The 113,442-nt window shown below is 50.5% G+C and overlaps 1 protein-coding gene across 6 annotated transcripts; it reads right to left on the minus strand.

The window, feature by feature from the left end:
• Window positions 1-19,039: 19,039 nt before the first annotated feature.
• On the minus strand, window positions 19,040-107,580 carry Pde9a (phosphodiesterase 9A). Of its 6 annotated transcripts, XR_009055612.1 has the most exons (20): window positions 107,445-107,555; window positions 78,197-78,267; window positions 76,259-76,336; window positions 72,301-72,344; window positions 49,325-49,379; window positions 48,645-48,715; window positions 43,313-43,397; window positions 38,953-39,031; window positions 37,540-37,614; window positions 33,227-33,313; window positions 32,345-32,449; window positions 32,069-32,151; window positions 30,624-30,780; window positions 27,000-27,113; window positions 25,563-25,667; window positions 24,778-24,906; window positions 23,751-23,846; window positions 22,227-22,344; window positions 20,044-20,169; window positions 19,553-19,925 (listed from the first exon to the last, which is right to left on the minus strand). XR_009055612.1 is itself a non-coding variant. In XM_057751009.1 (19 exons), exons 1-18 carry the CDS (start codon window positions 107,511-107,513, stop codon window positions 22,243-22,245), a joined length of 1,605 nt encoding a protein of 534 aa, XP_057606992.1. In that variant the 5' UTR covers window positions 107,514-107,555; the 3' UTR covers window positions 19,040-19,125; window positions 22,227-22,242. The 6 variants fall into 6 exon arrangements, 5 of the variants coding, with proteins under 5 accessions (XP_057606992.1, XP_057606989.1, XP_057606993.1 ...); XM_057751009.1 differs by lacking the exons at window positions 19,553-19,925; window positions 20,044-20,169 and adding an exon at window positions 19,040-19,125; XM_057751006.1 differs by having other exon boundaries at window positions 19,553-20,169; window positions 107,445-107,580.
• Window positions 107,581-113,442: the final 5,862 nt, after the last annotated feature.

A 113,442-nucleotide genomic window follows, 5' to 3' on the forward strand; every position in this document is an offset into this window, starting at 1 on the left:
GAAGATCAGAGTGCAGAACTGAGCCACTAGAGTCCAGGGAGTGGTGGCCACACCTTTAATCCCAGGACTCAGGCAGTGGGGATCTCTTAGTTCAAGGCCACCCTGAGCTAAACAAAATTGATTGTATCTAAAAGAATAGCTCACAAAAAGGTGATCCCAGCATTTGGGATCTTATGTCTTTAATCCCAGCACTAGGGAGGTAGAGACAGGAGAGATATGGCTGGGCAGAGAGGAGTATAAAGCAGGAGGAGACAGGAGCTCAGTGCAGCTTGAAGTTTGGTGGAGACAGAGTCTGGAGATGCAGTCTGAGGACAGGATGGGCCCCCATTGGGCTGAGCATTTAGTGGTTGGCCTCTGTGTTTCTCTTTTGCATTAACCCCTATATCTGACTCTGAGTTTTATTAAGATCAACTAGAATTGGTGCTACATTAGATGGTTTAAATATGTTAGCTGGTAAGAAAATGCTGTGAGCCTTCAAGTTCCTGCTATTTGGTCCACAGGGAAGAGTTTCTATGGCATACAGAGTTATTCATCAATGTCCGCAGGAGTTGATCCCAGCGCTCCCAGAATCTGCAGATGCCCAAGTCCCTTGTGTAAGCTGTCTGCAGTAGAACCTTCCTCCATGTGCCATCTCACCTCTCCAGCACCCTGACCGTGCTTCAATGCTCACTGTGAGAGTTCTTCATCCCTAGATCCTGAAGATTTTTCTCTGATTTTTTTCTAAGAGGCTTCTGGCTCATTTCTCTTCATCCTCATTTCTCCTTTAAGTCCACAGTGTACTCTGATCAGACGCTCAACTGTCTTGACTTTGGACATCCCATTGAATGGCTTCTGCAGCTCCAGTCTTAGATTACTAGTTCTAGATTACTCAGGCTTCACTGCCTTGCTTCTGGCCTGTAGAAGTCATCTCTGCTGTGTCTCCCTCCCCCTTGGCTCCTCCTGGGCACATCTTACCCTGGAGACAACCCTCAACATTTTCCCTTTCTTGCAAGCACAGTGCCGAGCTCTGCCACTAGGAGGAGCTAGAGGCACTCCAGGGATGAGGATGGCTCTGATTTCTAGGTGCTGCCTTTTCTGGGCTTTTGTGCTATGCGCTTGCCTGCTTGTAGGGACATTCAATGATACTCTTGGAGTTGAACAGCACCCAGTGGGTGTCTTCCCGGTGACTTCCAGCTTTCAGCAGGGAGGGTTCCAGTGTGGGTCTTGGTAGCCAGTCCTTTCACAGCCCATTACCTTGCCTGGCATGGCCACTTCCAGCAAACAGGTTCCGCCGCATCTCAGATGTAGTGGATGCATCCAGGACCACCACTTCTTTGTGCCTGTCACCTGCCCTGGGATGGTGGCTACCACTGAGAATACACACATTATCTTTCTACTGGGCGCCAGGGACTCCTCCCTGCTGCTTCTGAGACTTTCTCCTTCTTTAAATCATTTGTTTTCTGTGATTTTGTGTGTGTGTGTGTGTGTTCTGTTTAGGGCTTGATTCTTGTTGAACTGTTTGTGCAGCATGGGACATCCCCAGCTCCTGCTTCTACAGTCTGACTCCAGTGTGACTGGCTTGATCTGCTGGCCCTCAGGTCGCTGCTCTCTGCTCCTCTTCAGGCTTCTGTTCTGCCCTGCTTTGGTCTGGGCAGATTTCAGATGACTCATCTTCCCTGTGGCATCTAAGGATTTTATTTAAATTTTGGCCTAAGCCTTCCATTTTTCTGAGAATAGTAATTTTACGGTTTAAATTCATCCTTGGGCATTGGGGTGTACATGGGCTTTGCCTGCTCTGTTGTCTGTGGCATTTCTATATGTTTCTGTGCTTGAGTGTGTACATACGTGTGTGTATGTTAGAGGTATGTTGTGCACATGTCAGAGGTCAGAGACCAGTTTGTGGGAACTGGTTCTCTTCTACTATGGTGAATCTTAGGGTTCAAACTCAGGTCACCAAGCTTTCCCCACTGAGCCCTCTATTGGCCCTGACCAGTTTATCCTGTGCTCAAGGGACACCTTTTCCTGGGACAAAGAATGCTGCAGGTTGGGACCAACCCCGACTGTGTCCTTTTTTTGTTTGTTTTTGTTTTTTGAGACAGGGTTTCTCTGTTGCTTTGGAGCTTGTCCTGGAACTAGCTCTTGTAGACCAGGCTGGCCTCGAACTCACAGAGATCCACCTGCCTCTGCCTCCCAAGTGCTGGGATTAAAGGTGTGCACCACCATTGCCCAGCTTTAGTTGACCTTCTCAATCATGGGATAGGACCAAAGTAGGAATGACTCTACTCCTGCTCAGGTGTGGCTGCACTGGGTCCCTGTTCAATGTTCTTTGTGCCCAGAGTATGAGCCCAAAGTTCTAGGGAAACCCGAGTGGCCCCCAGGCTGTTGCAAGGTGTGGGGTTGCTATCTTAGGTGCCTGGAAATTGTTCCTTCTCAAAAGTTGCTCAGGGTTTGGTATTCAGCAATAGACCTGAGAGGATCCCAGCCTCTTTTCTTACCTCCATGTCCCTCTTCCTGCTGCAGGTGCTCTGCCTGTCTAGAAGTTTCTCCCTCCTGGGGTGTTGCAGTCAGAATTGCTCCCAGGCATACAGCTCCTGGGGGCCTGGACAAGGCTTGCACTGTTGGTTCTCCTGCAGGAAGGCAAAAGGGTGATTCTAGGTCACCTTGTCCATCCTGGCCAGCCAGGAGATCACCTGTGTTCCTGAATTTGAACTTTCACTCACCCTGGGCTGTTTGCTTTGACTTCCTGGGGAACCTCTTTGCCCTATTGTTCATGGGGTTGATCCCTACCCCTGTCCCCCAAGCTCATTTGACGGTGACCTTTTAATGAGTTGCTGCCCTTCAACCAATTTTAAATGTTTTTGTTTTGAAAACTGCTTGCACTTAACCTCCCAGAACTGCTTTTAATGCAGATATTTGCGGTCACATTATCAGCGTTTTTTTGTGGTTCCTCACAGTGGCTTTACCACTCAGGGAACCATGCTGGGAACACCTACAAAAGGATTGGGGGGGGGCGGGGCGGGAGATTGGTATCCTGAGAAAGCCACTGGGCACATGCTTGTTTTCTGTGCAGTGAAAGCCACTAGAAGCTTTGTCAGTTTTTGAAGCAGGAAATTACAAGCCCCACATTGCTATTACAATTTTTCTGGTCCCAGTTCCACAGTGAAGAAGTAAAAGCAAAACAGTAGCCTTCAAGGTTCCTCAGGCCCAGTGCTTGGTAGGGAAAGGGGGGGTGCTGGAGGCAGGGAAGCTGGGGAGCCAGAGCAAAGCTCCATGGGACACTGGGATGTGCTCCCAGAGAGTCCCCGTAGGTCAGCGTGGGCAAGGACAATGGAGAAGGTAAGAATCTGTCTGCCTCTGGGATTAGCCATTCACTGGCAGCTACAGACCATGGTCATATTCATTTGCTTTCTATTGCTATGATAGATACTGTGACCAAAACCAGCCTGGCTAGGGGCTATTTAATCTTACAGCTTGTGGTCCATCAGGAAGAAAGCCATGCAGGCGCTCCTGGCAGGAACTGAAGCAGAGACCATGGAGGAGTGCTGCTTACTGACTTGCTCCCTGTGACTTGCTCAGCCTACTTTCTTTTTCTTTTTTTGTTTTTTTTTTGTTTTGTTTTGTTTTTTGAGACAGGGTTTCTCTGTAGCTTTGGAGCCTGTCCTGGAGCTAGCTCTTGTAGACCAGGCTAGCTTCGAACTCACAGAGATCTGCCTACCTCTGCCTCCCAAGTGCTGGAATTAAAGGTGTACGCCACCACTGCCCAGCCTTAGCCTGCTTTCTTTTAGAAGCTCGGACCACCTGCTTAGAGGTGGTACCATCCACAGTGATTATTATTAATCAAAAAATGTCCTACAGACCTGCCTACAAGGCCAATCCAATGGGAGCATTTTCTCAGTTCCCTCATCCCAGATGACTCTGGGTTTGTGTCAATTTGAGAAAAATCTCACCAGTATAATGGTCAGGGTTCCTACCTGTGACACTTGTGCTTGCTTTGAACAGGAACAAAATTAAGAATTTTAAATGCTGCCAAAATCTGAAATCACATCTTTGCATGCCGCTGGGTTTGGGCACCTTCCAGAAGCCTGAGGCTGCATTTGCTGTTGACCAAAAGCCAGCACCACAACGATATGCAGAGAGCAGAGCGTTTCCTGTGGTCAGGAGCATGGCATGGTTACCATGGTTACTGTTTACTCTTCCACTCTGCAGGGGTGTAAGCCAGGGCAGCCAGACAAGGGGGCTGATTCATGGCACAACTGCCAAGGGAGCAAAGCTATTGGCAGGTGGCATGATAAGGTGTCTGGACAGCCGAGAGGTCCATGCTAAAACCAACTCTGAAGTCACTGGGTAGAAGATTGAGAGAAAAAGTCAACAGCCCTGATATATGAGTAAGAAACAGAAGATGAGGGACTAGAGAGCTGGCTCAGTAGTGAAGAGTTCATACTTGCCTAGTGGTGGTGGCGCACGCCTTTAATCCCAGCACTTGGGAGGCAGGGGCAGGCTGATCTCTGTGAGATCGAGGCCTGGGGACCTCAACAGATACCAGGCACACACATGCTACACATACATACATGCAAAGCAGAAACACACACACACACATGAAAACATAGAAATGAATAGTTTCCAGCACCATCCGTTCCTGTCTTTGATCCTTGGAGATGCGGGTAGGGCACATGAGTGTAGAAGGTGGGAATGTTCATACAGCATTGAATAGTGACTACTCTCACTTCTCTCCACATCCACACACTTCATCCCATGTGCTAGCTGAGGGCCAATCCACCTCTGCTCTCGTCCCATCTGGGCATGTCTTCTGGCTAGGGTCATCCTCGAGTGATGTGAGATTCCCCTCTGTATGCTGTAAATACCATTGGTTAATAAACTGTCTTGGGCCTGTGATAGGGTAGAACAGAGCTGGGGGCGGGGGACAACACAGGACAATACACTAAATTGAATGCCGGGAGAAAGAAGACAGAGTCAGAAAGAAGCCATGTAGCCCCACCGGAGATAGATGCCGGAACTTTACCCAGTAAGCCACAGCCTCGTGGTGATACACAGATTAATGGAGATGGGTTAAATTAAGATGTAAGACCTAGCCAATAAGAAGCTAGAGCTAATAGGCTAAGCAGTGATTTAATTAATACAGTTTCTATGTGGTTATTTTGGGTCTGAGCTGCCAGGCAGCCATGAAACAAACAAGCAGCCTCCTACAACACTTGAGTTTCCCTTTCCTGTTAAACACAGGAACCTGCCTGTGTTCCAGTCCCCTAAGGTCAAGTTGCAGGTTGTGTAGGTGGCACTATCTGATAGACTCATGCAGTGAGCCACAAATGCCAGGCACCATGTCCTCAGAACCTATTAAACAGCAAAAGCTCAGGAGAAATCAATAAGCTTTTTGACTAAAGCAACATGGCCAAAGGGTTATCATTTCATTATGTAATTGATACAAAATTAATGAGAAATTTTGCATTATCACGTCACACTGAGCATTAAGCCTGGTGGCTTTCTGCTCTTTCTGGGGCCTTGTGTGACAAAACGGCTTTGGCTGCTGTCCCAGAGGAATCGGCCTACAGACACACAGCTAATGATGCCACACAGCTGTGGCTGCATGGCTGCACAGAATACAGGACCTAATACTGCCACCAAAGTACGCAAGAGATCTGTGGCCGTCAGTGGCCCTGAGGAAAGGAAGGGGCTGGATAGCTGGGGTCTTGAGGGCTCTGAAAGCCAACCAAGCTCACTGACTTTGCCTATGAATAATAATCACCCCTAACCGCTTTCTCCCCTAAGTTACTCTAGGACCAGGTTGTTCTAGCTAAAAAACAGTTGAAACCGGAACAAGCACTCATTCTAACTCAGGCAAAATGAGTGTGGAAGGTGCTGGAGGCTGGGGAATCCATATTTGCTGTGTGGCAATGGAGTTCCTCTTTGGAAGATGTTCTGGAGAAGGTGGTGATGGCTGCATGGCAGTATAAATGAACTCTTACTGAACTGCACCTAAAATAGTTAAAACAATAAATGTGTCGTGTGTACAAATGTTACCTCACAGAGGCATGTTTCCTACATGATTGCCTCTAACTGCAGGTGATCATTTCTAGAGGGAGAACAGAAGGCACCGACAGGGAGTGACCAACATGAGGCAGTCCTGGTCCTCGGCGGCAGGGATATCTGATCTAGAAGCCTCTGGCGGCATACCTTTAGTGGGTGCCTAAGGCCTGTAGGAGTCATACATGTCCTGATGTGTCCCCTGCTGAGGCAGCACGCTTTTACACACTAGGACCTGAGCAGGGGAGTCAGAGAACTCTACCATCCCACATGCCCAGTGAGCTCCTCCTCCACTATCCCACATGCCCAGCTACAGGGCCAGGATGGAGCAACCTCTACAGGCAGTCAAGTCTCAGTGAGACCATCTCAAAGGACATAGATGGAGTTCCCAGGATGACACATGAATCTTTCTGCTCCACATGCCCACACATGGATACTTGTGCACACCTGCACACATACATAAAAATAGGATCACAGGAGCTGATTCCTAGTAAACTATCTATACTCAGTGGCTTACCAATGTTGGCTTTTTTCCCCCCTAAGACAAGGTTGGAGAACACAGTATCATCTGAGCTGAATAGCTGTCAACTTCATCAGAGTAGCTGTGACCACTTGCAATAATCAGTTCTGTTGATTATTGACCCTCCCTCCTAGTAGGAAGGGATGGGGTGACACTGGAAACTCCCCTGTACCCCTCAGCTAGCTATGTGTGACTTCCCTAATTGCACACAGCCTCATGGTCTCCAGAAGAACTAGGATGACAGAGATTGGTAGGAGAGACAAGAAAAGGATTTCTGCTAAGGGGAGAGTGATCAGCCATGCTAGGTGAGACTTTCTGGTGCTGTGGCTGCTTTGGGGTCACCCGCGCTCCGGCAGTAGTCCCTCACCCATGCTCTGTACAAAAGCCCAATAAATTCATTGGCTTCCAAGTTAGACTTTGGTGGAATTGGACTTTAGTTTGTCATTGGTGCCCTATCTGGTGGGGGAAGGGCCAGATGTGTGTTTGTGTTCCCCCATGGGAAACAATTCATGAACCGTTCCATTGGCTGGGGATCCTGGACTGTATGGAATGAGAAAATGAATAGCAACAGCAGCAGGATTCATTACTCTCTTCTGACTGCAGGAGTAGTAAGACCAGCTGCTTGAGCTCACAGTGCCTCGACTTCCCCACAGTGATGGACTGTACCCGGAACTGTGAGCCAAAACAGACCCTTTTCCCTCAAGCGGCTTTTGTCGGAGTATCTTACCACAGCAGCAGAAAAAGAAGCTAAGATACTAGGCAGGTTCTCCTCAACTGAGCTGTGTCCCCAACTTTGGATGGTTTTGTTCAATCTGCGAATTACCCAAAATATACTGGCTTTAACTATAAAACACAGGTTGAGAGCCAAGTGGTGGTGGCACACACCTTTAATCCCAGCACTCAGGAGGTAGAGGCATGCAGATCTCTGTGAGTTCGAGGCCAGCCTGGTCTACAAGAGCTAGTTCCAGGACAGGCTTCAAAGCTACAGAGAAACCTTGTCTAAAAAAAAAAAAAAAGGCTAAACGTTTAGCGGAATCTTTCTTATCTGTCCATATTGTAGCCTGTAGCCACTGTGCTCTCTGACAAAGATTCTCTCTTCTTGGCCAAACTCTAGTTTGGCTCTTGAATCTTCTCCTTGACCCCGTTGGTGAACTTTCTTTTAAAATACACTTGGCAAGAACTCCCTACTCTCAGATCTGATCCTTTTCTTTTATGGTGTGTGTGTGTCTGTCTGTCTGTCTGTCCGTCCCCAGGGATGGGTGGCTGACAGCAGGATCTTCTGTAGCTGCTCTCTGATTTTATTTATTTTTGTAGCTGAGGCTAGCTTCAAATTCCTGATCCTTTTGTGTCCACACCCAAGTGCTGGGGTTCCAGGTGGGTGCCACCACACTTAGCCTGATTGTTATTAATTTCTGAGAAATTCCCTGTCCCCTTTGTCCTTGGGAGGTGTCTGGTGACCCTTGCCTATCCTTCATCAGGAAACCCATCAGGTCAGCTAGCTAGATCTCCTTCACCACTGTCACCTCGTCCATCCTTTGCTCCAGGGCTGTAAATCCCCACGCTCTCTTTCTGCTAGGAGAGGTGAGCCAGTCTCTCCCCAACTACAAAACTCCCTGCCTGGTCCCTGCACCTGCTGAGTTGTTGAGAAGCTAGTCTGCCTTGAACTTTGACACCCCTTCCCACCCTACCATAACTTTGCCTTTCACACCGAGAAAAGGGAATGCCTGTGTGCTCCCTTGGTGTCTTTGTTTCCTGTGACTCAGCTCTCTGCTGGCTTTGAGAATGATCAGACCGTTCTCATGGTTTGTGTGGGAATGATGTTCTTTGAGGCTCTCTAAGCTCTAAGAGGAGAAAGAAGCCACTTTTGTGCATTTCACTGTAGCTCGACCCTAACGAGCTCCTTCTGTGAGCTCATCTCCTGAGACCCTAACGAGCTCCTTCTGTGAGCTCATCTCCTGAGGGGTCCTGGCCATCGGCAGTACAACACATCATTCGATAAGACCTTGGCAGAAAAGAGATGGTACAGAAAACTGAGCCACCCAGGAGGGTTCATGAGTCTAGCTATGGGGGAGGTTAGAAAACCCTTTATTCCAATGCAAAGAGCACAGACAGCTGCTTCTTGCTTTAGGTCTGAAAGGCTAAAGAGGAACTTACTTAGAGCAGGAGGCTGTGCGGTGACCAGGCTGACCAGTGGAAGCTGTGGCCCTCAGCAAAGGCCATTGCCAAGCAAGGACACAAGGGACCTTCCTCAGTGACTACCAGCCAGCCTGGTCTACATAACACACAGGCACCCACCCACCCATGGCACCAAACACTTTCTTTTCCAGGGGCATGAAATATATACAAAGACAGAGTGTCTCGCCATCCATCAAACCAAGCTGAAGGCACTTGGAAAAGGATCAAAATATTGCCCACAGCATCAGACACACCCTTTTCCAGCACAGTGAAAAAAGGTGTACCAAGACAGAGCATGACAATCCATCAAACCAACCTCAATGCCCTTGAAGGTCCAGGCTGAAATGTTACAGTGTGGTTCTTGTCCAGAGTGAAATCTAACCAAGTATCAATAGTACCAATAACCAGAAGACAACAGGAAACCCTTCAAACAATTGGGGCCAAAGTAACCTAGTTTTAAACGATCCACGATAAGAAAGAGTCTCAAGGGAAATTTAAAGAGACAGTGAACTGAGGGAAAATGAAAATACAATGTATCAAATTCAGCCCTGGGGCACAGCTAAAGCCTGGCTGGGAAGAAGATTTACAATGCTAATGCTGGAAGGGAGACAGCAGGATCCAGTCCCTAACTAGACTTCAACCTCAATAAAAAGGGCCAAATAGACCCAAACAACTCAGAAGGAAGAAATATAAAAGGTGAAAGTAAAAACAATGCAGAAAGTCGGGGGGGGGGGGGCAGAGCTGGCTCTTTGAAAGATCAGTAAATTAGCAGGAGAGGAGAACCAACCGCTAATAGTGGGAACGGAAGAACGAGCGAGTGTCACCAGACTCTGTGGCAGCAAGGGTGTGACCCAGGGACACTGAAAAGCACCCACACACAGAACACTGACAGTTTATGTGAGCGGGACCAACTGTTGAAATAGCAGACACATAAACCACAAGATACTCATTTAAACAACTCCATATACTACGACGAAATGGGACCGATGATTAAAACGCACTGTCAACAGAAACACGACTCTTACCTCCTAGGGAAGAGGAGACAGTTTATTCTGGAGCTAAAGGTAAATGGCTGTGGTCCAGGAACATAGACTCAGTTTACCCGGATACTAAGCTCTGGCATCATATCAGTTTCATGAAGTTTTTATAGCAACAGAACAAAGAAAGCCATAAATCAAGGCACGTTTAGAACACATTAGTGGAATATCAGGTAGGCAGGTGGGTTTCTGTAAAGCAGGGAATCTCTGCCATCGCCTCAGGTGTGTTGCAGGGTGCTCAGTCCTCGAGTGGGTAGGGGTCTGTTTGTATGTCCCAAAGAGACTTACCCAATAGTCACAAGACATTACACCACACAGAGAGGTGGCCAATAAATGGCTATCAAGGGGCTAAGATAACCCAGGGTAATTTGATAATTTGGCTCTGGACCTGCAACATTCCAGCTCCCCCCAAATCACAGAGGTGCCAATGACTGGATCAGGCCTGTAGAATCTTTACATGGGTGTGCTGTGCCTTTTTCTGGGGCCTTCAGTCCACAGTACCCCTCCATGCCCGCATTTGCCCATTCTTCAGTCTTTGTACTGAAATTTATCCCAGGCATTTAATGAGGAATTGACACCAGTTTGTGCCCTTTCTTGCAGAAAACAAAGGAAGCAGAAGTCCTCAATTACTACAGGAATTAGGAGTACTCTGAGATCAAGTCAGAGAGAGACAATAAAGAGGCAACTATGGATTACTATCACTTATTAACGCCCATGTAGAAACCCATAGCAAAGTACTAGCAACTTGGGGAGGAAAGGGTTTATTTGGCTTACACTTCCACACCATTGTTCATCGTCGAAGGAAGTCAGGACAGGAACTCAAACTGGGAAGGAACCTGGAGCCAGGAGCTGATGCAGGGGCCATGGAGCAGTGTTACTTACAGGCTTATTCTACCTGGCTTGGCTCAACTTGCTTTCTTATAGAAGCTGGAAGCATCAGCCCAGGGTTGGCACCACCCACAGTGAGCTGGGCCCTCCCACATCAATCACTAATTTAAAAAAATGCTCTACAGGCTTGTCTACTGCCTAGCTCTTACGGAGGCGTTTTCTCGATTGAGGCCCCTCCCCTCTGATGACTCTAGTTTGATTCAATTTAACAAAAAAACTAGCCAGGGCACATCCATACACAGAAAATAAAAACATCTTTTTAAAAAGAGGGTAAAATAGTTAAAAGTTTTTTTTTTTTTTTTTTTTTTTTGGTTTTTTTGAGACAGGGTTTCTCTGTGGTTTTGGAGCCTGTCCTGGAACTAGCTCTTGTAGACCAGGCTGGTCTCGAACTCACAGAGATCCGCCTGCCTCTGCCTCCCAAGTGCTGGGATTAAAGGCGTGCGCCACCACCGCCTGGCTAAAAGTTTTTTTTTGAAAAAGAAAGTAACATGGGAGGAACTAAGCTACCTAGCGTTGTTTTGCTAGAATAATTAAAGCTGTGTAATGCTGGTAGAAGGGCAGACAGGTCAGCAGAGTAGAGCCAAAAAATCCAGAGACAGGCGCCACGGATATGTTCCACCAGCTTCTGAGAAAGGCATAAAGACAATTCCTGGAGGAAGAGATTGTCTTTTCTTCTCTCTCCCACTCCAGACAGAGTTTCCCTGTGTAGCCCTGGCTGTCCTACAGCTCTCTGTAGACCACGCTGGCCTCTAACTCTGAGATCTGCCTGAAGACACGCTGGGATTAAAGACGTGTGCCACCATTTGGGCTGAGAGAGCGAGCCGGAGTGACTAGACATGAGACACAAGCGGGGCCTCGATGTCCGTGCAGAAGCCGATTCTAAAGGGTCATAGAAGAAACTCGGAAAGCGTGAGACTCTTAGGAAAATACGGAAGAAATTCTCAGCCTTAACGGATAGGCAGGGCGTATTTAGACTTGACAATGAACATAAGCTTGATGAGAGAAAATGATGAAATTGGACTTGATCAAAAAAAAATTTGTTGTTTGAAAAATACCGTTTAGAAAATCAAAAGCCTGGGACCACTCTACAGAAAGACTGTGACTTGCCCAGCAACGTATGTGATGCCCTGGGTTCAATCACTGTGATAAAACTTGTGAAAACACTCACCAACTCCGTCACTGAGGGAGGGCAGGAATCTGGAGGCAGGAGCTGAAGGAGAAGCCATGGAGGAGCACTGCCTACTGGCTTGTTCCCCATGGCTTGCTCAGCCTGTTTTCTTCAACAACCCAGGCCCATCTGCCCAGGTGTGAGCTGAGCGGGCCCTCGCCCATCAGTCATTAATCAAGAAAATGCCCCTCAGACTTGCCTACAGGTTAATCTAATGTAGGCGGGATTTTGTTGTTTCTTTTTTGTTTTCCCTCAGTTAAGGGTTCTTCTCAAATGATTCTAGTTGTATTGAATTGACAAACTCCAGTCAGCGCCATCCCCAGCGCCACACAGGGTCACACACTGGATCATACACTTCATTTGTTTTGGTCTTGGAAGGCAGCTCCGCCCAGCGGAGCACTAGCGGTACTAAGAGCTTTTAAACACCTAGCAACAAAGGCAGGAGAGGTGGCTCAGTGGTAAAGCGCTTACCTAGTATAAGCATAATAGGCCTGAGTTTGATTCCCAGACCACACAGAGGAATTTCCACCTCTCATAGATTCAAAGTTTGCCAGGTACTCCTCAGAGCCCCTTTGACTTGAGCCCCATCTTAGGGTTTCTATCATTGTGAAGATATCATTACCACAGCAACTCTTATAAAAGAAAGCATTAAACTGGAGTGGGCTTACAGTTCGGAGGTGTAGTCCATTGTCGTCATGGTGGGAAGCACAGTGGCATGCAGGCAGAGACGGTGCTGGAGAGGGAGCTGAGGACGGGAGACTGAGCCCTTAGGTCTGGCTTGAGCTTCTGAAACTTCAAAACCCACCCCCGCAGTGACACACTTCCTCCAACAAGGCCACACCCACTCCAACAAGGCCACACCTCCAATAATGCCCCTCCCTGTGAGTCTATGGGGGCTATTTTCATTGAGACTATCACAAGCCCTTATTCCTCCATAGGAGCAGCTGGCCTAGAGCTCTCATGACCTGTGGGGCTGGAGTGGGAGGGATGAGGTGGCAGGAGAATCAAGGTGAGCTAATGCCTCTGGGTTCTGTTTCTTTATTGTTTCCCTTTCGAGCATGTTTAGTAATGTAGGTAATAAACCACTTAAAAAATGTAATTAAAATATTATTATATCATCCCCCTTCCCTCCTGCCTTTCTACCACCCCCCAAATATATGACATCTTCTTTGTTTTTTTGTTTTTTTGTTTTTGTTTTTTTTTTTTTGAGACAGGGTTTCTCTGTAGTTTTTGGAGCCTGTCCTGGAACTAACTCTTCTAGACCAGGCTGGCCTCGAACTCACAGAGGTCCGCCTGCCTCTGCCTCCGGAGTGCTGGGATTAAAGGCGTGCACCACCACTGCCCGGCTGACATCTTTTTTTTTTTTTTTTGGTTTTTCGAGACAGGGTTTCTCTGTGGCTTTGGAGCCTGTCCTGGAACTAGCTCTTGTAGACCAGGCTGGTCTCGAACTCACAGAGATTCACCTGCCTCTGCCTCCCAAGTGCTGGGATTAAAGGCGTGCGCCACCACCGCCCGGCCCTGACATCTTTTTTGCTAATCATTATTGTTACATATACATATAAAGGAATAAACATGTAAATACGAACAGCTGAACATGTGTTGCCTACATGTATGTTTCTCAGTCTTGGCCCAGGGCTCATCCCTGGGGAAGATTAATTCTTCCTCCCCCAGCACTTGTTAATTGCTTGTAGCTCTTCATTTAGGGGTGGATCCTGTGAGCTCCCCGCCCCATCCACATTGTGTGATGCCAGTTCCGTGTTAGTTTTTCAGGTCCCATTTAAGCAGCCATCCTCTAGGTCCTGTTTGTCTGTCTGTCTATCTGTCCCCTTTATCTGCCCTCCTGGAACTTTCCATCTTCCCAACAGTGCCTGTAGCTATAGGGGCACACCCTGTTTGTTCTGCAGACAGCCCACAGTCCCCTCCCTCTCTCTGTGGCCTTTTAGCAGTCCTTGGCAGTTAGACATGTTTTTCCTGAGGACAAATGCAGTTGGACAGCATTGACTACTCGCTTCTTATCTGGGAAGATGCTTTCCGCAGATGCAGCCCTGGCATGTGAGGATGCTCAGCCAATGACTTGATGTCCTTATAAACAGAGGGAGGTTTGGACACAGCCACATCCTGAGGGAAGACTTTGCAATGACAGTAGAGATTAATGTGACACTGCCATGTACTGGGGGACCCCACAGACTTCTAGGAGGCCCCTTGGAGCTAAAAGATGTTGTAAGGATCCTCTCAATGAAACCTCCTCAGGGAGCAGGCCCTGTAGACAGCGGACCCCGGTCCTGAACTTCAGAAGCCTCTGAATAGAGAAAGTTCTTTACTGCTGACTTGAGACCCCATTGCTGTGGTCATCTGTTCCCACAGCGTAGGACACAAAGAGAAAAGAAGAGTGCCCCGCACAGTGTGAGAAGGGTCAAGCCCAGCCCTATCAGGCTCTTTGTAGAGCAGGTGGCATCTTAGTCACCCTCTGCTCTGAGGCAGAGTTTGCCCAGCTCACAGGTCTGAGCGGTGCAGTGCAAGTCAGAACGGAGCCAAGGATGCTCAGGCCCAGGAAGCCTGCTGGTGCGGACGGTAGTCTGTCTGCAGGCAGTAGCTGGGTGATACATACAATATCCTGCCTGGCTTCTCAGGTGACACACTCTGCTCACACTTACAAGCAGCAGCTTTATCAGATGGAGCTGTCTGTCTGTCTGTCTGTCTCTAGTGCGTCCTTCCTCCTTAGCGCTACAGGGCTGGACATCCACTGGTGACAGGAGTCCCCGCACACTAACCTGGGGCTGCAGCCAGCTCCATCACAGGCTAGTCAGCCGTCAGCTGCTGCTCAGCACATCCCCCTTCTGCCTGCTCACTGGCACACCTGGCGCATTCCAGATTTTGTTGTTAAATCATTTTAAAGAGAGATTGAGAGAGAGAGAGACCCAAACAGAAAGCCTTGAATTCTCATTACCACAAATCTTCATCAGCTACTGCACAAGGCTTTGCATTCAGCCTCTTCTCGCTGTTTGCCATTTGCCTCTGCTGCTTCCCCCTCCCCCCTGCAGAACCCATCTCCTTGTTCCTGAAGGAAGCCCAAATCACCTTTATTTTCACTTTGTTGGCTGCCAGGTCTATACAATGGCTGAATGCTGGACATCATTCGTGTAGAGAGCCGTGTGGAGTCACACCTGATGGCTATGTGTAGAGAGCTGCGTGGAGTCGCACCTGATGGTGCTGGCTCCCGCCCTCCACGATCCCAAAAGCAAGTGCTCTCTGTGATAATCAACTTCTAATATCAACTAGGCCTGATTTATGCTATTATCACGCAATGATTGTCAGCTGCTTGCATATGCATGGACCTATGAGCAGTGCCCACCTGGCAATCTGGGGTTGGTTGCCCATGCCTACTTAAGGGCTGGGAGAGGTTTGCCCTGAGAGAGAGGGAGAGAGTGGGAGAGAGGAAAAGAGAGAGAGGAAGAGAGTGAGTGTGAGTGAGTGAATGAGAGAGAGAAAGGGAGAGAGATTTTACAATTGTAAAAAGGTCCTGAATAAAACTGCAGCAGGAAGAGCTCCGGGGTTGCGCATCTTCCTTGCTGGACGAGGGGGACCGCAACACATTCGTCTCTTAGCTTCCTTGTCAGCTGGGAGCAATGCCGGAGGGGTGATGTGTGCACGCATGCCCATGAGCGTCCATCCATGTGCACCCATGTGTATATTTGATACCTACCTATAGGAACAGTCTCTTCTGCCCCTCAAGATTTGCACTGGGATTTTTGCTTCTTAAGTGATTGCATGGGTGACCAATCTCATCCATTCGTTCATTCATTCAGCTGATGTTTATTGAGCACCTAGGAAGTCTTACCCATTAAAATCAGCCCTGAAGTAGTGTTTGCCTGCCTATCTATCTATCTATCTATCTATCTATCTATCTATCTATCTATCTATCTATCTATCATCTATCATCTATCTATCTATCTATCTATCTATCTATCTATCTATCTATCTATCTATCTATCTATCTATCTATCTATCTGAGTTCCAGTTCCAGAATGCAGAGGATGAGGCCTGGGAAAGAGACAGAGAGGGAGGAAAGAAGAGATGGAGGCAGAAGCAGCGCAGGGGAACGGGTGTTTGGAGCCACCCAGAAAAGCTTAGATGGAATTGTCATCTGGAGCCTTGAAGGATGAAGCTGAGTCTGGAACTGTGGGAGAACATTTTCCAGGTTGGGGGGGGGGGCTGCAGCTGCAGGGAGTGAGAAGAACAGAGGTGGGAAGGTGAAGGAAGCAATCCTGCAGCCCTTGGTTAGCACTTGCTGTCCCTACACAACATGTGGACACATGGGGATAGCACACGGCAGACAGGGCTCCTCCCAGCTCCCAGTCAGGAAGCCAGAGACCTGCATGGTCTGGGCCAGCAGGTTCTTTAGGGACAGGACCGCCTCTGTCCTCCCCTGAGGAGAAGAATGAGCAGGTCTCTGGGTCCCTTCTGCCAGGGCACTAGCCTCAATCTTTGGGCTCCACACCCATGGCCTCTAAGTGCGCGTTCAGGGCACCAAAGTATCCCAGACCACCGATTATGAAAATATATAATAACCACAGGGTTCAGAGCTCAGAAAATAAAAAGAGCATCTGTGACCGATAAAGATGGTCCCAAGAGGAAAATGAACAAAGGCTTGCTTTCACAGAATGGGAAGCTATATGGCCAGTGAGCAAATAAAAAACTTTCCAGCTAAAAAATAAAAATTCGAAGAGGCAATGACATCCCCCTCTCTGGGGTAGTGCATGCCTTTAATCCCAGCACTTGGGAGGCAGAAGCCAGCCTGGTCTACAGAGTGAGCTTCAGGGCAGCCAGGGTAACACAGAGAAACACTGTCTCAAAAACAAACAAACAAACAAACAAAACAAAAGGCTCTGACCTCATGGGCTAGCCACAATATGCAGTTAAGGGGTAAGGGTCGTTCTCCTTCATAAGGCATGATGGGAAGCCAGAGCACATGACCAAAGACTGCGGGAAGGGTAGCCAGAGCGCTGCACCCAACAAACTGGATGTTAATTTCTCTGAGCAGTGGCAGGCTAGTCAGAGAGAGCTCTGTTGTTATTGAAGAGCCTGGTGCTGCTGGGAGAGCAGTCAGCACTGTTTGTTAGCCGGTGCCTGAGAGCGTGTGTGCTGAGAGCGTGTGTGCATGAGAGCGTGTGTGCTGAGAGCGTGTGTGCTGAGAGCGTGTGTGCTGAGAGCGTGTGTACACGAGAGCGTGTGTGCTGAGAGCGTGTGTGCTGAGAGCGTGTGTACATGAGAGCGTGTGTGCTGACAGCGTGTGTGCCGACAGCGTGTGCTGAGAGCGTGTGTGCTGAGAGCGTGTATGCTGACAGCGTGTGTGCTGAGAGCGTGTGTGCTGAGAGCGTGTGTGCTGAGAGAGCGTGTGTGCTGAGGGCGTGTGTGCTGAGGGCGTGTGTGCTGAGAGCGTGTGTGCTGAGAGCGTGTGTGCTGAGAGCGTGTGTACATGAGAGCGTGTGTGCTGAGAGCGTGTGTGCCTGAGAGCGTGTGTGCCTGAGAGCGTGTGTGCTGAGAGCGTGTGTGCTGAGAGCGTGTGTGCTGAGAGCGTGTGTACATGAGAGCGTGTGTGCTGAGAGCGTGTGTACATGAGAGCGTGTGTGCTGAGAGCGTGTGTGCTGAGAGCGTGTGTGCTGAGAGCGTGTGTGCTGAGAGCGTGTGTGCTGAGAGCGTGTGTGCATGAGAGCGTGTGTGCTGAGAGCGTGTGTGCTGAGAGCGTGTGTGCTGAGAGCGTGTGTACATGAGAGCGTGTGTGCTGAGAGCGTGTGTGCTGAGAGCGTGTGTACATGACAGCGTGCGTGCTGAGAGCGTGCGTGCTGAGAGCGTGTGTGCTGAGAAGGAAATCGCTCAGACACCGCAGGCAGGTTAGAAGTCACTAGAAGGCGCTCTGGGTGACCCCAACTAAGTCTCCGGTCTCTGCTCCTCAGGCTAGGCGTGGCTCTGAGGTCTCAGGGAACTCTTAAGTCCTAATGTCCCTCCAAGTACAGGTGGTCCTGTGCCCAGGCTGATGCCCAGGTCCACCAGCCTTTTGAATTCTCCCCACCACAGCAGAGTCTTGGCCAGTCTACTTCCCAGCTGGCCACTTACTCAGATGTGGGTCCCTTCCCCTTCTCCATTCATTCCCAGCGGCTGACACCAGGATCACTGATGCTGACCAGAAATGAGGGCTCAGGAGTCTCCTAGTGCAGGAATCCCAGGGCTCAGAATGCAGGATCCCAGTGGGTTGTAAAGGGGGTGGGCGGGAGAGCCCTTGATGTTGAGATGGGAAGGTCAGATGGAAATTATCTTTGGAGGGTCTTTTTTCAGCCAGAGTGGCAGGTGACTTGTAGAGTGACAGAGAGCAGAGGCACAACACCAGGGTGCCTCTGAGGTTTGACTGTATTCTGACAGTAGGTTAAGGTGACCAAACCTGAAAGAGGTGTAGAAGTAAACACAGTGCTGAGGGGGTCAAAAGGGGACAGAAGCAGCTGGTGTGGTGGTGAGCCAGAGAGGCTGGGGTGAGGGGCTGATGTGGGAGTCCCCTCTGTATGCTGTGAATACCACTGGTTAATAAAGAAACTGTCTTGGGCCTGTGATAGGGTGGAGTAGAGATGGAGGGGGGAACTAAACTGAATGCTGGGAGAAAGGAGGCGGAGTCGGAGAAGCCATGTAGCCCTGCCGGAGATAGACGAGGGAACTTTACTAAGTAAGCCATGGCCTCGTGGCGATACACAGATTAATGGAGATGGATTAAATTAAGATGTAAAAGTTAGCCAATAAGAAGCTAGAGCTAATGGGCTAAGCAGTGATTTAATTAATACAGTTTCTATGTTAATATTTAGGGAGTCTGGGTGGCCGGGAAACGAACAAGTGGCCTCCTACTACAGGGGGCTGTAAATTCAAAGGTCAGCCTAGGCTACATAGAAAGTTTGAGGGGAGGAAGACACACACACACATACACACACAGAGAGAGAGAGAGAGAGAGAGAGACAGAGAGAGACAGAGAGAGAGAGACAGAGAGAGAGAGACAGAGAGAAAGAGAAAGAGAGAAAGTCACTGCCCCAAATGAATTATTCAAAGATGAGGAGCAATATTCAAGAATTCACACAGAGGAGTTGCTGCTCCGACGAAAGCTAACCCAGGGTGGAACGCAACAGTGGATTACCTCCTCACAGAGTGGTTCTCCAAGGGGTCCTCTGTCCCTCCAGGGGAGCAGCCCCAGGGAGATGGTCAGCAGCATCTCTGTGTTTCTTGTAAATTGAGAATCTTGGAGGCCAGACTGGTCTTCAGAGCGAGTTCCATGACAGCCAGGGCTATACAAAAAGAAACCCTGTCTCAGAAAACCAAATCAAACCAAAAAAGAATTAAAACACTGATAGTAAATTGAGAATTCAGAGTCTAGGTGCACAAGAGGATACACAGGGTGTTGTGGGGCAGTTACCATGACACCTGGGATATACACATTGCCTGTCCTCCAAAATGAAGGACAGGGCATCTCTTCTTTGGGGACAGAGTTCCTTAAATACACTGATGATTTGAATGGAAAATCCCAGTTCCCTGTCCCAGTGGTCAGGAGGGCATCTGCCTCCCACATCACCACTTATGCCTGGTCCCCCAGCATGCCTCACTCACCAGCTCCTGTACACATCACTGATGACTTCCCTCTGCCACGCGCATGTCCCCAAGTGTTTCCCCACCCCGCTCTGTTCATAAACACAGGACACATGCACGCCCCTGCACTCGGGCACCATTCTCATGTTTAATGTGGAATTTACATGGACCCTTGGGTCACATTACTGCTCAACCATTTGAAGATACATCCCAGGGAAAACCAGAATCCTTGGAAGCCCGAGTGCAAAACCCAAAGAAAAAGTACAGACCCATTTCTGTATAAGAATATATTATTTAAAAGACAGTTTAAAAATAAAAATTCTGTACAGCATCATGAATTCCTTTTTTTATATCAGTGAACAAAACGGTTCTTAGAAAACATGGTCTGTCGCAGGTCATCCGGGGTCGCCTGGGTGTGACCGTCCTTGCGTGGAGGATCCTGTGAGGTTCCCCATCCCTGTCCACTCAGAGGCCATGGTTCGGTTGCTTTAACTAGTTCAGTCTGCTGGAAAAAGAGGAAGATGGCATGTTGTCTCTGTGGGCACTGGAGATGGCACAGTCAGATCCCAGTGGGAAGTTGAGATGGAAACAGGATGCATGGGACCAGAAAGCAGAAACACCTGGGCTGGGGAGTGGTGGAGCCAGCACTGCTCTCGCAGAGGATCCAAGTTCGAATCCCAGGATCCACAACCGCCTGTAACTCCAGCTCCAGTGTATCCAGCGCCCTCTTCTGTTCTCTACGGCACCTGCACTCAAGTGCACATACCCATATATATGTACATACCCACACACATATATACATAATTAAAAATTTAAAACAAAACTTCTTATGTTAAAGCAGAAGTAGGGCTGGAGAGGTAATTCAGTGATTAAGAGCACCGGCTGCTCTTCCAGAGGACCCAGGTTCAATTTCCAGTATCTACATGGTGGTTCACAGCTGTTTATAACTCTAGTTCCAAGTGATCTGATGCCCTCTTCTGGCCGCCACAGGCAGCAGATATGCCAGTGTTGCATAGATATACAAGTAGGTAAACACACACACACACTCACATACACTCTCACACACTCACACTCACATACACATACACTCTCACACACTCACAAAGTCTCTCTCTCTCTCTCTCTCTCTCTCTCTCACACACACACACACACACACACACAGAGTTAAAGGTGGTACAAACTGGGGAATGAAAGGGACCAAGCCTGATAGGACAAGTGGATGTGGGGAAGGGCAGGAATGGATGAGAAAGGATAATAACAGATATGCGTGAAGACACCAGGATGAAAACCATTACTCTGTATACTAATATGAAAATTTAAGAAATATAAAAGAATGAGGCTGGGTGGTGGTGGCGCACGCCTTTAATCCCAGTACTCGGGAGGCAGAGACAGGCAGATCTCTGTGAGTTCAAGGCCAGCCTGGTCTACAAGAGCTAGTTCCAGGACAGGCTCCAAAGCTACAGAGAAACCCTGTCTTGAAAAACCAAAAACAATAAATAAATAAATAAATAAATAAATAAATAAATAAATAAAAGAATGAGGTTGGGGCTGTAGAGAGGGCTCACTGCTGCTCTTAGGAACACTGGCTGCTCTTACAGAGGACACGAGTTCACTCTCCGGTACCCACATAGAAGCTCACAACCATCTGTAACTCCAGTTCCAGAGCATCTGACATCCTCTTCTGGCTTCCATGGACTCCAGCACACATGTGATCCACATACTCATGCAGGAAAACACACATACACACAAATAAATCAGAGAGAGAGAGAGAGAGAGAGAGAGAGAATGAGGTTGTCAGCCACACAACAAATGTAGCCCAAATTAGACAATGTCAATGTCATTTTCTTCTCAAGAATATGACCTGGCTTCAAGGTTCACTGGAACCATATGGAACAGCAGTTCACACAACTGCTTAGATCCCAGCAATGACACTGTGGCCTTGGGCTTACAAACGAGAGGCCTGGGGTTCACAGAGGTGGAGACCAAAGGTTTCACTGAAGGCAGGCCTTGGGTGGGCATCTTTTGTTTCCCCTCAAACTCAGCTTCTCCAGCTCTGTGCATAAACCCTCAGCTCACGTGACAGCCACTCAACAGCCACGTGCTTAGCGGTTAGCCTGCACTCAAGCCTGTGCTGTAGCCTGCACTGGCTGAGTGGCTGTGCCGAGCAAAGGGCTGTGTCAGCGGGCGTCAGAGGACACGCTTGTAGTGATGGGCGGGGGTAGGGTAGGGGCAAATGCTTTTTAAAAGCTCCTAGCACTCCAGATGCACTTCACAGAATATCTCATCTCATGAGTGGCGCACATTCTAATAATCCTTTCTATAACCCAAGTGTGAACCTTTCCAAATCAGAGCCCAGATTCTAATTAGGATATGCAGGATTAAGCTGCGCGTATTGGAAAGCAGGCTACGTGCCGTGGTTTGACACTGCCTCCTGTAAGTGTAACAGGCAAATGAGGGTTTGTAAGCGGCTGGGGGTTCGCGCGCTGAGGTGCAATCCACACTGTGAGGGGAAAGGTGAAAACACCTGACTGTGCTGTTTGGGGAAGGCTATGGGAGGCAATCAGGGTAGACAAAGGCATCAGGGGGGCTATCCTGTGACTGAGTTTCTGGTGCTTTATGAGAAGAGGGTGGGAGATCAAACACATACACACACAAACATTCTCTCTCTCTCTCTCTCTCTCTCTCTCTCTCTCTCTCTCTCTCTCTCTCTCTCTCACACACACACACACACACACACACACGCACACACACACGTGCACTCTGCCCCTCCCCATGTATAGCACTTCAGAGCCCACCCACTTACCCTACACATTGAGCCATCAGTTTGGAGGAGAATGTCCTTCACTGTTTTTCTTATCTCTGTTCTTCTCTGTGGCGTTTTCCATGCCCCCAGTTGTCAAGTTGACTGTCTTCTTCTGTAACTAAGGAAGCAAGGCCCAGAGTCAGACCTGGAGGCAGAGGGCCAGTGCATGCAGCCTCTCGTCTCAGGAGGTGTCCGCTGCCGGAAGACACTCAGATGCCTGCCCACACATACATAAGATTTCCAGATTTTCCAGAGACAGCCTGGGTGCTTGTGACCTGTTCACAATCCACAAAAGCATCCTGGCCAGGAATGGACCAAGCCGGCCACAGCTCACAGCCAAGGGGCCCCAGCTCCTGTTTTAGGCTCAGCGTGGTCACTTCTTTCTCATGCCTCCTTCTCCAGGGCCAGGAAGGCATCTTAGAGAGCCTGGCATTCCCATTAGGCAGTGAAACACAGGATTCCAGACTCAGGTTCCCAAGAGCATTGGCTGATGGGATGGCCATGGTGGCAGAGATCCCTGCAGCCTTCTAAGCAGAGTCTGGATGGGAAACAACCTTTGGTGTGTACAGTTTTCCTCTTAGCCTTTTGGATTTACAGAGCTGACATCTTGTGACTTCCTGGCAGGGAGGTCAGGACTGCTGGTCTTTGCTTTCAGTCAACCCTATATGTTTTCACCATGTGTCTGTGACATGACTGGCACTGGGGGGTGTGCATGGCAGATGTGACCAATACCAGACCACACCTGGGCATAAAGGCAGAAAAGATGGATACAGAGCCCTCTGTTACTGGGGAGCTTGGATGAATGGGTACAGAGTAGGAAATGAGGGCCCGAGGGGCATCGGAGGTTGGGTGTTGAGGGTACAGTGGCCAAGGAGAGGTCTGGAGGGTATAAGGAGTGAGGAAACTGTTTTGGGTACATGAATGTCTTGGTAGGAGCAGGGGGTGCTGTGGGCAGAGAAAGACTGTACCCAGCAGCCACATCAGGCAGGCGACAAGGATTGAGTCCTTAGTACCAGCATCTCTGAAAAAAAAGAGGTTCACACAGGGGCTCCAACAAAGCTGAACTGCTCATGGGGATCTGTGCCAAGACTGTCGAGGCTCCTACCCTCTCCTGAGAACCAGCATCCCCAGTGCCTGAAAACCTCTCCACCTCCTGGACCACAAGAGTAGACAAATTGCCCTGTGTGATCTGTGTCTCAAAGCAGGGACTTGGGTCCTTGCTTTGGTCTCATGTCTTTTTCAGTGCAGCCCTCACTGAACAGGTACCCAGGCCTGTAGGAGCACAGGGGCCAGGGAGGTGCTAAGACACACGGCAGAGGTGGTGATGCACGGTGCATCTCCAGACTCACACAGCTGCATGCTGGTTCTCATCAGCCCACCACAGTCCCTGGGAAGAGACTCTGCTGTCCAGAGCGCAGCATCTGGAACTCTTGTCTCATTGAGCTTGGCTCTTGTGCCTGCCCTTTGTCCTGCATGGCCGCAAGTCTCTGACTCGCCTGCCTGTGTCCTCTGCGCTGCCTTTACCTCCTTCATGGCGTCATCCAGCTGCTTCAGCTCCTCATAGTGTTCACGAGACTCCCAGAGTGGCCGTAGCATGGTCTCCTCGACAATGGGGAAGAGCTGGGGAGCAGAGAGTCTGGGGTCAGTCCACCATTATTAGATGGCAGAGAACACTGGAGGAGAATTGTCAGGCCCTTGGGGTACCTGTGAATCCCAGGGACCTCACTTCCCAGTGGCCTCAAATCAAGGCCTTCAGAGAAACCCAAGGAAATGGAGTGTAAATCTCCTGGCCAGTTTCAAGTCCTGGAGACCCTGGCGCAGCCCCACCTGTCCCCATTTCTGTCTCTGGCACAGATTTCCACTCTTGTCGCTTCTCAGAGGACCCCAGAAAGCCTACTAACTTCTCCTGTCCCCACTCCTTCCACTACGACAAGGGTAGGGATGGCTTCAGAAGGTCTTAGGCAGGGGACAGATCTGACGAAATCCCCGCTGGTGGTCATAGAATGAACAGGATAATGGGTGGCTCTGAGCTACCCAAAGAATGATGGGCAGGAGGTGGGGTGGAGCAAATGGCTTGGCTAGAGAGGAGTGTGTGTTTGGGACTCAGGGCTGGAAGTGGTGGCCTTAGGCAGCTCTGGGGCGTGGGAGGTAGAGGTGCAGAGTCGGAAGAAGACTAGGACTTGGTTGTGAGGGTTCCCCAGCCCAAGGGCGCCAATTCCAGGTGTTCCTTTAAGGAGAAGCCTGGAAGGACAGGAAAGCCAATAGCTGGTACTGCTGGCTGGGTCTTAAGGCTGGCAGAGACAGGCAGGGACAAAGTGGCACAGAGGGCCTGGCAGTCACACATGGAGCTTTTTGAAGAGCACCAGAGGGGGTGGCACTGGACACAGCAGAAGGAATGGCTGCTAGGCAACCATCGCCATGACAGCAGATGAAGCTGTAGAGGGTTTATGTGTATGCACATGTATACACAATGCATATCCCGAAAATGTGCATGCATGCATGTGTGCACACGTGTGCTCACTGCTGCTGTACCAACAGCACAATCTCTCACCTTGGTCACTGATTCAAACATTGGGATCAGGACAAACTTGATGAACCCAATTTGGGCTGTTGCTTTGGTCACTTTGTCCCTGTCCATGAATGGGGCCACAGGAAGGCCTTCTGATTTCTCACGGTCGCTCTGCAGGGAACACAGGGACAATGGCATTAAAGGCACAAAGGCCTGTGGACTCGGGTACATAGAGCAGCCCTGTTCTTTGAGGAAGAACAGGACATGCTGCCCAGCTGGGATCCTCATGGTCACACAGAAAAGCAGTACAATGGCGAGAACACAGAGGGCTTGTGGTGAATGGCTACACACGAGTCAAGGCGAGGTGAGGATGCTGGCGTCATAGGGACCAAGTCTAGAGACAGGCTGAGTGTCTCAAGGCGTGACAGGGCAGTTTACAAGGCTCAACTTGACAGCTACTGTCTGCATTATTTTATGCCCGTATCTCCTGGTAGCTATCCTATGAACCATCTTGCTTGCCCTCGCCCCTCCACAGGCCCCCCCTCTCCTTCTTGACCCATGGCTACTTTTTTGAGTCTACCTCTAACAGTGGCTCTGTGAGTGGCAATGGGTGGCAGTTTCACCACACTGTTTGTCCCCACTGGTGGTCATTGTCTCATATCTATAACACAGCCTATGTCGTTTCTGCTGTATGTCTACACAGACAGTATTGTGGAGGCTGCTGGGGTGTGGATGGATATGTCAATCACCCTGGTCTGCTCTTTCCAATGCAGCCCTGCCCACGGAGCTGGAAGGAGTGCTCATGATGATGGCTCGGCGTCTCTTACCTGCATGAAATATTCTTCCAGTAAACAATCCACCCACGGCTCTGCCACCTCCATGGGACGGACTTCGTTGGAGATATCGCAGCATTTTATGAGAATCATCTTCAGCTGAAAGAGACGCGACATTGAGGGCCACGGCAGACACAGCACAACCACTACTGCTGTGGGCTGACTGGATTTGCCATCACAGGTGGAGAAACAGGGCGGGACGGGGGTGGGGAGGGATGCTGGCCCTGGAAGGGTACCTGCAGCACTCTTCACTGGGATCCTGGCAGTCTGGATTTCTCAGCTTCCCTGAGGAAGGATGGGAACCCATCACGCCCACAGGGCATCCGATACTCAAGCTTTTAGGGTTTAAACTGCCAGGTTAAAAACCGAGTGTGCACTTAGGCTCTCCCATGCTGAAATGGCCTCACTCTGCAGCTCAGGCTGGCCTTTAGAACTCCAGGCTGGCCTTGAACTCCTGCTCTTCCTCCCTCCCAGCTGCTAGGATTACAGGTATCACCATGCCTGGTTCTCAAAACAAAGTCATTGCAAGGTCAAGACAAGAAGATGCAAATTCAAGGACTGCCTAGGCTACACTGAGTTCCTGACCCCGCTGGACAATGTAATGAGACTCTTGTCCCCAACTGCCAGGAAAATCAAGGCTGGGGTCTACGGTATTTGCCTATCATATATGAAGTCCATTGCCTTGATAAGTAAAAAAATTGTGACTGTGTGAAATATAAGAAAAATATATAGAGCCGGGTGGTGGTGGCGCACGCCTTTAATCCCAGCACTCAGGAGGCAGAGGCAGACAGATCTCCTTGAGTTCGAGGACATCTTGGTCTACAAGAGCTAGTTCCAGGACAGGCTCCAAAGCTACACAGAGAAACCCTGTCTCGAAAATCAAAAAAAAAAAAAAAAAAAAAAAAAGGAGAGAGAGAGAAAGAGACTACAGTGCATGTCTCCAAAGTGAGGCACAGAGCAATTAACTTAATCTCTGAATGCTGGGATGCTAATTGTTAATTATTTTGTTAATGCATTTTGCTCATTTTGAAGTTAATTTAATTTTGAGATAGGGTCTTACACTATAGCACAGGCTAGCTCAGAATCCAGTATAGGTAACCCAGGTGGGTCTGAAGTGGCTGCAATCCTCCTGCCTCAGCCTTCCCAGTGTTGTGAGTACAGGGATGGACCAGCATGCTGGGTTTGCATTTTGATTTTTAGAAGGAACAGACACCACGTACACTTAGGCTACCTCCTCAGCTTAAGGGAGGGGATTGTCCCTGACCCATGGAGTACTCTTCAGGGCAGCCTTGTCTACTGCTGGCCCAGGAGGAGCTGGGATACTGAAATCCAATCACTCCAGCACTCCATGGCCGGGGAGACACCTGGGTTCCTGGTTTTCCCAACTGAGCTATGGCTCAGCTTTCCAAAGACACAAGAGACACAACCTACCAGCGTCAGGTGTTCCTCATTGCTGTAGTCAAAATTCTCCATTTTTTCTTTGAAAGAATCCATAATTTCAGCGTGCCTTGCCATATCGGTGGCCAAGATCAATGTGATCATGCCCTGGATGGTAAGAGGACATGGTGTCACCACATGCCAGGACCTCGGTGAGTGCTCCTCACGCTGTGCTCTGAGCTCCTGTGTGACCATCGCCCACACGTGTGCTCTGTCTGTCCCTGGGCCATGTCCACAGGCTACAGATCACAGCCTGACAGGGTAACAGATGGGTCGTCATGCTGACTTGTAAAACCAAGCAGATTTTAAGTCTCCTAGCCTTAGTCACTTAGGTCTGTATTAGCCCTGCTCAGAGCTTGCTGGTGGATATCAGCAGCATATCCCAAGACAATTTTCCCAATTGTCTCATCTATATGTGACTGCATATAGATTATCTAAGTCAGAACATACTTGGTAACATCCCCACTATCAAGTTTATAAGTGAGGATCCAAAGGCTTTAAACTCTAGTTATGCTATGGTTTGAACATGGCTGATGCCCTCCTAAACACAGGTTGAAATCTGGTCCCTAGGCTGACTGTGTAGGAAGCGGATCCTTAAGAAGTGTTTGGGTTCCACCCTTATGAAGAATTTCATATTCTCCCCCAACTCATCCAGCACTGGGTTAAATCCACAGGGAATGAATTCTTGCTCTTGCTCCTTAACCTTCTGCCCACATCCCTCACCAGAAACAGAGCAGATGTGGATGCCAAACTCTTAGACTTAGTTCAGCCTCAAGAACTAGGAGTGATCATGAACCTCTTCCCTTTTAAAATTACCCAGCCTGTGATATTTTATTATAGTAGCTGAAACTAGACTAAGGCAGTTAACTAAATACTGGTTTAGGAAAACCAGTTTTAGTAGCATAAAAATCATAGCATCCAAAACTATAATCCATATAACCCATTCTTTCCTTTCTCCTTCTGTCCATCTAGCTTTCCATGCATCTACGGTATTCTATTTGTCTATATGTCCACCCATCCTTCCATCCCTCATCCAACCATCTGCCACCCACCCACCTACCCACCCTTCCTTCCTTCCATCCCTCATCCAACCATCTGCTACCCACCCTCTCACCCATCCTTCTTTCCATCCCTCATCCAACCATCTGCCACCCACTCCCCGACTCATCCATCTGCACAGCCCATCCATCCATCCATCCATCCATCCATCCATCCATCCATCCATCCATCTTTTCATTCACCCACCCATTCACCTACCTACCCAACCATCCATTATCCACCCACCTATCCCTCCATCCCATAAAACATTTACATAACATCTCTGCACCAGGTGTAGAGCATCACTTTTCCAAGAAAATAAGACCCCCGGCCTCAAAGGCCAGTATGAAGCAAGCAGTCAATATGAAGAATCTTGTGTGTGTGTGTGGGGGGGGGGGTCTCAAATGTATATTTCTTGTGTGTGGGGGAGGGGACACATCATCTTGCACTTTGAATTATGAACTTTTTTCCTGTAAAGACTGCTATTAACAGAACATTCAGTTATCCCTCAAGATCTTCAGTGACAAAACTGTTTTGTATGTGTGGGTGTGGGTGCACGCATGCCATAATTAGTATACGTGGAGGCAGGGGGACAACCTTGGTTGTTGTTCCTTGCTTTCTACCCTGTTTGAGGCAGGGTCCTTTGGTGTTCACTGCAGTGGACACCAGGCCAGCTGGCCTGTGAGCATCAGGTAATTCTGCCTCCGTCTCTCCTTTTCCCGTAGGTATGCATTACAATTATAGACACTTCTGTGTCTAGCTTTGATGTGGGTTCTGGGGATCTGAACTTAGGTTGTCTGGTTTATGTGGCAAGTGCTTTACCTATGGAGCCATCTCCTTATTACTTATAAAATATTTCAAAAATTTGAATAAGGGCTGGAGAGATGGCTCAGATGTTAAGAGCACTGACTGCTCTTCCAGAGGTTCTGAGTTCAAGTCCCAGCAACCACATGATGGCTCATAACCATCTATGAGATCTGGCTCCCTCTTCTGGCCTGCAGGTGTACATGCAGGCAGAACACTGTATACAAAATAAATAAAATCTTAAAAAAAAATTTGAATAAATGATTTTTGTTTCCAGAAGAACTCTTATTTTAGAACTCTTAAACTTCTGGAATAGGACAATCCCTTGTTATCCCCAGGGTGGCCAGCAGGAAGAAAATCCTGTTGTTTACACGGATTTATTGTCTACTCATCCAATTAGATGATTCTTGTTTCTCTTGGGGGTACCGCTTGCTGGACAAAGTCACACACTAAGGGATGCTCCATCAGGCTCACTTGGTGGCACTGGCCTGTGTGCCCATCTCCCTTCCTAGCATGCCCTTTACCCACTGTAGAAAAGGGTTTGTCTCAACAGTCTATGGAATGCACTTAGAGGGTGGGGCTGCGAACATGAAAGAAAGGGCAGAAGCCTGAAGACAGAGAGAAGGCTGCACCATGAATCAGCGATTCAGTATTGACTGTTGTCAAGCACTCCAGTTAGCTTTGAACTTCTCAGAGAGCAGGCGAGGAAATAATGGTTTTGGGGGGTGGCTGCTCTTTGAAAAAGCCAAGCTTCCAAGTTCTCCAGGAAAGAGGCAGATGAACCCCGCTCATGCATAAATTTAGCTACCTGGGGAAGGAGGTCAGCTGAGACTCAAAGGGCACGATCCCCAGGGATGGCAACACATGACCCTCAGAGACCCTGGGGATTCTCCTGATGGGCGTAGTCTGGGCGGCCTGGCTGAGCGCTGCTTTGGGGATATATAGCCCCTTATAGTTCTGGGGTCTAGAAGGCCAAAATGAAGGTATCAGCATGTTCTTGTTCCTCCCAAGGCTTGAGAAAAGGCTCTTTCCTGCTCCTTATAGGTTCTGGTGGCCCAGGAATCCCTTGGTTTTGTCTATACCAATATCTGCCTCTATGGTCCCATGCATGGCCTTTTACTGTCTTCATGTCTCTGTTCCTCTGTTATTGATTAGGGCCCAATCCACAGAAGCACCTGAAGATCTTCCTTAAGGAGGTATGATGAGACCTCCTTTTCCAAATAAAGTTCTGGGGGGGTCAGCTACCAGCGAACCATCACATTTCAGACAGGGTCACCCTGGGTCCTTCCACTCCCTGTAAATGGCACTAGTGGCTCACTCAGTTGTGGTTCAGATGGGACTTTGCGCGTGGGGAGGGCAGTGTATTAAGTGACTAAAAATGCTTGTCTCGGGGCAGGGGGTGACTAGGCTCTACGTGGTGGGTGATAGTTGTTCAAGCTGCATGGCGGATATCAGCTCTACCAGGCTGCAAGCAATGCAGGTGCCTTCCAGGCCCCATACCGCCTATGGCCAGTTCCTCCCCTTTCTTTGCTTAGTTTCTTCCCCGACTGCAGGGATACAGGAATCATCTCAAAGGGATGCCTTTAGGGTTATATTAATGACAACGAAATGCAGGTGACACCAGGTGTATATGGCAAAGGCCCATCTCCTTGGAGACCACTTTGGGCCCTGGAGGAAGCAGGTGAGGTGAGCTGGTTTCAGGGTCCCTTGATGGGTACTGCTGTAACTGAGGAGCGGGGCTCTGCTATGACCCCACAAAGCCCTGGCCCCACACACCTGCCTGATCTGCCTGAAGCCCTCAGGTGGCACACTGGAGAAGATGTTGCACTCAGGCCTCGCCAGGATCTGGAAGGCAATGGCGCAGTGGTGGTTCTCCAGCGGTGAGATGTCATTGTAGCGCACAGCCAGCTCCGTGCGGGCGTTGATCTGGTATCTAGGATGTGTGGAGAGAGCAGGAGGCTCAGACACCCTGCCACTGGCATCTGTATGCCAGGGTGTGCATGGTCCTGTAGAAGCTGGAGGTGCCTAAGGGCGAGTGACCAGATGTCGTCTGCTCCCACCAGAAACTTGCTTCACTGAACCCCTGGCTCTCCTGTAACTGGATATCCCATGCCTTGAAGTCCAACCCGTGATCAGCTCTCTCCCTGGGGTGATGCCTTGAAGACATCAAGGTTCCAAAAACTCAGGTTTATGGTATATGCAAAGACAGGGTTTCAGGAAAGAGAAAACAGGTTTGTTCTCTTACCCTACCCCACATGTAATTATGTATGTATGTATAAACGCATGTATAAATATATGTATGTACGTACGTACGTATGTATATGCATATAGAACAAGATCTCATTCTGCAGCCAAGGTGGCCTGGAAACTGGGATCTTTTTCCCTCACTCAGCCTCCAAGAGCTGGGGTTACAGGAAAAGCCCCACTGTGCCATTCTAAGGGTTGGATATTGAGGTTAATGCTAAAATGAACTCTTTGCCAGCCTGATGTTGGCAGCTGTGGTGACCAATAAACGTACAGAAAGGTAACAGAGGACTTGCTGGGACCGCCTCTGAGGAGTCCTCATGGCTACACCTGGCATCTACTCTGTCTCTGAGGAGTACACAGGGCTAGACCTGGGACCCACTCTGTCCTGACAAATCGTGGCCCCAGCGACATCTGATGTCATGCGCAGCCACGAAGGTGCATCAGAGAAAAACCTATGTGTCACTGAATTCAGGCCCCCACTATGCGGGAGGACTCTGTTGGTTCCGTGGGGTGACATTCTACTCTAATGGAGACAGGAGGTTCTTAGTGTCCCCGGGCCTGGGCCTATCCTCTTGGTCCCGTGACCTGCGTTCCCCAGCCCTGCCCTCACTCACTCTAGCCCTGCCCCTCTGCATGTGCCTTTGGAAGCATCCTGGAGAGGGAGGGAGCATCCTGGAAGACAGTGGTGTCAAGCCCCACTGTCCCCCACTGGGGAGGGGGCAGGCTGCCATGCACCTTCAGAGCCTGGGGCTGATAAAAAGGGACTGTGGCTGCCTGTGTGGGTTGGTAGCCTTGGAGGTACCCTCCTGGGGGAGACCCAGGGCTCTGGACAAAGTCCAAAGCTGGGAACTGCATCCTACAGGGCTAGGGGTCTAGGTTAGCAGCTCCGTCTGAGAACTGTTGGGTAAGCTGAGTTTTCCCTTAGAGAAGGGGCACTTTCCAAAGCAGAAATGAGAAAGAAACCCCAAACGTACGTGTTGTTGTACCCTGGGTGGTCCAGATCATGGCAGATGGCTGCGGTCATCAGGACCAAGATGTCCATCTGGGAAAACTTCTCCTGGATTAGGAGAGAGTCAGGCGTCTGTCCTCCTCGTGGGAGGGCAGGAGGGGTGGGGGGGACAGACTGGGCTGCAGTGACAGGGGCGGAGGACACAGTCCTGCAGAGGTCATACGCCCCCTGCGCTGGGGGCAGGGAGGGCCCAGGTACTCGGCAGGGTGAGGGATGGAGGGTGGGGGCTGGCAGGACCCACCTGGAGGCCACAGAGCCAGACCATGCTGTACATCATCTGCGTCACACAGAAGCAGTGCCGGAAGTTGTGGAAGGGGTTGTTCCTGTAGTTGTCGTGCACACAGAGCTGTGGGGAGGGAAGGGTCAGCTCACCGCCCCTGCTCCCGTGAGGCTCCCAGGCATCGGGTGTCCCCAAGTTCGCCATCACAGGACAGTGCAGCCCAGGATCCCTGCAATGTCCCACCATGCTACAACCTGGGGGCAGGGAGGAAAGTATCCTCCCGGTGTCTGCTGAGCCACACTGGGATGGAAAGTGGGGTGTGGGGCAGGGAGCAGTCCACGAGGGACTCTAGGTTCCCAGGCCTATTGGACAATTAGCAGACTTTTAGTTCTGGATTCATGATAACATTTTATCCCTTATTAAAAGATCTGCTACGAAGCACCCATGCCTACCCCCATATACATACAGCCACCCACACCATGCCCAAGACAGATACATACACTCTCACAAACACACATCCACACTGCCGGGGACATCCACTCCCAATCACACACTTTCTCACACGCACACTCCCAGACACACACACACGCACACATTTATATACTCATAGACATAACTCCACACACTACTCATAAAACCTCCTTATCTACACACCCCCAGACACACATGACACACCCAACTCCACACACCTCTGCTTTAGTGGGCTGCCTTGTGGGTTTCTTCTTGATTGTCATACTGTTTCCTCACTCCTTTGAGGGCATGGGAGGGGGACAAATGACCTAACAGAACTCCCCCGGTCCAGATGCCCGCTCTGCAGAAGCCCACTGCCACCAGGAAAGGCAGGGTAGACCATTCCGGTGTGGCAGGGGAAGTGACAGGTCCGAGTGTGGGTTCATCACTTACCAGCCATCTGCGGAGTGTGATGGGGTTGATATTGAAGTCCCTGACCAGGCCGAGGTCATGGTACATATGCTCTAAGCAGCTCAGCATCTGTGGGAACAGGGCCAGGGGTGAGAGGTCAGGGGTCAGGGGTCAGGAGGCAGGCCAGCTGACCTTCCTTCCCATGCACTGTCCTGAACAGTGCCCATGGGGACAACGGAGAAGGGTGGGACAGGCCAGTTGTGGGATCACCTAGATGGGCGGTGACAGCCTGCAGGCCTCCTGGGAGTGAAGTGACAAGGTGTGTTCCAGTCACTATAGCAACCTTGTGTAGGCGGACACAGCTGCAAAGGGTGACACCAAAATGATCACAACCGGAGTCGAGGATTAAGAATTCCGAGGAAGCTCAGCCACCGTACACGTGGGAAGGGGTGTCACTGAGGGCCACCCTTTCCTCGCTCAAGGCTAGACGAGTTGGAGTCCACTCCTCTTGCTGGGACTAGAGATGCTTTCTACTGCCTTGATCTGGAGGGCGGATCTCTTGTCCAGACAAATGTTATTTCTGGAAATTCTGTCATCTGTGGACACTTGGTGTAGGGTGAGACAGACATGGTGTTGAATTCTGCTGTCTTTTTTTCAGGTCTCTGCAAACATCTCCCAGAGCTTTGACACTAAGCCAAGGAGGAATAGAAAAGAAACACGTAACTAAGCCCGGATAGAGTGGCTTTCCTTCTTGGAGAAGCAGGTCTCGGGGAGACAGATTTGTAATACAGAGCGGAGGGAGACAGCCCTGTGGACACATGGCATGGCCCCAGCAGGGAGCACTTCCCCTGGGCCACACATCAGTGCTGGCCTGGTCCTGGGTACCAGCACCAGCATCCTAGTACCTGCACAGGGCAACAGTTGTTAGTGCTGTAGCCTGACTAGTTTCCCTTGTATCTGGGCACCAAGTGGCAAATCTATGTGAAGGACTGAATTATGTCCCATCAATAGTATGTAGAGACCCCACCGTGACATCCTCATCAATGTGACCATACTGGGGACAGGGTTTTTACAGAGGCAACCAAGATAAATGTGGTCATAGGAGGGGCCCAATTCAATTTGACCACGACTCTGTAGGGACATATAGGACACAGACACAGAGATAATGGAGAGAAGATGTCATCTGTGAGCTAAGGGGACAGTGCAGGAATGACCAACCCAAGACACCTTGACTGTGACCTCCGGACTCCAGGACAATGAGACAATACATTACACACTGCTGTTGTTGATACCGCCCAGTCTCTGGTGGTTTGACATGGCTGACTGTCAGAGGAAACGTGTGCATGTCACCAAACTCTATTCTTTTTTGTTAATTAATATGTATGGGCCCTGGGAATGTGGCAGTTAAAGTGACGTTTTGGGACTACAATAATTAAATTCTGTTGGGAGCAGACAATTCTATGGTATCACAAGTTCATTTGAGAAACAGAAAACAATCTCTCACTCGGACCTCACAGGGGACTTAGGCTGTCACGGAGCATCCTGAGGGTACGCTGGCCATATACATATCTTCTTTGAGAAGTCATTGGCTTTGAAGATGCTGGCCCCAGAAAGCACTTCCTGCAGAGCAACAAGGGGTCTGGCCCTGGCTTGAGGACAGCTGACTTCCCAGATGCCGGCTGGCAGCTGCTGTCCATCCAGGGCTACTGGTCCTCCCACTGTACGGAATGCCAGCCCTCAGGGCCCTTGGGTTACAGTTCCAACCATTGGGTTTGCCCCGGAGGCCCTTGCAGTGTTCTGAGCAGCCCTGGAGAGATGAAATATTTGCTGTGGAACCACAGTTGAGAGATGCTGAGAACTGCCAGACGCCACCATCTGCTACCACTTCTGTGATGGACATGGTGGCTTCGGAGCAGGTGTGATGGTCTGTTCCCTGAGCGGTGGCTCCTGAAGATGGTGATGAGCACTAATCAAGAGGGGACGACTTCCAAGGCGACAGCGGGTGATCCTTCAGTGTCTGCCTGCAGTCTCTGATGATGCCCCATGGACCTGAGGCACCAGAACCACGTACGACCACATCCTGGACTAGGTCTGAGACAGACACTGGGTGGACCTGTGGGTAGATGTGGCATTGCCGCCACTGGAAGAGAGAGATGTGCTGCCATAGGGCCCTGATGCTCTTTGCCATCTCAGGCTCAGGCGGCTGCCCAGGTCCTCTGTGTATGTTCAGTCATGCATATTTGCTGTTCACAGTTGAATCTGCCCGAGATCGAGGCTCTTGATTTGGGGTGTTTTTCTGGCTTACCACTGGAAGGCAGTGAGAAACCTCCAGAAGCATCCTGCTAGTCTGTCTGTCTGAAGCTATGGGCAGTGGAAGATGTCGCATGGCTGGGTCCAGCTGTAAGAGCCATTCACCGTGCCCTCCTGCCAGCCAGAGAGCAGCTATGACCACGGTCTGCAAAGTGAGGGCAGAAGGGTGATGCTTCTATTATGGATGTGTGAGTTCTTCAGCCTTGGGGACAACCTTCGCTCCCACCACAGGGAGCACTGTGCTCGGAGGCTCCATGGAGGGGGTAGCAGCAGCAGAAAAAAAAATCACAAAAACAAAAAACCTTCAAGTATTGGTTTCTATGCAGCCACTCTCACTAGAGACATTGACTGGCTAAAGCCAATGACTGGGTATTGGGACCATCCTAGAGGGTGAGACAGAAGCAGGGCTGGCCACCTACTGGTGGGAGGAGCCACATTCTGAGCCACCTGCTGTACCTTTCTTTGTCACAGGCTTGCTCTGCCCAGGCCCTGGAGGCACCACACTGCCGTGTCTCTTCAAAGCCCTATCTTTGTTTCTGGTACCTGTGCTCAGGGAACTGTGACCCCACACTGACCTGGGAGGACTGCACATCTAAGACGCTGCCTGAATGCTTGATTTCTGCATGCCGGCTTCGTACCTCGGAGCTGGAGCGCGGAACCCTTGGTGGCTGCACCTCTGGCGTTTTGTTGATAGGTGCTCTTTCAGTGAACTGAGCTAGGTCCTGCTTTTCTGTTTTGTTGTTGTTTGTGGATGTGTAGGGAGGTTGTATGTGCGGGGGCAAGCATGAGGGTGTGTGTGTGTGTGTGTGTGTGTGTGTGTGTGCATGCACACACATGAGTGTGGAGGCCAGAGGTTGATATAGTATTTTTGCTTTGTTTTGTTTTTTGAGACAGGGTTTCTCTGTGTAGTCCTGGCTGACCTGGAACTTGCTTTGTAGACGGAGCTGGCCACAAACTCAGAGATTCACTTGCCTCTGTCTTCACCACCACTTGGTATCTTTCCTGATTGCTATCCACCTTTTCACCTCAGGCAGGATCTATCACTTGAACACAGAGCTCACTGATTAGACCAGTCTATCTAACAAGCCTGCTCGGGGCATCTCTGCCTTCCTTGTGCTGAGATCACAGGCAGCTGCCATACCCATGAGACATTTACACGGATGCTGCAGATACGAACCCCCATCCTCACCGTGGACAGCAAGCTCCTTAAGCCACCAAGCATCTCCCAGCCTAGTCTCTGCTTTTCTGGCCAAAGTTCCCCAGCCAAAGGCCCTCTGATGCTGGGCAGGAACATGCTGGAAGAGGTTTATTTGGGAAATATGGGGACTCTCCTGACTAAAGGCACAAAATCCCATTTGCTACAACTGACCTTGCCAAGGGGAACAGGGAGCAGTTTGGTCTATTTTCACAAGTCTGTGCTTTGGAAAAGCGAAGAGCCCTTAGGCTTTGGTGAGTTGCCCATGAGGAGGAACTTGTTCTTTCTCCACGTTGATATTAGCAAATGAGAAACTTTGAAGAAATATCTTCCGGTCAAAACCGACTCCTCTCTCTGCAAATCTCACATAGGCACTATCTTGTGTCCAGCCGCCCGGGGCCTCTGCTGGTGACACTTTCCAGTAGGATGTTCCTTTGGAGGCCCCTTTCAGCAGGAAACAGCTGTTCCAAGCAGCGGTTCTGCCTCCACACGGCTATATCTTCCCATGTATCCTGAAGATGAGAGTGTGTTCAGCCTGGGACGGGGTTCAGCTGGTTGCCTGGGGTCATTTTTGGTGTCATCAGAAGGTCAGGGGTTGCTGGTGTTCTGTTTTTAAAGCTTGGGTAAGGCCCCCTTGCCTTGGGCTCTGACTTCTGTGTCCCTCTGAGCCCACTGAGTGTCATTTTGAATTACTATCTAGGAATTTTAATTCAGAAGTGTTTAACTTAAAAAAAAAAAAAGACAAGAGAAAGTACACGGGAGGAATGGCCTGGGCACAGCCCCCATTCTGGATCTGCCATCCTGAGCGGCTGTCCCCAGTGACCGGAGAACCTGGGTGTCCTTCACCTACCTCGTTGGGTTCCCAAAGCCAGACATCGAAGGTGGGCTTCCGGAGGGCTTCGATGGTCTCTGGGGAGAGCAGGTACTAGGAAGACGGGAGTGGTATGTTAGCCAGACAGTGGGGCGTCTGTCTGTGAGTGACTAAAGCCGTGCCCACGGCAGCATCAGGGTGAGCATTTTCTCCTTCTTCAGTCCCCCTCACAGATGCTGTGTACAGACTCAGGGCTGTCCTTCCTTGGAAGCTGTCACCGGACTCCCATCTACAGCAGCCTGGGCTACGAGGGGCTCCTAGGACCAGGGACGATCAGGGGCTCCTAGGAACTTTTGAATGATAGAAATGTTCCCTTTATTTACCATGATGGTAATCTCATGACTCTGTGTGTCAGAACTCACTGTGCTCAGAGTCTAAGAAAATGAACTTCACAACTGTCAATCAGATCTCAACAGTAAAAGCTACGTAAAGTGCAGAGAAGAGACAATAAGCCACTGGGCACGTGTTCACATCCCTGCCGAGCAGCTCTGCTGGGTTTGTCTTCGAGGGGGGAACCACCCCCGGAATCAGCTAAGCCACACCCTGGCTGATGAAGGCCTGAGGCTGAGGTTGGGTCCACTGAGCACTGAGGTGTAGGGTGAAGTGTCAGAATCAAGGATAATATTCTAGACGTGTGGCAGCAGGAGGGCCGCCAGAGGGTTAGCCTTCTTCATTTTCTTAAGAAGGGACTGGGGTGGAGGCTGGCTCAGTTTGTTCCCGTCTGGGCCGTGTAATCCCCAGACAGGATTGCAAAAGATATTGGCCATGTTTGTCCATGCGGAAAGGTGTTGGTCTCCTGGATGATACTCAGTGCATGGCTTGGACAGATGTGGAACAAATCACTGACTAGTGGGCTCCAGGGACCTATGGGGGCTTCCAGGAGAACCTGTGGGTGGTCGGCCTAACCTCAGCGTAAAAGTGCGAGCCAGGGTTTAACCGGAGTCCGCCGCTACGGGGGTGGCGTTCTTTGGAGGCATCGAAAACAGCTGAATTCCAGGTCATAGCTACTCGACTCTGGGCTTGGCTGCTTTTAAAACTCAGGAAACTTTTGTGAAAAGCTTTCCATAAAAACGGTGTTGTTCAGGGACAGGGGAGCCAGTGATGCAGATTTTTAAGATCCTTGTTAAAGTTCCTTGGTGGAATGTTTGTATGCAGATGTCTTTTATGTCAGCTGTGGGCCGGGGAGGGAAAGAGCTCTGGAATTGCTTCTCTAAACAAATGTCCAAGAGAAAAATATCCTGCCTGACAACCTCCCACCCTTTCTCAACCCGCGATAGGGATGGGGGGGGGGTGTTGTCACTGTGCAGAGCGAGGGGCCAGTCATGGGTTCCTATGTCCTGGGTCTAAGGGATACAGAGCTAGAACTTTCCCTAGGCCAGAAACCCATCTCACCTTGGGGTAAGTGGGGACATCACGTCGGGGTGTCAGCTTCTTGTTATCCAAAAAACTGTATTTACAGGGACAGTTGGTCCTGGAGGGGAGAGGAAGAACTAGTTATGGCATGGCACTCTGGCTGGGAAGCACTCTGTATACTGCTCAGGGCAGCAGAGCAAACGGAACACACAGCCCCAAGCACCAGATTTGCCATAGGGGTATCCGGTAGGGTGGCTGGGAGATGCTTGGTTCCCAGCTAGCAAATAGGGATACCCCGAAAGCCAGGTGATAATGTGGCCAGAGTTCACTTTTAGTTTATTAATTATACATGTATTTATTAATAATTTATAATTAATAAGTTTACCATTTAGAAATAAATTTATTATAATCTATTAGTCTATTATTTAAGAGATATCTCAAAATCTTTTTAAACAACACAAGTACTCTTTTTCTTTTCCCTTGCTTTTTTTCTGGGACAGGATCTCATGTAGCCCAGGCTGGCCTCAAACTTGCTATGTACCCAAGGATGACCTTGGACTTCCGAGCCCCCTGCAGGCTAGGATTATAGAGGTGCTTTACCACCCACCCCTAGTTTATGCGGCGCTGGAGATGGAAGCCAGGGTTTCGGGAACTGGAGCACTCTACCAGCTGAGCCACATCCTACACACAGTAGAACATCTGATTCTCAAAGACTCAGCTGGGTGTGGCGGTCCACGCCTGTGACATCAGCACCCAGGTGATGAGGCTGAAGGGTCTTGTGTTTGCCGCCAGCCTGGGCCACAGGTGGGGATCCCAACTCAGAACAAACAAAAGCCAACAAACACAGGAGAAAAACAAAAGAAACCCTCACGTCCCCACTTGTCCATTTCTCCCCAAGCCCCACACTCCGGACGTCACTCTGAGAACAGCCTGGGGTGTCCTTTCAGAAGGTTCTGAGGCACAGACACACATGGCTAGACACCTGAGCTTTCCAGCCACATGCAGTGTTGGGTTAAGAAAACGGGTGGTATTGTGGGAAAATATATGCTCTGTATGGTTACAATTTAATCTACTTATTTTTTTCATAACATTACAAACAAAGAAGATCGCAAAACAGTATTTTTAAGTTTTTTTTTTCCTTCAAAACTAGTTGAACACACCCAAGAAAACACCAGGGAGGGGAGACTTTGCAATGGATTTAAATTGAAGGCAAGCCTGGATGCTGTCACTACCAGCGACCCCCCTGCCTCTCTCTGGGTTGTCTGGAGTCTTCCGTGAGCCTGTGATATTTCCAAGCCCGGAATCATAAATCTATTCCTTTTGAAACACAGCCTTTACCTCCCTCCCAACTGCCCACTTGCCAAGACTATCAGGTTTCTGTGATGGCCGCTGTACCAAACACAGATGTAGTAAATCTGTGACAGAAGGAACCGACTGAATAGCCCAGTGAAGCCATGCCACCCCTGCCCTGTCCACACGCCACCCCGATTTCAGATCGGCTCCTCTCCTGGCTGCGTAGGGTGGTATGATGCTCCCTTTCTCCCTGAACCTGGTTTGTATAAACATTCACACATGTGCTCTATTCTGTGTCTTCTGTCCCCCCCTCCCCCCCCAAGCATATGGAAGCCCTCACCAGGCACTATCTATGCTGACACTGGAATCCCGCTCCTTCCTGCTGAGGCCTTGGGGGCAGACCAGGATGCTGGGTGCCTGCTGACCCTGTCTCGGCCAGCCACTTCTCACTCTGGACCCCATTGCCACAGGAACCAGCATCCTTCAGCTGGCCGAACAATTGGCATAGCGCCTCTTCTTTTTGTCCCTTTTGGAGCTCATTTTTGCCTCATTCCCTGGGGTTCCCATCCTCCCATCCCCTGGGGATCAATCAGTTCATGGTCAAGACCATTTGTCTGGGACAAAGGCAGAGATTATAGCCTCCAAACCTCAGGCACTACCCCATCTTTCTGCATGACCCCGCCTTGGTCTTGCTCTCTTCTGGTTCCTTCATTGTGCAGTACGAGAGACCACAGTAGCCACATTCAACTTACTTCTGCTCTGAATGTAGCCTAGCCATTGGAGTTCTTTCTTTGCTGAGAAACAGGAAACTGAGGGGGTCTAAGGAGAAGACATCCTGCCCAGGGCGTTGGCAGGCTGTGCGTGTGCCCCCAGCTGTCCCAGGTAGGTTCTGGTGGATTCAGACCCCCGGCAGGGTGTGTTCACAGTGGGCTAATGCCGGTCTTATTTTCGGACTCACGATTGTGGGGCTGGCTGTGATCCCCCCATACCCACCCCACGGGGTCCTATTCTTTCTGCTCCCCGAGAAAGGCAAGAATATGGCAACTGCATCCCTCAAGGGTACGACATTTCTTTACAATCCAGGCGAGGCTACACAGCCTCATCCGGGGGGATGGGGACTTGATTTCTGGGTGTGCACCTGTACTTAAAATGAACTCCTTCCGTCAACAAGACAGAAGGGACAGCACAAACACCACACTCCCCATTCTGCATCCAGAACACTAAAGCATTGGGTTCAGGAGAAAACTGGTTACAGGGCCCCGAGCCACGACTAGGTGTGGACTCGACCATAGCCAGTGCCCCAGATCGGCTTGCTCATGTGGAGGTGGAACCTGAGCATGTCGCCCCCTTGTGGACACTAACGCATCCCACAGACCCATCTCACAAGGAATGCCCCATCACTGTCTACGGAGAGTGCCACTTCTGCAAGCCTGCTGGGGCACTGGAGGGCTCTGGCTTATGTCTCTGAGATCCAGACTGTACCTGTAGGGCACAGAGGCACACTTGTCACTGAGCTGAGCCAAAGACCCACTACAGGCAGACTGCCAGCGCTGCTGATGGGGGCCGGCACAGAGGCCACTTGCCCCTACTTGGTCCTGGGGAGTCATGCTTCCTGGGGTGACAGCAGGCTGAGTGAGGCCTTGGGTCCAAAGTTGTCAGGTTGGTTTCCAGCCTCAGCTGACTATCATCTGTCCCCATTTGCCCCTGGGTTCTTCTTAGAGGGACTCTCTTGACCCCTGAAGAGCTACTTTCTTAAGGGCAAGGGGAGTGAAATGTTCGCTCAATTTCCTATGGCTGCAAAATGCTTTGCCCTGTTTCATCCAAATCAAAGGAACAAGAGCTCCCAAACTCTACACCAGCTGGCCAGTCCATGTGACCCTGAGCGTGATAGGGTCCCCTTAGGACAACATGGTGTACCTCTTGCCCTCCCTGAGACAACTCCATGGGAACCACTGGCTTTCCACGTACCTCCTACACACAGGCAAGAGCCACACCCACCCTCAGCAGGCAGCCTGGCTTTATTTGAATTCAGGCAGTGGTCTCCAGTGCACCTTGGGATTCTAAGACAACTGAGGTTGCTTGTTCAGGGCTGGTCCTTGCTCAGGGGTTGCCCTATGGTCATGCACTCTGGATTTTTGTGGATAGTCCTGCTGACCAACCATTCAGCAGGCACATTTTGCTTGAATTACTGGTCACCGGCCTCTGTGAACATCACCTTTGATGGGCTGTGTGATCCAAGTTCATGATAATGGGAACACTTGCTGTGCCCCTCTGCCAGAAGGGGCTCCCCATGGGAACTGGGAGACCTGAGGGTGAAAACTGGGGTTCCCTATAAGCCAAACACCCTTGTCTTCTTACTGTTATCTTTAATAATAGATAGCAGCTGGGGGTGTTGGCATGTGTCTTTAATCCCAGCAATTGGGAGACAGAGGCAGGGGGATGAATCTCTGTTAGTTCAAGGCCAGCCTGGTCTACAGAGTGAGTTCCAAGACAACTAGAGCTAAATAAACAAACAAAACCAGCCATAACCACAACAAAAAAACCCAAAACAAAACAACAAAAACCAGACCTCAACTTCCTTCAAGTGGGGAATTTACCACAACACAGGTCTGAAGGAGAGAGAGCGCCCTCTCGTGTGCGGCCATTTTCCAGCTCGCGCCTGCCACAAAACCCCCTTTTAAAGAAAACATAGGGGGCTGAGAAGATGGCTTAGCAGTTATGTGAGCACTTACTGTTCTTGCAGAGGACCTGGGTTCTATTCTAAGCACACACAAGGCAACTCACAACTGCCTGTAACTCTAGTTCCAGAGGATCTGACTCTTTCGGCCACCACGGGCACCAGACATGCAAATGGTGCACGGACACACATACAGGTAACACTCATGCACATAAACTAAAAATAAACCTTAAAAAACAAACTCTTCAAGAGAATGGGATGGAGATGCATCGATACAACGGGCTCCCTCTAGCTAGTGTCAACCACGTTGGAACCAAGCCACATCAGCTTTTCTGTTTGGGGACACAAAGCCATGTTCCATCCCATGCTTTTTGCACGGAACCCTTTCCAGGGCCAGGTGCTGCAGGCTCCGGGCGGGCGCACACTCACCTGCTGTTTCTGGCGGCCAGCTCCTCCCGCATCTTCTTAATGTCACTCTTGCATTTTTCGATCTCCACCACTTTAAGTCCTTCCACTGGTGATAAAGACACAGATGGGGTCACCAGAAGTAGTCGCATGGATCTAATCAGGCTGGTAGCTGAGGGTCTCAGGAGGATGCTGGCTCATGGCAGAGGCTTCCACGCCTTTCCATGCTACTGATATGTGGGGATCCCTCAGCTCCCCACCAGCAAGAAACAAACAGGCAACGTCAAGGAAGAGCAGGGTGAGACTCAGTCACATTCTGGGTGTATGTGTGTGTGTGTGTGTGTCCCAGTGAACTGGAGAGTGTGCCTGCCAACAAGCTACTAGCCAAGATGTTTCCTCGGAAATGCGGGGAATGCATGGAAATGCTGCCGGAAGCTGGGTTCTTGAGGAACCAAAACAATGATTACATTATTTTATGACCACCTCTTGGTTTTCTGCCAAAGGACAGTGCCCATCGTGACAATGTACTCTCTTTCTCACTCAGTTGGACTCAGAATAACTGTTAAAAACACAGCCCGGGGGCTGGAGAGATGGCTCAGAGGTTAAGAGCACTGGCTGCTCTTCCAGAGGTCCTGAGTTCAATTCCCAGCAACCACATGGTGACTCATCAACCATCTGTATTGAGATCTGGCGCCCTCCTCTGACATGCAGGCACACATCGAGGCATAATGTTGTATACATAATAAATAAATAAATCTTTAAAAAAAACCCACACACACAGCACGGCCCCTTCTAAAGAAAAAACAGCCATTCAGGAGTTGGCAAGTTCCTAACAATGCCTCTCATCCAAGAAGAGGAGCCGCAGCTCGGGAGCCTGGCATAACTCAGTCTCCTTCTGGGCTTTCTAGAACTTTCCAAGGTAGTAGTTAAGCTGGGATAGGACTCCGTAGGAACACTGCCTCTTTTGCACAAAGGAACACAGTCAGCTCTGGTCCTGGTGACTTGCTTCTGGGCAGAGAAACTTTCGTCCCTCCCATACAAGGCTGGTAGGAAGCTGTGTAGACCAAAATGAAGGCCTCAGGTGCCAGTGCTGGGTTAAGGGTGGTGGCAGCCTGGGGACAAGTGGGGGGTACATGTTTGTTCACCCACTCAGTCACCCTCCTTTGGAGTGAGGTTCTTTACACTTTCCTATATCGCTGGTACCCAAAGAAGTTGAAGGTCGAGCGTGTTCTTCTCAGGATAGGTGCTTAGGCATCCCTGGGGGTCCTTAGCAATGGATTTAATTTGGCCGCTGAGGCCTTGTTTAGACCTCCTGGTTATATTTTTGCAGGCCAAAGGCATGCCTCTAGAACACGAACGCAATACGTTCATAGCAATCATAGCAAGTTTGCCGCTCAAATCGACCGATGCGCGAGAGGCAGGACCTTGTGGGAAGTAAGCAGACCCACGGAGAGGTGACCCACAGCTCTGCTATGTGGGTTTGAGACAGCTGTCCCGTGTGACACAGATCGGCTCAAACATGCAATTGTCACTCATGCCTTGGTTTGCCAGTCGTTGGGAGTACAGGTGTGACCTACACCTGGGATTCTGCAGCTCACCGCAGGCCCCATTCCAGTTCCTCCACCACTCCGTGGAGAAGGAAGCCTACTTCAGGGTACGGATGCTCCATACAGAGAGGAGAGGCGGTCAAAAACAATGGTGGGAGGCCGCTGTGCTCACGGCCTGGCCCAAGTTCCATCCTTTAGGGCCCTCTTGGTCTCTCTTAAGCTTGGCAGATAGGTAGGCACAGATACCGCAAGCTAAAGCAGGAGTTTCCTGAACCATTTAACCTTGCCAGGGCCCTGGTGACGCAATCAGCGTGACCTTCTGCTATGCTGCCATGCAGAGTTATCCTGCTTTGAAACCTTGGGAAGTGCATGTGGACTTCAGAAGGGATTTCTGAAAAAAATAATGTGTATGCATGTTTTGCATTCATGGGTGTCAATGCACCACCTAAGTGCAGTGCCCCAGGAGGCCAGAAGAGGATGCTGGATCCCCTGTAACCAGAGTTAAAGACAGTTGCCATGTGGGTGGGTGCTGGAAACTGAACCCAGGTTCTCTGGAATTGCAGCCAGTGTTCTTAATCACCGAGCCATCTCTCCAGCTCCAACTTTGGAAGGGTTTTGTGTGGACTTCTGTATCTTCATCTCCCAATGAAAAGATTTCAGAGTGACTTCCTAAGAGAGGGTGGCCCAGAGGAAAAGGGGCCATAGCAATAGCTAAGGCAGTTTTCACCTTCTTCCACATTAAGAACCCACAGGATCTGGGGGGCTTGTTCTCTCCTGGCTGCAAAACTAAGGCTCTCCACTCAAAGACAGGGAGCTGAGTTTTTCAAAGCCTTTTCCTGGGGCTGCTCTGAAGGTTTGCCTCAGGCACACTTCCTGGGTGGGGGGGGGGAGGCAGATACAGAAGGGCTGGTTTGGTTCAGTTCAGTATGGAAATTCTGGATTGTTTGCATGCCCCATGTCCAACTCTGCCCCCAGGGGTTAGCTCTGGCTGTGGCCCACACTGCTGTTTAGGTCTTGGTTCAGGTCCAGGGCATAGGTACAAAGGGTAGAGGGAGCAGGGTTGCCCTGTGTCCCCCCCACCCCCAGCACACCAGAAAGGAAGTGAAAAGCTCCAGGCAAGACAGGAGGCCAGGCTGTTCCATGGTTATGAAATCACCTTTGACCCACCAGTAATCCCAGACGCCTTAAAGGCTAAACATTTACACAGAAAGGGAGAAAAAACGCTGGAAGTCACGGAGGAGAATCATATATTTGGCTTAAGGTCAAAGGGCAAGCAGGAAATTCCATTCATGACAAGGTCAGTGCAGTGTGGGGGTTTACAGGTGGCCAGGCTAGCTGGATGTCCCTCACCCTGAGACACAGATAATAGCTGATGGCGGCCGGGTGAAGCTGCATGTGTACGCATGCCCACGCATGTATCTGTCCATGTCTTTACGCACATATTTTTGCATGGTTGTGTCTATTTGGAGCAGGGACTCGAGTTGAGCTACTGGCAGCCTATGTAGTCATACAGGGTCAGGACCATCTGGGTTGGACATTTCCCTAATGTCCTGCTCCAAATGAGGTCTGACCGTAGTCCCCACTCAAACTTTTCACTGTCTCCCATACTTGCATATACCAGACAAGCCCTATCTGCATCTTCAGAATGAGGACCTAAGTATCTGAAACTCAAAGTCCCTGGGGATCAGCATGGTGACTTCCTGGCTATCTCCATGCTAAAAGGAGAGGTCTCTGGAGACTCTGGAGACTAGGAAGTGGTCAGCTAAGAGGACCAGGAATGAATGAGCCCAGAGCCGGCTGGATTTCAGTGGCAGAGAGCCCGTGCATACAAGGCCTCTCCTGGGGGTGCAAGAAGACACGGAGATGCCAGAAGTGAGACCTACAGTTGGGGACCTGGGACAGAAGAGGCATCAGAAGAGGATAGACAAATGGAGGTTGAGTAGGTACTTGCTGGGTGTGGCAGTCATAAGCCAAATGGTGACAGTGGCTTTATGTATCTGTTGATGTGGCTGGTGCCCTGGCAGCAAGCTCCTTCCATGGTCTGTGGCTAAAGTCCCTCTCACGTTTAGAGAGTTCAATACTCCATACATCTCAGCAGGAGACTAATCTGATCTCCCCTGACAAAGAGGGAATGATGAATGCTCACTGTAGTGGGTTGAACATGTCTCACAGAGCATGTGATCTATCCTAAATCCTGGACCCTGTAAATGCCGCTTGATTTAGATGAGAGATCCTTGGCAGTTATTAGACAGAGAACTTGAGATGGGACCATCCTTGATTCAAACAGAGGCGTTTTAAGAAACAGATGGGGAGTACTGAGATATGGTGGCTGGGAGGAAGGAGCCACATGAAGACAGGGGCAGGCTGCAGCCATGGAGTGATTCCAGCCAGGTAACCATCTACCAGAGACAGCCTAGAAACGACTCTCCCTCAGATCTTAGAGGCGCCAGCCCTGCTGACACTTTCTGAGCCGGAGTTTCGGGCTCCCAGCACCCCGAGGTGCTGCATTCTGAGGTGTGGATTTGTGAGGCGGCTCCAGGAGTGCACGCTCTCCTACTCTGGCTGCGCTTCAGCTCCAGCAGGCTTGGAATCTGGTGCCAGCGGGAGCAACGGCAGTGGGGACCGTGGGGATCCAAATGAGGAGACGCCAGAGGGCTGACAGAGGGACTAGGAGTTACAAGGATAGTGAGTGTGTGGGGGTTGTCATGTTGCACCACACCCTCTAGCAGTGTGGTGGGCTCCCCAAGATTCCTCTTCTGTTCAGAGCCGTCAAGACGGCAAGACAGGCGTGCAGGAGGGTGCCGCCTCCCTAAGGAAAGGTGGCGCGGACTCCAGACACTGGTCTTTTCTTGTCTCATTTGCAGAATGAACTGGAGGGGTCACTATCTGTGGTTCCCATCATTCCAGGCAAGACAAGATAGTCTTGAGGACTCGAAGATCAGCTGACTTGGGAAAAGTCAACGTGCTTTGAGAAGGACACATGAGACGATGGGAATGTGTTTCAACTTATTCCAGGGAGCTGGGTTTTATGTGATAGAAATTTTTTCTTGAAGAAAGAAGAGAAGCAATTAAAAAGCAAGATACAAAAAAAAAAAAAAAAAAAAAAAGACATCCACTCAATCTTCCGAACAGAATCTGCCACATACTCTTCGGGGAAGCTTGCCTCTTAATGGCTTCCTGTTTGGATTCTGTTTACTCAGCCCAAGTTAATAAATTAGGTGCCCGTGTATTGCCAGGCTGAGCCTGACAGTGACAGAGAACCTGGCTGTGGAGCTGAGGGTGGAATGTGGGATCCGCAGGCCTATGGGGCAGAAGCATTGAGCCTTTCATTGATTCCCTCACGACAGATGAGGGGCCTCGAAGCTATTTCCTTCCCCAAATCTAACTTTTTGGAAACTGAACGAAGCCTGGACCTGAGTTTCTTCTTTCCTGTAGCAGTGGCTGAAAACTGAGATGCAGATGTCATACACTTATTCGAAACTGCAGAAGCAAGCTGCATAGCGGCATGAAGAGACATTCTCCCGTCTCATGCAGAGGCACAGAGCTGGAGTCCTGGTTCTGCTGGGCCAGACGGAGGCCATTTGGGGTATTACTCTGTGTTCTGTGCACAGACAAAGCTGCACTTCATAGAAACGTGTGCTTAGATCTGTCCTGGCCTAGCCTTTGTTAATATCAGAGAGGCACGCCAGGAAAGGATGTGTTTGCTGTCAGTACTAACTCGTTCGTGACTCTAAGTGGCTAATTCTGAGGGTGGTTAAAAGTATATGTGGAAAGCAGAAAGTAGGAAAAATAAAAAAAACTCCACTCACGTTCCACCCGTTTCTCCAGCACGGCCAGGTGGTTTGCAACTTCTGCTTTCAACTCGTTGATCTTAAACGCTCTGAGGGGAAAAGTGGGGAGAAAAGATAAAACATGACCCAGACTGGCAAACACGTATGGGTTCCTACCTGAGGTGAGGTCTCCAAGGAGGCTAGAGAGGGGACCAAGACAGCAGGAGATACTTTTAAAGAATGCATAATGTCTTTGGATCTGGTGTCTTCACTACTCTGTCCTGGGTTTTCTGTGTAGACTTAAGGTGGGTTGACCCCAAGCCTGTACCCTGCCCTGACCAACACAGACAGCTACGGGGTACTGCTATGCTCAGAAATTGCTCTGAGAAACTAACAATACTGACATAGAATTTAGTAGGGTGTTGATGAATGAAAAGGAAGCCCCGCCCCCCGACCTACACAGCAGCTCAGTGGGAAACACTCATTTGTAAAAGGGTGTTTTGTAGGCAGCTCCAAGTCCTGGAAGAATGGAGTGGTGGGGGTGGACTCACCACCCCAGAACTCATAATCTACCAGCAGCCACTGAACACAATTTTGGGGATAAAATGAAGGTTTGCTAGAATGTGCCCAGCCAGGCTCGCTACTGAAGCTACAGAAGCCTCACTATGGCTAGGCTCAGCTCCCACAAGCCTGAAAAGTACATGCAGAGAATACGGTACCTGGAGAACTGCTCTGCCACCTGGGCCAGCACACCCTGGATGAGTTCTTCTCTTTCTACAAACCAAAGGAGAGAGACCGATGCAGTACAGGCTGGGAGGGAGGACGCAGAGGCAGGCAGGTCACTAAGGGTTCTGCCCCTGAGCGAGCTGCAGGTGTTACTGTGAAAGATGCTTAGACTGTCAGTTGCGGGGAGCAGGGCCTCCATGAAGGTTCTCTCTCTTCTCTGTTGCCTGCTCTTACTGGCTCCTTGTCAGTGGCCCAGGCTGATGTTCTCCAGGTACTACCACAGCGAGATAAGGCAGGCGAGCCTGGGGGCTCTAAATATGGGTAGCTTTCTCTCAGGGCTCATTTTATGGGGACAATTACTATGACAGAATGGGGTCAATGCCCAGCTGGAGTGAAAACATAGTGTTCTCAGGATGGGCCTGCAGAGAGGAAGCAGGCTGGGTGGAGCAGGCCTGGCCTCTTGCTGCCTGCCCTGTAAAACTGGGTTGGGTGGCTAGTTTTACAAGGTTCAGGCCCCAGACTGATCATAACTTGCCTTTTTCCTATTTCCTGACCAGCCCAAATGCTGAGACTTATGGGAAGGTGCAGATGGCCAGGTCACTGCCCTCTGTAGTGAGTCTGTCTGTGTCCTTGAGAAAGGGGAGACCTTCTTGTCCCAGTTAATCATTCATTCATAACCCCGAACTCAGAGACCCTATAAAGGGATTCATAGACGCTTCTGCAGAGGGGGTATAGCTCAGTGGTAGAGCACTTGACTGCATAGACGCTTCTACATAGGCCTGATGCTTAACTTGCCCTAGCAATCAAAACAAAGCAAACCACAACAGCACAGCCAAGAAAATACTATGGCAATTTAGTCCCGCAACGGAACTCAAAAACTAAGGATGTCCCTGTTTCCATCCAGTGCCTGCTTTCCGGTAAATGGCCAGGAACACACAGAAGATAGGCATCAGGGCATCAATTAACATGGAGGGAGTGAGCACAGCCTGTCTGTGTGTGGTGGCGACACGTGTGTGTTTAGCACACCTATGGAGGTCAGAGGATAATTTGTGGGAGTCAGGTCTTCATTTCATTGTGCGGATTTGAGGACCCAAACTCAGGTCGCCAGGCTTGGTGGCAAGCACCGTTAACTGCGGAGCCGTCTTGTGGGCCTCAGAATTGTTAAATTAAATATGATGAATCGGTACACACATTCTACTATTGATAATAATCCCAGCCCGTGGGAGGTTGGGGCAGGAGTTAGGGGGCCAGGTGGGCGGGAAGAACAAGTTCAAGGTCAGCTTTAAAGTGCACAAGGAAACTCTGTCTAAAGTGGGAAAAAGAAGAAGGAAAAGACAATCATTTAAAAATGTTCATGTCTGGGAGACAGAGGCAGGAGGATGACCAGCGAGTACATGATAAGCCAGCCAGAGTTATGTAGCAAGATCCTAACTTTTTTTTTTTTCAAGACAGGGTTTCTCTGTAGCTTTGGTGCCTGTTCCGGAACTAGCTCTTGTAGACCAGGCTGGCCTCGAACTCCCAGAGATCCGCCTGCCTCTGCCTCCCGAGTGCTGGGATTAAAGGCGTGTGCCACCACCGCCCGGCGCAAGATCCTAACTTTAAAAACAAAAACAAGGGGGCCGAAGAGATGGTTCAGCAGCTAAGAGGTCCAAGTTCAAGTCCCAGCACCCACACGTCAACTCACACCTGTCTGTAACCCCTGTTCCAAGGGATCAGCCTCCATCACGCAGAAATACACGTAGACAAAACCACCAACGTACATTAAACAAGAAGGAAAAAAAAGATTTATAAAAAACAAAAGCCAAGTAGAAAAGTTAGCATCTGTTGTTAGATATAAAAAAAAAAATGGTTTTGAGAGGCTGAAGAAATTTTTCAGAGGTTAAGAACGCTGGCTGCTCTTGCAGAGGACCTGGGTTTGATTCCCAGCACCCACATGGAGGCTCACAGTCAACCATTTATAATTCCAGTCCCAGGGTACCCAGTGCCCCTTCTGACCTCCATGGGTACCAGGTATGCACACGGTACACAGACATATATGTTCAAGTCATACCCTCATAAATAAATAAATCTAAAAAATTTTTCAAATGCTGTTTCAAACAGTAACAGAACAATCCTATTTTTCAAACATGTTGGGAGGGAACCTTCGAAGACACCAACCGTTATCTTTTGCTTGTAAGATTCCATTTTCCTATTTTTTTACTTCCTCAGCGAATCTTTCATTTTTACTATGAATATATTTTAATTTTCTAATGAGAAAAAAGTCATTTTCCTCCCTCCCTTCTTGGTCACGTGTACTCAGTCCAAACAACAGAACCTTGTTGGTACCCCAGAAGTCTTTTTGGCCTCCCTGAGTCCCTGTCCCTCCACAGGTCACCTGAGCTCTAGGCAGATGCCAGCTCACAGATTTCCAGCTTCACAGGAACACAGGTGTGCTGGGTGTGTCCTCCTGTGTCTAAGGCCTGCAGGTATGACTGGGTGGCAGCGGCGGTGCCTGTAGCACGGACCTATGATGCCAGGACACCTTTACCAGGCTGATGCCACTGAAAACCCCAAACTTAGCAATTCAGTTCATCGGCGGTGTGAGTACCATTTCAAGCAGCACGTGGCTAGGTGACACCGTTGCTGGCACAGGCAGATGGCACGTAGGTCGCTTTAGGAAGTTCTGCAGTTGGTACTGTTATGCCCAAGTTTCTGATCCCCAAGTGCATTCACGGAGCCGGATTTCCAATGCAAATTACACGAGGGTTTTTAATTCAAACTCAAGTTTGGACTACACCTCCACCACACCAATGCAGTGGGCGAGGGAAGTGCAGCCCCAAACCCGGAAAAGGGGCAAACTTTTAAAGAGGAAACGCCACAAACAGGGGCATTTGAGTCCTGTTGTCTTGGGGTTGGGTGAGGAGCACACAGGATAAGGTAGTTTCTGAACCCATTGGTCAGTTTTGGGGCACGAAAACTTAACAAAGAGCCATTAATAACTGACAAGGTATCTTCAAGGACAGGATGTCTCCCAAGAACATCTGGACCTCGTTAAATTTTATGGCCCTGCTCCCTACCTTCTTAATTGGTTATTTTTAGGGTATCTGTTCAATTTCTGCTATCGTAGCACATTCCTGGAGCTGAGACCTGCTCTCCCCACAACTTATTATATGTCTTAAGATGAAACCCTTCTTTAAAAGGAGTTTCCGAAGTCAGGTCCTCACAGCGCTGGGTGCTGTAGCCTACTGTGTGAGCCCAGGAAGATGTGTTCAAGTTTAGACACATCACGCCATCTCTGTGTGTCTTCGACAACAAGCTGCTTTGACATGCCCTCCTGTGGATGCTCAACATGGCAGAACAGTAGCCTGGTTCACACCACGTCCAGGCATTTCTGCTCCCTTCCTCCTTTTCTTTTAGCAGGATTTTGCCAAGTAGCCCAGGCTGGCCTCTAACTTGGGTTCTTTATGCTTTAGCCTCCCACATGCCTTGCCCCTCTTCTTCCCTCCCTCCTTCCTAAAATATACTTGCTAGTGTTTATCCTCTGTACACAATAAAAAACGCCACAAAGAAGAATGACTCAATTTGGATCAACCTCTTAAGCCCTCGATGCTTCACGACCTGTGGGAAATCCTTCCGGTGCCATAAGACCTTACACTCCTCACTCCAGAGCAGGTTCAGTCACCCCAGCCCAGCTTCCGGTTATCTGCTTCTCATCTCCTCAGGTGTCAGTCCAAATGCCTGCCTTAAACCACACCCTCCTGGTGACCACCTCCCTGAGGACACCTCGGAACAGCCTACCTGAGTCACCCTCCTGTCCCCACGCCCTGCACACACTGCGCAGCCCTATGCCACAGAAACCATTTCACCACCACCGTGACCTCTCAGAACTGTGTCTGCTCACTTTAAATCACCCACTAAACCTCCCCCTGAGGAACCTCACAGGGTAATTCTCAGGACTCAATAAAGGCATCAACCTACAGGTCCTCTTCTGTCTTTGTCCTGTGTTCCTGGCCTCTCTGTGTGGCCTACAGGTCACCTGCCTACCCAGACCTATAAGTAATGACTTCTTTATTTCAAGCTTGTGTCTCCTAATCACTCAAAGGCCGAGCTCTACCTGAGACCCCGAGGAAGTGGGTGGAGCTAACCCATGGCCATTTGGCTTCATACCCTGTAAGAAGTCACTTTTCATGGCATGTCTTCCAAGTCCATGGGATCTGATGCCCTCTTCTGGCCTTTGTGGGTACTGCATGTAGATGGTACACATACATGCATGCAGCTACAACACCCTTACACACAAAATGAAAAAAGAATTATAAAAGCATTAACAAAACTCTTCAGCTACAGGTGTGACAAGGCAGGATAGACTCTCACTGACACAATGCTGGAAGTTCAAGCTAATGCAATAAGGCAAGAATAAGAAAGAGAAAGGACACAGGACCATCATCTTGCTAATGGCAAGACTGTCTATATAGAACAGTCTAAGGAATCTACAAATAAACAACCTCTCCCAGAGCTAACAAGTGACATTAACAAGGTCATATGATCCACATACAATACTAATCATCATATATAATAATTACATTAAAAGGCCGGGCGATGGTGGCGCACGCCTTTAATCCCAGCACTTGGGAGGCAGAGGCAGGTGGATCTCTGTGAGTTCAAGGCCAGCCTGGTCTACAGAGCTAGTTCCAGGATAGGCTCCAAAGCCACAAAGAAACCCTGTCTCGAAAAACCAAAAAAAAAAAAAAAAATTACATTAAAAATATAATATCAGCCGGGCGGTGGTGGCGCACGCCTTTAATCCCAGCACTCGGGAGGCAGAGGCAGGTGAATCTCTGTGAGTTCGAGACCAGCCTGGTCTACAAGAGCTAGTTCCAGGACAGGCTCCAAAACCACAGAGAAACCCTGTCTTGAAAAACCAAAAAAAAAAAAAAAAAAAAAAAAAAAAAAAATATAATATCATTGCAAATCACTCAAAAAAGTCCCACAACTCAGGCCTAAACCTAACAAAAACATATGCAGAATTTGTATGCTTGAAACTCCAAAATGCTACTGAAAAAATACGTAAATGAATTGTAAGTAACTGATGTTAATGACTTAGCGAATTTAACCTGGCAAACATGCCAATTCTCCCTAAACTGGTATACAGGCTTAAAGAAATTCCTGTCCAAAATTGCCGCAATCTCTTTTGTAGAAGTAGATAAGATTATTCCACAGGTAAAAAACTAATGCAAAATGAATGGCCCGTGGCTATAAACAAAATACAGGAGAAAAACCTGCAGAGTGCCGGGGAAGTCAGAGAGCTCCTAGATGTGACGCCCAAACACACAGGAGAATTCTCTAAGCCACTTGTCAAAGTGAATCACTGCTAGAAGAACACTGTGAAGGGGATGAAGAGCCAGCCTGAAGCCACGCTCCAGGCAGCCAACATGAAACAGCCTCCATGCTTCGGAGTGTGTGTGTTTTAAGAGAGAAAGAACATGAAGTTGGGTGGGGTGGTGGGGGATCTGGAAGGAGCTGGTGGAGGGGAAAGAATAAGATATAGATATATTTTATGGGGGGCTGGAGAGATGGATCAGAGGTTAAGGCTGCTCTTCCAGAGGTCCTGAGTTCAATTCCCAGCAATCACATGGTGGTTCACAACCATCTATAATGAGATCTGGTGCCCTCTTCTGGCCTGCAAGCATACGTGCAGGCAGAACACTGTATACATGATTGAATAAATATTTTATGAAAAATTTAAAAAATAAAAAACAATTATTGCAAGTTTAAATAAGTCATTGCCACCCCAAAAGAGAGAAAAGGAAAACTGCAGCTGGAGGGGGGATATTTGCTAATGGGGAAGCTGACAATGATTTGACACAGTGTGTGTGTGTGTGTGTGTGTGTGTGTGTGTGTGTAAAGCGGTCAGACCCAACAGCAGAAAACACTTCAACTCAGCCTGAAAACAGACAAGAGGTGACACGTGACCGACCGTGTGCAGAGGAGTGTGAGCATGGGAACCATCCAGCATTCACAGTCACTAGGAAATGCGTGTGTCAAAAAGCTTATCCTAAGATCAAAAAGGCTGACCACACCCAGGGTCAGGGAAGAGTAACCCTGGGTCACTCCTGGCCACGGAGAGTCTGCGGAAAAGTTTGACAGTAGCTGACCTTCCAGGCACAAGGAGCAAAGTCCATGTTCCCACAATCACCTGTGAACTAACAACATGACTGGAAGTGGTTCCAACCTGCAAACAAGCCAGATACCCTCAAAGGTGAATGGATAAACTAACTGTGCTCCTCCAAGGAAGGGAGCTTCTCTGGGAACAGTTTGGCCCAAATTACTTGTATGACTGCATCTATTCAACATTCTAAGCGACAAAATTAGAAATCTGATAACCTCAGATTAGCGACTGGCAGGGGTCAAGGAGGGGTGAGGTCAGAAAGGAAGTGGTTACCCAAGGGCAAGTAGGGTGGGGAGGGTGGTGTGCACCTGAGAGTGCCGGAGTCCGTAGTGGGCTGGTCACTGAGCCACAGCTGTGCAAGCTGCCTCTCCGTTTGTTCTCGTGAGCATCTGAATCTGAACTCACCTCCAAGCCAGTTCAGAATGGAATGAAAGAAAATAAGGAGGGCTGGAGAGATGGCTCAGAGAGAAAGAGCACGCGCTGGGCTGGGGTTAGGTTCCCAGCACCCACATGGTAGCTCACAACTACAGGGTATCTGATGCTCTCTTGTGGCCTTCTTGGGCATAAGGCACGCGTGTGGCACATAGATATTCATGCAGACAATAGTCATACACATAAAATACAAATGAGTAACTTGAAAAAGAGTTAAGGAAGAGCTGTCTTTTGGGTTTGGGGGATGTTGTCTCTTGGGTCTCACAGCATTTCTATGCTTGAATTTGATTCTCAGGAGAAGCAGGACTCAGTGCCCAGATAGATGCTGGTATTCCCGTCTATGTTAAGGCTAAACCTTAGCCCATGTATGACCCATGCCAGCATCTCTGTGGTTCTTAGAAACAGCTCGGAAATGGCGGCACACCTGCTGGGGCCATGGTCAGGCTGTGGCATCCACTCTGAACATACAACTCAGCAGAAAGAGCTCGCTGGGGCATTCATACAGAGGGCAAAGAATGAATTCTTCTTCAAGAAAAAAAAAAGGAAAAAAAATCCTGTGTCGCACAGCCAGTCATATGTCCTGGTCTGGAGCAGTGTCTGCCACCACAGGGATCCCTGCATCGACACCGTTTTCTCCCCGCATCCTGCAGAACTTGAAAGCAAGCCAGGAACACATGTAGCATCTTCAGGGCAGTGTGTGACCTGTCGCGCAAGCCACTGCCTTCGCTCCTGTCCCTGCGCTGGCCTTACTGTCTCAGGGTCACTAAGGCTGGCTGACAGCATCTCTTGTGGCTTGCCCTTCCCTGGTGTGTGGCATCTTTGGGACAATGAGATGTGTAGGGAGCTCCCATCAGCCTGGGCTGCCCCGGCCTGGCTGGCCCATCGTCCAGGTGCTCCTTCCCATGGTAATTACAGGCGCAGCTCAACCGCACAGATCAAGGGTGTTCACTGCAACGTTCCCACATTTGCACACATCATGCTTTGATCACACCCGCCCATCCTCTTGTCCCCTCCACCCCAACCCTTCTGTTTCCCCTAATAACCCTTTCTTTTCCTGCCCTGTCTTTTGAAAAGAATGCTGGTTTCTGCATGAGAAAAAAGCACATATTATTTCTCTTTATCACCCCAGGGAGCCTAAAACCTCTAGATTTGGGGGCAACAGGGTTCAGTTGTCAAATGTCATCCCCAACTTGGTAGCAAAGCCATACCCTGCCAGCGAAATCCACTCCTAGAGATGACACCGATCGCTATTTCCCAGGCTGCACGGCACAAAATGATTGAAGAAGTTTAAGCACACGCAAGCGCTTTGTTTTGAAGATGGCTTAGTAGCTCTGAGAAAAGTCAGCAGGAGCCAAGAATGCTCGTAAGTCATAGCTTCAGGCAACTGTCATCTCTTTGGGGTCCCTCTGGACCACAAGCAAAGGCGATGGTCTGAGGGGAGGAATGTTGCTGGCCCGCACAGACAGAGCCTGCAGGAGAGCAAGCTGGCTTTCCCAAGTTAGTTGTTTTCTAGGGAACCTCCAGGAGCTGAGCAGCTAACACAGAGTACCCACTGGCCCTGTGCGCACGGAGAGCTGGTGGGAGCACACCAGGGAGGACTCCCAGGTACTGACTGCCACCACAAAGGTAGGTGCCTCGTGTGCTCTAAAGAGCAACTTCCTCCAGGTTGGGGAGGCTTGTGCGCAGTCGCGGCAGGCCACGCGGCTTCTGGTTTGTGGAAGCCTTAGCTCCTGCAGGCTGCTGTGTCTACAGATTTCCTGAGGCAAGCATCCACAGTAGATGCTGGAGACAGCTGGCGGGAGCTGGAGGTCTCACAAACAGCACAGGAGGGCTGAGTTTCATTTAGGACAATGTGAGAGGGCCAGCAGGGGGCCAGCTTCGAGGACGTTAGGACGTCACAGAAGCATCACACCACTGATGTGGAGCTGAGAAAGCCCAGCTCCCGCGTGCTCAGCTAGAGCAGGGTCTGTTCCAGAACAGGGGTCTGGACTAAACCAAACCTCTGTCAATTCTGGGGGAAGCTACTGGGGTGTCAACAGCTACAGGTACATAGGTGCACACGGGATGAGGGCCCCGTGCCATGGGGCTTCCCCAAGCAGACCACGGCAGTCTGAAGTCTGACTCCAAGCTGGGTTACAGGGGACATTCAAGGAACCTGATCCCGCCCCGCCCACTTCTTCCAGGAATTGTTTGTTTCAGACAATTCCTGACCCTGTCGGGACTCCTGTCATTCAGTGGCAGAAAGACACAAGCAGTTGGTTAAAGGGACAGCAGGAAAGTCTGCTATTCTGTTGCAAGGAGCAATTGCACACTACATGTCGCCCAGGGCCAGTAGGCTGGTGACTCGAAGTCCGTTGTATGCTGAGCGGAAGAGAACAACAGCTCTGCTAAGTTTTTCCATCCCCTAATGCCTGAGCTGGTTTGGACACAACCCCTCTTCCTGGTCCCAGGCTCCTGCATGGAGGTGGAAGGCCTGAGGTGCCAGTATGGGCATCTGCATCTAAGCTCTCTCAGCCTGCAGACACAGCACTAAGAGCTGCAGGGGCGTTAGGGGTGCTGGCATACACCTGTAATCCTTATAACTGGGGAGGCTGAGACAGGAGGATGGAGAAAGGGAGGCCAGCCTGGGTTACTACATAGCGAGAGCTTCTCCAAAATAGAAAACAAAGGACACACTGCCGAGCCTCTCACCCGCCAGACAGCAATGGCTCACGACTCCCCTGGGCTTGCCACGCTACTCTACTCAACTTGAGGCAGCAGACGGGGTTCTGCGCATTCTCCCAGCTGCACCGGATCAACAGAAACCTCCCCAAACTCCGAAAAACCGAAACCAAAACCAAGCAATACCTAAACAACAATGAAAATGTCTACTCCTTCAGGTAGTGGCATCATCATTATCGCCACTGCCACTGCCACCGCCACCGCCACCACCATGTTAGGGATAAAATGAGCCCCATTCCCTAGACTCAAAGAGGCCACTCTCCCAGAGGCCCTGGAGACAAGGGAAGGTAGTCAGCTCATCTCCCTCTCCACCCTTGTCCTGGGAAACGAGAGGGACCAGACTCACCTCCGGTCCCACTTCTGCTCTCTCCCAGCCCCTGCCGCAGCCCTCCAACCAGCCTTTCTTCAAAACAGTGTGTGGGAACAGTCTAAAGCTGGAAGGGTCACTGGGCACTCATTGTTTATGGGCCCCATAAAACTGACATTCAGAAGGAGGGGGAGGGGAGGGACAAGACACACTTCCTTTATGACCCAGGAGGACAATAAAGTTATATGATTAACAGTGACCTTGCCTGGCGCTTCTTAAAGTCCCAGGTTTTCTGAGTTGCCCTGCTGGGAAATCACAAACTCTCTCAGCAGTTGAAGGATTGGTATAGGGCATTTCAGAAATAAGGCGCCGAACACTCTGATGTCCTGGCGAGCCAAACTGCTGCGTCTGGCAACTGTCTTGGAGGTTCAGATTCATAGGCATGGGGTGTACAGAGCTCTGTTCTTGGGGTCGGAGGGTCTGTCACGCTCTGTGTGGTCTGCCTGATTTCTTTTTCTTTCCCTGCCCGCTTCCTTAAGAACCTGTGCATAAGGAAACACAGCGTTGGCAGTCGTAACTGCCAACGCTGCAAGTCTCCAGGCTGCTTGCAACAGGTCTCTGAGAATAAACATTGATAGACGTGGATACTGGATGATGCTGGAGAGCCAGGGAAAGGCAGAGAAGGGGCCCCAACCGGCTGGGCAGCAAGAGAGAGGAACTGGTCTGAAAGGCTGTGCCCTGCTTGGTTCCAACTATAGGACACTCTGGAAAAGGAAAAACCATGAAGACAGGAAAGAGGGCTGTGGGAGGGAGCTAGGAGCCATGGAAACAGATCTCCCTCCCCTTCACCCCCGCCCCCAACACCCTACTGGCCAGACTGGCTTTGAATCTCCTGCTAGTCTCAAGGATTCTCCACGCTCAAGGTTGAAGGTTTTCCTTATGAGGCTGCGCTGGGGGACAGGCGGCACTACGCGTTTACAAAGCTGAAGAATGTGTAAAGCCAAGAGTGTCCCCCATAGTGAACTGTGGACTCTAGGGAGTACTGCTCGTCTGTCACTGAGGGTGTAGGGAGCGAATGGGTAGGAATGCCGTGGTTTTCATTCAACTTCGCTCTCAATCTAAAAACACCAAGTCCCTACGTTTAAAAAAAGTTGAAGGTGGAAATCACGGTGCTTAGAGCAGCGGCTAAGAGCCATGCTGAGGGGCATGGAGCAGGAATAAAGCAGAATGTGCACATCTATCCAGCCAACGCGAACAGCAGCAAAGGAAAAACCCGAGATCCGCAAAAACCAAGAACCCTCAAGACTAAGGCTGTTTAATGGTGATGGGAAGGTTTTTATTGTAAATATGAAGGGGAGAACTGTCAGCAGCCTCTGGAAGGGTCCAGAGCAGGGAAAGAAAGCAGTAGACCAAACATGGCCAGCAAAGGCAGGGTTAGAAGAACTGAGAGAAGCCTGCATGGACTCTGAATGTGTAACGGTCTTCTAACTCTGACGGAGTCTGGAGTCAGGATGCACTTTGGGACGCTAATAACCACAGAAGCCGTGTGTCTCTTCTGCCAGTGATAAAGGAACTGGCTCCTCAGGTAGAGGGGAAGGGCTTCATAAGCTCCTGGGGAATGCTTCTTTCGTCTAACTGCCAAAACGTAGGGAAATGGAGTTTCCTTTGACCTGACAAAGTCAACCCTAGCCTGATCTGTAGTCTACAAAGCAAGTTCCAGGCCAACCAGGGCTACACTGAGACCCTCAGACAGCCAGGCAACCAGGCAGTCAGTCAGCAAAGTAATCTTCCCAGTATATATTCTTAAAAATTACTTTATTATTTTGTATGGGTGGGTGTTTTACCTGCATGTATATTTATGCACCCAATGTATGTAGTACCTCCAGAGGCCAGAAGAGGATACCAGCTCCTCGGGGCTGAAGTTACAGGCGGTTGTGAGCCGCCATGTGGGTGCTGGGAATTGTATCCAAGTCATCTAGAAGAGCAGCCAGCGCTCTTAACCTCTGAGTTGTCTCTCCAGCCCCAACTAGACAGGTTTTAAGAGGTCAAAATGACTGGGATGCAGGACTTAAAAGTGTATCTCCCAACACACGACTGTCTCCGTGGCAAATCCTAGACTTTTATTATGAAGCAATTATTAAAGAATCAAGCAGTGGTCACAAGACATTGTCAACACACATATGTTCTGATTGGGTGTGCAACCAATTAGAAATCTAAAAATCCCATTTACAGGAAAACCTGGGAACAAAAAAATATTTAGGAATAAATATTTTTTTTTTAAAAAAAGATATGCAGAATGTCTGTTTTGATAAAACTTGTGGAGACTGCCCAAGGGGAGGGCTATCTCATGTTCCTAGGTGGGAAACCTCATTATGGTAGAGACATCATTGTCCCCCAAATCTACCAATCCATATGTTGGAAGTATTCATAATCAATGGCATAGATCCTTTCTTACATTTTTCCTTTTTGAAACTGATAATGGAGAAAATATTTCAGTTACTTAAATCAACCCAAAAGAAAGACAGATGTATGAGATTCACCCTGCCTGGTATCAAGAGCCATACCACGTAGTTAGCTTAGTACCGATGTTGATGCTAGGAAACAGGGGTGCACACGGGAAAGGAAAGCTTGGGAAAGAAGCAGATGCTTCAGAAGTATGCCAGTGTTAGGGGACACACACACACACAGAGAGAGAGAGAGAGAGAGAGAGAGACAGAGAGACAGAGAGACAGAGAAACAGAGAGACAGAGAGACTCATGACCGTGTGGGAGGGGCAGGATCCAGCAGTCTTAGGGCAGGAGAGTAATGTGGGAACATTGATGAGGCAGTATGATGGGGCTTTGGGGAAGGAGAAAAAAAAACTTCTTTTCAAAGCCAGAGAGGGACTGCATTAGGAGAGACAGCTGTCAATCATAGCACAGTGGAGGGCCTGAAGGGAGCAATGTAATCTTTTTTTTTTTTTTTTTGGTTTTTCGAGACAGGGTTTCTCTGTGGTTTTTTGGAGCCTGTCCAGGAACTAGCTCTTGTAGACCAGGCTGGTCTCGAACTCACAGAGATCCGCCTGCCTCTGCCTCCCGAGTGCTGGGATTAAAGGCATGCGCCACCACCGCCCGGCAGCAATGTAATCTTAAATTCCCCAGAAACAACAACAACTCTTTACTTTTGCAGGTTTTCAGGGGGTGGCAGGAAATTCCCTAACCTGACCTGGTCACCCTGCCGAGGGGCAGGGCTGTAAACTTATCTTACAGTCACAAGGGAAGAGGGGCCGGGCTTGTTTCTCCCACTAATACCAGATCCACCTGCCTCTGCCTCCCGAATACTGAGATTAAAGGCGTGCGCCACCACTGCCCGGCTCCCACTAACCATTGCCAGCAGGGGCTTGCCAGGTCTTTCTCACAAGGGTTGGGGGTGATGCCACACCTGAGTGTCTTAAAGCAACGAGTCCATGAGCTAACTAACGGTCAGAGCAGATGGACAGAGCAAGCACAGATTCTAGGAGGAGATTTGTGCCTAGTGGAATTCTGTCTCCACAAAAGCGCCAGTGGGTCCAGGGCAAGGGCCGCCTCTCAGCCAGTCTGGCCGTGACAGCCCAGGTGTGCAGAGGGAGACGGTTGGGCAGTGAGCCCTGTGTAAATCGATTTGAAATGGATCACAGCTTTACAGCAAAAGCTGAGACGAGTCTTTCTGAAAATGCCTCTTGAGAGAAGATGAAGGACGTAGCAAAGATAAAAGAAAATATGTTACTCCCGGTGTCGTCCAATTCTCCACCTCTGCTCCTCTGATGACCTCATTAAGAACATGAACATGGTGTCGGGGGGTGGGGGAAATAGAAGCCAGGATCTGAGAAAGATAGTCACGTGTGACTAACGAGAACCACCCAGATCACTGCTTCCTATGGCAAGCCACAACAGAGCAACAACACAACCCGGTTTAAAAAGTGGCCAAAATGTTTAGAACACATTTCACCAAGTAAGCTATTCAAATGGCCAGTCGATATCCAAAACGCCTATACATACCGCCAAGTAGCCTGAGAAATACAAACGGAAGCTGTACTGAGAGGCGAGGGGTCTCATACCCACCAAACTGTGAAAGCAGCAGGCTGATCGTGGGTGCCCTTGTGGTAATCAGCAACTGAGCTGCAGCTTGAGTGCAGTGGTCTCTTCCTCATGCACTCACCACCCTTCTTTGCCTCGGTTTCCCCTCCCTCCAAGGATTTTCTGAGATCACTTCAAATAATGCCATGGGCCTAGTTCCATCTCCAGACACATGGGAAGTTAACCCACTTATGTGGCACACTTGCTCCCAGGCTGTACCCAGGATGCAATGTTGGCGAGACTTTCAGAGTGATCATAGCAGCTGGGCCCCAAATCAGAAGTAACATACGAATACTAAAAACCCAGAGACAGATACTTGGGTTCAAGTTGAAGACCAAAAAAGCAAAGCAACCAAGCCGCTAGAGAGATCTTACCACTACCAAGGCTCCGACAAGCAAAGGGGTGATCCTACAATGCTTCCCACCAACCTCACACTCCACTCTCCACTGAGTTCCTGTTCCTTCCACTTTATAGTCCTCTCTTGGCCCAGCCATATCGCTCCTGTCTCCACCTTCCTCATGCTGGGATTAAAGGTGAGATCCCAAGAGCTGGGATCACCTTTGTGTGAGCTCTGTTTCTCTTTTAGACAGATTCAATCTTGTGTAGCCCAGGGTGGCCTTGAACTCACAGAGATCTGTTTGCCTCTGTCTCCCTGCTGGGATTGAAGGTGTGTGCCACCATTCCCTGGCCTATATGGCTAACTAGTGTGACTACTTTGCCCTCTGATCTTCAGGCAAGCTTTACTTATTAAAAGACAGATAATATACCACCATAGTGACCACCGTGTCCACCCACAGGGGCCTAGAGCACACACATGCTCAGAGGCACAGAAGCGGTCAAATACTGTGAATCGGCAACTGTGACACCAAGCCAGAGCACGCACATCAAGGTGGCCGGCACACAGTAGGAGTCTGTACTAGTGGCACTAGGGAGGTGGCAATGCAATCTGGTGACACAGGCAGAGATGGCGTGCTCTTAGGGCATGGGGGAGTTGCTAAGGTTGATGGAGACCTCCATCTTGACTGGGTGATCGCTATCTGTCTGGCCTTTATCTAATTCCTCGAATAGCGCCCTCTGAAACTGCGCATTCTGGTTAGATCTGGCTGAGCACTGGGTTCTGCTGGCCCTCAGGATGTCTTGGTACAGAGGGTAGTTGGACCATGCATGGCCCTGAAGCCCTGAGCAGCGTTCAGATGCCAGTGCCATTCTCAACCAAAGGAAACCCTGTGGCCAGGGCACACATTCTGGGGGCCTCTGCCCCACTGCTTGCCATCCACGTCTCTGGCAGTGGTGTGATGCTGCCCGAGCTGGCTAGGCGGCCCCAAGGCGAAGTGTGAGCCCGCCATTCCAGAAACAGCTATTTTGTATTTCATACACTGCACCCTATTTGTTTTTAAAAATAATGCAGGCATGGATGACTAAGATTCTGCTTATGAAGCTTAAAAGCCTTAATGCTTTGGGCTGAAACTGCACTAAATATAGAAAATATTATTAAGAGGCATTATTACTGCTCACAAACAACACATCTGTGCTCAAATTCTGAGCAGTAACTTGGCTTCCGGGCAAAATCAAGAGCCCACACAACGAGTGTCAGTTTGTCCCTGAGGGAGTGCCCCTGCTCCATTAAAATCCTGCAGTTTTGTTGAGACAAGGTTTTGCCCATTGGACAATGCCCTTGGGGTTACTTAAAATGATAGCTACCATTTATTGAGCATTGCTAAAAGGCAGGCCCTCACTAAGCATTTTGCATAAATTACACCATTTACCCTCTGAAGAACCCCGCTGAGGTGTCTATTTTAATTCCTATTCTGCACAGGAAATGGAAACTCATCTGCGGGGAGCATGAGGTAGCTTTCCCAAAGCCACTTCACCCAGCTGGCAGATACAGCTTTAGACGGGCCGTTTATTCTTGGCTTCCTATTTGCGAGTCCAAAGCTCTAAGTCTGGGCCCCACAGAAATGAGCACTTAGGGAGGTTAGACAGGAAGTCCTCCAAGGTGTGTGTGGGGGGCGGACGGGCACTGAGGCATATTCATGAGGAAGTGACCATGGTGGACAGGGGTCCCTTTGGGCAACTGCGCTGGTGACATCAGAAGACTGTCCTCTGTGAGACAGACAGCTGTCTGGGGTGGTGGCTTTTCCATCACTCCTGGGCTTCCCTGAACAGAAGAAGTCCTCAGGCAGGCAGGGGGACAGGGTCTAGAGAAGGGTGCCACCGGCAGGTTTGAGAACAGCCCAGTGAGATACCAGCCTGTTGCACCAACAGTGTCTCCTCTGCTTTGCTCTGAACCTGTAGTACTGCTCTCTGGCCCTTCCTCTCTGGTGATCAGCCATCTAAAAGGACTGACTGGTTTACTTGCTGTATTGCAAAACACTTCAGTGCAGCAACCACGCAAATATATACATGAGAGGCTGGAGAGATGGCTCAGAGGGTAAGGGCACTGGCTGCTCTTCCAGAGGTCCTGAGTTCAATTCCCAGCAACCATATGATGGCTCTCAACCATCTGTAATGAGATCTGGTGCCTTCCTTGCCAGCAGTATATTGTATGCTTAATAAATAAATAAATAAATAAATAAATAAATAAATAAATAAATAAATAAATAAATAAATCTTTAAAAAATATATATATATATACACATGAAAATGCATAGCAGTATCACTCACAATAGATACACCCCTCAGGTTGGGGTCAAAATGTGGCCCATCCACATGAGGCAGTGTCACTCATGCCTAAAAGGAATGGGAGCAGCTTCAGGCCACACAGCCTGTGTGGACCCCAAGCTAACTGCAGGACATTCCCCTCTAATGTCATAGTGGCATATTTGAAATAGCACTAGGCAAATCTATAGATGCGAGGCAGACCAGATGCTGCCAGGGCCTTGGGAAGGGAGGGGAGCGGAAATGGAGATTCCAGGCCCACAGGTGCGGGTCTTCCATCTGGGGTGATGGAAACATTTGGGGCTAAACAGTGGTAATGCACAGTGAAATACATGCAGACAAAACCGCTCCACCACACGCTAAACTCTGGATGAAATAGCATGCAAATTACACCTCCAGCAAACAGGAAAGCCAAGCTGAATGCAAATTCCCGAGGGAGCTCCCTCATCCCCCTGTCTCCTAAGACAGGCTTGCACACTGAACTGGCAGGGTTGCTTCCTTTGGTCCACCTGGACCCGGCAGAATGCTTGGTCTGGCAGTGCCTGGAGTTCCATGGACACTCCTTAAACCTTCTCAGCGGGACCTCCTGGGGCGCTGAGGTCTCTGTGAGTTCAGACACTGGCAGCGCGTGGGAGCAGGTGCAGGGTGAAGTCGCATGGACACCAGTAGCACATGTGGCAAGGCACACAGGGGCCCTCTGACCTGGTCTCCCGTGGTCTCCAGCAAAGGTCCACTTCTACCCTCCACAACCAAGGGGGCAGGTGTGTGCTGTGGACAGACTGCCTGCCCCCAGGGGGAATTCTGAGCATTCTGAGCATTGTCTACTGCTGACCACCTGTCACCTGTGCTCTGCCCTCTGTCCTTTGCAAACAGTGGTGGCAACAAAGTTGCAGCAAGTAAAGTCCTGGACACCCCACCCCCCCACACTCCATCTTGGAGGCAGAACATTCCAGCCATGTGTAGTGGAGCTGGTGGCACGTGCACCATGATGTGAAGAGCTCCACGGGACTCCAAGTTGGAAGGGTATGGTTACACAGGCCTGTCCTGGGCTCTAGGGGGATGCTGGGACATGAAGGAGGGCATGCAGAACCCACAAGCACTCTACAGGGCCGTTTCTGGTTCAGAAATTGAAGGTGCCATTCCCAGGTTCAGTGTGACTCCATGGCCAAAGGTTGCTGTGTCTTGAGAAAGTCATGGGCACACAGCTCTTCCAGGGGACACACGGCCATTGCAGGACCCATCCGCTTGAGAAAGCGAGACACATTTTGCTTTGTATCTGGGCGGTGAATGTGGCAGCCACACTTGGGGGGAACTGCTTTTCATGAGACCACATAGTGGCTCTTCTCTATGGATCTGAGGTCTGAGGACTGGCATGTGGCTATTATTCAGACATGCACGTCTCTCTCAGGCAGGCATGCTGCAATGGGCTCTCAACCGCAACTGTATGTATGTATGTATGTATGTATGTATGTATGTGTATATATATTATATATATACATATATACACACACACTGTTTGGAGATATATATATATATATATAAAGGGAAAGCGGACACATATATATATAAAGTGGAGATATATAGGGATATATATATATAGGGATATATATATATAGGGATATATATATATATATATATATATATATATGTAAAGGGAAAGCGGAAAAGGGTACATTAGAAGAGAATGGGTGCCTAGCACCCAGTGTCTGTTAGCCTGACCAGGAACATGAATGAGGAGAGGATGCTGACCAACAAGGGAGGTGCTGCGTCTCTCCGCAGGGAAGGGACAGACCTGCTTTAGAGTCAGTACCTTCTTCCTGCAGAGTTCACACTGCACTCCCACGCTACTCTGAGGGACAGAGCAGACCCAAACATGGCCCAGATTTGCCCGGGTTACTTCTGCCAAAGAGCAGAGACCTGTCCTTTTGTGCTAAGCAGAAGTTTATGCAGGGCCCTGCAGTTGCACCCTGGCTGTTGGTCACCCTCACCCTGCGGGCATTCTCGGGGAAGCCACACTTCCAGGTTGCTCCCTCACTTAAAGAGCACTCACACTCGCGGTATACAGCAGGCATTTTCTGGTTCTGTCTGGTTCTAGCCCGAGGAGAGGATGCATCCTTCTGCCTGCATACAGGCTGCCATCAGAAGCTGGGATACACACACACAGGCCTTGGTCCTCTGCAGCACTGCCTATTTCTCTAAGTAATTCACCATGCTCGTGACCCCAGATGTGGAAAGAGCTTCACAGCATTGGCCCAGCTGCTCACACACACCCTCTACACCAGCCTTCCACAAACCCTCCAGGGAGCTCCACTCTTAAGTCCCCAGGACTCAGTTCTAGCTTGTGTTAATGAGTCAGAACCCAACTCCCACCAGTCTTGGTCTGGCTCCAAAGTCACACAAAACTCCATTTTTTTTTTTTTGAGTCAGTATCAGGACTGGCTTTTCCAACACACAAACTATTTATAGTTTTACAAACTAAAAGATCCTAGAAACTGAGATTTAAAAATGTTTGTCATGTAGGAATTGAACCCAGGACTTTACGTATGCTATGCACTACACTATAACCTCTCACACATGCAAACCCATTTCTGTAGCACTAAGAGGAAACTAATGAGGTTACCAAGCAACATCCAAAAGCCTTTCACCAGCAACTACAACCCTGAGAGGAAGACACCACAACAAGTCAGAAATTCAGGCATGAAAGAGGCCATGAAACGTTAGTAACAAGAATTGTCCCCAAATTATTCAGTGTATTCAATGGAATTTCACTAAAATTCTGAGTAGTCTTTTGTTTTTTGGGTTTTATTTTTTTGTCAGTCATTGACAGACTCACTCCAAAAATTATTTAAAAATAAACTCGGTGTCAATTTTGAAAAAAATTAAGAAAAAAAAAAGAGGCTTTTCCCATCCGTTTGCAAGACTTGCCATGGGTCCACAGGATCAGGACAGGTGCGTGCGCTAATGGACCAGGAGGCCGGGTCAGATAAAGACTCATACAGGTGTGGTCAGCTGATTTTGCACAAAGGGGCCATGGTGACTGCATGGGGCCGCCTTTTCATCTCATGGAGCTGGAGCAAATGAATCTCCATATGGTAAAAACATACCTCAATTCTCTCCTCTACTTGGCAGACTAGACTAAGCAACCCCTGCCTAAGGGGAAAAGCAGGAGGAGGAACAGTGTGGTGTGGTGGAGGAGCCATGAGGATACAATCTGCTTCCTAACCCACAGCTACAGCTGATCGTGAGAAAGACACCAGTCAGGCAAGCTGACTCCTACCTGCAATCCTAGCACTTGGGAAGCTGAGACTGGAGGACTGCCATGAGTTCTAGGCCAGTCTGGTGCCCCATAGTGAGTTCCAGGCAAGCCTGGGCTATAAAGACTCTGCCTCAAACAAACAAAAATAAATAGGCCAGACACATCACGACACATCACACACACACAGACACACACACACACACTGAGAGAGAGGAGAGAGAAGGACAGACAGACAGACTAATCAGGTAGGGGACACTAAACAGATGATTCACAATCCTGAAATTCACAACCATTAAAGTCTGAGAACTGGAAACCCCAGGCCTCAGTGCAGTGTGGGAAAATGGTTAGATCCTGGAACAGATAAAGGACAGGGGAAGCCATGCTGAAATCCATACAGAGAACTGGATTTAGTTAGTAATATAAAAATAAAATAGCTTTTTGCTCAGAGGAAGCCGGGAAAGCTTCTTAAAATAAAAATATTTATGCTACAAGAAGTTAGACTCATAGCTACTGTCAAGAGAACTGTATGACAGTTTATATAAGAAACGCCTCAAACAGAGAACAGGCTGAAGCCACTGGTGCCCCATGACGTCACACCGCAGAAAAGGAGATCTGGACACAGGGCAGCACACATGGCTGGCTCTCTGAGGGCACTTCAAAGTTCACCCTGTTGTACCGTCTCCCCAAGACCCAAACTGGATGTCACAAAGGCAAGCTGACTTCAGCTCTATCTCATGCATGCACAAAGATCAACTCCAAATCTGTCACGTGGGCTTGGATGCAGCTTGGTGGCAGGATGCTTGCCTAGCATGCACAAGGCCCTGGGTTTCATACTACGCTGCAAACACCAACACCACCACCACCAACAACAAAACAAGCAAGCAAACACAAAGATACAAACTAAAATTATAAAACCCCTAGAAAAAAGTATATCAGCAAACTTCCCAGCCAGGAGGTAAAGCCAGGTGCAGTGGGGTGAGTTCTATAGCTAAATGGATCCTGGTTCAATTCCCAGAACCCACATGGCGGCTCTCACTGTCTGTAACTCCAGTTTCAGGTGGGTCTGATGCCCTCTTCTGGCATCTGAAGGCACTGCATGCATACTGTACACATATATACATGCAGGCAAGACAGCCACACACATACACGTTATAGAATAAAAGTCTAAAAAAGAGAATTAAACTGGACTTTTTCAAAATGTAAAGCTTTTAGGTGGTACAAGCCTGTGACTCCAGCCTATGAGTGGGGACGTGAAGAAAGCAAGTCTCTGAGTTCAAGGCCTTGTGGATGACATAGTGAGACCCAGAGTCAAAAGACGAAGATCCAGAAATGTGGTTCAGTTGTAGGGTGCTGGCTTAGCCTGTATGAGTCCCTGAGTTTGACTCCCGGCACAACAACAAAATTAAAACAAGCAAGCCCATCTGATCCTTGAAATCCACCAATCAGGAGGTGAATAGGATGCTTTGGATAAAGGAAACATTTATTGTGTTTCTGACAAAGGGTGTGTGTGGGGGATGTTGTGTTAACTGCCAAGCTGTCAGAATCTAGGATCACCTGGGAGACGGGTCTCTTGATTACATGAATTAAGACAGAAAGATTCATTTTAATTGTGGGCAGGTCCATTTCCTGGGGAGGGGATTCTGCGCTCTGGAGAAACTGAGCTGCAACGGCAAGCATGCATCCGTCACTCACGCTATCCCAGTCATGGACGTTACATGAGCAGCTACTTCAAGCTCCCGCTGCCTTGATGTCCCCACCAGACTGTGTGGCCTTGAACTGTAATCTGAAATAAACCCTTTCTCCTGCAAAAGCTTTCATCAGAGTGGTTTATCACACCAGTGGGAACAGATGCTAAGTGTGAACCTTCGGTGCATCCGTCAAGGGCTTCCCAGCGCAATCAGTGCAAGAGCGGCAACTAGGAGTGCCAATGACCAGCAGGGTGGCACAATAAATATAAAACAGACACTCAAGGACACCCACGGTCAGTAATTGTTAGGGAATCCACAAATTAAAACCATGGCCTACTCCACCTCCACAGCCGTCAGAGTGACTGTAACAGCTCCCAGTGCTGAGAAGACAGCCAGCCGGACCAGGGCACCAGGGAGCCCAAGATGGCACAGCCGTGTCAGAGAAGGGGAGTAGCAGGCTTTGAAGGAGCCAAACGTACACTTTACCTCATGACCCCACAGTTTCACTCAAGCCCCACCCCCTAGTCTTTCACGGCAGCTTGATTCATAAAAGAATGACCCAAAAGTCCATTCAGAAATGAATGAGAAAACCAAAAGCCACAGAGAAACCCTGTCTCGGAAAAAAAAAAAAGAAATGAATGAGAAGTACAGGGTGCGGATGACTGTTATAGGCTAACAGGCGCCATGGCCGGTGCTCACAACACCAGTGGTTCTCAGAAGCATCATGCCGAGTCAATTCCTGCGTCATTTTTTTTCCTGTGTGAAACTCTGAAAAGGGGCTGGGGAGATGGTGAAGCGTCAAGCGTGAGGACCCGTGTCTCATTCCCAGACCCCACATAAAGAGCTGGGCACGGTGGCACATGCATGTACTCCAGAGCTGGAGAGGTAGACACCGGAAGATCCCATGGGGTTCCCTGCCCGGCCAGCCTAGCCTAGTCAGTATGCAAGACCCAGGAGAATAAGAGATCCTGTCTCAAAGGCAAGATGGATGCTCCCAAGGAAGGACACGACAGGAGAATGATGTCTGGTTTCTATATGTATGCACACAGTCATGAATAAGAAACACTAACACCCTTCTCCCCCTAACGCTTCACACAAACTCTGGGAAACACATCTACTGGATCATTTCCAAAACTAAGCCAGCTGTCAAGCGACGTGAGAGAATGAATTTTACGGGAACCTCGGTTTCATCGACGGTGACAGCAGTGTACAGCTTCTTCAAATCACATCCAGGTGCACACTTAAACAGGGGCATTTTACTGTGCACAAATCACGTACAAACAGAAGTGGTTTAAAAAAATCCAAAAGGAAACAGGTTTCCTACAAAATCCCACGCCTGGCTGAAACACCTTGGGAATCCTGGTGGTCTGGGGGTCTGGGTGGGCGGCTCACAGGAACAGAGATGGGTGTAGGCCGGGGAACTGAGGTAGAACGAGGTGGGATGACACCCAGTATCTAGCATGTTCTCTGGGTCAGGGTGGGAACTCAGGTGGGGGGCACCTGGACAAGAACATGAGGTTTCAGATTCTGCAGTGGTAGCAAGCTGCAGAACTGAACACGTAACCAATATGCATTCATTCCATCATAGGGAAAGGCTGGAATCTCCCCCCCCCCCCGCCCTCTCTCTCTCTCTTATATATAATTTAAAATGCGATAACAGGGCCTTACCAGATAGTTGCTTGACAGCCACAGGTCTCACCTTGTAGGGAGTTCTGCAAGAGAAGAGAAGGCACCATGAGTGGCTGCCAGAGGCCGGTGACTGCCAGCGATAAGCGATCCCTGGGGAGCGTTACAATTCAGCTTGGTGATTTGTTTTTCTTTTCCTGCTGCGGCGCTGGAGCTAGAACTCCAGGCCCTGCACGTTCCAAGCTCACGCTCTGCATTCTAAAACCCCTTCCCCCAATCTGGCTGTTTTGAGTTCTCTCATTCAGGCGCATCTAGATTTAAAAATCATATCGTTTAACAAGTTCCTTTATATTTGACTAATGAAGCAAACTTCTGTCATCGATTAACTAAGACCCAAAGATACAGTATCGGGTGGGAAGAAAAGACTCTGACATTCTTTGCCTAATTCTATCCCAAGCCAGTGCAAACTGGCTCCCTCTCATTTCTGTTGAAGCTCGGCGGACGGCACTGGGGCCACCGACCCTGTCAGAAACACATGCCATTGTGGGCCTGTTTGAAGTCCTGCAGAGAACACTGGCTATTCGGACAGTAGGGAAAGGCTCTCTACGCATGTGAGGACCTCTAGCGGGCAGGGGCAGGCTTCTGAGACCAGCAGAAATCAGGTGAAGTTGGGCAATGTCCAAGGCTCAGAGCTAACCTCAGGAGAGACTGGTGGGTTGGCTGCAGCTGCTGCTGCTGCTGCTGCTGTTTTTAACCCAGCAGTTTGGCAGAAGTTATAACCTGATAGCAAGAGCACTAGAGGGCTCGAGAGACAGCCCTTAGAGGTGCTGCTGCCTGGTGTGAGCTAGCTACACAGGTAAAGTTCAAACACCTGACTCTAGGTCTTGCAGATGACGGTCGGAAGTCATGTTTCAAGATGAGCCACGAGAGCCTAGGGAGCCTCAGATTTGTCCTGCTCATTCACTTGTGCTGTTCTGAGAGCCCACTGTGGTAGGAGTGGTCAGTGAACAAGACCAAAATGCTCCTGTCACGGCAATGATCTCTCACGTTCAAGTGCGGGTTTCTGAAGAGACATTTTTCTGTTACAGAGTTACAGTGTCTGACTTTAGGATGGGCGACCCATTTGTTACCCAGAATGTTTTGATTTGATGCAAGCAGAGGCCACTGGCCAGAGATGAGGAGGGCCTGGACAGAGACTGCAAGACACTCGGACCACAGGCAGAACTTCCTGGCTACATTCCACAGCCTCTTGCTTAGCCTTCGCTCTGGGCCAGTGACTGCATCTTCTGGGACTGAATAAATCCTTGGCTCCATCTGAACTGAGTTATGGCTTCCTCACTTCTCTTCCTCGACTCTGTTAATATAATGTAAATGAAATAACCCCTTCCCTTTAGAGGTGATAAATGGCCTTGACTTTCACTGTGTGTCTGTTCTGCCTGGCGCTTCTTCTAGGACGCTTGGGGAGGCAGCAGCCTGGCGCCAGCCGGGCATCCATGGGGCATGTGTGCCGAGCAGAGGGATGGCTGTCCAGCCCTCCTTGTTGGGGCCTGATTGCTTCACCCAGCAGAAAGCTGCACGTCTCACAACTTGGCTAAAATCGGAAACCAAAGATGTGTTTGTGTTATGTCAGGAATGTGCGGTGTCAGTTCTGGGCTTCTCCTCGCTCCATATGCTACGCCATATGCCCCCTCTCCTCACACCACTGAAGCATCTGTTCCCCTTCCCCAGCAAGAGAGGAAGGGCAGGGTCCAAGAGGCTGCAGCGAGAGTGGGACACCACCAAACCTAGAACATCCCTTGGTCAGAGAGAGGCGCCAGATGGGAAAAGGTCCTCTGAGGGCAAACCTGTAGCTCCAATTTGGCCAGGCTCCAAGATGCCCGTTCTCACTTATTGGTCCTGGGAACAGGCTGCTCATTCATCATGGCTCGCCAGCTCCAGAGGAGAGCGGAAGCTGATTGGCTTTCCATCTTGCTGCTGTGATTTGGGGTTTGAAACAGGTGCAGAAAACACAGCAGGCAAGTACTAAGCCGTGAGAGATGGAGACAGCCGCCCTTTTGACCAGGACCAGGATGAAGGTGGCTGCTTAGAAACCTCCGAGTCTTGGGGAGTCATGGAAAACCCATCCAGTGAACAGGAAACAGGGAGGCTCCAAGCGTGTGGATGAGACTGGCACCCACAGCCGAGTCCCTTCCAACAGCGGGAGGCAGGGACAGCAGGAGGTGACCATGTCCAAGCTGAACAGCTCCGAGGTCTTCAGAGGTGGGGGAGGTAAAAACATAGACACAAGTGATCAGGCGTGCAGCCGATGTGGCCCCTGGAAGGGCGGGTAAGGGGTGGGCCCGTGCTTGTGGGGGAGTGTGGAAGGGTGGGTCACAGAGACCAGGGAGTCTGTCCTGTACCCCTGAGAATGGTACCGGCTGGGATGAGAGGACAGAACTTTCTGGTCACAGACCTATGCCTAGGTCCAGAGTAGTTTCAGACGTTCCCCTCTGTGGGTGGTTCTCACCCCAGGCTGCACTCCAGAACCCTCTGCAGAGCTTTACAAGATCAGTAAATCATAAAGGAGCCCGTGAGTCATGCAGATCCCGTTAAAAGATGTTACTAGTTTCAGTGCCCAGAAGAGCGGAAAGCCACTGTCCAGTTGACCTGCTTCATTCTGAGCCACCAGTGTGGGCGAGTGGATGCATGTCTTCATGTCAGACAGGCATGGCAAAGCACCAACAGGCATGCCTCAAGGTCAGGCACCCCCACAGAGACCAGGATGGGGCATCTCAAGACCACACATGTCATGATGCACATGGCGTCTTCAGCAACCACTCGCGACTCTGGCAATCCCTTCCCAGCACACAAGCTCAAGTCAAGATACTGAGTCCATTCTGGGGGAGAAGAGGGAAGAAGGGATGCGGGAGGGGACATGCAGGAGAACATGGAGGCCCAGGAGACAGCACGCTCACACCTCAACAGGCGCCATCCACCATGCCTGTGTCTGCTACTTCCTCATCTCCATGCATCCACACAGGCAACGCACCAATATCCAACTCACAGCATGTGGTCACCCCCAGATCTAGGTCATTTAGTCTAAGCCCACAAACACGTTGTCCATGTCCCTGCCTCACCCAGCCTTCTAGATACCCCACTCTGTCTCCACATCCACACCACTGTAACCAGACACAGCACCAGACACCTGTCCAACCTCACGCATCTCCATCCCCCTCTGCATCTGAGAGGTGGTTTCCAGCATCCCATAAAGCAGTGTTCCTTCTGGACACGGGGCATGTGTGTGTGCGCATGTGTATGCATGCATGTGTGCGTGCATGCATGTGCGTGTGTGTGCGCATGTGCGAGTGTGTGATGTGGAAGTCAAAGGATCTTCCATCTTCACACGGGTCCTGGGCTTGAACTCATGCCATTACACTTTCGTACAAACGCTTTGCCAGCTGGATCATCCCACCAGCCCCAGAGGTTGCATTTTGAGTTCTGTTTAGCTGAACTGCGCATATGACATGGAGACGCCTAGGAACTTTCCAGACCACCTGGGAAAGCGGCATCACGGACACAAAGGATCTATTTGTCCCATGCCCTCCCTGAAGACACAGATGACTGGCTCCAGCCATATACTCGACCTTCTGTGCCTCAGTCTCCTTCCTCGTATGCACAGAACGTTCCAGCAAGGGCTTAAATGGGGTGACAAAGTCCCCAGGAAGCCCTAGCCGTCCCAGAAGGATCCCTCAGGCTGGAGCTATGCCCCTAGTCTAGTTAGTCTAGTTCCCTGTGTCTGCACACGGCCGGCCTCCTTCTACGGCCCCTACTGAGAACAGAGCACGGCTTCCCAAGAAGGCAGGAGTGAACTGAGCCTCCTCCCCCTGCTTCCCATCTGCCTCTTCCCTTCTCTGCTGAAACTTCACACTCTTCAGCAGTAGTAAACAAAACCAAATTGCAAACTCCCGGGCACATGGCATGGAAGCATAAGGCACCCCAGGAAGAAGAGATGCTTGCTTACCGCTCTGAGTTCGCAGGCATGGTGGGATCGATGGAGACCATGGCGTCATCCGTGGTCAGAAGGGAGATGGTGGTGTTCCTGCAAAAGACTCAAGTCAGTACCACCCCCTGTACACACGCATACCCGGGCCTCACGTGACAGAGCCCAGAGGAAGCAGGCTCTCCCTGAGGACTGGGGACCAGGTGTCCTTGACTAAGGGCAGTCAAGGGCAGCGGGTTGTACCTCACCCTCCCTTAGCAAATCATGTTAAAAGGGTAAGTGTATTCTAAGAGTCTGCCAATTTTTAACTAATTTAAAGTGGGAATTGGAGCAAGGCTAATTTATTGAGTTGGGAGATGAAGGAAGCTATGGTGCCCAAAAACTAACATAAATCAAAGACAAGAATCATCGCTTGCTTATTTGGATGCTTCTGGATCCTGGGAGAGCCCAGTGCGCAGGTCCCAATGTTCTCCCACAAAGAGGACTTAAATGGTCAAAGCCAGTTTCCTCCACAGCTTCTCATCCCTGTGGTTTCTGAAGAGCTGTTACCTCTGCCAAGTGAGCTAAGCCCTCTGATCCTCAACTGTGAATGATTACTACTGTATTTTAATTTGTGTGTATAAGGATGAGTGCACGCTTGTGTGGGTGCGTGAGGCCAGAGGTCTCTTAGTGGGACTGGGGCCTGCAATTCAGCTAGCCTACCTGGCTAGTGAACCCCCCTGCCCACACCTGCCCGTCCCCGCCTCCTAAGGACTGGGATTACAAGTGTGTGCCACCACACTTGGTTTTTTATGTGAGTGTTAACTCGGGTCCTCACGCTTGCACAGCAAGGACTTTATCCAGCTCCCCAGGGGTCTCTGAATTCTTCAGATCTGTACCATGGAAATGAGACCCCAGTCTCACAGGGTAGGGAAGCTGCCCGTGTGGGGGCTGATTTCATCGCACTAGAATCATCTGCTGTGGCCTCCAGGACACGGCTTCCTCACCGCAGTCCCTTTCTTGCTGGTCTGCGAAAAGCTTTGGTCATCCTTCCGTCCCTTTCACCTCCACTGACTCTGACCCCAACTTTAAGGTTCTCGCCATCCAGTGTCATACCCAATCACCTCTTTTCTCCTGCTTCTTTCTCTAGTTGTGTCTGCGACAGAGTCTCACTCTAACTCACAATCCTCCTGCCTCAACCTCCCAAATACCAGCATTACAGGCATACATCATCGTGCCTGGCTTTTGGTTGTCTTTTCTAGTGGAAAATTAGGTGTTAAATGAATCATGTGCGCCTTAGCCAAAATGCTCAGGGCCAGAGTGTTTGGGATTTTTTTTCTTCAAATTTTAGGCTACCTGAATTTATGGGATGTAATACTACAGGGATCAGACCCGTGTGTAAACACAACCCATGTCTTTCACGCCGTGTTTTGATTGACACTGCACCAGGTTAAGCGCGGCATTCTCCACTTCTGGTGTCAGGTCAGCCCTAAAACTGTTTCAGAGTTTGGAGAACTTGGGGTTTGGGGACTAGCGAGGCTCAACCTGTAATTAGAAAATCCCCATGCTAGTACAGACTGGATTTAGGAAAGAAACCGTGGGGGGATTTGGAAGGCTCTGTAGGATAGACACCGGCTTTTGGCTCATCTCTGAAGCCAGCTGTGTGTGGAACGCTGACAACCACACCCCTGAGAGCAAGGACATTTATAGCTATTTGAGGCCGGAGCAACTCTGGACACAGCCATCTTCCTTTCTCAACAGGGAGTGAACACGTGAGTGGAGGGAAAGGCCCAGCTCTGAAGAGGGGGCCCTGCTGAGTTCAACCCGGGGGCTGGACACGGGGGCTGGACACGGCTGCCGAGGAGGTGCCGAGCCAGACTGAGCCTCACTGATCTGACCCTCCATCTGCAGCTTCACCTGCCCCTGGTCCACTGTGGGGATGACGCGGTCCTCATCACGGAGCACACAGGGGACACTCACCGAGGCAGGCCGGTGGCGATGCAGAATAGGTCCATAATGTCGCTGGAGTTGCAGTACTTGCTGAAAACCACCTGCAAAACACGGAAGGTAGGCTGGGGAGTAGGCTCAGTGAGTCGCGCGCCTGCTCTTCAAGCCTGAGGACCCGGGTTTGATCCCTAGAACTCATATACGCAGCCAAACATCACAAGCTTCTGACACCAACACCAGGGAGACAGAGACAGGAGCATCCCTAGAGCTCACTGGTTAACCAGCCTAACCTATGTGGTGAGTGCCAGGCTGGTAAGAAAAATGAGACTCATGGCTACTGAGGAGTACAGCCTAAGGCTGACCTCTGGTTTCCCACATGCATGTGCGCACATGTGTATCTACATCCACATGAACACACATGTGCACACATGCATTTAAACAAAAAAGCACAAATCACAGGCAGTGAGGTAGCAGAGCGGTGGCTGGTTGCCATGGAGATGCTGGGTTCCAGGTACCAGGTACTCCCTTGCCCTTCGGAACCGGTGTTTACTTTTCAAAACCGTGGGCTCTCTGATGTCACGTGGGCATCTCTTCATTTTATCAGCGTGTGTGAATTGTGGAAAAGCTTCATTCCTTTGTTAGGTGAAAATAAATTGCTCGCCTGCGTCCCCGTGCCTGCAGTGCCCGCGGCTGTGTGTGGCACAAAGGTGAGGATGAAGTTCTAGGGTATCACAGCACAGCTGGTCTCCAGTCACTTCACAGAGTTGTCATGGGAAAGGCAAATCTAAGTTTATTGATTAAAATAAAATGATTGCCTTTTAGCCTTTGGGGAATGAGGATCTGGGGCTGAATGACTAGATCAAAGGGGGGCTCAAAATGACAAGAGAACAGCTGTGGACCATGAGTGTCACAGCAACATATAAACAGTACGCACTGCGCCTCTGCACACCAGCCAGCATCCGGCCCCGGCCCTGCGGGACAGTGAGGGCTGGTCTTGCATTGGCATGGACGTGAGCCTAGTCTCAGTTCTTTTTCACTGGTAATCATCCTATTATTATTGCCATTCCTTATTGTTAATAACATCTCTTATAATAATATATTAACATATTATATATAATATAATAATAATAATCCCATAATTAACAGTTCAAACTTTTCCCCTTTCTTCCTCTCTTGTCTTGGGCATCCAACCAAGGGCCTTGCACGTCAAAGGAGAATGGTTTGCACTGACCCAGCCCCTTTCTGAGACAGTGTCTCACTGTGTGGCACGGAATTGAAACCCCCCCATCTCCAGCTCTGGACTACTGGGGTCACAGGCACCCCTAAGCCCCACTTTCATTCAACAGATGCTGCCCTTGGGTGCGTCTTCCAGGCTTACAGCAGTAAGTGCCCTTCAGTACTCTGCCTGAGTCCCTGTGTGTGGAGGAGGACCCGGGCTGATAATTACTTCCTGGGGCCTGGCAGTTGTCTTTTTTTTTTTTTTTTTTTTAGCAGCTGAGTTGCTTCTTGCTCTACTTAGAAACGGCAGAATATAGCAAACAGACGACTCTCTCTCTCTCCCATGAACCTGGCCTTTCTGTGACTAAGGCCATTTCCTACATGCTGCCTGGCCAGCAATGATACAGAAACAGAGCATTTGTTCATGCCTTGACGGTTCCACCCTGTGTACCAGTACCAAGGGCGACAGTAATAGTTGTGACCGCATTTTCCATCTGCACTGTCCCTGATGTCTTCAAGCTCCCTGCTGAGGGTGCCATTCCAGCTCATCTCTGGTCATATCCTGATTCCTGCAGTACCCTCCTCCCTGGCTCAATTCCTGTCTCATCCCATCCACGCCACACTTCCTTTTGCAGGGTCCCTGTGAGCTCCTGTCACCCGCAGGAGAGATCTGACTTCTTTGCTGGGCATGTAGGGTCCTGGGTTTGTCCCCTCCCAGCCTGTGGCCTGGCTAAGTGTCCCCACTGTGGTCTCTGACTCCAGCCCTATGAATGCCCCTCTCTTAGCCCTCCTGTTCTCTCTTCATTCCGCTGTTTACAGCGGCAGGCAGCGTCTTTGGTCTCTACTGTCAGCAGAATGCACCTTTACCCAGGACCAGCCTTGTTTCTCCCATGACCGCTCATGGGCCTCTGAGCCATGGTTTATGATGCAAATTTTCTGGTGTAGCCAACCTAGGGTCCCAAGTCAGCCTAGGGTTCTAGCCATTCACCCATCAAGACATTTGGAGTCTTTCTTGTAGCTCACACTGCCTGTTCAGTTTGGTCTTTGAGGTCTCACGCTCGTGTGAGCTGGAGGTGGAAGAAGGGAGGCAGGAAGGCCCTTTCTGTAACAGATGGTTCTGGGAGATTTCTAAAAAGAGGGGCAGGCAAGAGGCTTTTCAAAGTGTGCCCGCAGTCAGAGACGCACTGGTCCCTGGGCCATCTCAGGGACACCGTGCCGAGGATCCCAGGCAGGAGAAATCCATCCTTTGCTTTAACTAGGCTCAGAGGGACCCTGAGGAGTGGGGCAGGCAACAAGATGTGGGCTATGGTGCTGTGGGCCAGCTATCCCTCTCCCTTTCCCCTACACAAATGCTAAGGGTGTCATGTGGCTGGGGGGACTGCTCCAGCCCCTCGGAACCCCTAGAACAGATCCTAACATTGCGTCCTCTGTGCAGCCAAGAGAGACTGACACCAGGCCTCTTAGGGCCCACGTGGTGTCCAGTGGGGCTTTATGCCCTCTGAGTTCTTGCTTCTGGAAGTTGGAGAAAATTCCCTGACTTCTTTTGTTCTTATGCTATACTTAGTTAGTTGTGTTAATACATGCATGCCATGGTTGCCAGTCAAGGTCCTTTGCCTGTTGAGCCATCTCTCTGGGCCTCACCCACTTCTTTGTGACTCAGTTTTCAGTTCTGTGGAATGGGCCCACAAAGGTGTCCGCTGTCACCTAGCGATGGCTTAGCCCTGAGTGACATTCCTTAAGGTTCTATGGTCAAACTTGTGTGATTCTGAAGACGTTCCAAGGCCACAGTGAAGGACCATACCAAACTGCAGACTCAAAGAGTCGCGTCCAGACAGGCCTCCATGCCCACCTCCACCCAGAACTCCTGTTCGCTGAGGAACAGCATGGCGAGGCTGCCAAGCACGACCGGCGGAATTCACCACAGAGGACAGAGTGAGCCCCGAGACATTTCACTTGTGCATCCCGAGCTCCACGAAGAAGCCCTTTCGCTTCTTCTTAAGCATTTAAACAAACTGGTAATTTTTTAAAACAGAAATGAAACATTTTAAAATAATATCTGGTTTTTCCTGCCATCTCCGCCTCCTCCCTAGACTCAGGAAGTTGTATTAAATAGTCTTCCTTTCCATGGCAACAGAGGTTATCTGCAGAGGTTCCTCCAGAGCAGTGGGCGATGCCTGAGGAGCGAGGGCTATCATCACGGGGTCAAAGCTTTGAAATCCTCCGGGGGTTGGGGAGTAGCCTGCTTCGTGGGGTCACAGTCGGCCCAGTGAAAAGAAACGCCTTAGGTTCTGGTAGGTCCTGGCGATTTTGAAAAGAGAGGTTCGCCTAGATTTATAAGGACTGTTGATGATGTGTGAAGGAAAAATAAATATTTTGACGCTTGGGCTTCCAAAGATAGAACGGCAAAGAGCTGACATTTTTCAAATCTGAAGGGTAGGGTCTTTACCAGAGACAGTGGCATTTGAGAGGCTGAGGCAGGAAGATCATGAATTTGAGGCCAACCTGGGCTACACGGTGAGTCTGGGACTTGCCTGGGCTATGTAAGACCTGGTCTCAAAAGAAAAAAAAAGAAAAGAAAAAAGGAAAGGTAAATGTTTTATTGATACTCATAGGAGACCTATTCTTTCGATGGACAGAGAAGAGAAGGGGACTGGGGGGTGAGGGGAGATGAGGGAGAGGAACTGGGAGGGGAGGATGGGGAGGCTGTGGCTTGGATGTCAAACAAATAGATTAATAAATAATAATAATACTAGAAAAGGTAAGCCTTCCAGTCAATCAAACGGAAGGCCCTGTGGCACCTGACACCTTGCTGCTCCTGTGCGAACAGCTGAGCTGGAGCTAGGGTGACACCTTTGTTCAGGGATGAAGGACCACCTCCCGACAGCATTTCTGACAAAGGGCCTAGGGAGGCTTATAGAACCTTGAAATGAGAAGAAAGATTACATGGGGAGCCTCGGCAGAAAGCACTGCGAACCCACATTCCTCTACTCTGCGGCTCTGCCAGTTTTTCCGAGGCCTCTTTTGAGCTGGCTGCAACACTAGTTGAGCAAAAGCCTTCTGACACAGGGACATCTCAGGAGCAGGAAGGTCACGGCTCTTTTTTGCTAATTAGTCTCCCACAGGGCCAACACCAGGAGAGTCCAAGACGCCGGAGGGCAGGGTGCTGCTGGGAGGGCTGGAGTCAGGGAACACCCAGCTTGGACCAACTGTCACTGACTGCAGAGACCGAATGGCTGCTGTGCATGCCCATGAAACCCCCAGGCAGCCTCATCAGGAAGGGCGCGGGGCTGTCTGTCTACGTGGTGAACCATTCTGTAGGTCCTTTGTCCGTTACCCAGAAACAGCAAAAGAAAAAAGAAGCTGAATGTAAACAAGATGCCAAGGCAGGCAGATTCACGGGAGTTTTCAGTCAGCCATCCAGCTTTCGGAGGCAGATCAGGGCTGGGCCTCAGAAGCAAGCAAGATTCTCCATTTCATGGAAAATCGCCCCCAAATCTTTGATGTGGCTTGACTAGCTGCACTGGGGTATTAAAACACTGGCAAGAGACACAAACAAAGAAAGTAGAAGGGCTTCTCTTCATCGGGTATTGGTCCTTCTCTTTCCCAGCCGGGACCTGCGAATGTCACTGAGCAGCTTCGTCCGGGAGCCCGTCCCCATCCCATCTCTATGCCGCCCACGGAAAAGAATACGGACAATTGCCAAGAGTTGGCAGAAGCCAAGCACAATTCAAAGAAACAGAGGCACTCAGACGTGTGTGAGCTCCCATGGGCCCAGCCAGGGTTGAGGTTTCATCTCAGGCCACCCGACCATGAGGGTACACACCCTGGCAACTACTGACCCTGGTTACTTAGTGTGTATTTGAATCAGCATCCTGCTTCGGACCTTGTTAGACATGGGGCTGGATCTAGGGACTAAACCGTCCGTCCTTCACCCTCTCTACAAGATCCTCTTGTACTCTGTAAGCAAGACTGTAGCCACAGGAGCCTCAGCTTACCATTCTGTAAGTGGGCCAATAAGGCCAGAGTACCACTGGCCTCTCCAGGGGGCAGTGAGCAACAAGCAGAGGAAATTACTGGAGAGGAACCACGGAAGCGTGGCGGGCTGGATATCAGGTTGGATGCCATGCCGTGTTGGTCACCATAAGATCATGGTCCTATCAGGATACTGACTCATATCTTCAAGGGTCCCTGAGCTGCCCAAATGCAACCAGAGTATCTTCCGGCCACAACCCGTGCAGCACCAGCTGTATTTTAGCAAGACTGGAGTGCACACCTGAAGGATTTACAGGGGCACAGGAAAAGTAAAAATGGATGCAGCTCCTTCTGTGCCCACGACTTTCTGGGGGTGGTGGGCGGCTGCCCTTGACCTGGTAAAATGTCATTCAAGGATGGAAGAAGAGCTGTGTGTGGTGGAGCACCCGTGGTTCTGAAGAGCTGTTCTGGTCCAGCTCAGTGATTCTTGGGCTGGATGGCTTCTGTCAGGGGTGTGGGAAGGCAAGGTGTGGGAGGGGGAGCAGGGGTCTGGCTAATTGGCAATCAATGGCCCCTGCCAGCTTGGTTGGGTAGAGATTTTTCTGATAAACATCCCGCTGTACCCCTTCTTCCTAAAACTTCAAAGATTTAGGGTATCACAGTAACCAGCCTGAAGCACGGGGAACCTCCAGCAAGCACTCTCCAGACATGCTCCCTGTCTGACCTCATGGTGATGGAATTGAGCCAGGGGACCCATCACCCCACTTCATGAAAGTTTCCCTAAGAGAATTACCATTCTGTAAACTGGCCGATTATACCAGAACACTGCTGGCCTCTCCAGGAGGTAGCAAGCAGCCTATAGCGACAGATAATGAGTTCAGCGGGATCACAGGACCACCAGAGGGATGCATCAGGAGTGGGGTACACAGGGCTGTGAGGTGCCGTGGGGGCAAGGGACTGGAGACAGAAGAGTGAGCACCTGAGCATCCAGTAGGGACTCAGGTGTTCTCCCAACAGTTGCACACCCACCCAAGGTCTCCACAGAGCTCAGGCCATGAAAGGACAAAGAAAAGCTATGTTTGGTACCTGCAAGCATGGTCGATGGTACACCCAGAAGGAACAAGTCAGGAGATTGGGGTGCAGAGGTGAGAGGGGCCACACTAGGCTCAAGTGACTTTGGAGCCAGAGAAAGAGCAGGGTGGTTTCTGAAGCTGGAAAGAGCCATCTTGGGTTCTGAGTACAGAGGTCTCCTTCTGAGGATGTGGCTCTGTCTATAATGTGTCAGAATAATAAGGATTTCCCCTGTCCCTCAATGTCCTACTCTGAGATGAAGGAAGAAAAAGGGGTTTCTCAGGTACCTGGTTCAAACCCCACATTGTGCTGTCTGTCTAAGTCAGGAGAGCATTTTAGATGCCAAGAGTGATCCCCAGATGACCAGCTACCCCATGGGACCCAACAGAGCAATGCTGACCCTGGCTGCACATGGTGGTAAGACCTTCCTACCTTCTAGAAACCAAAGCACAGAATGAAAGAACTTCCCGGTACCCAGGAAGGTCATCTCATCAGGGTTCACACCCCATTAATGCACCTGTGACTTTCAGTACAAGACACAGCGGGGCTTGGAGGGGCACTGAGGAGGAGGCAGGGAGTGGTGAGAGCTGGGAGGTTCTGGAGCGGAACTGACGACATTGGTCGGTTCATCTCCCAGGTGGGAAACACGGCTGAGGCCACACAGCCACAGCTGCATCCTGGCGTGGGTGCTGGGCAGGGGCTGCCCCCACCCCCAGCACAGTGGGGACCTGGGCTGGAGGGTTCTTTCAGCTCCCACGGGAAGAGCTAGGGCTTATGCTGGTGTCCGTGCCCCATTCAGGGCTGGATTGTCTTCTAACTTGCACGACCCTGCCCTCAGCTCACCTCTGTGGTATTGCAGGATCTGGAGGGGCAGTGAAGACTCATTTGGAGCCCGGAAGGGGCTGATCCAGTGAGGTTACTAGGATGCCATCCTTCAGCTAAGCAGCATGTCACACCAGGGGGACTGGAGGACTCAACAGGCCTAGGTTCCAAGGATCAGAGTCAGGCTCAAACTCTGACCCTCCCAGTCCTCACCCCACTGGAAGAGCTCCCAGACCCCACTCTCAGCCTTCACCTGTGTCCCGGTCCAAAGCGCCTATGACCAGACTCAGTGCCCTGCCAACAATGGTCTGGTTGGAAGGCCAAGCCTTGTTCTAGGGTATATGCTGGGAAGGTGCTGGCTGGGCAGTAGCTGTGCTGTACCATTTTGCCCTGGCTCAGTGTGGATTTCTAGAGCATGCATATAAAGATACATCTTCTTCCATACACACTAAAAATTCACATATGTGAAAACCATTTTAAAAAGTTTTGTGAAACACTGGTTTCAATCTCCCCCACCCTTCCATATTTGAAACAGGGTCTTGCTATGTAAGTTCTAGTTGGCCTGGGACTCACTATGCAGCTCAAACTGGCCCTTTTAACCTGCCTTTTTGACCAGTAAGTGCTAGACAGAGATCTGCCCTAAGCTGAGACTTCTGGAACTCAGCCTGGTTTCCACGGAGGACTGCTCACAGATAGCTGTTTGGGCCACTGCTAGGAAGATGGCCACGCAGGCACACGAGGAAGCTTACAGTATGCTATCCCTGGGTTTAGGCTCCATACACCAGACACCAAGTGAATTCTTGTGGTATCTATCCCATTTACCCTTGGATATCCCGGTTCTGTTCATTCCAAAAATGGCTGGCAATGGCAGGCATGATTGTTCCTTCTTCTTGGCAATTAGGAGCCTGTATAGAAGAGTCAGAATCCCACGGGGCGAGGGCTGGGGCATCGCATCCAGCCTCTGGCCCTGCACAAGGGAGCACCAACCCGCTCATCTCTTGTGTCTGAAGTGCTTCCCTGCAGCCTCTGCATATTTCAGGCACCTTTCCTGCCGGGGTTACAAGACTCTCCTTTGAATTGTGTCGAGTCCAAAGGAAACTCCAATTTCCCACACACCGAAAGGCAGTCTGAAATTCCAGCAATGAGCTCAACCCATACAGGAGGCTTTCTGGTAGTTAGATAAAAGCCAGCATGCCTCAGGAACTTGTAAAACTCGTTCCCATCTACCCAAAGGAGTCATTTCTTTTACCTCCAGCAAAAGGGACTCTCCAATTAACATCTAACCTGTGGTGCCCATCAGCACACCAAGGTCCATGCTGGTCTCCAGGCTCCCTCAGTCCCTGCTAGCAAGTACTTGTTCTACATCTTATGCCCCCACACGGGTCCTCTGACCCTGCCCTCCCCTCAGCTACTCTCACTGTTCTCTGCTCCTGCTCGCCTCACTACGCTTTCTCTATCTTCTATTCCCTCTGTCCTCAGCTCTTCCTCCCTCTCTCACAGACAGCCTTGGCCATGTCCCATCTGCTGGCCATGCCCAGTCTACTTTTTCTCTCTGCCTTGGACTCTTCCACTCTTCCAGATGCCCTGGCTGCTGTGTTCTCTCTCTCTCTCTCTCTCTCTCTCTCTCTCTCTCTCTCTCTCTCTCTCCCTTCCCTTAGCCATACCACGGAGCTGTCATGTGGTCATTTTATGCAGATTGGCCTTTAGCCAGTGACCACCAGAAACCGTGGGTCTCTAACACAGGCCCGTGAGGTTCTACAGTTACGAAATTCTCCCAGGCTTGGGCAAATACGATAATCAAACAGCAATTGAGGTTTGGGATGAGTTGATAGGCTGGGAAAAAAACCAAACCAAACTTAGTCTTAGCGGCATCCCAGCAAGCACCCCCCCGGGGGAAATGCAGTGCCTGGGAACTTCCTGTGGTCCAGCTCCGCTCCATCAACACACACCATCCCGCAAGGCTGGGAACGAGCATGGCATGAGCTCCCTCTCCACATTTCTGAAAGCCCACATTACCTTTCAAAACCATTCTTTAAAAAAAAAAATCCATGTTGGGAAAATCCCACTGAGGAGTGAGCTGTTGTAAAACACCCAGATCTTCATGTCTCACAGCTACCGTGCTACCCTGACGGTAGAATCTTTTAGTCAATTGCCTTAGCAACAATTTTCACGGAGTCTCTTTGAACTCAGAGTAACAAATCTCCAGGAAGATCTCCCTCCGAGGAACCCTACAGTCTCTGCCCCACCCTCCCCAGCAGTTTTCCAGCTACTGTTGAGAAGGAAGAGTCCAGAGTCCTGGAACCCTGCAGTGTTTCCTTCCTCCTGCTGTTGGACTCCCATTATCCTCTACCTCAGCCCCTCCAGACTCTTGTATCTCAGATTAATCAACAGGAGTCTTTGTTTACTTTCTTAACTTGATGATGGCGTCTGTCCATCTAGCACCTCCTATCTAAGATGAGGGGCAATGGCTCCAAGGAACCAAAGCAAATACCAATGTTAGCCAAAGTGGGAACGACAAAAGATAAAGGGCGTCCCCAAGTGAGAACAACTCCGTGCTTTCTGGGGCGACTATCAGTTGTCACCACCACACCCCCATGCTGCAGAGCACTGTTCTCCAAGAACAAAATCAGGACCACCGTAGACACCAGGAACCCTCCAGATGGGGCCTATAAAGACTCTTACAGAAAGGCAGGAGAGAAAAGGTCCTCTGACTGAGTGAGAGATCAGCCTGCCCCTCCTGCCCTGGGGCCAGCTGTATACAGAGGTGGAAGGTTAACAGAGGTGGGGACTCCATCAGTGCAGCTAAGGGGAAGCCGTCATAGCCACGCTGGGTGAGACTTTCAGTTATGTGGCTGCTTTGGGGTCCCCCACACGCCTATAGTAATACCCACCCATGCTATGTGAGTAAGCCCAGCAACTGATTCACAGGCTGAACTTGGAAGGAATTGTTCCTTTGTCTGCCATCAGTGCCTATCTTAGGGGGAGAGGACATTTGTTTAGGACTTGGGTGGGAATGGGTGGGGTGAGAACAGCAAGGCGTGGGTGTGGTTAGGATGGGGATCCCCTGAAGTGATGGGATGTTATAGTAACTGTGAAAAGAGCCTGTTTGGGAGAGAATATGTGTAGAACAACATCGGTCCAGGAAGGATGAGAGCCTGAATCCACTAGGTGAACCATGCCACTGTTGGTGCCTAGGATGTGTTACCACGGGTGGTGTATGTAAGACACCATGCTGGGGAGCTGGGTTCAGGGAATTCTGATCTCATTGTTCTCTCTCTACAGTCTCCTATAACGCCACCATTGTCCTCAAGAATGGGGATGACACTAGGTGTGGGTTCTGAGGTGGTGTGGAGGATGCTGGCTAAGGAATGGGTCTCCACACAGCCACAGAGGAGAGCAGTTTGATAAGGCATACACCCTTGACTTGGAATCCCATTTCCAGGGGTCGCTCTTGGGAAGTAACAGCAACAGACACCATTAGGGTGCAGCCTGTGGATTAGCTCATCCGATTGTCACAGCAAATGGGGTCACCTCCCGGGTTCACACCCACCCCACTGCTCGGCACAGCAGCCCACCATCAGTTCCACAGTTGGGGAAGCTCCTCTTGTATAGTTTAACGGGAAAACAAGGAATGAAACCCTGGGTCTCATAAACAATGAGATGGTTACAGTGAGCGTGTCCTTCCCCCACAGAGCGCTGACACAGTTAGCGCCTCTGCAGACCACTTAATGCAAACAGCGGGAACGCTGCGGATGGGGGCTGTGTGAGAACCATCAGGCACAACTGTGGGCGAGAAAGACACACATGCACACACACACACGCATGCATGCACACACGCACACATACATCCACACACACTATACACACATGTACTCATGCTCACACACACACACACACACACACACACACTACACATACAGAAGCAGGCATGCTTGGGCACACACACGCACACTGCATGAGAACCCAGCAAACCGAGGCCCTGGGGTGTCAACAGCAGCTCTTTGGGTAGAATAATGGATCCTTTTATTTCTTCCTGATGTTACACTGCATTTCCCCAGTCTTCTCCAATGAAGATGTGGGGCTTTTATAACCAAAGAAAAACTTTCCTCACTCCCCAAGCTAAGGTTCGTCTCTGATAAAGGACCAGGTGTGAGCAAGTGGCACCACAAACGGAAAAGTCTCAAGTCAGGAGAAAAGGTCTTCTCTGTTTTGATTTGGAGAGAAAACTCTTTGGCATAAAGCCAAAAACAAAAGAAAAGTAAACAGTTAACCAGAGGATAGAAGTCAGAATTTAAATAGCATATGGCTGGGGGTTGGGGGCTGTATGAGCAGGAGAAACTCAGGAGGGAAGAGGAGCCTCGCAGAGGCTCTCGGGTAGAAGGCAGAGCAGGGAGCAGGAGCCGCAGCTCCTCCTGGAAGGGAAGCAGAAGCTGAGCAATTTTACAAAGACCACAGGCCTGGAGAGAGCCACAAGCCTCATGACCCCAAGGGTGTGCAGACCAAAGGGAAAGAGAAGATGTCTCTAGTGGATGCTGAATTCAGAGCGGGAACCAGGTAGATCCATGCCCCAGGTGCTCACTAGTACTCTGCAGGGTATCCACGCATGTTCATGTTCCGGAGACTCGCATGTCCCAGGCGAGACTCTTAGCAAGTCACAGGCCGTAGTGCCCGGACAGTCAGGCCTGTCTAGGCCAGAGGAGCTGAGCAGCCAGGATCCTCTAGGTCAGCTGTCTGGGATTTACTGAGAGCAGCCATGATACTCTGAGGCAAAGTGACCCTGAGGCCGACAGGAACCTGCAGTGGCCACGTGGGCCCCCAGTTCCAAACACAAGGGCCACACATGCCCTTCCTTGTTGCCATTAATACTGTAATAAGTGTGTAAAAACACATGGTAATACAGACACGGTGCCTAATGGCCTATATCTGCTTTAAATATTAAGGTGGTAAATCTGTGAGAAGAAACAGGTCGGTTACAGAGCCTGTGCAAGCCTTGCCGCACATTTCCCAGCCATTAGGGCTGAGAAGAATGAGGGCCTGGAAGCCAGGGTGGTCCTGCGAGCAGAGACATCTGGGACCGAGTATGTGGTTGACTGTGCCCACCGCAGAAGGCTCAGGACTGGCCACACCTTTGCTTTTTGGGCTATTTCTACAACCACTCTGCCCAGGTGCTGGGGTTGTACACTGGCCTACATACATGTATGACCAAGAAGTAGGTACAGGAAGATCGAGACCATGCATTCAGGTCAGCTTGACTGGCACAGGTTTCTAAGCCCTTCTGAGGCTCTGTTTCACCACGTGAAAAGTGAGGACAGCCCTACATTGGCTACAGGTGATGATTCACCCTGGCAAGTGTGAGCTTTTCATACCAACTGCTTGGCCGAGTGGCAATTGTGACTACAGGATGGGTCATCTAAACCCAGGGGTCTTAACCCTTCAAAGACCATTCCACGGGCAAGAGACACCAGCAACACACAGTCTCGGTATGCCAGCCAGCATTTCTGGGAGTTTCCCTCAGTGTGGGACAAACGGAGGCCAGCTCCAGAATTCTGTCAACAAGGCTGTGCTTGCTCTACGTGGCCCATTGACCTCTACTGGCAAGTCACTGTGTTCTAGTGTGTCACAAGGATGACAGATACTGGAGACAGAAGGACTCCTTAATAAGAACCATCATGCAGAAACTGCAGAATCAGCAATATCCCAACTGTGGCAGGTGAGACCAGTGTGAGCGCCCTCCAGGAGGGTTGAGATCTCCTCTAGTTCAGCAAGCAGTCTCAAGATAGGGAGGGCCTTCCCACAGGCCTGGATCAGCTCCTCTGAGCAGTCAGCCCATAGGCACATCACCGGGAATAGGGCCCAGGAGCCCCCAACCCCCAGTGAGGACCACTAGGGCACATTTTGTGTCCCATGGTTTTATGCAGTGTCAACACCACCACCACCATCATCGTCAACAGTTACTGAGGAAAAGCCAATTCTCAAGCTAGAGGCAGAGCAAGTGGACCCTAGGAGCCTGGTGTCATCATCAGCCCCGCAGATACAGGCACAGAATGATGGTACTGATGCAAACTCAACTGGCATGGGCCGGAGTCCAGGATGCCAGATCGCAGGCTGTGACTAAAGCTGGTTTAGCTGTTCTCCACGGGGAAGAGGGGTCTCCCTGATCTGTTGCCCCACCCATGATGGTTGCACAGTTCTGGTGTCCAGTGCTGCATCCTCGAAGTGAGTATTGATTTAGCTCCTTCTTCCAAGGAGAATAAACGAATTCATGGTTCTTTTACTCTGCCCATCATAGACTGATTCATTTTTTAAAGCTTTTGCCAGCTATTAAGCTTTTACATAAGCCTCCGTGGGCTTGTCGGGCTCTGCCCATAACCAAAGCTGCCAGAGCCTTTCAGGCTGGCTGCCGGGTGAGTGGAAACCAGCTGGGCCACTTTCCTGAACGGCCAACTCCAGAACAGGGGCACTGCCTTCACATTTTTTGGAGGGGTTAAAAGGTGGGGGGAGTTCTACTGTCTTTTCAGTGCCTGAGAAATAAGTGTTTAATATGAAAATATTTAATATGAAAAAGAGACCAGGGCCAAAGTGCATAAACAGGTACACCAAAGAAAATATTACAAGCTATCTACATATTGTTTATCCATCTGTCCACCCACTATCTGCCTTAACACCTACCTCTCCATAATCTACTCATCCATCATCCACATGCCCACCAACATATCATCTATCCCTCCCTCTATCAATTATCTATCCTAATACCTACCTATCTGTCCATCACCCATCTTATCGACCTCTCCATCCATCCCCTTATCCATTCATTTGCCCCATCATCCACTCTGTCACCCACCCACTGTCTATACTAACACCTGTATCTCCATCCACCACCCACCTTATTATCCATCTCTCATCCACCCACGTAGCCATCACCCAGCCATCCAGCATATCATCTGTCTAGCCACCCATCCATCACCTAGCCTAACATCTACCTATATATTCACCCACCCATCAGCCACCTTACATCTATCCATCCACCCACCCATCTTCCCACCCACCCATCTACCTACCCCCCATCCACATCTGAATTTCACCCCCAATTTATAAATTTCACATTTGAGCACACTGCTCATTCTGGGCCATCTCTTACTTTGGAGTGCTTAGCAATGACGTCAAGTTCAAGATGGTTACAGCGAACCAGCAGGCAATCATGCTGTTTTGTTTGCTAAAATAAAATCTGTATTAGTCCTCATTTCCCTTTCTAATGTAGGAGATGTTTTTCTGGTCATTGCATTTGAAAAAGAATATAAAATAATAACAGAAATTTCCATTTATTACTGTGATCTAGGCCTATTACTGAAATTATCTTTAAGAAGGGGGGGCCGTGGTTCTAGGGGCATGAGCACACACGTGCTGAGGTGAATGGAAGGCAAGCTGCAGCCTTAACCCACCACTGCTCAGGCCGCTCCCCACTGGCCTGACGTCCAAGCTCACGGATGACACTCTGTCTCACCTGTCTTTCACGGTACGTTTCCAAACATAAAGGCTGCTTCTTAAGACAGACACAATGCAATGAGTGCACAGAAGAAAATTAATGACAGTCCCCTGGTCAGGTCCCAGTGTGGAAACAGATGTATTATGGGTGGAGGTGGTGGGGGTGCCCTCTGCTTACCATTTACTCAAACACACGGTACTTCTGATCCCAAAGCACCCGTCCAGGCTAGACACCCCTATTTTGCAGACTCTAAGGCTCAGAGAGTTAAGTAATATCCCAGAAGCCATACAGCAAGGGCTGGGGAAAGAAACAAAGGGCAGTCTACAAGACAGAGTGATGTCCTGCAGGGATGGCACTGGGTGACTCCTGCAACGTTGGCTATGAGCTAAGCAAGCCCACCATGCACTGTGGGAGCAACGAAGTCCAGAGCTGCCTGCGTCAGGAGTTGTTTTGTGCACACACACACAGAGTAGTGCCCCATCCTGCCCTGGAAACCCCATCCCTGGAGAGGCTGTAAGATGAGAGATCCAGCAAGGCAATTGTGTGAGCCAGCTTTCCCTTCCTGGATCTCTCAGATCTAGCATTTAAGGGGCTTTTGACAAATGCCCAGGGGAAAGGATTCTACCACAGTGTGGAGTAAAATTAAGCAGGGGAACACCAAAGACCCAGGATCATGGGAGGAGAAGGGTGACAGTCAGTACAAAACCAAAGGTGGCCTGTGAGGGGACGGAAGCTAGGGCGGATAGGTTCGAGGAGCAAGTAGAGCCGGGCTAGACGTGCCTTCCGTGGCCCTCTCAGGATACCTCAGGGTAGCCCTCAGGCTTGGGCGCTTGAACCTGCATGGCTACTACGGGAACCCTTGGATTCACTGGAAGCTATAGGCGTCAAGCAGAGGTTAACGTTCACAACCACATGCCCAAGGCCTGAGCCACACTTCCATCTGCACGGGTGTCCTCCTCCTAATCCTGGCAGCCAACCACGTTCCTGCCATGACCAAGTCTCTGCAGATGTACTTTTGAAATGAAGCAGTCCTGGATTACGTGGGGGTTATCTCTAAATGTGATCCCAAGAGTCCTTATACAGAGAGGGAGACAGAGATGGGCACATTAGAAGATGGTGATATAAGGCAGGAGCTGGCAGGAGCCGGTTTGAAGATGGGAGGCATGGAGCTATTGCAGAGGGACGCTGGTAGCTTCCACGAGCTGGTGAGGGACGAAAGGCTTTTACAGAACTTTCAGAGGAAACACAGCCCTGGTGATACCCTGGCTCAGGCCCAGGGAGGCTGAGAATTTCCGTTGTGTTAAAGCCAGGAGATCATGACTAGGACCACATGGATTAACTTCAAGTCCCGACACTAAGGAGGCCAGAATCTGTTCGGCCAAAGTTCTGAGGATAAGCAGAGACAGGACAGTTCTAAAGACAAGCGCCAATAAGGCAGACACACAGGGAGCCTCCGGAGGCTCAGGAGCCGGAGGTGGCCACTCCCTCTGAGGACTGTATGAGCCTGGTGGGAATAGGTGAGAGGCAGGAGGTAGAAGAGCCTGCCTTCTATGGGAGTCCCTCTTTGGGCAGCAGGGCAAGGCCACTCTGGTCCCCCCGAACCTCCTCCAGCTCCCTTAGGTTGCCTGACTGCCGACAGACTCCAGTATCTGTGTGCCTGCTTGGGTCCATGCTGGTGTCAGGCTCCACCTATTTGGGTTTTCTGTCATGCCTGATATACTCATCTTTCTTGTCAAAGCTCTGGGTTACTTTGCTTTTATTTTTTTTTTAAAGACACTTCTTGTGTCTGAAGCCAATGTCACTGCTATAAATAATGGATCATAGGAGTTAAGTGGAGAGAAAAAAAAAAGAGAGAGCAAATGACTCTTTTTAAAAATTGCTATGCAGAGCTCAGGGCAGAGGAATGTGGAGGATGTTTCTGGGGCTCCTCTGATAACAATCTGGTGGCCTTCTCCCACCAGGCAGCCCCTATAATCCTGAATTTAGACCCCATCCAAGAATGGGGCAGTGTGAAGATGAGGACAGGTGAGGTGAGCTGAGCAACCTGAGGACGGAAAACGGACGTTCTGACAAGGGTGGAGACTCCCTGTGCAGCCTTCCTCCAACAGACACTCCACGGAGAACTCCGAGACCTGGGGCTATGCTGTGGCCTGCGGCTGAAGGCTTGTCCCTAACTGATGGAGGCATCGGGAGGTGGCAGGACCTTCAGCAGACGCGGCCTCATTGGTGGAAGGTCACTGGGGGTAGCCCTTGATGGGGACACTGGGACTCCAGCTTCTTCTATGTCTGCTCTCTAATTCCCGCCCTCCAGGAGGTGAGCAGCTCTGTCCTGCCACATGCTCCCCACTGTGATGCCTGCCTCTCCAAAGACTTAAAGTGATCTCAATGGAAAAACCTGGAAACGTTCCTCCTTAGAAGCTGATCTCAGGCATTTTGTCACCATGATAGAGGCTGCGGATGACGGGAAGCAATGGATTCTGTCATTACCAGCTTCAGTGGGAATGATATAGGAGAGAGATTCCATCCAAGACACAGTGGGAAAGGCTATTAATACAATGAGCCCCCGGAGCAGAGGCAGACAGTCTTTATGATCCCCTTGGGGTTGAGAGAAGGCCAAGCTGCATGGAAGATGGCCAGAGAAGGGGAACCAGGAGGATTCAGGGAGGTGGTGCCTTCGAGGCTCTGAAGAAGGCTGTTGTATGGCTGGTATGGGACACTTGCTGGGAGCGAGGGCCTAGGACCCCGAACCAGGAACTCCCATGATCAGAGGTACCATGACATATCTGAGGGGTGAGCAGAGCTTTCCTCCCAGTGAGGGGCTGGTGATGGCTATAGTGGAGTGGGTCCCTCTCATGCAACCCCATGGCCATACAGCTCGTGTTACTCTGTATTGCTTTCAGTGTAATTTAAACCCTCCTTAAAGTGTTCTACCTACCTGTCCAGCTAAGGACTGTGTCCGCACCGGTTCTTCCTTTCCCATTCCACTCACTCACCAGGTGCTATGCCGTCTCTCCCTTTGGACACCAGAGGATGGTCCCCCTTCACTATAGATTTGGTATCTGAATAGATAGTGCATACTAGGGGGTGGGGGCTCCCCAGAACTTTCTTGACCTGACTTGGCTGGAAAACATTCAAGCTATTTGCATTTTCGTTACTGCCAAGAGGATCAAGAGAGGGAGAGGCCCTGCGTAGGAAGGCATAGGTCCCGATATAGGGAGAAACAGACATGGGCCACAGGACGGCAGGGAAGCCATCACAGACAAGGGCTTAGAGATACCATGAACCTCTCAGACCATCATGACTTTGGTGACCTGTGCCCTTTCCTTCCTCTTCGTCACTTATGATACCAGCCTCTGGAAGATGGAAAGAAATGCTTGTTTCTACTTCTCTAAAGAGACTCTGGGGGCTGAATTGTGTCCCCCTCAAATCCTTGCACTACCGGTACTTTAGACTGATGACCCAGAGACAGGTGATGGAGCTAAAACTGTCTTGGTGAGAATCTTGGAGAGATCCAGCACAAGTGTTATGGTGAGAATGTTGGAGACCCAACGCAACTGCTAAGTATCCTTATCTGAGGCAAGCAGGACACAGACACACACAGAGCGCAGGACGCCCATGTAAGGACACAGGACATACTGCCTACGAGCCAAGGATAGAGGCCTCAGGAGGAACCAGCCCCGAGACACTATGACCTTGGGCCTTCAACCTCCAGGACTCAGTTTCTATGCTGAAGCCCCCTGTTGGAGACACGTTGTCATGGCAACACACTCTAAGTATAGGGATAAAGACAATGTAGGCCAATCCATGTGCTTCCTGGAAGCTGATTTACAGTCCTGTTGGGCCAGTACTGCATGTTCCCCTCTACAGTCTGTGAGATGGGTGGGTTCTCGGGAAACCAGCCTGTGGTCCCTCATCGCCCCCATATGAGCAAAGGTCAGCTCTGTAGGCCTTGTGTGCCACTGGGGTCCAGGTGGGAAAATGGCACTCCGATGACAGGAGAGGTTAGCACACTTGTGGGAACCAAAGCAGCACTGTCTACCCTCCTCTCTCTCTCTCTCTCTCTCTCCCCACTTTGGGAAGACATGGCCTAGACATCAGAGCCTGCGGACCCTGTGGAAGCTATTTGCACGTCACTGGGACCATGTGCACCACCCAGGACTGGGGACTCTTTCTCAAAAGATCCACACTGCCTCCCCTCAGTAGAAAGAAGGGGAGCCCATGGTGGTGTGCGATGGCTCGCGGGGAGTCCGTGGCAGTGTGTGAAGGCTTGTGGGGAGCCTATTGCGGTGCACGATGGCTCACGGGGAGCCCATGGTAGCATGCGACGGATCACGGGGAGCCCATGGTGGTGTGCAATGGCTCGCGGGGAGCCCATGGTGGTGTCCGACGGCTCGCAGGAAGCCCAGGGTGGTGTGCGACGGCTCATGGCTGTTGGAGAATTCTCACCACTAGCCAAGAGAAAGGCTTTCTCAAAGGTGAGCTGAAACAATCCAGCAGACATCACTGGGTCTGCTTGGTGCCCAGTCGGGCAGCTGTGGGTTTGGAAACGAGTGAGAACCACATCTAAGGGCGGGGTGACGTAGCCAGTGTGGCACCTGGTGCCTGGTTATTGCAGCACGGGGTGTGCCTATTTCCACCCACAGGGCTGCCTAGGGAAGGGCCCTGGAGTAGGGTCATGGCTGGAGGAAGCACCCAGGACAGGGGGCCCTGGGGTGGAGTAGAAGTGGGGTATGGGCTGAGTGCATGGACCTGGGAAGGGCCTGGCAAGGAAAGCCAGCTGCTGGGTCTGGCTTCACTTGGAAAATTGGTCCATGCCCATTCCGGGTTTGCTATTGTGACTCAATGCTTGCCCAGGGAGGGTTTCTACTCAGTGGCGCACTGTCCCCTGCAGGTATGTCCCTGTGCCATGCTGATGTCATTATCACTGACATGTCCACCAACATCACATGGCTGTGCTGAGCCCGAAGGGGTCCCTGAGGAGGCGCTAACCCAGCTCATGCAGAGAGCTTGCATCATCCACTTGGAGCCATGGGCCCGCCGTGCTTGCTTCCAGACGCGAACTCTGACACTCAGAGAGGGAGTGTGTGTATGTATAGTACATGTACATGTGTGTGTGAGGGATTTGTATGTGAATGTATGTAATGTGAGCCTGCATATATGTGTGTAAATGTGTATATGTATGTGTGTATGTAATGTGTGATGTGTGTGAGATATTAGTTTATATGAGGTATTAAGATGAGGTCTGTATTCATGTCATGTGTAGCATATAGCATGTATAATGTATATGACATGTGTACTGTGTAGTGTATGAATGTGTACGAGACCTGTGTGTGTGCACAATATGTGGTGGGAAGGTATATATGGTATGCGTTCATAGTATTGATGTATATATGTGAAAAGGTGCATTTATGTGATGTGTGTGGCATACATGCTATGTGCTGGTGCATGTATGATGTATGAAGGTGTAATATGTTCATGTGATGTGTGGTGCATGTGGTGTGCCATGTGTGAGTGCACTTATACAATGAGGGGCTGGCCTCTGCTCCCATGCTGTGACTGTCATCCATACTGAGCCTCTGCCCACCATGTCCACCTTCTCCCACGTGCCTGGGATGCCCCCATATGCTGCTGTAGTGGTCTGAATGAGAAACATCCCTCATAGGCTCATGGATGTGAACACTTGGTCCTTGGTGGGCGGTGCTGTTTGGGGGAAGTTATGGAACCTTTAGGAGGTGGAGCCTTGCTGGGGGAAGTGTATCACTGGAGTGGGCTTTGAGGTTTTGTGGTTGGACCCCATTTCCTGTACTCATTCTGCTTCCTGTGTGTGGATGAATTGTGCTCTGTTCCAAGCCAGCCTCAAGGCTTCCCCAGTATGATGGCCTGTGTCCCCTCTGAAACCATGAGCTAAGACAAGCAGCCTTCTTCTCTAAGCTGTTTTTGGTCACGATGTCTGTTACAGCATCTAAGAAGCAACCGATCCACCTGGGCTGCCTCTGGGTGTTCCTCCCAGCACCCTAGTCCCTGGACCACTCCATCTCTGCCCTCGTTGTGATGGCACAGACATCACCTCCCACACTGGCTTCGTGGGGCTCAGCCTAGACATGGGGCCCAGGGGAGAACTTGTCCCATAGATTCTGTGATGGTTCGAATAAGATGTCATGAATAGTCTTGGGTGTTTGAACACTGGGTTCCCAGTTAGTGGAGCTGTGTGGGTGACTCAGGGGGTATGGCCTTGCTGGAGGAAGTGTGTCAATAGTGTCTTTTAGAGTTTATGGTCCTGCACTATACTAGCTTGTCTCTCTCTCTCTCTCCTTCCTGCTCGCAGTTCAAGGTGTGAGCTCTCAGCATCTAGTTCCTGCTACCATGTCACGCATCTCCTCCGTAATGGACTCTAGCTCTCTGGAACTCTAAGTCAAATAAACCCTTCTTTGTATGAGCTGCCTTGGTTTTCTATCACAGCACGAGAAAGTCGTCAATACAGACGCCCAGCGGCAGTGTGGTCATTGGCTGTTGCCACAGTCACCAGCTCTAAGCTGCGGCTTTCCTGCCAGTTAGCAACGGTGCTCTCACAGCCAGTCTCGGATACGTCCGAGCACACACCATCACTGACTTGAGCCTTTAATCACAGCTTAAGCTTAACTCAGCCCTGCAGGATCTGCACGACACTGCTCCAGGCAGCAGGCTGGGCTGGGGCCTGAAAGCCAGCCTTGCTGGCCATGGACTCATTAGGACTCAGAGTTCCAGGTAGAGCGATGCTCAAGTTGCCTAGGCAGTAATACCAAAGGCCACCTCTCTGGCTGGGTGTGAGGCTAGAGAAGTCTGAAAAGACTCATGGGAGGGAGCTTGGTCACATCAACGACCACTTTACCAAAAAAAAAAAAAAAAAAAAAAAAAAGTAAATAAACAAATAAATAAAAATCAGCCATATGCAACTGGCTACCTGACCACAAACAGGCCCAGGTGGTTAAGTTTGGACACTTCTTCTGGTGACTTCTAGACTGTTAGTTCTTGGAGGAGCCAGCAGCCTGTCCACAAGCCAGAGTCCTGGGCTAAAGAGTCGTCCCAACCTCCACCACTCCACAGAGGGACTCTTGCTTTCCCAAGCCTTCCACTTAGTCCTTTTCACTGCCAGGCTGGCTTTGCCTTTAGAGCTGCCACTCATCCCTGGGCGATGCTTTCAGCCTGCCTCACAAAGAAATGAGCCTGAAGCTCACAGTCAGCGACATGAGGTCTGTGTGTCTTGTTCCACCCACGCCTATTACTGAGTGGTCCTCCCTTAAGAGACCCATATGGTGACACGGCCACCAACTGAGCAGAGGAGGGTGGACTGGTGGCTAAGCCAGGACAGGTGTTACTGAACCAAACGTGCCTGGCAGGGGCAGCATTGATCCTTCATTCCCCAAGTGAGCCTGGACACGTGGCCTGTTATGGGAGCAAAAAGGGGCCACTCAACAACCCAGAGAGGATGGGGGTTGCGCTCAGCCAGGCACAGAGACCAGATAGCTTTAAATGTATGGCATAGATTAGCAAACAATAAACAAAAACAGGGACACTTAGTCACACATTCCGAGAGCCAGCCATGAGGACACTCAACACAAACAAGCACATTTAATCTCCCCAAAGCACAGGCAGATGTCCTTTCTTGCCCATTTCCTCACTGATGGAGATCTTAAGATGCAGAGAGGGTAAACAGTGTCCAGCAAAGCCACGCAGCAAAAAAGGTAAAGGAATATCTCCATCTGGGCCTCAACTATGACGTCAGAGTGCCAGGGGATGGTCTGCGTGTCGTCAGAGCCTCATCTGTCCTCCCATCAGACACACTGCAGGACCTTCTCCATATGCAGGTCCCGGACTGACCCCATGTACACTAGAAAACAAACGCGGAGCTGACAAGAGGCTGAAGAACACCAAGAAGGGTCCTGACTCTCTGCGCCGATGGGGATAATGGCACTCTGTGGTCTAGCCATGCAGCTAGTCCTGAAGAGGAAGGCAGTCTTGACTCCCACCATAACATGGCAGGACACTGTGCCAAGTGAAAGAAGCCAGGAAAAGGACAGGTACCGCAAGATTCACTTGGATGAGATCCCAACTATGGCTAAATTCATGGAGACTGGATGGAGAGAGAGAGAGAGCCAGGGCCCAGGGAGGGTGGAGAGTCCAGGTTTAACAGAGACCAAGCTTCCTTTCTGCTAGAGAAAGTACTAGCAGTGAAGGAAGTGCTGGCTACTTGGCACTGTGAGCTAACTTAGGGCTTCTGAGACGTGCATTTAACAATGTTACATATAGTTTATCGCAATTTTAAAAATCACACAGTCGGTCTAAGGGGGCAAAAAATAAAGCTACAGGGAGTTTCTGTCTAGGACAAATGTTCCCACGGTGAGACTGGAGAAGAGGTGTAGAGAGAGAGGTGTGCAGGGTGAGGTGGAGGGGCGACATGCTACTGCATACTCCCCGTGCCACCAACGTGAGTACCAGCTGCCTGGGCATGCAGCACGCAGGGTATGCAGATGCACACCGACAAGACATGATTCTGTGGGTCATCAGAGACCATAGTCCCATCCCAGGTCCAAGTATCAGTCAAATCACAGGCTGTGCTTTCTATGAATGGAATTACCAGGCTGCAGCTGGACTCCTGTGAGACTGGAGCCCTGTGCCCTGCTCAGGGCAAGTCTTGAAATGAGGCAATACACAGCAGTCTGTCTGGACAAGGACCCTGCAAGGAGGTGCTTCCCTGGTGACTCAGTCAGTTCTCCTTATCAAAGACATGCTGTGCCCCGCCCCCCGTGTGGATCAGGGGTGTGGCTTGCTGGGTTATTGGCAGCCTGGTGACTGGGCAGGAGGGGGCTTTTTTGTGGTGTGAGAGGCCGTGGGGCATGCCTGGCACTCAGGCAGTAAGCCATATGAGCAGAGTCCAGCCGGGATGCCCCGAGGTGCTCCCATTGCTGGCACGGAGACCATATAGCATCATCTCTCATTTGCATGTCGGTCCCACTGCCGCCAGGACTCCATGCCCTTCCCGTGCTCTTGACTAGAGCATTTTCAAAGCCAGATGGGCCTCACTCACAATGCGCTCTGGGGAGGTCTCTTGCCCCTTGGCTCTGGGCATAAGTTGGTCCCAATAGGTATGGCTTCTGTAAGTCAGAGATGGAAGAAGGGGGTCTTTGGTTCTGTCAGTCCATTCACGGTGACTTTGGGTCAGACTCATTGGATCTGGGAGAATTACAAGGTGGTACCTGCCACAGCTTTTTCTGGGTCCTCAAGATTGTCGGGACTGGGGGCTGTGAAAGGTATTGAGACATAAGGCCACCCACAGGCCTGAGGAGCAGCTGGGCATCAACAAGTTTCCCAGGTGCCCACCTGCCCCCTGAAGTCACCAGTCTCTGCACGGTCTCTCTGTGGGAACGTTACCACCTTCCCACTGAAGTGACTTTCACATCTGTCCTGTTAGTTTTTACTGTCTACCTGGTACAACCAAGAGTCACCTGGGAAGAGGGACAGCCCAGACCATGTCTGCCTGTAGTCACAGCTATGGGGAATGACCTTGATTGTTGATTGACACCCTGGACTGTGTAAGAAAGTGGGCAGAGCTGTGTGTGATGGTGGATGCTTTTAATCCCAGCACTCGGAAGGCAGAACATGAGCCAGGGGAGGTAGACCAGTAAGCCGCACTTATGGCTGGTTTTCTGCTTCTGCTCCTGCCATGACTTCCCTCAGGGACGGACTCTGACCTAAAGTATAAACCGCATGATCCTTACCTCCCCAAGTTGCTTTTGGTTGTGGTGCTCATTACAGCAACAGAAAATAAAGTAGGCCACCATCTTCCAGTCATCAAGGACAGAATCAAACACCACGGGGGACCAGGGACACTGCCCTATATCCACCAAGAGCAGAGCAGTCTCCTTGCACCTCTGGGCAACACCAGTGTTTCCAAAGGACTGCAGGCCATCAGCAGTCACTTTGTGACAGCGTCAAGCTAGGTTTAAGCCTATAGCATCCCTTCCAGGTCAAAGGTCACTGAGAATGCCTGGCTTCCAGGAACCTCAGATCAAAGCTGGGCACAGGAGGAGGGGTCAGGGCCTGCTCTCTGATTTCACAGTGACCTCCTAAGGTCCTCCTGGGATACTCCTACTGTAGGGTCCCATCAGGCCCTTAACAGTGGTTTGCTTATTGCAAAAAAACTGAAAGTTGAGGTGATTTTATTTATCTTCACAACAACCAGCTCTGATCCTGGCAGAGACCCAGGGGCCATCTCAGGCCAGTAGTCGGAATGGACAGAGAGTTGACCATTCAAATGGCCCCTACTCCCCATTCCTTCCTCCCTAGTTCCACACTGAGCCCCTGGAGGATGAGGACACCCCTCTTCTTCTAGCTCACTGCACTCAGGGTACCATGCCCATATTTGTTTAAAGAGTCTAAGTTATAAACATATCAGAGGAAGGCAAATGGAGTGTTCTAGAACTGCTGAAGGCAGCCAAGGGGAACCGCTGAACCTGGTTTGATGAGGGAGAGGGCAGTGGAGCCAGGACCCACAGGACTGAGCCAGTTCTTCCCGGCTGTAAGAAGCATGGGGATATGAGTGGGAGGAGCCCATACAGTGGCAGAATAGCCGCTGTGAGCCTGGATGGGCAGGCCCATCTGTTCCAAAGTGAAAGGGCAAGACTATTCTAAGGGAGGATAAGGCAGTCGAACCAGGAGACACTATAGGAGGCACCACGCCCATCACAAGACAAGGCAGGTGCATTCTTTAAACAATAGAAGGTGGAACCACAGAAGAGGCGGAGGTGCAGGCTAGGAAAGAAGGCTTAGTTCTTGAGGGCCTTGGGCAGCTGTAAAAGGCATAGGTAGGGTAGAGGATGCCGGAGGAGGAGAGAGCATTGAGTCACAGCCCCAGTGACCAACCCTGTAGGGCATGCAAGGCTGAGGATGCTCAGTGCAGAGGAGCTGCACCAAAGAGGACATCTTCGGTGTGGAGACAGTAGATGGGAGCCTGGCAGGTGCACAGAGACACAACAGGACCAGGCTGGGTGGAACCCAGGAGTGTGCTGAACTGGGTACCGTGAGCTCTGGGTTCCAGCAGGACCAAGGCCAGGGAGCCACATTCATGGAGACAAACCATTTAGACAGGGACACTGACTAGCGTCCTCGTGCTGCTGCGCCCAGTGGCTTTTCTCATTTCGAGCAGAAACGGCTCAGCAAAGCTCAAGTGGCTGTTTCCATAGTAAGACCCAGGTTCCAGCTGCGGAGATGGGCCGGGACAAAGCCACAGGCAGCTTAGAGTGACTGAGGAGGGGCGCTTACCACACCAGGGCCAGGCTCTCACAAAGGCTCCCAGGCTCCCCCCTTGCCCAGCTACTGGCTTTTCAACCAACCCAAGGCTGGTTGGGCTGAGGCCCTGAAGGGTTCTGCTTTCCTTACAGGTCTGCAAATCCAGGCAGGGGCCCTCTGGCTCTCTGATGCGAACTGCCTTATGCTTGACATACCTAAGTGGGTAAGTTCAGAGCTTTCCTCCCCTGTAGATTAGATAAAGGACCAAGTACTGAGGTCTGGAGGCACGACCCCCTCCTCCCAGTGCGGAAGCTAAGAAAGGACACAGGAGAGTCCTCAGAGCAAGGATGAAGGGGTCTAGTTTCTAGAGAGCAGATCCAGCTCCCAACTCCCTGCTTCTTTAATGGCCTACTTGAGGGCCTCCTGGTCCCCATCTGTGCATCCCAGCAAGCCGAGGAACCAAGGGACAGGAATGTAGAGACGTGGCTGGACGGGCAACACTGCCCCTTGGCCATGGTGAAAATTCTAACTCAGTATGTTCTAAAGGCTTCTAGGTCTGCAGGATGGGAACCTTCCCTCCAGTCACAGAGGAAGGAAGCCAATTCATGCCAATTCATGAGGCTCCACCAACAGCACAGACCCCACCATGTCCCTCTGTCTCACAGCCGGAAATAACTTAGGGTACCTACCATTTGTGAGCTTCCCACCCCCAGCCAGAGGGGCTGTGATTGCTCACACAGGCTAACACAGTACCCTGAGTGTCTCAGTCATGCTGGACCCTAGCCTCCAGCAGCCAACTTTAGGGCGTGTGTGGCTCACTGGGTACCTGATCTGCCTCATCTGTCTACACCTACAACAGCAAGCCCACTCTTACCTCACTTAAGAGCTGAGAAAAGAGACACAGGTTGAAGCAACTAACGAAAGCAGAGATGGGAAGTGGAGGTCCCAAGGAGTGGGACCTTGGGGACACACTGGGTTCAGCCCAAGGGCCCTACAGATTTTACATAGAGTTTGAGAGAACAAACCTGCCCCCTGGGCCCTCTTATCTTCTACATGAAATGGCCCAGAGATAGAAGCCAGAATTCCCCAAATTCTCACTGCCATCCCCATTAAAGAAAGCTGGGTACCGTATGCACCCAGAATTGTCTCCATACACAAAAGCAGCACCGAGCAGTGGCTAAACTACTTCACTAGTTCCTTTGAGTCCCACCCTGGTATAATCAAGAGGGCCTGAGTCTTCTCCCTGAACTTTGTTGGGCAGGTAATACCAGCAAAAGCCAGTGTTAGCAATGTGGTCCCCTCCCATGTCTGCCTGAAGCTGAGGTGGCTAGGAGTTGGTAGCAAGATGGACAAAGGGCTGAGAAAACGCAGGAGTCACGGGCAAGACCCTCACCAAGACTGATGCCTTGGCAGAAAGCAACGTATGCCTTATCTCATCCCCAGGGCCCAACCCTTTCCCGGGGAGTGTAGTAGTGGTTTATTCCTTGGCCTCCCATGAAGAAGAGATGGAGTGGGTAAATGAAAGCCAGAAATGATTGCATGCTGGGAACTTTCAGATATGCCCAGTGCCTAGTAAGAGGAAACGCTCTGGGCTGGTGTACGAGGTCTCAGCAGTGTGGATGGGTGCAGGGTTGCAGGCACAGAGCCTGAGATGTGAACATGCACACCAGGAAAGCCAGAGACCTAGTTCTCACCAGGCTAAAGGTTCACCTCAACACCTAGTGCTGATGACAGGGTGCCCAGGATCAGGGAGAGGCTGACCACAGTGGCAGGGTGGAGGCCCTCTTGCTCCAGCCTCTACTCCGTGGTGTGAAGACAAGAATGTTTATGAGCAGACAAAGACCGAGAATAATGCCTCTTGTGTTCTGCCATGGTCCGGGCACTGTTTATACCTCTCATTTACTTCTCATTATGGTCTATAAAGCAGATATAATGATCCCTTCACAGACGAGGATGCCAGCCAGAGGAGCCCAGAGTGGCAGAGCCAGCACTCAACATCAAGTCTTGCCTCCACCCAAAGCTATGACCTTCTAGCCTAGTGCAGGAGCCTGCCATGACCCACCCCAGGGTTGGCCTGTTGGTGGCCTTTCTAAGAGGTCACTCAACTTCAGGTATGTCCACTGGGAAAACCCACCTTATCCACAGTCTCAGACTAGCCTACCAGACCCAGAACTTACTAGGGTCCTCCTAAACCTTTCTTCTACTTTCTACTGGATGCCAAGCAGCTATTTGAGGACCTTTGGGGAGATTTTAGGAAGGACCTGCCACTTTTGGCCAGGTGACACCTCATCTTTCCTCTTTAAAGGGATAAAAGAGGGCCAACAATGTATCATAATAACAGTGTCTGCCTTGCATGCATGAAGCCCACGGTTTCATCCCTTGCACCAAAATTTAAAAAAACAAAACAAAAGCAGATCTTTAATAAATTCCCATTTGGTGGGCTAGGGGAAAATGCATGGGTACAGATATGTGCTTTGTATACACATGCATGCACACATCTGGCATGTGTGTTGCTGCCTTCACATGCATACGTGCACGTGTTTGTGTGCTCAAACGGGCTGAGGCAGGAAGACACGCAGTTAAGTCCTTCCTTCCTCTGGGAGGAAGAGGAGGCTGTTACATCTCAGTAGCTGTGCTCCAAGGAGTCGGGAGCTGGGATCTGATCCTGCATCAGAACCTGCACCTGCCCATGATGCTCAAGTAAGAGGCTGACCACTGTCACTGGAAGGTACTTCCCAGCCCCTCCCAAGTCACCAAGCCTGAGGAGGGACGGTACTTCCCATTTTTCCAGAATCAGTCTGAGAGTGGAGGGTGGGTTTCTCTTACTGATGGAGCCAACCAGACAAGAGGACACACCTGAGAACGGAGGCCCATGCCCATCAGGTATCCCTTCTTGGCTTCCTTTGCTGGGTCTACAGCAAGCTGCCCGGCTTCTCTGAGATGTCCAGCGGAGGTCCGGGAACAATTTCCTCACAATGGGCTTTTCCATAAACACTCACTTTAGAGGGAGCTAATGAGACCCTCCCCCACTCCCACCCCCGCCAGCTTACCCACTGTCCCTTTGTCAATATCAACTGAAGTCAAGGACACTAAGTGTCCAGAGAAGGGTCTTTAGAAGGGGAGGGACCGCGAACAAAAGGGGTCCGTGGCGAACCCCTCTCCTACGCGGCTCAAGTTGGTTGGGAAGGCAGTGTACAGTAGAGCCGAAAGCGGGTCCCTCAGTCCCCACGAGGTCACAGGACGCAGCGGCAGGTTCCGCCCCCCTCCCACGACTGTCGCCATCCACCTGGGACCTGCTCCGCCGGTCTGCACCCCTGGCTGCCGCGCCTCCCGGGGCCCTGCGCGCACGGCGGGCCGCCAGGATCAGCTCCGTCCGTGGGATCGGCGCCTGCAGTGGGGACACCTGCCCTTACTGGGGCTCACAGAGGCCGCAGAGGAGGGGCGGGGTACCTTCTGGATGCGTCCATCGATGTCCAGGTAGATGGCCTTGGGCCGGTAGCTTGAGGAGCCGGCCCCCATCGCGCCCGCAGCAGCACTTGGACTTTTTCACCTTACTTTCTCTCCGCGGCCACCGCGCCGGGAGGGCGAGGGCGGGGGGAGGGGCGGGGGAGGGACGGGGGCGGCTAGCCAACCAGAGCCGGCAGCTCGCGGCCTCCGCACGCCCCTCCTCCCACGGCGCCGGCCCGCCCCGCCCTTCCATTCCCTCTCCTCCCTTCCATTCCCTTCTTCAACCCCTCCCCTTCTCCATCCTCCTCCTTTCTCACCAGGGCTCCTCCCTCCTGCCTCTCCCCCGCCCCTAGTCTCCTTTCCTCTCTCCTACTCCCTTTCTCCTCCTCCCCCTCTTTCCTGCCTCCTCCCTCTCAGCCTTCCCCCCATTATTCCTGTCCCCCCCCTCTTTCTCCCTCCCACCTTCTTCTGTTCCCTCTACCCACCTTCCTCTCTACCCCTTTCTCACCTTTTTTTTTCTTCCCCAACCCTACCTCCCCTCTTTCCTTCCCCCTCTCCCCTTCCATCCTCCTCATCTCTGCCTCACCTAGCTTCCCCTCCTCCTTACTCACCCGTCTCTTCTCACTCCCCCACCTCTCTTCCCTCCTTCTCTTTCATCTCTAGCCCTCCCCTTTCCTCCTCTTCTCTCTTCACTCATTCTTGTCACTTCCTTTCCCTCTCCCTCATCTCCCCGCTCCAGTCCTCTCCCACCTTCTGTTCCTGTTCGCCCCACCCTGTCTCCTCTCCTCTCACCTCTGCTCTCCGCCCCTCCCCTCCCCTTCCCCATCTTCTCTTGCTCCTTCCCTTCCCCCTTCCCTTCATCTCCTTCCCCGCATTAAGGCAAGTCCCTCATCCCTTTGATTCCTTTCACCGCAACAGCCTGTTTCTAAGTGTCCTCGTCCGTGTCCACTGTGCCCTTTAGCTTGATCAGAGATCACCCCACATACTCGGCCACTCGGTCACCAACAGTCCTTGGGCTGAGAGCTGTGACCGCTACCCACAGTGCTGGGAAACCAGCCTTCCTGCCCTGCAGCAAAGGCCACCCTCCCTTAATTTGAATCGGAAGTGGAGAAAGTTCCTTCCCCCCTGTTGGCTGTGCATTCCTGGAAGGGCAGGGAAGGCTGCTTCCCTGGCACCTGGAGCTGAAGTGGGAGCCTAATTTCTGCTCTTTAAGCTGAGGGAAGATTGCCCAGTCCACTATCTGTTGGGTGCAGCACTTCCCTTACCCACCCACCACACACACACACACACACACACACACACACAGTTTTGCTGTTTTCCATAGGGGTTGAGGGCCCATGGTAAGCCCGGGGAGGGGGGATTTCAGATCTCCTTCCCCTCTGGATACAATTCTCAGGGGCTTTCCCTGTGGGAACAGCTGGAGGAGTTTGTTGCTCTTGGAAGCCACTGTCAAACCGCTGGAGAAGGCCTTTATTGTTTGTCTTAAGTGGATTTCCAGCCCCACCGTCCATCTGCTGGTGTCTGGGTTGTGCTCGCTGAGAATGCCTGGGGCTCCCCGTCCTGTGGGCCTAAGAGGAGCCAGTCAAATCAACCAGCCAGATCAACGACCTCTTCTTTCCCTTACTTAGCATCTTCTGGTTTCTACCTGGTGGACAGCCATTGGAGTCCAGACCAGGAATGAAGTCAAGGGCTTCCAAAAGCAGCACACATTAGAGCCACAGTTACCCTCAGCTCTCTCCTCAGCTATTACCACTGAGAGAGCCTCAGAAGCTGTGACTCCCTAGCCCAGAGGGTGGAGGAGGGCCAGAAAGCTAGCTACTCCAGTAACTGTCATGAGATAAAGGAAGTAGTCACCTTCCACCTACAGACGGTCCAGCCCCCACATCACCTCGATGGTTCCAATCCGCCCAGACTGTCTGGCAGCCTCTGCCCACTCCCCTGGTGCAATTCAGAGCCCCTAGACAGAGCCTGACACCTTGAGAATTACCGGTGACAAGTATGAAGGTGACGGCACGCAGGGCTTTAAGGTGGGGGCTGACACTGCTGGGTGGTTACAGCTAGTCACCCAATTTGCTGATTTGCAGTTAAGACCAGAAAAATCAGCTGGTGTTTGTTGTCAAATGAACCAACACTATTTGAACTGATGGGCAGCCTGCTGTTAGGGCCACTGTGTGCTATCCTGCAGCCTGGCATGGAGAACTAACTCCCCATATGGCAGATGGCTTTCTTGTCCCCCAAACCTTGCCGTCAGCTGGCCTAGTCTCCTAGAATGGGTTCCTTCAAGACCAGGTGTTTGTCCCCAGTGCAGCTAACCTGCATCCTGGAGGGGGTGGCTCTGTGTGTCTGCTCCTGTGAGTGTTGGGCACCAGGCACACAGGCCTTTCCAAGGCCTGGCTGGCTCTGTAGTCAGAATAACAATCACATCTAATCTTATTTTGCATTGTGCGGCTTTCCTTTCAGGAGACACACCAGACCTCTGAACAGACAATCACTGAGGCAGCAACTGTTACCCTAAGGGGAACAATGCCCCCTCCCCTGTTCCCTTTGGAGCTATGGTCTGTCCTTTGCCAACGACTTCTGCGGGATTGAGAACTGTTTCAGGCACTGGGGCCACGAGGTATGGGAGTGAGCAAAATTACTCAAATCTCTCAATGGGAAGGGCCGGCATTTCAGAGAGTGAGACTAGAGGCAGATGAATAAATATGAACGTGGAGAGTTGAGTAATACCTACTGCCAAGGAGATAAGTCAGTGGGGGACAGGGATAAAATGTGGGGCATAGGAGCTGGGCTTAAAGGGTCACTTTGTGAGCTGGTGATCTGAGTGACAAACCTTCCAGTCAGCAGTGGCCTCATTCCAAGATCTTGCTTAGGAGGCCAGGAGGGCTGGAATGGCGGGCACAGCAGTGGTTCAAGAGACAGACTCAAGTGGTTCAGACAGGCTCAAGAGGCAGCCCCGGGAGTCACACAGGTGACTTCAGGCTGCTGTGTCTATCGGGAGCAGCCTCATGGGAAGTTGAGCAGAGGAGGGATGTGCCTGACTAATAATGGTTTACCAGGACTATGTGGGCTCTTGAGTGGATAGTGAAGGCTGTCAAGCAGGGTCACACGGTCGGAGGTCAGTCGGGAGGCAGTGACATCATCTTCATAAAGCATCATGGCCATTTGGACCATGGGAAGGGAGCAGGGCTCTACAGAGAAACGGGGTCGGTAGAAGATTCTGTATACTATATATGCTATACCTATATAGTCTATAGTTGAGATATATGTGTGCATACATATATATGCACACATACATATGATGTGCCTGATAAGCCTATCATTAATTGGAAATATTTTAAATTAAACATGCCTGTCATTTACCGAACATTTGAGATTTTCCCCTTGAAGCTCTTGGGGCCTTGTGGTTACAATTTCTGCCTAGCTTTGAGGGGGGTGGCAGAGACGGAGACTGACTCATGCAGCCTGTCGTCAGCACAGGGAAAGATCTGAAGGACATGTGGCTTTGTTACCGTAGTAAAGGAAAATGCTCGAGTTCAACTCTCATCTAAGCTCAGGACCTTTGCTTCCTACAACAGGTACTGGCTCAAGTGATTGGCAGAGGGCTGGAGACCCAGGAGGGCCAGTGCTGGTGTCTGGTATTGGCTCAAGCTATTGGCAGAGGGCTGGAGACCCAGGAGGGCCAGTACTGGTGTCTGTTTCTAGTCTAAATCTGAAGCTTGAACGCCCGGAGAGCTGCTGGCTGGCGTGCATCCCAAGTTCAAGGGCAGACCAATGCCTGGCTTAAGCAGGCAGGGAGAACAAAATCCTTCTGTCCCCAGTTCTCTGTTCCATGAAGTCACTTGATTGGTCAGATGAAGCCCAGCAGCATAGAGGTGTAGAGTCATCAAATTTAACCTCACCCAGAACCCCTGTGAAACATCCAAGATACGACATCGTGCCCCAGCAGACTCACCCACAGAATTGACCCTCATGGGGTAGGAAATGATTTGCGATTTGCGACCACGTCCAACGTCTCCATGACAACTGGCTTCATGGGTGACCATTATTTCTCCTTTCTGCTGTCCTTTCTCTTTGTTTTGCCTGCACCAGAGCTCAGGCCTAGGCATCCCTTGGTTAAGGTAAGGGTTGGCCTCCTTTTCACCAACCATAGCAGCCTGGGGCCTCCTAGTGGCCTGACTTGCACCTGTGCATGCAGCCCATGTGAGTGCCTTAGAATCGAAACAAAAACAGAAGAAACTATCTGTCCCTGCCAGGTGACCTGAGGATCCTGGACCAGGTGGGAGCCAGGACCTGCCCACCTGTCTCTTGGGTTGGCCTTGAATCTTTCGGGAGGTTGGTGACTGTTTTAGGTACGGTTAACGTTGCTGTGAGGAAACACCATGACCAAGAGCATCATGGGAGGAAAGGGTTTATTTGTTTACACTTCTGTATCACAGACCATCAGCAAAGGAAGTCATGAACTCACACAGGGCAGGAACCTGGAGGCAGCAGCTGACACAGAGGCCATGAAGGAATGTTGCTTGTTGGCTTGCTTTTCATGGTTTGCTCAGTCTGCTTTCTCAAAGCTCCCAGGACCACCAGCCCATGGGTGGCATCCCCCATAATGGACTTGGCCCTCCCCCGGCAATCATTAATCAAGAAAATGCCTCACAGGCTTGCCTATGGCCCAATCACAAGACGGCATTTTCTCAATGGAGGTTCCTGCCTCTCAGACGACTCTAACTTGTGTCAAGTTGAAAACTATCAGGGACAGTGACTGAACTCAGTCAGCAGGGGTGTTAAATAGAGGGACTTTCTCAGGTGTGTGGGATGCTGAGCAGAAGTCAGCCTCGAGGAAGGTTGAGGAAATGGGAGCCTGGAGTCAGGGTGCGGCTGACCTCCTTCCCAAGCCCTTGTAGAAGTTGTCATTTCTTCCTAGTGGCTTCTGATGTCCTTCAGCAGAGTTTACTCTGTCACTGTCAAAATGATCCATTAGACCTTTTTCATATTAAGGCTTCAAACAGCAGCTAAAGAGGGAGGAGACGAGACAGGGGTGGGGGAGGGGGTGTCCAGTCTCTGGTTTCCTTGCTCACCCCAGTCCTTGCCTTCAGCAAGAAGCAAAGCCAAAGCGAGGCAAGGCAGCGGGCTTCACAGTGACAGTTTCACAGTGACAGCATCCTTCCTTGAAGTTGGGGGGCTGGGAAGGAAGGCTTGAGCATTTAGGAAAGATCTACAGGGCTTCCCCAGTGTGCATGAGCCAGCTGCATTTTGTCAGGGCCAGAGGATCCTAATAGGGGGACAAAGGGGGGGAAGAGAGAGAGGAGGGGGGCCAATAAAAAAACTTTCAAAACACCAAGGCAGATAGCGCCCAAAGAATGACACTCATGATTGTCATGTGTGCTATTTAGGTCCACACACCCAGGCACACACCTGCACGCACACAGAGGGCACTAGAGAAGTGTATGCCCTTTGACCTGGTTTGCCTTAAACAGTGATGCTGTATGGAAAGACCTGTGTAAATCTTGGGCTTGATTTACACACTCAGTGACTGCTCTTTATGGCCTCCAGCGCCATAAATCATGACCAGCCATAAACCCTTCAGAAAAGACACGTCCCTCCCACGCAGGAAGGTGGGCCTGCCTCAGTTGCTCCCTGTGGGTCCCTGATACCTTGGGCTCTTGTCTATGCAACTTGGATTCCCTCACTATGGTGATTTGCTTGTGAATGTCCATGCCCTGTGCTCCTTCTGTAGTCTCGCTGTCCTCTTCCTCCTCCTCCTCTTCCTCCTCCTCCCTCTCCTTCTCCATCCTGGTCTTGGTGTTGCCCAAACTGACCTCAAATCTCAGTTGCTCCCTGTCCAAGATGGAATTGTAGGCCTGGCTCCTGTCACTATTCATACATGAGATTTGTAAGCCAGGCGGTGTGGTGCATGCCTTATATTTCAGAGGCAGATCTCTGAGTCTGAGGTCAGCCTGGTAGTCTACAGAGTGAGTTCTAGGGGCAGCCAGGGCTACACAAAGAA

Source organism: Chionomys nivalis, chromosome 19 (assembly GCF_950005125.1).
Source record: "Chionomys nivalis chromosome 19, mChiNiv1.1, whole genome shotgun sequence".
In the NCBI taxonomy this organism is placed as follows: Eukaryota; Metazoa; Chordata; class Mammalia; order Rodentia; family Cricetidae; genus Chionomys; species Chionomys nivalis.

What these genes read in the sequence shown, in the direction of transcription:
- Pde9a (XM_057751009.1), bottom strand. Translation starts at nt 107,513, where the DNA reads ATGGGGGCCGGCTCCTCAAGCTACCGGCCCAAGGCCATCTACCTGGAC. An exon ending in GGCTGTCAAGCAACTATCTG is followed by an intron (nt 49,380 to 72,300) that starts GTAAGGCCCTGT and finishes TTTGGTTTGTAG; the next exon opens with AAAGAGAAGAACTCATCCAG. An exon ending in GGCTTTGGGAACCCAACGAG is followed by an intron (nt 33,314 to 37,539) that starts GTAGGTGAAGGA and finishes CTGTTCCCACAG; the next exon opens with ATGCTGAGCTGCTTAGAGCA.